This window comes from Laetiporus sulphureus, assembly GCF_001632365.1.
Source record: "Laetiporus sulphureus 93-53 unplaced genomic scaffold LAESUscaffold_60, whole genome shotgun sequence".
NCBI classification, from domain to species: domain Eukaryota; kingdom Fungi; phylum Basidiomycota; class Agaricomycetes; order Polyporales; family Laetiporaceae; genus Laetiporus; species Laetiporus sulphureus.
This window is the reverse complement of record NW_024468569.1, coordinates 7,150-130,373: the sequence shown is the minus strand read 5'-3', so window position 1 is coordinate 130,373 and position 123,224 is coordinate 7,150. Positions and strand designations below refer to the sequence as shown.

Here is a 123,224-nt window from a genome sequence, read left to right as displayed (position 1 = left end):
CCGCAAAAAGGAGAACAGGATAAAGACTACTGGTCAGCCTATATCCCCAAACACTCCCACGAGTATGGCGATGTGTTCTCCAAGAAGCAGTCAGAACGAATGCCCACAAGAAAGCCCTATGATCATCCAATCGAACTTGTTCCAGAGGCATCGTTACCACGCCCGGCAAAGTTATATCCTATGAACTTACAGGAAAGAAATTTGCTCGACACGTGGATAGACCAAGAGTTGGCCAAAGGTTACATCAAGAGATCAAGGAGTCCAACCGCAGCACCCGTCTTCTTCGTCAAAAAGAAAGATGGATCCCTAAGGCTCATACAAGACTACAGGAACCTTAACGCAGTCACAAAGAAGAACAAGTTCCCAATCTCACGCATTTTGGACCTCATCGACAGACTCTTACATGCTAGTATATTTACGAAGCTTGATCTGAGATGGGGGTTCAATAATATAAGGATTAGGGAAGGAGACAAAGAGAAAGCTGCCTTCATCACACATCGTGACCTCTTCGAACCCACCGTAATGTACTTCGGCTTCTGCAATGCTCCTAGCACCTTCCAAACAATGATGAATACGGTCCTCGAAGACTTAATTCGCACTGGAAAGGTGGTAGTCTACTTAGACGACATCCTCATATTTACGGATGATCTCGATGAACACCGACGACTAGTAAAAGCAGTTCTACAGCACCTCTGGGACAATGACTTATATGCCAAACTGGAGAAATGCTTCTTTGAACAGTCCTCAATTGAGTATCTTGGCATGATCATCAGTAAGAACTCAGTACAGATGGACCCTGCTAAAGTCGAAGGTGTACTTGGCTGGCCCGCACCGGCAAAGGTCAAACAAGTACAGGCCTTTTTAGGATTCGCGAATTTCTACAGGCGATTTATAAAGGACTTTGTGAAACTCGCATGACCTTTAACGCTTCTCACCTGTAAGGACGTGCCCTGGCAATGGAAGGAAGAGCAAGATCAAGCCTTCAGTGCACTCAAAATGGCGTTCACTTCAGCCCCGATCCTACAACTCCCCAATGATACTGCACCCTACCGACTGGAGACAGATTCTTCAGACTATGCAACTGGAGCAGTACTGGAACAACTGGGAGAAGATAAGCTATGGCACCCAGTCGCATACTACTCAAAGTCGCTCAACGAACACGAGCGAAACTACGAGATTTACGACAAAGAGATGCTTGCCATTATTCGGGCACTAGAAGAATACCAGCACTATTTAGAAGGACACCCAGAACCCATTGAGATTTGGTCGGACCATCTCAACCTTACATACTTCCGTCAGGCACAAAAATTATCCCGGTGCCAAGTGCACTGGTCATTATTCCTCACAAGATTTAATTTCATCCTTAGTCACTGTCCTGGAAAGACAATGCTACGTGCCGATCCTCTGTCTAGGAGGCCAGACCATGAGAGGGGGGTAGACAGCGACAATTTGAATCAAATGCTGTTAAAACCCGAATTTTTCGCTATCAATGTGATTCGACCCGCTCACGCATCTGAAGTTGATGATGCTCAACTACTAGAAAGGATCAAGAAGGCACTCACAGATGACATGATGATCAAGGATTATCGTGTGCTTTTGACTACAGGATAGCGCAAATTTGGGAAAAACCTCGCAGAATGGAACTTTGAGCACGGACTGCTGCTCCATCACGGAAAGGTTTATGTCCCCAAGGATCAACAGCTACGCCTTGACCTAATAAAACTCCATCATGACACCTTACCAGCTGGACACCCTGGCAGGTTCAAGATGTTGGAGCTTATTACTCGGAACTATTGGTGGCCAGGAATGTCTGTAATGGTTAAACAATACGTACAAGGTTGCGACAGTTGTCAACGTAACAAGTACTCAAGGGAAAAACCATACGGACTACTACAACCAAACGAGGTACCAGGAGGACCATGGGAGATCATCACAGTGGATCTCATCACACAACTTCCTCCAGCCATGGACTTTAGGGGAGAAAAGAAAACGGCAATAGTTGTCGTCATGGACAGACTCACGAAACGAGCGCACTTCTATGCGACGGACGATACAGTCACCTCATCGCAAGTCGATAACGTATTCTATATTATTCTATAATGAAGTCTTCAAACTCCATGGATTGCCGCACCAGATTATCTCAGACAGAGGTACTCAATTTGTGAGCAAACTATTCTAGGAGTTCTGCCAGAAGCTCAGTATAAAGTCAACAGTGTCCACTGCATACCACCCCCAGACAGACGGTCAGACAGAAAGGGTTAACCAGGTGTTGGAACAGTACCTACGAATGTACTGTAACCACAGACAGAACGATTGGGTCTATTACCTGCCAACAGCAGAATTTTCATACAACCACCAGACCCATGAATCCACCACACTTTCCCCATTCTTTGTCGAATATGGCCAACATCCAAAAATGGCACCAGACGTACATGAATCAATACATCATCCCTCATTGGAACATCTATTCGCCCACCGATCCAAGGCACAAGAACAGGCAAAGGCAGCATTGGAAGTTTCAGCTTCACGGATGAAATGGTACTTCGACGAGAAAAAAGGAGAAGTCCCGTTCAAAGTCGGAGACCTGGTACTACTCAAGGGAAAGGATCTCAGAGTAAAAGTCAAGTCCACGAAGCTAGGCACACAAAACTTCGGACCTTACAAAGTACTTCAGAAGCTAGGCCCAGTCACATTTAAACTGGAACTGCCTAAGCAAATGAAGGTCCATCCGGTCTTCCATGCTAGCAAGTTGATCATGTACCATCAAGACACGGTCGCAAACCGCAAACCCCCAAAGCCCCCAGCTATAGAAATCGAAGGAGAACCAGAATTTGAAGTTGAAGAAATACTAGACTCGAAGGTTGTAAGGGGAAGGGTCCAATACCTCGTCAAATGGAAAGGCTATGACCATTCCGACGATACATGGGAACCCCGAACAAATCTTACCAACGCCGATGAGCTTCTTCAAGAATTCCACCAGCAACACCCAGATGCAGCCAAAGCACCAATCAGGGTTATCACTTTTGGTGGGAAATGCTTCGAACTATCCTCATACGAAGTTGCACCGATATCCACTCACAGAATCAACATGTCTGACCACCCGGACGAGTTCTTCCTATATCATAAGATAACAGATCTCACCAAATCACCGAAAAAATCCTCACATGAAGCAGCAGGATGGGATATTTATGCAGCAGAAACACATGAAATTCCCCCACATCCACGAGCTGTGGTAGGAACGGGAGTCGCAATTGAACCTCCCAAACATACCTATACACGAATAGCTCCATGCAGTGGACTGGCTGCATGAGGAATTGACGTGGGCGCAGGAGTCGTTGATCCAGATTACACTGGAGAACTCAAGGTCGTACTGATCAACACAACAGATTTCATATTTTTGGTCAAGCCAGGAGATAGAATAGCCTAAATAATCTTCGAGTATTACGCCGAAGGGCTTCCCTCCTGAAGCTACCAACCGTTGCGAGCAACTAGAAGGGGTAATAAAGGTTTTGGCTCCTCGGGACAATGAGCCTTGAAAGGGGGGTAGTGTCACAGACTTTCGCCACAAAGTCTGCATGTGACTTTTCTCACACCACAGATCACGTGTTTCACCAATATCTCACACCACTCAGCCACAGACGTGACACGTAGAAATCAGGTGATAGTCCACATCACATGTTATGGTCCAGACCCGCGGATGATACGGTCGGACCTGTCTATTCCAGGATACAATAGAGGCACCCATTTGGGAACAAAGGGAACAAGGACTATTATTATGCATCTGCCTTCCGCTTCCTATTAGTTTAGCCAGAAGCTTAGATAGGCACGATGTTCACACCAGAGAACAAAAGGGAAAACCAAGATAGGCACAATGTGCACACGCATTACTGCGGCAATCATCGATCTTCCCACTTATTGTTCTACTTCCGGACATCCTATTGTTTCATGTACAGCCATTAGCTTATACCCGTAGATAGGTAGCTTAGGTAAGATAGCCCACTGTATGTGTATATAAGACCAGCCATGTAGAGGACGAAACTTCAGATTGTTTCTCCTCGTCTACTACCGTAGCATCCTACTGAGCTTACCAGCTCTATCATATATCTCTCACCCTTTCCTGCATCAGCCACCTCAACTAGTAAGTCTCAGGCTCTTGCGCCACATAGGGTTCAGGGGGATTCCTTGAGATCAGGAGGATCAGGGCAGCACGTTCCACATGACTGTCCCTTTTTAGTCTTTTTGATCTCTTGTCCGGTGTTGCCGTGACAGTTATAGTATAAGTAAGTACTCTAAGCCAGGCACCATGAGAGTGTGGGGGTGGGTTTCTTGCTTCACACCTGCCTCTAGAGTCTACAAATGAGGAAGATGAAGTGCTGCATGACACTGCTGAAGACAAGCATAAAGGATCCTGGATCTGTCATACTGTGACATTTCTTTCTGGACAGCAGCAATGGTGAGGTGCAGATGGATAGACATCATGCCCATGGCAGTGAGGATGGAGGGCAGCACATGTGTCTAGGGCAGAGGGCAGCAAGGACGAGGACAGTGATGGCGATGGTGGCAGTGGTAGCAGTGAACGATGTGTGATGGATGATGGTGACAGTGGTAGCTATCCACGTGGAAACTTTGTGGCCTACCCATTTCGGGAGGTCCATGTGGCAATTTCGAAGCCCCACATGGCAAATTTTGCGCACTTTGAAAAATTTGTTGGCTCACTCCAAATTTTCTCCGCTAGTTCAAAATTTAAATCATTTTGTCCAGTGCAGTCCCTCATACCTTTCCGCTCCTTTTTGAGTAAAAAGCTCTCATAAGGTGGGAAAAAGGCGCAATTTCAGGAGATCCTCATGCTTTTTTGACATTTTCTCTTCTTAATCCTCGAAAAAGGTGACAATGTGAGGAAAAAGGTAAAGTTGGAATTTTCCTGATGTTACGCAGAATATCTGAGCATGTCGTCTGGTAAATGGCTGATTGAATAGCACATTCTCATGTAACTACAACGAGAGAAATCCCGATGTCAAATTTAGGAGCACCTCCCCATAGCAGCATGATGAGGATAAAGTTCAATCAGACAAGATGGTGCCTGGGTGGAGTGCCAGGCAAACTGCAGCGGTTCTCTGATCGCCGTCCGATGCCCATTTGGTGACAGATCAGTATAAGGTCTTTCATGGCGTGAACTTTGTGCAGATAAGCTGCCTCAGAGAGCATTAAGGACCCATGCTCAATAACCACAGAAGAGTCCATAGGAAGAACATCATGAGAAAATCAATTATCAAAAAGGACTCCCACTGCTGAATGAGCTTACTCACGACCACAGCACCTGAACAATGATCTCTGCATCGAGGACCTTAAGAGTTTCCGTTCTCTCTGACTCATGCCACTGCCTCATCGCAAAGTCATGATTAGCATCCTTCACCTCGTCGTACTTCACCTTTGGGCCATCGCCAGTGCCCCCGAGAGTCAGATGGTCACCGTGGACTGTGTGCGTGGCTGTGGTGGCACTATCTCTCCAACCTGCCTGTCTGAGGTACCCCTGCACGACACCAACTATGATGTCTGGTTACGCGACTAGAAATCTTCCAATGGACAATTACACCAGAAGCCACTAGCACCATCTCCTCATTCAGCAGGATTCTTCCTCCAATACTCAGCCATGTGCAGGATATGCAAGTAAGTCGAGTAGTACACTTGACAATCCACTGTTATACGATTGAGTGCATTCTTTGGAAGGTAATCTTGTGAATGACCTGGATATGCCCATGTTGGGTCATACCTTCCGAATCTGCACTGTACGACCCATCGAGTCTTGAAGCTCTCGTTGTAGGCATCTATTCATCGAGGGCAGCAAAGGCATGTTGCCTTGCTAAGCCTGATAGCTTGAGCTTTAGCCCGTGGCTTCGATTGCTGGTCTGGAGGAGACGCTCCATCAATGTCGAGGATGAGGTGGAGTTCTGCATGAAGAGCAGTGCGCAATTTGACTAGTGCTTCTGGGTTTACGTACGGTACGAGGACGTCAGGAATGTTATCCTGTGTAAATCTTGTATTGACTGCCGCGCATAAGCTTCTGAGATGTCATGGACACCCTCTCCGGAATTGGAGAATGAATTGTCAACCCATCGGTAATGAATTTGTCTGTCGGAAAAATAGAGGCATGCTTTCTTGAGCAGTATCTGTGCAACCTTCACGTAAGTGGACACACCGCGGACACACCTTCGCAATTTATCCACCTCAAACTGCTGTTCCCTGCCAGGAAAGTGTCTAGGTAGGAGAACGGTTGTATGTAGTAATCGGCTGGACTTTTCGGCAAGAGTCACAAACTTCTGTGATAATAAAGGGGCTACCTCGGAGTCCAGTTGGATCATGCTTCCATGCTTAATTTCCACGATGATGTTGCGGTCCCCCTCACTGAGAGGCCGTGCTTTGAATAGAAATTTTTCTCCTATCAGCCCATCCATGAGGAAATTTCCCCCTTGTTCAGAGACTGCACCACAATCGCTTCCAATACGATGATGAGTTTGGAGATCTGTTCATGCAGTTTATTGATGCACCTCTGCATCTTGACATAGCAACGTGCGATGACGGCCGGGATAATATCGGCGATGTTGCTCGCTCCCGCCACGGCATCGATGAGTTTTCGCACCATGTCGTTGTCCTCGTGGGTGGGGCAGCAGTTTTTTTGCTAGCACGAGAGTTATAGTGGCATTCTTGTCGAATGCAATGGCGGTGTCGTCTCCAGGCTGCCCAGTGGTCAACCACAGGGTGATCATATCAAGAATATGCAGGTCTAATTCGCAATGTTGGCTTAGCATGCATTGTATCTGTTTCTTGCAGTATTTGCAATGAAACTTGGGGCCGTCGAGCATCTTTATGATCTGCAGTTGCACAGAAAGAATCTTCTGATCCGTCAAAGTCTGAATCGTGCCTGATTCCTTATTAGTAAGCTGATTGTGTGAACATTCTATCCAGAGAATATACATTAGCGCTCTTAGCAGCCAGTGGTGACATGATTAGTGACATACGTGTGGACATGATTTAAAGGAATTCTCCAAGCAGAAGCTCATAGCAAACAGTACTAGTTCAATGCCAGCAAAACTATTCCAAATAACAAAGTAATTTGGTTATTGACAGAATGTGGATGCGAATGGCTTACATAATAATCGTCGCTGCAGTTCGACACCTTTTAGGAAGTAGTTTATGTAATGTTCGCCCCTCCTCGTCATCGTGCTGCCCCTGTTGAGCTTTCTTGCTTTCTATCCACTCACGTCGCTCGATGGCGTTTTCTACGTACCTCCTCGCGGGCTGCGGCAGTGCATGGTGAGTAGTCTGTAATGATTTCGACGTTGATTTGCAGTGCTTCTCACTGTTAGCGTGTACTCATTGCTTTATACAGTATATGCTCATGTCGCTTGATTATGTACTTCCTCACGGCGGTGCATGGTGAGTAGTTGGCATTTATTAAATGGTCTATGCTCTGATTTTGACGTTCGTTTACAGCGCTTCTCGCTACTAACGTGTTCTTATTCGACGTGCTCTGTTTCTTTATGCCTCGGCTGCCGGTTGCACATTCAGGAGATGTCTTAGAGTGTGCATGGTCACATCGCTCAATTGGTTACTGCTCTCCTCCAGTTGGAGATAGTATTCATAGGTCATGCATATGCTCGACGAATGATATACATGGATTTTTGCCTCGATACGGATTGCCTGTCCTGCTGTCTCGTCACTTGTCAGTGACATTCAGAGGTACACAACCTGTGAGTTCCCTTGATTCCATGTGATCCTCGAACGTTTCATTGATCATGCTTGACGTGCCTGCCACTGCCTTTATTGTTCTTTGCTCACGTACTTCCGTTGCACAGTTTGACCGATCTCGCTCGAATGCATCATATAGGAAGAGACCATCAAAAACGTATGGTGATCGGTTTGGAGTCTATTGTTCGGGCATCGATGTAGTTTGGCTTATATGTCTGCTGTTGCAGTGTTCGACTTTGTACATGATGGTTTGCACGAAGTGAGTTCAGAAGGGATCTGTACAATGGACTGGCATCTGTTGGATCATTTTTCAGTTGTAAGCGGACAGCTTTGACTAAGGCTCCAACATTTCTATCTATTTACTATGTTACATAGTTTTAACTGTTTACTATATCTGTTTATTTACAGTTGGCACTGCAGACATGATGGCATTTGCAACTATGGCGTATGCTGAGTTAGTCTTTTGCCTTTGTAAGTGATATTTGCAATGGTGTCATTTTGTATCTCAGATTGTGAAAATGCAATAGGATATTCAGTGATCACAGATTGGTTATGAACTTTTTGAGATATGCAAGCATCGTGCATATTTAAACAATATGTCAAAATTTAGCACTGTGAAATTTGAGTCACAAATTATATATATTAGATGACGTTTGCAAGTGCAGCAGATGAAGATGCAAAGGGTAGATTCAGTCAAGGAGGCTACATTCAACATTCCATAGCAGAAATTTACATAAACACATGCAACACCGTTGATTCAGTCTGGCATGAGGTGTAAGATGTATTAATTCTGATGTTGAATATAGGCCTCCTTGACTGAATTTACCCTTTGCATCTTCATCTGCTGCACTTGCAAATGTCATCTAATATATATAATTTGTGACTCAAATTTCACAGTGCTAAATTTTGACATATTGTTTAAATATGCACGATGCTTGCATATCTCAAAAAGTTCATAACCAATCTGTGATCACTGAATATCCTATTGCATTTTCACAATCTGAGATACAAAATGACACCATTGCAAATATCACTTACAAAGGCAAAAGACTAACTCAGCATACACCATAGTTGCAAATGCCATCATGTCTGCAGTGTGGGCCTGTATGTAGTAAATAGATGTATATATAGTATTATGATGATATAGGGCTATTGAGTGCACAATTGCTAGATTTGACAGCACAACAGTGAGCCAATTGAAAGTCATAGTGTTTGACAGAAGCCACCACTGACAGTTGATTATCATATAGGCTTAGAACATGAGTTTCTTGTCATTTCTTATATAACATAAGATTTCCTTGTCATTTCTGGTGCAAGTGTTGACATTGAATGTTTGTTTTCTGCTTACTGTCATGTGCTTGCTGATGCAAACAGGTCCTTCAAGGCCTCAACAATCACACAGGCTGCTCACAGTTGAGTAAAAGTCCATCAAAAGATGAGACCGAAAAAACTATATAAACTTTATATAAACTGTTTATATGACATATAGATAACTATTTACTATATACTATTTATTTACACCTCAGGAGTGTAAATAGTATAAATAGTTGGAGCCTTAGCTTTGACGCACAGAAAGAACTAGCAACTTATTCGCCAGTGTTCATCATTGTGACTTACCTGCTCTGTGCAGTGAATTGGAATGCATTATTATAGACATGCCGTTGAAAGATCTGGTGCGCAGGCTTGATTTTGCATCGCTTGTTTCAGTTGCAACTGCACATGGACTAATTGCTCCTGGGGGTGAGTGGACGTCCACAATCATCATGAACATGATCACCGCTGACACCATTATCCTCGCATATCTGACTCACATTCAGCAACACCTTGCCTTTTGCTCTCCCACCATCAAAGGTACCCAACTCAGAGTCGCTGCAAAGGGGAAATATCAGGGACGAGAATTCACCTTCTATGATGGGGGCCAATCCTCTTGTCATCGCTGGGGCAGCCCCGACTGGCAACATCTCTTCTTCGACAGCGGTCGTTTGAACCTTGCATTCGATAGCATTCGCATCCAACCCCCTGAACCAGTGTTGGTCTTGTGGTTCATGAGCGATTCGTGGTGCAGTGATTCATGTATGGTCAGAGCAAAGGGACCCATAGTGTTTGCCAGTTCAGTAGACGAGATAATGGCAGCATTCGACGGTGTAATATGAATGGCATTTGCGCATGCCCAGTGCGACGGGCCTCTTTGTTATTTGGAACCGGCGCCCGGCGCCTCTTCACCCAAGTGAGTTTGTCTCTCGAACTTAGGCGCGCCACAGCGCCGAGCACGTGCCATGTGGCGCGCAGGAGCATTAATATCGTGCACTGCCAGCTGTGGCCCATTACTGGTCGAGCAAGCTGTGAAAGAAAACAGTTTAACATCATTATGAAGAACGTTTCATGCATGGTCAACAGCACCATTCAGCTTCTCCGCGGCTCCAGTGACCGCCTTGCCCGACGGTCGTGCTCTATACCTTATCGTTCTCCGACTCGGGCCTCTGGCGTGGCATTTCTACCAGCTCTCTGATGTGCCGAAGGACACAAAAGACAGAACATACTTAGACTTAGACTTGCATCAGGTGGATATCGAGTTTATCTGAAGCTACGCCAGTGAGCGATGAAACGTCCTCCACAAGATGTGGTGCCTTGCGATATAATCGGATGTCATCTGCTTCATGATGACATGCTATGCATTGTGACCTCACCTGTGAGATGCTAAAGATAGTCTGTAAAGTTCCCGATAGACTTGCGCTGAACATTCTTCACGTTCCAGGTTTCCTCGCGCCCTCATCCATGCCTATCACACGCTAACATCGACCTGCGAACGTACCTCCTGTCAGATGACCTGCTTCCAATGCATCCTGGGACGCTAGCGGACGCGGCATGTACCCGAGAGGCACGAGCATCTTCGTCCGAATATAAACGGGTGCCGTGTTTTCATCAAAATACATTCACATCCACAGGAAAGAGGTCGGAGCTTCCAGCTCCACGGATGCAATCTCCTTGAGTCCCTTGCCTCCATCGACCCTCTCGAGGACCTTCACTCCGCCTCCATGCACACCACCAGCAATGAGCCATCGATCGTCGGGGCCGCCGAACGCCATACCTCGCAGATGGCGCAGCCCCGAGCGAACCTCCGCCACACGCTCGGGTTTCTGCGGGTTCGCAAGCGAGAAGACGGAGATGACGTCGTTCTTGGGCGATGAGTCGTCGCGGTTAGACACGTACAGATACGGTGTGGAGAATTTCTCGGTAGGGTGCAAGACGAGAATCTCTGCTGCGAACATGTTCGGCTCGACATTGCGCATCGTCGACAGACATGCGACCAGTGTGGGCTCTGCGGGGACGGGAGGGAAGATGTGTGCAGTGACCTCGTTGGTCAGCTCCAGCACGGTGTACATGACGCCATCTGGAATAGTACTCAGCAACCTTTGAAGCGTTTGCGGTGCGGGCACCTACTGTAGAGGGCGACGTGCCGGGGCCCGCTTCCAGCTTTGAAGCTCACGTTACCAGAGGGATTCCACCCGCCGTCGGAGTTCTTGGTGAACCGTCGCGTGAGGTCTGCGCCTAGGTCGGGGATGAGCAACTCCGCATGGGACGCATGAAATACGACCTGATGCGGATGCGATGTCTGCTGCCGTTCTTTGTTCGGACCGGAGCCTATGAACGTGACAGTCTTGCTCTTCGACGCCTGCAGATGCGGCGGCTCGGGGATAAGAGGTATGGTCGTGAATGTGCCACTAGAGTACTATGAGACTTCAATGTAAATCGTGTGTGATCGGCAATGGGTGGGAACATACATTTCCGATGAGCAGTTCAGTCCCGACTGCGAGCAGCGTGCATGGGTCTGCCCCTCCGCTTGGAACCTCACCAATAAGCGTCCCTTGTCCATCTGCCTCATACTTGACTACGACGACTTTACCATCTGGTTGCTCTAGTCCTGCGAATACGAGGGATCCGTCCGTAGGGTGGGGAGTGATCCATGATGGATGGTGGCCGACAGTGAGAGTCGAGACGAGCGTCAGCGATGGTGAAGTGGGATCGAATGTCAACGTGTATATTTCATTGGTGTATGAGCCAACGAGGATTCGATAGGACATTGTCAGATTAGTAGTTATGAGCTTCCAGCAAGAGGATACACGCGCTACTGATATATCATCTCCCCTCTTCAGCAATCAGCAATCAGCAATCACAGTCAATCTTGTGCTTCATCTTCCGCTTCCGCAATCGTTCCGTCGGCGACTCATTCTGGTCATAAGAAGAATTGTCGACGGACCTTCCTCGGAGACAAGCAATAATGATGAGGCCTCATCGTCTGCCGGGACACAAATGTGGCGTGGCTTCTCTTCGGCTTTTATGACTCAGAGCGGTTCCTCCGACTGCTTTCCTCGGACAACGTTTCTTACGAAACGGATGCGAGAGCTCGCGCCAACTGGAAATATCTTCTGGTGACAGTACGGACTCATGAAACGCTCTCAGCAATTCAGCTACCACTATTATTGACACCCTCAAGACTTATCCTTGGCGAAATCCGTGCCACCTGGTGTCCACGAGTCAATGCTGAAGCACATGGCGTTGTGTACGAAGTTGCGATGCAGCCGGATGCGATGCAGTGGTCGACCTTTTCTTGATCAGTACCGTCACCATCTCGCGCTTAGTCTGGATTAATCGCCTGCATCATTCAATATCATGGAGGACGCGGAATCTGATGAACAGACGTGGGTGTTCGTTCTGCCCAATCTAGAAGAAGCGCCCCCCGCGTACGATACCCTCGAAAACGCCAGGCCACACGCACGGGTGGTAGAGGGAAAGGATGCGTATCAATCGAAAGCGGCCGCAGCGACGCTTTCCATTCAGAAATTCCTGCCATACAAGAGAAGCGCAGGTGCGAGCTGGTTCGACTTTGGCCGCGCTCGTCGTGCACGGGAGTTGCAAGAGATCGTGCTCGAATGTCTTCGGGACATGCTCAACGATCCAGAGATGGACGGCTTCACAACTTCCATTCTCGATAAATGTTCTGTGGCGTGCCGTCATCAAGGACTTTCCCTGTCTTCCATCCTACAACAACCTTTGATCACCGACCATTCCGCGATATACTGGGCAGTAGTCATCCTCAAACGACCACAGTCTGCCGAAGCCGTCGCGGCTAGCAAAGAGCTTTTTGACGCGTTTTTGAAACTCGCCGACCCGCTCACCGAGCAGGCACGCTCGGAGATGCGCCTAGCATGCCTACATAGCGCCAATGATCTGCTTTTCCAGCAGCTGCGCCATATGCCGAGATTCGCACCTCTACCAGACACAGATAGATTATTGCTGGGGACATCCGTCACCTCGGATGAGATAACTATAGACAGCCTTGCATCCAGCCACGATGATTGCGGCTTTGTTGCGTCGTTTCGCATACCAATGTTTCAAAAGCGTATGCAAATCTGCAAGAACATCAACTTGGAGTTCATCGCCCGAGGTGCGTTCTCTTTCTGGTCATAGCAAGCATGTTGTATAAATCAAGTTTCCCAACTAGGGCGCATGTGGTCTGTACAGTTCGTTGTCGCTGATCCGTCGATCGCATTTACGGAAGACGTTGCGTTCCCCGGCACCTGGGTCGTAGCTATAACGCTGCTCAGCCGCAGTCCACCTACCTATGTCGATTCGCGACTTATCATCAGCAGGCGTATGGATATGCAGCAGTCCGTACTGCTCGGACACGCAGGAGCACGAATGAAGACTGCCATGACAGTGCGCTTGAAGACTTCCGGTAACTTGCAGCTGACATCTATCGATGATGAGTCCCGAGAGACGGCAGACTACATCGTCGCGCCCTTGAAGGAGATCTTGAAGCATAGGTGCGTGCGATCAGTCAATCTAACCATGATCAGACCGACGAGACATGTACTTCTTTGCAGTGATAACTCGTTTTTTGACTCCGAAGGGGCTCTTCGAGCTCGACTAGAGATGCGGCTCCGCCGCCCTACGAAGACTGGAGCCTATATGGACACGATTCGATCCCAGCTCAGCCGCTCTCGTAGTACTGGCGCGTGAATGTACAGTTACGAAGAAGCAAAGCGCAGTGTGTAGTATTTCTGGGACAACTGCGCTCATGTCCTCTGGGATTGTTGGATCTCCGCACACTCTAGATAGACTCAAGGCCGCTTTTTCAGCAGTAGCAATGTTTGTTAGGCTACTGGTGTCGCAGTTGGTCGCCATGAAACATGACTGCGATCTCAAGCCACGGAGATATATTATTCGATAGATCAAGAGGCTGCGCAGCACTTCATCAAATGTCATCTTCCCCCACCAAATCCGCACGATTTGTGCGGTGAGTACTGGCCTGTATGAGTAAATACAGCGAAAGACGAAGTCAATCAGGAAAGACGCCGCATCGCATTCGGCTGATAGCGCGTGAAGTCGAACACAGCCTTCACCTCAAAGAACCGATGGCTTCAATGCATTTACATCACGATGACAGGCGTGAGGACGGGCACGCATCGGCCGTTCTCTCCCTGCGCTTGCATATATCATCGTGTGGTCTGTTCCACATCGTGCGGCTAAGTAGCGTGTCTCCACTCATCCCACCGAGTCCTCGAAGAGCTCCGCACATCAGGCCGTCATGATCATCGACGTACTCCCCAGCAAGAAGGCTATCTCTCCTCGTGCAGAAGGTTGCGATGTCTCAAGCGTAGAGCCTGTAGACCTTCCTCCTGCGTACGATTCCTTGGACGTAACCTTTGATGCTGCGCATCTGTACGACGCCGCGGCTCATAGCAGTCCTTCGGGCAGCACTTCCTCGAGGGCGGGACTCCCACATTCCACACATACAATAGACATGTTGCTCGGCCACTCAGAATCTTTCGATGCATCGACGCCAGTGGAGCGCGACGTCGGTGATGAGCCAAGGTCATTGCTTCCTAGGGTAGAACCCATGGATACTCATTCCAACATTATAAAGACTGATTTCGGCCCTCAAAATGCCGAGCCTGTGATCCCGAGGTCCTGCAAATGCGCAGATCGTAATGGAAAACGCACTCCGAAGGAGGCTTCATTAATGCCCTCTCGGCCCACATGTACTATGGACCAGGCGAAGGCGCTTGTCTCAGGCTTTGTCCACGAACTCGTGAGACAGCCCGAGAGGTGGAATTCTGCGGATATCATTCTCAAAGGATGTTTCGAGGCGTGTCGTTCCTACAACCTATCCCTATCCTCCCTACTCCAGGAGCAGTCCGCGGAGGGCCACACACCGCTCTATTGGGCGGTGCTCCGAAGCGCACCTAGATCATCATCATCTGACCTCCTCAGCGCCCTGATGAACGCTGCGGCACCGCTCAGCAGTGCTACAATGTCGGAAATCCGCCTAGCTTGCTTGCTGAACAGCGATCAGGCCCTCTTCCAGCGCATTAGGCGGATGCCTGCGTTCTACCCCCTCTCGGGGCCAGAACGAATGCTCCTAGGAGCGGTACCTCCCTCAGATGAGATTGAGGTAGATGAGCTTCCCGGGGATGAGGGCAGATTCGCCGTCTACTTCCGTATCCCCATGTTCCAAAAGCGGCTCAAGGTACTGAAGCACGTTGACTTGCAGTTCATTGCCCGAGGTGAGCAGATCTGGACCATGTGGCGTTTTGTCAGATGTGTGACGGGACAAAATATTGACAGGCAGAATATGGTCCCTGAAATTCATGGTTGCAGGCACGGAAAACGCACGAGTGCGCCCCGCCGCGACAGCAGGAACATGGGTTATTACCTTATCGATGCTTGAGCACGGCAAGGCGACATGGATCGACTCTCGCCTCATTTTCGATGACTTGTATGAGCCTGTAGGGTCGCCTGCCTCGCGGCGGCCTCGTCCTCTGATGGGGAGAAGGATGGGGTCGCAGGGGAGTCAAACGAATTGGATACGCCTTAAGACAGGATCATCGTCACAGCTGATCCCGGACATGCAAAGTAGTTTCCTCGGCGTTTCCTTGATGGGATGCCCGTTATTGGACAGCATGCAATCACAGTGAGTTATATTTCTTGCCAATCCTGCCTCGCGGTTGCTCACCAAGCAATATGTGTAACTCAGTCGTAGTCCGTGTTACGACAACAACGGTTGTCTCCTGGCGAGACTGGAAGCTCGACTGAGCCGCCCAGAAGCCGACTGTGTGATTTGCTAGTGTGGTGAATGAGCAGCTCCCGCAACCGGACTGTAATGTCTGATTCACGGACCGCGTGCGCGACCACTTGGAACCTTCAGAAAGTCCCATTCTTATGGGTCGACCGATATCTTCGCTATTTTGCAATCATTTCTGATTCTCGTGCCATTGTAAATTTGTATTGGCGATCTTGTGTGGCACTCCATTGATCATTCCTCTGCTTATAGAAATAGGACGTACTATGCTAACCTTATCGGACATCCTTAACCACGTATTCAATGTTGCTTGTCGAATATTCATTGGTGGCGCGACGTTTACAGAACTTCCTAATTTATCGGGATCGACGATCACTAGGCCTGCGATATGGGTCCGCATATATCGGGGCGCATCACCGCTCATTGTAAGAAATTCATAACGAGGAAAGGATATGTCTTTTATGTAAGTTGCAAGGTATCGCTCCTGTCTGTACGTACAATTTGTCCCAACGAAAGACGCATGACGATCCTCAGTCTCTTGGCGCTAGTGAAACGTTCAGTGGCAGCTGTGGGCCTTTGCCTTCTTCGCCCTCCAGGGTGGGAATCATCACCAATGCATTTTCTCTTCGCAAGTGCTTCACCTCTTCCGTCAGTGAAAATTCGAAGTTGGAAATGAGGTGAACGAGGAACGATTGCAATTCATAAACACTAGAGGTATTTCGTGCTTTCAGCCTCAGCCTCAGCTTCGATAGTAAGCCTATAAGACGTACGCGAATCGCCAGCCTATGCACGCTCTGATGCCGCCAGAGAACGTCAGTCTATAATATGCCGCAGCACTCACTCAATCACGCTGCACAAGGGGAGGCGCAACGACGCACATGTTTGCGAACACGCCAACGGTGGGTCCTCGCTTGCCACTAAAGTCCAATAATCGCTCCGGATTGAAGGTGTGAGCATCTGCTCCCCAGACCTCCTTATCTCTGTTGATATATTTAATTAGCGAACACATGGACGAGGAGTGCACATGATGTCGACACACCGATTGTAAGCAGCAATGCTCAGCACAAGCCGAATGCCCTTAGGAATGGGAACTTCTCCAACCACTCTGCCAGAGAGCGTTCGGATAGGTTTCGAGAGCGGGAGAACGTCGTCTTTTGCCGCCATCCTAAAGTTGTGTGGAACGACCGGATCAAATCGTAGGATCTCTCTCACGACAGCCTGGAGATATGGCATGCTGTCCAAATCCGAAGGGGAGAACGTAGCATCCCCACGTTCGCGGATGGACCGCTCTGTCTCTCTGATTTCTGCGCGAAGGCGAGCCTGGTAATGCGGATGCTTGGCCAGTTCGTACAGACCAAAGCTGAGAGTGTTGGATGTAGTCTCTTGTCCAGCGAGAAGAATTGTTCTACGCCAGAACTCGTGAAGACAACTCGTTTTGCGGATGCCCCGTACGCACCTCATTTGTGATATCATCTCTTCATGAGTAAGCCTGGTTTTCTCGTTTTCGGAGGCATTCGCTTTCACTGCAAAAATACACAGTCGACGACCATCTGTAGCGACAGAATGAAGCAAGACGTACCTAGGATGCTCATGATATCACGATTGCCCTTGCCAAGCAACAGCGCATCCGACTTCATTTCCAGTAGCTGATGCGCTACGTTGTGTGCGGCCTGCTTGTTTTCGCGAGCCTTGTCGAGGCCCTTTCCGGGAAGGTGATCATATAATATCTCGCTTAATCGCATGGGGATAAAACGGGCCATACTTGTGCAGAAAACCTTCATCTTTGACGGGCGGCACAGGACGTCTGCACTGAATGCGTTGTGTCAATAAGTGACGCACTATAAGTTGGATCAAGAGCTTACATCAAATTTCGGAAACCGCGAGCCAATTCGCTCTCTGTATCATCCATACATCCCAGTTTGTAATCGAATGCGGCTGCGACGGTGTTCCTCAACAGAATGTTCAAGACTTTAAACGTAAAATCTTACCTTGTCCTATGGCATCCAGTGTCGCGGGTGCAATGTCCTTAATGATGTTAACGACAGCAGTGTGATCTGGGCAATCATCCAGAACGTCTTTCCACTTCAGCATCACCTAGCAAAGTAGATCGCGACCAATGAATAACTCTACAGCCACTCCACGGTGTGTTCACCCACTCGTTCCGCGTACTGTTGAAATACCGGGAGAAGAGCCTTTGACTCAGGCGATCCGAATGCAGGCAGCATCACCTTCCTCTGGCGCTTGTGAGTGTCTCCTACGACAAGGTCAGCTAATGATATGACGAGAATAAGTTCATAGCAACCATCTGCCCAGGTCAGTCCATGGTCACCTAGTAGTCGAGAAAGTGCACGACGTTCCGGTTGCTTGGGAAAGCTGTAGCCTGAAGTTTGGTAGATGTACTGTAGCGCTCTCGGATCCGAAATCCACAGCATATCTTCCTGATATCATATCGCCTGTATCAGAGCCATCCAAAGAGCACATCATACGATGCATACGCCGAACGGTGCCTTAATGCGAGCAATGCCTCCATATTGCTCCTGCCACCGGAAATCTGCCTCTCCAGCCTGATTTCGGTGTATATCGTCAAGATTGCCTTATGATCTCAAATCAGGCTGCGAATGAAGGCGGGACGATTCTAGATTCTAACGCACCCATCAGGAATGATTCCGGCTTCGGACCTGGCAGGTCCCCCACCGCCCTCCTTCTAAACGAGCGGACAATTGCGTAGGTGAGGCTCAGGAGAGTTGCCGCTAAGACGGAAAAGAGGAAGTCCATGGCTTGATACGACGCCTGAAGACGAGCCGCGGACCGCAATGCTAATGGAGCTGCCGCTTATAAAGTTCCCATGCTAGTGCGCTTCGTGCGGATCATCCCATGATAAGGTAAATAGTTTCATTGAGAAGTGGATAAGCGGGTGTCTGGATCACACTGTACAGATGGTATTGATGCCGTAACGGCCAGCTCTAAGTCTGCGGTCACCATGATCCTGCGTCAATTGGCCATAAACACACTCGGCATTGATTGCGCAGTGCTGTCGCGTGCGTTGCCGCCGGGCATAACCATTGATCGGCATGCGAAAAAAACGCTCCATTGAAAAGCAGGCTTAGGCACCAAAGGGCAAGATATAGAAGCCACTCACGGATAACTTGAGAAGATCGTAACGACTGAGATCAGGAGGTTGACTGAGTATGGGTAAAATACCCACTACTATGCCAATTTAGAATCCACCTAGTGTGTTGTTTTTGCATCCAGCTCACATGTCCAGCTGGTCGCAATATGAGCGGCATTCTCCTTATGGTATAACGGACATTGCTCCAGCTTCTGGCCGAGAAGGCGCTTAGTACACTGGAGAAAATATGCAGGTGAAGCTCACATTACCTGCGCCGTGCAAAGTGGACCACCGTCACGCTGCGATGTGTTCGTTGAATCATTTGCAGATAGTGTGAGCCCGAAGTCGTAATTCAGTCGCGCGAGGCAGAGTCCTGCGTAATAATTTTACACGGGAATGCGCGTGGAACGGAAGTCCGATAAGCGACCACGTTGGACATGACTCCCATGGGTAACCATTCACAGTAGCAGGCAACGTCATCGCAAAGACCCAGCCTAGCTGAAAGACCTGCAGGGGGTCACAATATACAAGTCCAGAATAACGCTACAAATAAATGATACTTTCCAGAGTATACCTAGAGTCCCATAGATAATGATACAATAACAGTCATGCATACCAACGATGGCGCAGGCGCAGGAAAGAGCAGACAGGAACAGCCCTCAAGCGCTGGCGAGCACCACAGGTGGGAAGCTATCAGGGCCTTTCCCCGCTTTCTTCTTTGGAGACGAGGACGTCGGAGTCTTGCTCTTCTTCTGTGCATCAGAGACGATCACAGGACTGGCGTCAATGAATCCTTGGAAGCCATCTCCTTCAGAAGGACCGGTAAAGATAGTCGTAGGGGCTGCAGGTGCCTTCCCTTTGGGCTTCTTCTTCGCCGCGGCAGCCGAAGGGGCGCCCTTCATAATTTGGCCCAGCGGTCCGATCTTCGTGTGAGAAGCACTAGGCGCATCATCAGGCAGGACCAAGGGCATCACTTCTCCTTCAGCACTTGGGGGTATCGATGGCGGTATAGCGGTCGGATGAATCACGCTATCGGGTGGGAGCAGGACGTCTGGCGGGTGCAAACCAGTCGCACGAGGCGCGGCAGAAGGAGGGGCGGACAGAGATGATAGGCGTTCTTGGTAGAATGGCCTGAGAAGACCGATCTGATGATCCACCATAGTAGAGTCCAGTGGCACGAAAGGCGGAGGCGGAGGGAACGTGGGAGGAGGCTCGGATGGCTTAGCGCTGAATCAGCAGTGTCAGCACATCAGAACGGGCATGTGATTGAACCGCACGTACGCCGAGGGTCCTTGAGCAAGGCCTTGCTTGCCTTTGCCCTTGAGCAACTTCTTCGGAATTGTGAGGCTCTGCAAGCCGAACTCGGCTGCGATGCCAAGTTCTCGAAGACCGAGGAAATCCTCTCCAAATGATTCGGCAAAATTGCCCCTGCGATGTTCAATCAGAACTGGCAAGCGAATGAAAGCGTGACAAAATGTACATGACAAATTGCCCTTCTTCTTCCTCGTCGTCGACGTTATGGAAGAGGACTTCATCATCCCACGCTTCCTCGCTGGTCTATTGGGCAATCGAAGGTCAGCTTCATCCAAATCCATAGCAACCATGAGAATCGCACGTACCGCTTCACGATAGGCGTTTGCGAGCTTCTTCTCAAGCTCAGCCAGCCTTCCGCCGTATCGAACGACATCATCTTTGATATAGCGTTCCAATTCGTATATACGCGTGGTCCCGCTCTCAAACAACGTGTGAAGAATGATTTCCTGTTGTTTCTTTTGAGGGGTCTGTGATTGCCACGAAGCATCGCACGCACCTCCGGTGTCATCTTCTGCGCGTATTTATCGCATAAAAATCGGATTGTCCGACCTACGTTGAGGAGGTACTCGGATGTTACACTAGCTAGCACGTCGAGAGCAACTTTCGATGTTCCTGCGATGACGGAATAAGTGATCAACGGTAGCATATTTGGATGACCAACCTTGGAAACCTGCGTGCTCCAGAACCTTGCTGTCCATCCAATGCAGGCAATCGTCAGCATTTTCTGCTCCGACCTCTATGCCTGTACCCGTAGGCCTCCAGGGCCGCTCATCAAGAACGTCTTCCACATCATCCGAAGGAAGTTCGGCTGGCATGGCAGGCGCTGCTCCATCCTCATTACTTTGGCTGAGAGCAGCGAACTTCGCGTGTGTAGTCCGCACCCTCCGCAGAGTGCGGATGTTGTTATTTATATGGTGTAATAGCGTGTTTTTTGTGCGTCCGGCCTTTCTCTTCTTACGCAGGGGAATCGACTGTCCTTCCCGTGGAGGATCGTCGATAGCGTTGGCATGAGTGGAGCTGATCGGCCTCTCCGAGGAGGGATAAGCCAGAACAGGTAGACCGTTACCTAGCAATTGTTCGGACTGAACTGCATCCCACCATAGTTCGACCAGGTGCCTTTCCGAAGGAGAATGCATCCGCATCCGTTTCCGAGGCCCGCTGTCGAGAGTGCCATTCCTGAAATTGCATGCGTCAACAACGCCACAGCGCTGCGACTGCTACATACATACAGCTTGCGTTTCATGCCAACATCGCCATCCAAAAAGATATCTTGCGTCCCTTCTTGGTCGTCGGCAGGGGCTACGATGTATTCGAGCAATTGTTCCTTCAAACTGTCTTGTTCGGCCTTTACTTCTTCCGCTGTTGCAGGAGCATTAAGGAGCTCGTCGAGCCGCCGATCCAGCTGCGCGAAGGTCACCATGTCACGAGGTGTGCGGACTATTGCAGGAGATTCAGGGAAAGACACGTCCCGATTGACTCTCTTCGCTCCTGGAGGTATAGGAACTGCCTTCCCTGGACTCGGTGACTTCATCACAGTGGGTGAGTGATATCGTCCGAAACCATTCATTGACATGCCATTCGTCTTCGGGCTAGGACCAGGAAGCGAGATATCCGCTGGTATGGCAGGATCGGCACGTTCCTTCCAGTCCGTGATGTTCTGCAGCAACTTCTCTGCCTTGGCTTTCAGCCGTGTGGCGCACATACGCAGGGGATGATTCTGGAGACAGGTATCAGGTGGCGACATCATGACAATCGGGCAGGCCACGCACCTCTGTCGCATTGTACATGAAGCAATTGGACCATATGAGATCGAGGTCGTCTTTAAACTCCTTCTTGGACTTGTACTGCTTCTGCTTGACTTTCCTGAGCATGGTTTGGAGATCCATCGGGTTCGCGATGACTGAATTGATCTCAACGAACGAAGTAGGGCAGGGCGAAATTGGGTACTTACCGTCATAGTAGTCCGGGACGTCAGTCTTGGACACTGGTTTCAGAAACGCCTCCGCGTCCCTGTTGTCCTAGATCACGTCAGTTGGTTCACACCTCGGACGCGCATGGGGAGGCCGCGCACCATGGTCACCATGCGGAGGTCATGTAGAAGACCTTCCAGGGAGTCGTAAAATGCATCTGAAAGCTTGGCAGCATCGTGCGATTGACGCTATAGCGACTTAACATCGACAAGCCACAGCATGGATGAAGCGTACTCACGCGGCTCTCCTTGACGGCGCTTAGCAGTAACTTGAGATCGGTATGAGATTGGACTGCTTTGACTTGACTTGAGGTTAGAGTCCTAAGGAGGTTCTGTACCGATGAGCAGGTCAGAGATAAAACCTGAGATGGATGGCAGGCACAAGCGGCCACACTCACGTTCATCCTCGCTCCATAGGATACGCGCGCAGGTGGCGGTAGCTAACAAGGGTCATTTCGGGCTCCGATTGGACTTGACGCACAATGCCGAATGGTGGCCTGCTCTCTGCCGTCGTTTCCACCGTCCCACACTCTTGCACGTTGCATGCAGGATTAATTGATGTTGACGACACTCTGAACACCTGCCCCAGGAGGAAATTCTGGTTCCTCAATTCAAGGGCTGGTCTCTCAGTGTCCATCCAACTTGCCGCCACAGTGATTATGTAACACGCGTCGCGGCGTGGCCAGTCAGCCAACAAACGCTGCCGCGCTCTCTCCGTACCTTCACCCACCGGCGCTGCGTGTCTCTGCTTTCACGACTCTCTCTGTCACATCGATGCTAGGTTTCGACTGATTTAGACCCATTCTTTGCTGTGTATCAACCCTCATTCATCCTATTCCCCCCAACAGCCGACAGAATCAACACGACACACGCGACCATCATGTCTGGTCTAATGAACTCGCCATTCGGGAAGCGGCTTCGTGCTTCACACCATGAAGCTGACGAAGAGGGCCATCGCAGGATTCGACCTCGCGTAAACCCGATATTTGGTCTCCCATCGGGATCCAGACCGTCCCTTGACTCGCGACCATCCACCAGTGAAGCCGCAGCGAGGCCACAGTCGCCTCGCGGACGAGACTATGGCGACCGTTTCGTTCCCTCAAGAGATGCAGGAGACATGCGGACCTCTTATCACTTAATGGACGGCGTAGCGCCGTCCACGCCATCTAAGAACAGAATCATACCTACGGAGTCCGACGCGCTCAAGGAACAGGCGAATGCTGTATTCACATCCGTCCTACACTCAGAGGTCACTCCTCCTTCTTCAGGGAGATCTTCCTCGCCTAGCCGGTCGTCAATAAGTACTCCAATACCATCCACACCGACTCGAAAGCGGCTGTTCAGCTACAACTCACCGTCACGATCTGGTCCCGCCACTCCGACGCGTCGTCTGGATGCGCCCACAGACGAGGCATACTCCATAAGCCCCGTGCGCGCGCAGAGCCGTCAATTGCTCGAAAGTCCTCGTCGGCAGCTTCGCAGCGTCTGCAAGACGCCGTATCGGGTGCTCGACGCGCCAGAACTTGCAGACGATTTCTATCTCAATCTCGTGGACTGGTCGAGTACAAACGTCTTGGGGGTGGGTTTGGGGTCGTGTGTGTATCTGTGGACAGCGCATACAGCCCAAGTGGCGAAACTATGTGACTTGTCAGACTCGAGCGATACAATCAGTTCAGTATCGTGGGTTCAAAAGGTGTGTATCATCGATCCCTGATTATGCTTGATAACTTTGTGGGGCGCAAGCGTACAAGTCGATGTTATCTCTTGCTTCACCATTTGCAAGCTTGAGGCTGTCAGATCTTGACTGCAGGCTCTCGCGTGCTCGCGTAGCGTGGCAGGCACGCCCGTTTCGTGGGTTCATGGGCAATAATATCGTACCAGCAAACGCATTTCGTTTTGCTTTGTAATGTCTGTTGCTGTCCGATAATCTGACCGTTCCACTCAGGGTACTACACTTGCTGTCGGCACGCTAGCTGGCCGCTTAAGAATATACGACGCAAATACCCTTCAACTTCAGCGCACATATCAACAAGCGCATACCCAGCGAATAGGCGCGCTGTCATGGAACGCGCATGTCCTTACCTCCGGCTCGCGAGATCGGATGATCCATCACCGCGATATCCGTGATTCGATAAGCAAACCATTCAAACGATGCCAGGGCCACAGGCAGGAGGTTTGTGGCTTGCGGTGGAGCGGAGACGGCGGGCCACAACCTTCGTTGCTAGCAAGCGGAGGGAATGACAATAAGGTCTGTATTTGGGACCTCAGGGGATCCAAACGAGCTCGGCCGGGTGCCTCGGGAAGGACCGGTAGTACCAGCGGAAGTGCAAGCAGCACAGGAGAAGACGCGGGTGAGATTCCGTTGTATAAGTTTCACGAGCATACTGCAGCTGTAAAGGCGCTTGCCTGGGACCCGCATATAACGGGCGTGCTAGCGACCGGAGGAGGGACTGCAGACAAGCACATTCGGTTTTGGAACGTGGCCAATGGGGCGATGTTGAATCAATTGGATACCGGAAGCCAGGTGAGCCCGATGCGCTCAGTTGTAGTCAATTACTGGACATCCATTGATATGATGCTCATTTCAGGTTTGCAACCTCACTTGGTCTCTCACATCGCACGAATTGGTGTCCACACACGGGTTCTCGTCGACGACCGCGCAGAACCAGATCTGCATCTGGAAATATCCGTCGCTGGATATGGTTGCCTCGCTTACGGGCCACACGCACCGAGTGCTGTACCTTGCCATGAGCTCGGATGGAGAGACGATCGTGACCGGTGCAGGGGATGAGACTCTGAGGTTTTGGAACGCATTTCCCAAGAGGGACAATCATGAAGCGCGAAGAGAGAGCCGGCTCGATTACGGGCGGCTCATTCGATGATCGAACGGATTCTCTATCTTTATTCGTTGCATATCTCAAGCCTTCCAACGCTGCTTCATCATCACGTCTCCTCTCACTCGCGGCATCGATCACCACGGACTTGTTAAGGTACATCCTCAATAGTCCTGCGTACATCCGGCATGGTACGAGCGTCCGTACAGGTTTCATATCTTTCGCTGCATCTACTTATCGCAGGGTCATTCTGTGCATTGTCCCCAGCCGCATAGGCTCAACCCCACTTTCTCTACTCCCATGCCATGAAGTTACCATCCCTAGAATCCATGATGCTTACTGTGGTGCTGTTCGTCGTGTACCCGGATTGTCCATCATCTACGCCATGTTATCTTTCCATGTTCGCTATATGCTTACTATTGATATGTGTTGAGTTTTCCTGTTAGATTTCTTGTAAGGTTTATGGTCATCGCCGCATGCTTTCCCGTATAGCCTTTGTCATGTATGTACCATCGCCAATGCTTTCATTACATCTTCCACCGCGATGGAACGCGGAAAATTGTTGGAAGTATGTGACTGTTCTTGAAGGCCTGCCAAATGCGGACGTAAGTTTGATGAACCGGAAAGTGGCTTTGTACATTGGCCCGTGAGTTGATTTCTCTTGTTCGCCAGTCATCGCCGTGGATATCAGGCTAGCTATCGTTCACTCCATCGATAGCAACTTCTGCGCACGATGAGTTCGGCCCGGATGTTTCGCGAAATTTACATGAACATTCCTAATATGCGAGGACCAAAGGAGGAGAGCTTCGAGGTACGCGTGGCTACTCCGTAGTCTGCTTCACACCTCATTTGAGGCATTTTTCATGCTGTGCAATGTGCATAGGAACGCCGCGTAGCAGACTACATCAAAGCTTATACGACGACAGGCAAGCCTCCAGCACCATGTCCGACCGTTCCAACCGATCCTGCGCGCCGCGCAACCATGGGGCTTCCGCCGCTCTTTGAACCGTATTCAGAGGTCGTGTCGTCGAGCGATTCTGGTATGACGTCCGGAAGTGCTGCGACGTCTGCAAACGTTTCAATATCTGCTCTGCCGAGCAGCAGCGGGATCCCGGACGTACAAGTTTGGCATCCTGTCAGGATATCCGGGGATGCATTGGGAGGCGTTTTCCAGAGCATTGCAGCCCAGCCTGAGTTCAGTTCCTTCTCGTTTGAGGTGCGTCCCACCATGATTCTAGAGGCTATGGCTTCCCAAACACCTGATCGCCTCCCCCCACCCATCGTTGACCAATAAAACTGATCTATGCATTCGTGTACCAATTGGATGTGCAGGAATTGCGGCTGAAAGCGTACCGGAAGGGTTTGAAGTTCGCGAACGTTTCTCAACCATCTGGTATGCAGTGGTTACAGATGCATGCAGCGTGTATTGACGGTGTCGCTTCATAGCTGTGGCCCCTTCAACGTCGAATGCGCCACAACGCCTCACGAATGGCGCAGACGCGGAGAAACTGCAAAACATATCTTGCAATCCAAGGTTTGATAAGCACAGTGCTGAGGTAGTGCATGTTGTGCCTCCCACAACGGTAACACAGCTGACATTCCAACAGGAATTGCGGTTAGCATTTCTCCGTTCTGGTCGTGAATTGACATCACATGAGATCATCCAGCAGAGCCGTACACTCGGCCTCTCATGAAGCATGCTGGTGAGAAATTGAGATATCACGCGTGGTATATCTTGCATTTGTATCATATTAACGATCACTGTACAAATTATACCGAGGAACAACACAACTGTTACACAAGTCGCTATATTCGCAATAATCATACAATGCCATATCTTCCGTGCACTTCAGGCGCTTGCAACCAGTGTCCGTTCACCGTCTCACATTCGACAGCCAGGACGAAAGGCGCGCAATATGCTCCACTCGCGCTTCCTCATCACCCGAGACTTCTCCCTTCCAGATGCTAAGGAAGTCCTGCTCATCGTCGATGAATCGCAAGGACGTCTCCACACTCTTGCCCGACGCGAAGGAGAGGTAGCAGCCCACTACCGCCATGGCGTCTGTCGGCCTGTGCGCAGGAGTAGAAATGAGGACACGGGGGCCGGATGGTGCTGCATAAAGTTCGCCAGGGGCGTCGACTGCATTGCGCCAGGGGAGTGTCTGTGCAAGCATGTCGCGGGCCGTGCGGAGCTGCGCGTCGCTCAGAGCGAGTCCCGCTCGCTCTGAACTCTGGGAAGAGGGGCGTGACAATTCGGGCAACGTCAGGCGGAGACGATGAACACGGTCTTCATGCATCTGCTTGATAACTCCGCCATCACAGCCGGGAAGTGCATAGCATATGTCGATGATGTGGGTGTATCCTTCCTTGCGCATATGCTCATCATCCTCGGCCTCATCCGATAGCTTGAACGCTAGGAAGAGGCCTGGAATGACCTCCTGTAGATGCCTCTGCTCGGTTCTGGCTGGAATGTCGTACGCGCCTGCGGGCAAGGGAAGGTCCACAGGCTCAGCCTCGACGACAGGGCTGTCATCGTCCTTCAGCACGACGTGCTTGGCTTTCACCCTGCGCCTGCGTGGAACATTGTTACGATGAGGCTGGATGTGGCCCTTAGGTGACCAGGGCGAACAGCGCGGCTGGCGCGAGAAGTTGGTCTGGATCTTCAGACTCTGCGTGAAGCCGCAGCGCTCCCGCAATGGAAGGCGATGCGAGGGCAACGGAGGGGGGAACTGCACTAGTGGGCCCGAAGGGTAGAACGATATGGACGGCGAGAGCAGTGGCACCGGAGTCGAGACTGAATGTGACAACTCTGCAGTGGACATCTCGGCAAAAGTTAATGAACAGTGCGATCGACTGGAGAATGACTAGAGAGGATGCGAGTGAGTACGAGATCTTAACAGTTGTGGTGGAATGATACGGACGATTTTCTTCCAGATAGCAATATATGCAGTGCAGAGCGCTGTATACGTTTGTGTGTAACGCACGAGGATGATGCACGAGGATGAGCTGTGGTCGGTGCGCGTTACGGAACTAGGGTTCGCCCGTGATGTTGGATGGAGCTTACCCCCCCGCAGTTCTTATACATCGTCTAACCCTCCAAGGCATCGGACACTCATGCATCTCCATGTCCGGGCGTCTTGTCCGAAACTCCATTTTCCGAGGGCAAAGGGTGTGAATACACGGCTATGGACGGTGGTTGCTTCCGTGGGGGCTGCTTGATCCCATTGGTCAGGCCCATTTGTGCGTTTTCTGTACCTGGAAACCTGACTGAAGGTCCGATGTAGCCTTGTAGGTTGAAGCACTCGTGCAACTCGTTCGAGCGTTGGACTTTGACTGTGGCTACAATTCAAGTATTGACCGGAAGTTTGGACTAAAAGCATGTTGTTTACCGCCGTCAAAATGTACTATCTGTGCCTGCCGTCGAGATTCCAATATCAATGTCCGAGGTCATTATCCGACTTCCGCCACGGTTACTTAGGCACGCCGATGCAAGACGGCGTCGAGTGTGATCTGTGACGTTCTGCAGCCAATCCTGCGCCGCGGTGGGGCTGACCGCCGACGTGTGACACAGGCCGCAAAATGGCGGCAGCGCCCAAATCGGCGCCGTAGATGCCGGAAATTTAGGTCTGATGCCCTAGGTACATGTGTGATTCGTGACTTAGATATCAAAATTGTCAGTGATGTATATATAAATTCGCTCCACAATGACGGGCATGTGGTGTAGTTGGTTATCACGCTCGCTTAGCACCTGTGTTTGCGAGAGGGGTCCGGTTCGATCCCGGACATGTCCATGTTTTTGCCTGATTCTCAAGCGTAGCGTGACATTTCATTGTTGTGCATCGTCGATGTCTAATCAAGCTACTGCATGCCGAAGAGGAATCGTTCTAGCCTGAGTTGGTCGTAGCGCTGAGCCGCAAATACTTCAGGGTCGATGGATGTCTATGAACTTCGTTGGTGTCAAATAATTTCCTTCTTTGATCGCATTCTGTCTTTGATTCACCCAAAAGCTGCGCCAGCGTGCTGAATGAAATGGCCTCATTGAAAGGCAAGCTTGATGCGGACCATGGAAGTCGAGTATGTGAATATCCTTCACTGCACAGTGCACCCATTGGTCAGCTTACTACTGCTCAATGAGACGTCCTCTCCAAACATGCTCCCATCACCGATAGCATGCTGCCGCAGAGCTTTGGGAAATGCATTCATCTCATCCTGCGACGGATTCTTGGGAACGCGCCAGACTCCTGCTTACTATGTCTGCCGTCAGTACAACGTGGAGTGAGGTCTCAGTGTAGCACGTCGTCGGAACTATGGACAACGGTCTACCTCGTGCTATCTATCATCGGGAAGACTTCCGTCGCTCGAGCACGTAGTCTTTGATTTTCAAATGCTCGCAACTCGCCCTTAATTACTACAAACAGAGGGAGAGGATCACCTTAATCGAGACAGCAGGTATGGAGGCTGTGCAAGGCTTACACACGGAGCGACTGCACTTTCACTCTTTTGACTGGCCAATGATGAACCGGAATACATTATCAAGCTATGCTGTTGGAGATAGGTTTCCTCGATTGCTTGGAGTTGCAAGGCTTAGAATTAGCAACCGACTGGATTATCGATTCGGAAGCGAAAATGGCGATGGTGAAGAATGGCAGCTCCCGAGGTTGGTTTCAGTTGGGGTAGGATATGGCGGATTTTGGTTGCAGGCCTTGCGTTTGGTCGAAAGCATTGGCGGCGCCAGCGACGATCACCCACCGCCTCTGAGCTGACGAGGCCACTTTCAGTTGAATAAATCACAATTCGCCAAGCTGGACAACTACTGGAAGAGGTTGATCATGAACAGTTCACCGCTGATGCATGCGACTTTGAATGGATGGTTGCCGGGCGTTACTATAACTGCACTAATATATTCCCATAGAATTTCAATGGCTGCCCACGAATGTTGCGTGATGCCTGCTAATAGGACCGATCGATTTCCCAATTCGTACTGCAGCGGGGGCCACACCAGTTCTACATGTTTGCCGAGATCTGAGATCCAGCTGCTGAGGAACGCATACCTTTGGACATCCGGCTGGTTGAATGGTGCGCAGAACTGCTGATCGTTCGTATTCGTGAGGAGTTGAAGTCTGTACGAGTTTGCACAATACGCAGTTGAGTGACGCGCGAGAAGTCGCGTACAAATGCGCTGAGAGTTACGAGTCCTGCAGGAGAACCATATAGCATCGGCTTCGTGGTTGTGGTGCTTGCACAATAGGTAATGGGTATGATAATTCTTCGAACAACGGGGAGCCTGGAATGTGTACGTACAAGTGCCAAAATCATGCCTCGTCCATCTCCGAATCCTCCTGCACAGCTTCTTCGTCCCCGCCATGCACTTCTTCCTCAACAGTGGAATCGCTCTCACTAGACTTATCATCACCAAAGAAGGCATCTTCCACCACGCTCTTGGAACCAATAGCAGCCAACGCCTCTTCCTTCGCAGGCTTCTGGTTTGAATTGACCGGAAGCATGGGATGATCGGCGTGCTCGATTGGTTGGCGGCTTTTTCCAGCTTCGCGACCTTTCAGCTCCAGCTCAGGCTCGGCAGTCATCTCGCCGGCGGCCATTTGTTCCCGCACCCATGCGCGCACTTGCTCTCGTTGCACATTAGTGTCATTTTCGGGTTTTGCCGAAGTATCTCCTGGCGAAGACAGATGGGAATACAGGTGCGGATATGGATCGGGGTGAGCGTGCGGCCGTGCTCGCAGTTCGGGCGGGAAAAGAGAGATGTACTTTTTCAGCTTGGGATAGTGCTGGTGAAACCAGATCAGCACATCTGCCACAGCCACCAAGAGGCAGACATGAGGACAGACGGACGATTATGTAGTTCAGATCGACTCTGAGCTCTTCAAGCCTTTTCTCTAGCTGTTTCTGCTCCTTTTTGGTTGACTTCGCTCCATCTCCTTCCTCGTCTTCATGAAGCTGACGCTTAACTTGCTGTATTCTTCGTATTAATTTTTGGCGCTCTACAACAATTGGCAATGTCCCAACGTGAATAGGGCCGCGGACCACTAACGTAGAAACGAGATCCTCACCGAAGAACTTCACTGCATGATACCTGGAGGCCATTACACGCTCTTTGCGTGCGCACTCTGCCTCCACTAGATCCGCCTCGAGGGACTTCAGTTTCCTCTCAGCCTTGGCACGAACATCTGCCGCTATATGATCCTGCAGCAAGTATCCGGAATGTCAGGGTTCGCGAGCCGTGCGAAGTAGGACAGTGTTGCCCACCTTCGCTAGCAACCTTCGTGTTTGCCTCAAGGCAGCTTTAATTTTTTGAACACCAGGGAGTGCGAGCGGGGAAGACGGTTCTATATTGTGCTTCCGGCGATGATGGACCCGTTTTGACTTGTGCCCTGAGGGTTGACTGGATTCTGTCACAGAAGCAGACGAACATGCGGCAGAGGACTGTCCGCGCCGCATAGCTGCCATCATTGAGTTGTGGACAGTTTTTGCAGGCAGTAATCAAAGATCTCGTCTGCAAGAAGAACCTCAGCCCGAGCTGCCGTCGGTAGTTTGAATCAAGTCGGGAGTACTATGAGCGCTTTATTTGCACACGTAGGATCTAATCTAATCTTTGATCTCCATTGGCACATGGTTATCTAATAAGATGTCGTTTGCATACGTGTTCGGATGCCATTTTGAATTCAACATACTCATCCCAGACACGCCCTCCACGACTCTCTAACACTTCTCCATGACGGCAATAGGGCGATCGAGGGCCAAAAAGACCGCATACATTGCTCTTGGTCTGATTGCACTGGCTGCTGTGTCGTGCGCTACATCACCTCAGGTACGGCTTACTCTCTGGCTGCCAGGTTTCAACACCTCACCGTCATCTACCAGGACCATGCAGTTGCGGAACATAGACAACAGTACGAAGTCGTAGACCAAACATCGGAAGGTATGCTGAGCAACAGAGCCATCATGAACACCACCTTGATTCTCATACCACAGCCTCTAGGGCGTACAAACAGGCACTCTCGACACTAGCCACCCTTACAGCGCTTCCGCCGTCGCAATCGGAAGAGCCATCGCCATGGCATACAGCAAATGGCAACAGCTTCCAGCTCTCGTCCTTCGTACCGAGTATGCAAGGTCATGGCCCAATCGCAAGTGCGATGCGGATAGCCGTCAAGCTTCTCCATCATTCCTGGCTGCCTTCCTCTCTTACCGGGTTTGTCAAGGACGAACTGACAGGTGGCCGTAGAAAGGATGACGAGCTGCACGGCAAGGCAGTCAAGGTTATCGACTTGCTGCAACATGCGGCCGAGCTCGGCAACATGGATGCACTGTACACACTGGGAGAGGTGTCTTTAGTGAGTGCATTTACTTTAGATCCGTCCAGCCATTGACGTTCCACCAGTTCCCGCCGAACAGCTACTTCCCTTCGGATCCGGAGACGGCCTTCAGCGCGTTTGCTACACATGCCTCGCGCACCGGTAACGCGTCCTCGCAAGCGGTGCTTGGCTTCTTCCAATCGACAGGTTATCATGAGGTGGTTTCCGTAGATCAGGCGAAGGCACAGCTGTACTTGACATTTGCTGCCCACGGTGGCCACAAAGGCGCGCAAATGGCGCTGGGGTACAGGTACTGGTCAGGGATAGGTGTTGCAGAGGGATGTATGGATGCTTTGGACTGGTACGAAGAGGCCGCTGAGCAGGGTGCGTGCTTATCCTCTCGTTGAGCTCATGGCTGACACTCTGTAGCGATGGCGAAGTTCATGTCAGGGCCTCCAGGAGGAAGAACGCTGCCACTAGCCGCTCCGCGGCTGTCTGATCTTGTCGGTGGCATATACGGACCCGGCGCAAGCGTGGCCTCGACAGGCCTCAATGCAGCCCGTCCTGTGATCAAGACGGCGAATGCGCGAGCAGCAGGAGAGACGTGGGAGGACCTGCTGGAATACTATCTGGTGTGTTTGCCGCAGATATTGGCACGTCCAACGTGCTCATGCACCTATCCAGTTCAATGCCGACCGCGGAGAGGTTGACTTTGCATACAGGCTGGGCAAAATCTCTTATCAGGGCAGTATCTACACCCTGCCTGGCGGCATCGCGTCCGGAGGCGATGGCGCAAGCATTGTTCCGAGGGATTTTGCTCGTGCGCGGTACTACTTCCTGCGCATTGCCCGTGCGGTGTGGCCGCGCGATCCCTCCAGCCCAGGCCAACCGCAGCCTCCCACAAAGGAAGAACATTCTACGCAGGCTGGATACGCCGCGCTCGCTGCGGGGTATTTGGGGCGCATGTATCTCCGTGGCGAGGGTGTTAAGCAGGATTTCGCTATGGCGAAGATGTGGTTTGATCGCGGCGCAGAGTTCGGAGAAAAGGAGAGTCATAATGGCCTGGGCATCATCTGGAGAGATGGACTGGTTGACGGACGGAAGGACTTGAAGAAGGCCATTACGCATTTCGGTGCTGCTGCCAGCCAGGAATTGGCAGAGGCTCAGGTGAACCTGGGGAAGATTCATTATGGTATGCGGATGACCTTCCTCTTGCGCACGAGATGATACTTATATGGTTGGCAGAGCGTGGCGATTTGAAGCTTGCCGCAACGTATTTCGAGACGGCTGTGAGACAGGGCTCACCATTTGAAGCATATTATTACTTGGCAGACATCCAAAGCAGGCAGGCGAGGAGCTCGATAACTCCTCCGAATATTGCTGGCAGCTCATGTGCGATCGCCGTGTCTTTCTACAAGCTGGTTGCGGAGCGTGGCGTCTGGGACGAAGACCTTATGAGGGACGCAGAGGTTGCCTGGAACACGGGTACGGAGAGAGGTAGTGAGATGGCAATGCTCCGCTGGTGGATTGCTGCTGAACGAGGAGTCGAAGTGGCGCAAAACAATCTTGCATTCGTGCTTGATCAAGGTAGGCATCTCTCCTTGTCATGATCAGCGTCGTCTCTTACAGCACGCGACAGACAAGAGCATACTGCGCTTTACCCGATTTGCTCCCCATTCACCATCCAACGACACTGCCCGGCTAGCATTGACCCAGTGGATACGTTCTGCCGCTCAGAGAAATGTTGACGCATTGGTCAAAGTGGGAGACTACTACTACCATGGTCTGGGCGTCCTTGACGAGCCAGAGGAAGCACGGTGGGAGAAGGCGGCAGGCTATTATCAATCTGCGGCGGATACTCAGATGAGCGCTCTGGCGATGTGGAACCTGGGGTGGATGTATGAGAATGGTGTCGGAGTCCCTCAGGCGCGTCCACGTCCCATGAGCTAGTTATGGTGACCTGCTGACTGCCTGATGGTTCAACAGGACTTCCATCTCGCAAAGCGGCATTATGATCTCGCTTACGAGACAAACAGCGAGTCGTACTTGCCCGTGCTGATGTCTCTCGTGAAGCTGCATTTGCGCAGCATCTGGCACACGCTGATGGGCGGCACGGGTGGCCTAAGCATCTGGGGAGACGACGATGCTGATACTAGTTGAGTCTCTGGTAGTCTTTCTGTGCGCCAGTGATTGACTCGGATCTGCAGTCCCGACACGACAGTCTTCTGCCGACAGGCAAGAAATTGAAGACGGTCGCTCGGAAAAGGTGGATAACGTAGAAAACCGCGAAGAATTAGATGAGTATGACGACGGCCCGTGGTACCTGGGTAAGGCCAGAGACGAGTTCAATCGGCGTCGAAGAGGCCAGGACTTATCTCAATTGAGCCGCGACGAAGACGATCCCGTCCAGGTTAGCACAACAAACGGATTGCTCTACGTGCTTCGTACTGATGCGTTGCGGCCAGTGGGCCCGCCAGCGGAGACAGGCCGAGAACGACCGCGACGGGGACTTCGGTCCTGAAGATTACTTCGATGCCGCCACGCGTGGACAAAATCGCGGCGATGAGGACGTGGATGAATTCCTCGAAACCATGCTGCTCGTTGTCATTTGTCTCGTTGTGTCTATCCTGCTCTACCTACGTTCTCGATGGGTGGAGCGCTTGCGCAGAGAGGAGCAGGAACGGCTGCAGCGACAGGCAGCAGGTCCGAGAGCGCCTGGTCCGAACGCCGATCCGGTCCCACCAGGTGATGAGCGGCCTCAAATGGAGGACTGGGAGTTGGCGTTGTTGCGATGAAGTTTCCACACGTCGTTTTGTTCATTTGTTTCGTAGCTACCTGGGGTTTGTTTGTACTATATATCCACAAATACCCGCCCGAGTGGGCCTCAGCACAGTGTTCGACAACCTGGACCTCCAGTTCGGGTGAGAGAAGTCTCGAGAAGCGTACACGTTTACAAGTCGCCATGGGAATGCTACGTTCCTCATCATGATGCAGGCCTCGATCACCTTGTCTCCCCTAGGCAGATAACAAAATACCTCCTTCTCTGAGGGACGGAGGTCAGGAGGTTATATAAAGTATCGATCACCGTCGCTGCCTCTTGAGCTTGAACTTACTTCAAGCGCAATCCGAGTCACTCCCGAGCAAGATTATTAGCGCCCATACGGTCCTTTTAATCGCTCACTCTCGCTGGACATCCAGCGATACACTGCGCCCACAGTATGGATGAGCAGGACATCGTTTTCCTGAGCATCGTCCTCTTCTTTTTCTGCCTCATCTGGGTCCGCCTTCTCTACCTCATACCCATTGTCGTTGTCGCTGTCGTTCTATTCTGGGGAATACGTGCATACAATCAACGCGTCAAGACACACCACCATACCCGCTATTGATACGGGAAAGCATGCTGAGTGCGCTCGAATTTCAACGTCCATGTCGTGGCGACTTTCCAGGCAAGCGTTCGTTGAGAATCGTACCGTTGCTGTTCGTCTGACAGCGCTTCGTACAACTCATCTATCGCAGGTGCAGAATGCATTGACTACTCCTGCAATGGCTCCCATTCTGGTGAGAGGATGAACAGTGCCAACCATGTGTTCGGCTATTTTGTTCCCTACGAAGCAAATTGCGTCCGTGCAATCACTCTGATTACGAAGGGAGGTCAGACTAGATGAGAGGATGGAGATCGGGCATATCAATAGAACTAATTATGATACCATCAAGGATGAGCTAGAGAAGGAAACGTGGTTCGTCCATTCCATCGTCGGGTATGTGCCATCTTTAGTAACGGCCTATCAGGGATGCACAGAATATGCTCTTCAGAGTTGACTCGGATGGATCTCTGGGGCCGTTATTTAGATCCGATAGAATCTTCATGAGAGCCGCAGCGTTCTCAAAGAACATGTGTTAGCCTTAGGTCTTTCATCTGACGCAGCACGGTATGTGGTATGCGGAAAATACGAATTGGATCGTTCATGGCTGCTCTCCATTGGTAGCCGTGGTGAGGTATCCTGGTCATCCGAATGATTATGTCTGCTGACTGACCCGGTAATGTCGACCGCGAGGTCAATGCGCGTAAGTTCCTCCACTACCCTCGGAGTTGCAACATGCTCCGCGGTGCCGAACCCACCTAAACGCTTGGACGAACTTTTTGACTATTTAGTGGATCGACCCGGGGTAATGCGCGTGCGTGGATGAACCCAGATTTAATGTGGACGTGACTTTTTTTTGGTTCCGTTCGATCGTATTTCTTCATAACATCTAAATAGTAGTACGATATACGCGCGTAGTTCAGGTATGATATCGTGATTGCTTTCGAACACGCTCGTATATCGCGTTTCGCACGGCGCCTGTCCGTGCTAATGAGACCGATTAAAGCTATAATTGTTGCACAGTACTTCCTGCACATGGCTCGTGGCTACTGCCACGCCCGTAGGCGAAGACGCGTTCGTTGATGTATATACGTGTTGATCACGTGCGCACTTGCTCCTCGCCAGCCAATAGGAAAAGCTCAGCCACTTTCGCGCCTTTTCGCGCCTCAGCCAAGACCCGTGCCATTCCAAATCGCGTTCGTCGTTCAGATTCCTACTCACTGCCACTATTCGCGCCTATCGTTTCCTCGAATTTTTCCCATTTCGGAACAGCTGCTGCAGTTTGCCGCAATGAAGTCACAGATTCAGGCGTTGGAGCCCAAAATCCGCGAAATTCTGACTGCGCCCGGGATCGACCTGGGTACCATCAGCGCAAAACGCGTCCGGAAGCAACTTCTGGAACAAGATTCCTCGCTCACGCAGGAGTTTATCAAAGAGAACAAGGACGAGATTGACCTGTTGATTGCGGGCGTGTACGAGGAGGTGAATGCGGAGGTAAATGGCAACGAGGAGGAGGAGGAGGGTGCGTCATCTCCTAAGGGAAAGAGGAAGAGACGAGCTGAAAAGGAGGAGGAATCTGTGGATGAGAACGAGGAGGAAGGCGAGGAGGAGGTGTCCGCCGCTTCTCCGAAAGCGAAGAAGTCGAAGAAGTCCGGGAGGATGACGGATGAGCAGCTCGCGCGCCAGCTCTCAGACGAGATCAACGGCCGCTCTCGCAGCTCGCGCGCTTCGTCGACCAGAGGGACTAGGGGCAGGGGCGGTGCGAAAAGGGGCGGAAAGAGGGGCGCGAAGAGCGCTGCCACCGTTGACTCAGAGGCTGAGGGTAGCGAGGGAGATGGTGAACCGAAGAAGAAGAAACGGGGCGGTGGATTCCAGAAAGAATACATGTTGAGGTCAGTTTCCATTCCTGTCGTGATTACGGAGCCTTGCTCATGTTTCCACTTCGCCATCTGCAGCGAGCCCCTGAAGGCGGTGTTGGACGTGGAGAAAATGTCACGCCCCCAAGTCGTCAAGCAGCTGTGGGTGTACATCAAGGAGCATGATCTGCAAAACCCAGCATACAAGAAGGAGATTATATGCGATGATAAACTCAAGGCAATCTTCAACGTTGATAAAATTGATATGTTCAAGATGAACAAGGTTCTGGGACAGTAAGTCTTTTAGAACTGGTTTGTCTCCTACTCGCTGACATTCGTGGGCCTGCAGACATCTCCACGAGCCATAACCGCTATATGCGTGATTCCTACACAGCTGGTATAACTGCCATTCAGTCTACTTTCGTCGTGGTTCCTTTAGCGCGCATCCCTCTGGCATCACATTTCTCCATTCATTCAAGCCTTGCACTGTTCCATACTTACAAATAGCTTTTCATATGCATCTCGTGCCCATTTGGAGGCGGCCCTGCCTGACGAAAGTATCAGTACACCGTCGTTACTTGTTCCTATACATAATGTTGATAACCCAGATCATAACCCGCTCAGGTGACCTATAATATAATAGGCGTTGAGCCCTTCACATGTCACACCTTTTAGCAGTTACAGCTGTGGCAAGCAATACACTCACTTTCATGGCCATGTCTTACTGCTCTAAAGACAGCTCTCTGAGGATTTCTTGGTTGTCCACGTTTCCAGCGATCATGTGTCTTGCAAGCTGGCCTTCTCTGCCTGTGAGCAATCCCTGCTGCAAATGGGCGCGGAAATGATTATCAAATCCTGATCGTGTGATGCTCCGCAGCATGGGATTGCTGGAGGCGGCTCACCTGAAGAGACAGCCACGCTACGAGCCGACAGGCATGCCTATGTATAAGCGGCGAATCCGCTGTTGTAAGTGACTGTGGTACCGCGCTTGACGAGGGATATGCGGTGATATATCGGCGCGCAAACGAGAGGAGTTGATTTCTAGTGTCACGATCTGAAGTTCCGTTCCGGCGTGGGACGGACGTGCTTGCGCGCAGGTAGAGCCACAGCGTCTCGTGGTCGGGGAATGATTCGACGAGCGACGCTGCGTGGTCTAGCATCGGCGGAGCATCGAGTACGCTCGACGGGAGTGCGCGCGAGGAACCTGGATGGGTAGCTCCCAGAAAGAATGTTTCGACAGCACACAGGTACTGCACGGCCGTGTAGTCCGAAACGTGAAGTTCGACCCACCGGCGCATGGAAGTGAACTCGCCCACCAGAAGCGAGTGATACACCGCAGCAAAGGGAGAAGAGGAGCGCGCGAGAATGGTGAGAGATTCCAGGCAAATGTAGCGGTGGATCCAGGCGTAATAATTCCTGTGATAAGTTTCGCATGCCTTCGCAGTGACAGCAAACTCCTCTTGAAAGGCTTCTGGCGTCATGTCGACATTGATGAGCGAGTCTGCGCCATGCTCGGCTGAGGCCTCCGTGCTAGTGGTGAATGGCGCAAAAACATGTCGGAGTAACCACCTCCGGTGATGCCACAGGATCGACTGCTTCGAACAATCACGCACAGTCAGCAGCGCGGTAGTTACCTCCAGTTCATGCCGCGCATCGACGGCTGTCGACTGCACCAAACGCTTTCGCACATTTAAAGCAGTTTGGTGCGCTGGATTGGCAAGAAGGATCACAGCACAAGAGTTGCTAATGGATTCTGTGAAGGTATCGGACGGATGCACAAGGCCGTCCGAACCCAGCCCCTTTTTCAAGCGCATGAAGACTGGAATAGCAACCAGGTACGCTTTGTACAGCAGCTTTTGAGGGACACCCAAGTGACCCTCGGAAAAGAGGAAGGGATAGACGTTCTCCGCTTTGGTGCTTCCTTCTTCCCAGTCGGAGCCATCTCCCGGTACAAACTCAATGGATACGCTTGAATGCAGAGGTTCCGGTTAATCACCGCACGCCAGGCATTCTGGATAACCTACGGAGGTATGTTTATTAGCTTTCCAAGTCTGTCGAAAAGTTCCATCGCTGCGTGATCTCGTGAAAAAATTCAAGTCGTCGGCCTAACTGCTCAAGTTCCTGTTAAGATAAAGTTGTGACAATTGAAATGCTACTAATCGCTGAATTGTCGGTTTGATTTACCACAGAAATGTTGTCCTCTCCGATTCTTTTAAACCTTCCAAGCACCCGGTTTCATGATTGGGACTTACTTGCAGCGGTAGCGTGGCGGCCCCAACGGCCACGATCGTCGATCACATCCGGATTCCGAACTGGGACACTTCGGATAATTTGTTTGGCCTTGTTAGGACTCAAAGCTCTTGACAAATACGCGTAAATACGATCCGCATCATCCATAACATATGTGCGATCTAAATCCCTCCTTAACCTTCCACCTTAGTTTTTTTACGGATCGTATGGATGTGAGTGTGGCTATATTTTCTTTGGCAGATTCGACTTATTCAAGAGCAGAAACATGACTGTAACGAAATTTACAATGCTTACTGTCGTCTCACGCACGACCAACTCTTGATGTTCCTTAAAATACGATCTCTCCCGACAGGCGGGACAGACCACGAGCTCGCATCACGACTTGCACAACACGATTTACACATCTATCACCTCCTCCCGGCTATCAATGGCATGACAAGCTCGTCTGCCTTGTCCTCGCCCACAGACGGATTAAAGCAACGTCTCCGACAAGCCAGAATTCCCGACTTGCCGGTGGAGTTGCTGGCTGAGATAATGGACCGCGTCGGGGACTGGGAACTAGCGAAAGCAGTTGGAGTACCATCATCTCTACCCGAGCCGCTCGAATGGACACGGGCATCTCCTTCCGACTATGCCATATTGACAGGATATCTCCCTGTCATCCGTGCATCTGACCCAGCCACTCATCCGCCCACAAGACTTGGAGCAATACTCGCCGCCCGCTTTGGCTACGTCAATGTGCTGGAGTATTTCTTCACACTGCATCGCTCAACATTTATGCACATGTACGAGAAAGACCTCCTCCCCGTTACAGCATCGTTGCATGGCCGCACAACCGTCCTTTCCTGGTGGAAACATGCTCACGACCAGCATCCGGATTTGCTACCTTTGCCTAAACCTAATTCTATCGCGGATACGATCGATGGCGCTTCTCGCAATGGGCAGGTAGCGTCGCTCAACTGGTGGCTCCATTCCGGAATCCGGCTTGAGTACACGATAGCGGCGCTTGAAACAGCGAGTTCGAAGAACAGGCTTGCTGTGCTTGCATGGTGGAAGCATGCTAACAGCGCGTACGGACTTCCGTTGAAGATCGGGCGTGTGATGGACATGGCGAGCATGGCGGGGCACGTAGATGTGCTTGAGTGGTGGGCACGTTCGCAACTCGACTTCAAGTATGATATACATGCGCTGTACCATGCTAGCTGCCACGGCAATGTGGACGTCCTAAAATGGTGGCTCGGCAGCGGATTACAAGTGGTGTTCGACCAGGATTCATTGACTGGAGCGACGCGGCATAACCGTCCAGAGGTGCTGGAATGGTGGGACAAGAGTGGATTGCCCATCCAGTACCGTATGTGCGACATCGAGGAGGCCTTGGAGGACGCGATTGGCGGTGGCGAGGCGGCGCGGGAGTGGTGGAAGCGGAAGGGTGTCGACTTCAATGCGAACGACAAGGAGTGGATGAAGTTGCGAAATCTCAATTAGGGCATTACAGCGCACTCGTAGGTCGTGGTCTTTTACTCTTTTACTGTTATATAGGATGATGATTCCAATTTGCTGTCCGTGTACCTCTATCTATCCATATCTCCGTCTGATACATTCTCATTTGCGTGCGGTAGTCACTATACTCGTAACTGACATTGAGTTTTCGTCACTGTAGCCTTTAGAATACGGTTCTTCCGCTGATCACTACGTCGTGTCTGCACCATTAGAGCCACCTAGCATAGACAAAGGATGTATCATGGATAACCAGGATTACATAGACAATGACAACTGTGTCAGAAGGCAGGTCCCCGCGGATAGCGACGATCTCGACAACAAAAGTTGGCGAAAAAGTCACGTCGAGCGACGCCCACCAGCATCCGAGATGAATAGGACTACTGGTTAAGAACGTCAACCTATTCGCAACTCGCAGTTTGGGATTGCGTGCGTTCCCGCGGAATGAAGATATTCTTGCGATACCATTGCAGCTCTACAAGCATCATGAGAAACAGCGGTGTGTGACAATGGGTTGTACATACCTCTGATTGATGCCTGAATATCATCCAGGGCACTGCAGACCACTTATCAACAAGGGATGATTGCAGGAAGCGCAGCAAAAAGCTTACCGATGAGTGATTTCCTTGATTCCGTCCTTGGGCATTTTCATGTTAGGGTACCATCTGCGACATAGCTCCTACGCGAAATAGTTAGCAAGAAATCTTATGAAAGATTGGTGGACTGACTTTGATAGACGAGACATCTGATGAAGACGGTTAGTATAGTAATCACGCGTAGAGATCAGAGGACCGGGCTCACCAACAATACTGAACACGCGCAATTGAAACGTGTCAACGTTCGCATTGCGAATATAAGTTGCATTGGATTCCTTTGACAATATCACGCACCGATAATGTAGCCAATCCGTAATCTCTGGCATTTCCTCTACCAAGAAAGACCTATCAGCATGGACTGAGTTGCCTGCTAGTACGCCTGTCTGCGGGTCGGGAATCCATTTTCGAATGTACGCGAGCACTTGCTTGGCTACGTGTTCCTTCGTATATGGAGATTCTAGGCAAGCTGCAGTCAGACCGGACTGGTGCTCAGACTGTGAGGTCCCAGACTGAACAAATGAGTGCTATGTGCGTACCTTTCCGTGCTGATTCGTACACCATTCATCCATTCTAGGCAAAATTTACAGCTCAAGAGTCTTTCTAGTCGATGATATGCAAGACGCACCTATCAAGGACTTCCTTTTCAGTGCGTATTACGAACTCGATTCCATCATCAACGAGCTCCAAGTTTCCATTGGTAATCAGCACCTGTTGTATCAGATGGATCAGTGGTAGACCCAAACTATGACAGGAAACTGCTCACAGCGATTTCCAAAATTTTGTCCGTGCGTGGATTTAGTCCGGTCATCTCGCAGTCAATCCAGACCATGGGTCCCGACCCAAAGGTAAGCGGCAGTCTTTCAGTTGTCATGGTATAGCGCCTCAACGAAAAACTGCGGCAGTTTACAGTGTTGATACGAAGATATCTGCACCGCAGGGGAAGAATACGAGCGAACATTCACTCGAAAGTGGAAACTTGAGCGAGCGAGCTCAAGCGTTGGCAACTGCATGGCGTTGGCATGGCCCAAGCCCATGGTGTGAGTCACGTGCCATGATGCCTGTTTTGGGGCCACAGTAATGCCGCCATCAAAAACACCCTTTAACTAAGCTCACTTCAAAGGCTCTGCTCTATCTCTCGCGCCCAAGATGACGACGCCTTTTTCCACTCCCAATCATCTTTACCCGACTCTGGCGTCATCGACAGTTCCTCGAGCACCAGTGATTAACCCGTTTGACAAGTTCCCGCAGTCAGACTTCGACGCGTGGATTGGCGACATTACCGGCGCACTGAAACGCGTGCTGGGATATGAGGTACCCGAGAAAGAACATGCTCCTGCTCCTGCTCAAGCTCAAGCCCAAGCCCAAGATCAGACCATTGAGAGCGACCGCGAAGATGATGTCGTAGAGGATTCCTTGGCTGAAATCAAGGCTCGCCGAGAGGCGAAGGGCAAGCAGCGAGCGACAACCCCTGGTGATGCAGAGCAGCCCATTGTCATCGGGTCAGACTCAGAATACGAGCATGCAAGCAACATTTTGGCATTGGAGCATGAGTCCGAGGATTACGAGGATGAGGATGAAGTCCATGAGGAGGAAGAGGGTCAGCCAGAGTCGGATGAAGACGAGCAGGCAAATGACTCTGCGGGAGAAGTCAATGAACTTCTCTCCGACAACGAAGGTGAAAGCGAAGACGAAGAGCTTGCGGCACAGGCTGAAACGAAGGCCTCCGGCATATACGATGAGGACGCGGGAGACGAGGAAGAAGCTTCTGAGGGAGGATCCGACGAGATTGCTCTCGCAACGGAGCACAAGCCGGAAAGTGAAGCAGGGGTCGGTTACAGCCATGCGCACTATGGCAACCATGATGAGAAGATGACCGTCGATTTCGATATGGAGGAGGATGAGAAAGACGATGACTATTTGGAGGAGGAGAACGAGCAAGCCGAAGGTGAAGCTTGCATATATTCACTGCTGCCGTGTACTGACTTGTCCAAGAGTTCCCCCCTGCAGCTGAGACAGTTGCCCAGCCCGTAAGCTTGCCCGATCTTTGGGATGGCCCACGGATGTTCGCGGAGGACCTATATTCCGGCGGGGATGTAGTGTTGGACTCGAGTGCTGAGCGCAACCCCCACGTACTCCCTCCGGAAGAGTACGTCATCGAGCGTGCGGGAAACGAGCCCGAGCCCGAGTGCAAAACAGGTAACTGATCATGCCCCTTTTTTGAGCTTGCATCGTGACTAACTGCTCTATGGCTAAGCGGACCTTTCCTACGCGGATGTACGCGAATATCCCTCATCACACGGGATTGCTATGGACAAAAGCGTGGGTCACGGGGAGGACGCCGCCGTGCAGCACCATCAATTCGGCACTACTGGTACGTGACCTGGGTGCTTCTGAGTAGTCTCTCTCTAAATAAATCATGGCAGAAGCTGCTGTGAAGAAAACATCAGAACACGTTCAGCTACCAGATGTGTGGGACGGCGTGCGGACCTACGGCCAAGACTTCTTTACAGGTGGCGACCTACGCGAGAGTGATTTGCGCACGCGTGTCCCGTCGCCATCTCATCTCACCGCAGCAGATGACGAAATCAGCATGTTTCTTACACCTGAGGCACTCACCCCTCAGACAGTGCAGACATCGGCGGGAGATTTGCTGCATCCCTCAGTAGAAGGAATCCCGTTGTCAAAAGAGCACGAGGATCGTGTTGACATAGGGCACAATGCGGAGACTGAAGAGACACACGCGGTCCAAGATGATACGATCATCCACAAGCAGTCCAGTATGATAGAGGAGCCTTTCTATGCAAATTCTGAGGATTTACAACAAGGCGAAGAACAGCAAGACACTATACTAACCGAAGAAGGTGGGTTCTGCTTCTTCCATACCTAAATGCAAATCAATCGAACCAACATTGTCTCAATAGACTCGCAGGATGTTGCTCACGCTGAATTACGTCAAGGACTGTCAGAAAGTTTGAAGGCATTGAACGAGAATCGTAGGTCTCCCTCTCCACCTACTCTCAATACCCATGTAGACTGGAGTTGGCCGCCTGCGTTTGTTCACGGCCGTATCGAAACAGGTCCAGGGCATTTACAAACTTCAGACACCCGGGATGAATCAGAAGTCATAGAAATCAGTGATGACGAAGCAGAAGCCTTGCCTGAAGAAGAGGCTCCCGCCTTCTCCAGCTTTGTTGACCCCAAGGAGACATCCGAACACGTACAGGAAGGGGAGGCCTCTTCGAATCAGGTTACTGAGGCTTCTACGCTCGCCAAGGAATTTGTCGACCAGATGGAGGATCTTGCTGAATTAGGAGGTTCGTTCGTTCGATGCCTTTCCGTTGTGCATGCTTAATGACATGTTTCTGCAGATATCGGCAGACTTTCGCCTGAGGACATCCAAGCCATCTATGCAGATCTGGGCTCCTTTCTTACTACGGGACGGGAGCGCCATTCTGCTCAGGTTAAGGAGGGTGCAACATTATCCGATGAGTTCCTTGATACACATCGCTCAGCAGCGGTCGTGCATCAGCAGGCAGCAACTATCGACGACTTGCTGATAGACGAAGATGTGGAGGAGGACTATCGTTTGACGCCTATACTTGTGAACGCTGGCCCGGAAGTAGCAGAAAGGTTGCAAGTCGCACAACAACCGAAAACCGACGATGCTGACGAAATCGATTCACTCTATATTCACCAGAAGACTTCTGTCGTCGGGATTGCTGACGGTGAGTCAGGAGATGTCACTGGTGGCATAGCCCTTGGAGGCACCTCAGATGCGCCTCCAAGATCCACTTCTGTCGAGATCGAATGCGTGTCCGTCTCCGGAGAAGAAATGAACGACCAATTGGAACATGAAGTCGAAAAGTCTCTTCCTGAAGGACATCGGACTGCAGTACGCAAAATTTATAGATGATTTGCTTGCGATTGGTGACACAAATCTGCAGGAACCTGAGAATCGCCAGTGGCATGAACATGGGCGTCACACGGGGGATGTCGTTGTGGCTGACTCCATATACGCTGCCGCTTGTCGGCTTCCAGAACAGGTAAGCTGCCCTCCGGTACAGTCCGACAGTTCGGCTTACATTGCATAATTGTAAGGAGCCTGCTATGTCGTCCTCTACTGCAGATACGGAGCAGTCTGAGGAAAATCATCGAGAAACCCAAGTCTTACCTCCTTCAAGCCATCATTGGGCAGCTCCTGCTGACTTGCAGCTGCATGAAGTACCAGAAAGTACTGCAGCTATTGATGAGAACATCGAGGAGGGCAAAACCTTGTTCCCCGCTGCGCACCCTGAAGCAGGGCATCCGGTTTCTTCAAGCGAGGGCGCTATTGATGCGAATAACGTGCCAGAGAAAGTGCTAGTCAACGGCATTCCGATGCCTATATCCGCAAACCCACTCGTCCCCGATCCTACCAGCGTGCCACATACACCCGTCTCGCCTCCCAGCCCGCATCAGTTTGACTCTGGTTCGGCAATCTGGACAACACGTCGGTCACGTTCGCCCACTTCTGACTCCTCCAGCAATTCAACAAATGATTCAAATCGTAGCGAGAGTGCCAGTGGGCTCTTCACTCCGCTTTTCGCAAAAGAATCGTCACCAATCTCACCAGAGTCTCAGAACATCGGCCTTGGAGAGGACGCTTATACAGAATCACCTCTGAAGCAAGGAGTCACCGCTGAGCAGCTGTTGCAACAGCCTGAGGGTAACAGTTCTGTGGATGAAGGTCACCAAGAAGGTTGTCATGAAGATTTGCCACCAGAGAAGACTCGAGAATCAACTATTGAAGACTTTGTCGACCTGCAAGAGCCGAGCGAGGACCTTGCTGCCAACTCTCCTGTGCTGAAGCCGACCAAAGAAGGCCTAGAAAGTGTAGTCGACATTGAACAACTCGAGCTCATGTATCCTTCAGATTCGGATTCCGGTGCTCGCAGCGAGGTAGGCGATCGCGATGTTCGACCTACCGAGACGGGTGGCGATGCAGATGCGGAGGGTGACGTCGATCCGGATTATGATGCAGGCCGCAGGCAAAGTTCTACAGGTGAACTGGCCCCTCGGACGCCTCAGACGAACGGTCTCGATCATCCTACGGACACTGACGAAGTGGTCTCATCTGAGGTTGCCGGGGAAGAGACAAATTTTGACGTCGGTCAGGACCAGAAGGCACCGTCAGCGGATGATTATGCAGCGAGGTAAGCTTTATCTGCACAGCTTGAGCGTTCCAATTGACTTACACCCGACGCGGCTCAGCTCTGAGACTTCCAGGGCTGTTAAGCGTGGCAGATCCTCTGAAAACCAAGAGAATGGAACAGTCGCATCACGTGATAGGGGCAAAAAGCAGGTCATGGAGTCGGCGATTGCGGAGTCAAGCCAGGAAATTGTAGAACATCGGCCCCTCAAACGCCAGCGAATCGGTTCAGTGCTTCCGCCGCGAATCACTCGTTCCATGACTGTCAAGGACACTGCATCGACTATCGCGCGTCACCTTGATGAGAGCCTATCCCCTCGTTCCGAGAAGGACAAGGGTAAACAGAAAGAGGAAGAGGGTGATAATGTCAGCGAGACTCCCTCGACCAACCAGAAACCTACTAATGGTAGTGATGGTACTTTTCCCGGCGCACAGCAAGAATCGACCAGTCGCGATACATCTCGAGCATCGTCGATTGCCCCTACTGCTCCGATAAACGATTCCAGTGCACTGCCTGCATCGCCTACAGCCCCGCACACATTGATGCATTCGCACCATCTCAGACGATCAGTGCCACCTTTGGAACGCTCGCCCACCCGTGGCTTTGTTCATATCCATGGTCTCCCCGCTTCATCTGGGTCATCGCCTTTGGAGAAACCCAAGAGACGCTCACCATCGATGCCTCCGCCATCATCCTCTCAGATTTCGGCGGAGCCAGGGCCATCTCAGCAGGCTACTCAGCTTTCATCGAGCTCTCCAGTTACTCGATCAAATTGTCGCTTCCATAGGATCAGTATCCCTCATGAGGAGGATGGACCTCGCGTATTCTTTGCTGTCCCTGGTTGTTCTCTAGGTGATGCGGAGCTCATGGAAGAAGAGGACATCGAAGATCACGGTCCACTGTTGATCAATTCACGCGTACGCCTGGAGGATGATCTGGAAGCTTTAGACCTAGATCCAAACCTGGTCGGAGTCCTGCGTCAGTTGGTCGGTGTCGATCTGCTTCGAGAACAGGAGGTCTTCTACATCACAGAACCTGGCGAATCCATTCGATACAAGCATAAAGCAAAGTCTTTCGCGAGCCAGAGTAAGCTCTCGGGACATTCTCGCAAGTCCATCGGGTCGCGCAGCTTCTCGGCAGCTGGATCTTCTGGTCCTCCTGTTATCAGCGGAAACGTCTCAGTCGGTTCACTACCTTCTCCAGCCGCTTCAGTGTCCACTTCAATTTCCGGTAAAATCAAAAGTCGTCTGTCTGCAGCTGGCAGCGTGGCGACAACTGAGTCTATAACAGATAGCGAACTCAGCGATTTGAGCGAGGATGAAGAGGCAGCCACGAAGCGACCCAACGACCATCGTGACTCCGACATATTCGCGAAAGGCGAAGTAGAGAAGGGTGAATCACCGTTAAAGGCATCCACGTCTACTCCCATCCGGACATATGCTGGGCGCCGCAGGCGTCATCATACTACTGATGATTCCGCTGAGAAGCTGGGAGAGGACGCCGCTGAGGACTCTCCTGAAGAAGAGCACGTGGATGCTGGCAAACAGAAGAACAATAGAAGAAGCTCCAAACGGTCTAGGGATGATGAGGCAAATGAGTCACAGGCAGGGTCCGGCGGCATTCCTCTCAAGAAACAAAGAGTCCGAGGAAAAGCTAGCACGGATGACAATTAGAGGATATACAAACGTTCATAAATGGCCTCAAGCCTGTGATGCAATCCGAACGTCTGCTTCAATGCGAGTTTGTAGCAGTAGCATAATTTGACAAAATATCGTCAACCTCAGGATGAGAGAAAAAACATTGGCATGGTTATCACCTGCGGAGTAACCCAAGCAACCACAAGCACACTGCATACGGCGGAATGATATAGACGCAGCAGACAGTCATGCGGATGGGTATGTGATCGATGGAGCGGAGACATCAACAGACCTTCACTTTGTGTACAATCTCTTCTTCTGTGGCCTCTCTTCTTCCTCGTTGTCGTCGTAATCATCGCTTGCTTTCTTCAAAGAGTCAGTCTGACTTCGTGTCACTTTCGCCTTGCGTTTCTTTCCTCTGTCTTCCTTCTCATTTCTGTCCTCATCGGAGACGAACTCATTTTCCTGAGGTACGCTCTTACGCCTAGGTTCGGATTTGCTAGAAGACGGCTGGGCCGGCGCGGGCTGTTCTTTCAGCGGGTCCTCCTCGTCAGACGCAAATGGGTTATCTTCCCCCGCCTTCTTCTTAAGTTTCGGTTTCTGCTTGGTGGGTGCCTTCTCCACTGCTGTTTTCTCTTTGTCTGCGCTCTTTCCTGTTTTGAGCTCAGCGAAGAATTCGTCCTTCAGTTTCTTCAAAGTAGATGAGCGATTTGCAGGGTGCGAATTGTTCAAAAGAAATACCTTAATCTCAGTATCCGGCAGAAGAGCCGTGTTCTTCCAGACCTGATGGTTTTATTGGCAATGGGTCCTCTAAAATTGAACAGGTCATACCGTGGATGGGATACCGCTCGGATGTTTGCTATCGAGGCCTGGAGAGGGACGCATTACTTTGACCGTAGATGATACGGGAGTGGGCGAAGACATACCAATCGAAGTGTACAAATCGGCTTTGACGCCCATCAGGTTCATGCCATGTTGTCGCAGCAGAATTTTCATGATCTTTAGTTCGCATTAGCGCACGACAGGCTGTTCGCACAGATAGCGTCCTTCTCACCTCGGTCACTTCCTGCTTGTCGTAGACGTTCGGAACGTATAAGCAGAGGACGTGGGAGTAGTTGGGCGTTTCGTCTTGTGGAGACGTCGCCACTTTCGCCACATCTGCCCTGGTAGAAGCCAAAAAACCTGAAACAAGTGATTCTGCACAAATTGAGCTGAATCGGACGGTGCGAAGGGATCAACCGCGCCCTTACTGGCAATGGTTGACCAGACCAAGTCGACCTTGTCCGAAGGGGCAAAAATCAGCCTGTCAGAACGGAGTGTGTGAGTTTTTTTGAATTGTCTTCTCCACTGCAGCGGGCACCATTTCCCATGCACGTAACCGTGCCGGACTGCTATGTCCTTGAGTTTCTCAGCGGCTTCGCTTTGAACCTACACGGGGTGAGGAGCGTTGTTCCAGTTAGTGGGATGGCGCTCACAGCCTCACGGAGCTCCTTCTTGCTCTTTGTGCCTTTCTTCTTGTTGGCCCGGACTGGTATCGAGTCATCGTTCTGTTAGGAAGATGTGTTGAGCCTATGCATGACCGCATGGTTGCCCGTTTGCCTCTCGTCTGCAAGCCGATGTGCAGCAGCCCAGCTGACCAAGTAGCACCTGCAAACACCTCCAACTCAGACGGAGGTTCACCATCAGGAAAGTTCTGCGTCCCGTTGCCGCTTCAGCGAGCTAAGACAAACTGCCCACCCAATCTCCCCCGGGGCATCACAAGAACAGCGCGAAAGAACGCTAAGAAAGCGGGAAAGGGGGCCAAATAGATCTCCACAAGTTTTCACGTTCCACGGGTCATAAGGAGACGATTGGACATTCCAGATGATACATCTGCCGGCACATCGACATGCACACAAACCAAATGCTCCTACCTTGATGTTATCCACTTTCTCAGTAACTTCTTGTACTATTAGAAGGTAAATATAAAGACCGTGAAATGAGCCATTGATACTTACGTAGCGCTGTAGCTTCTTCCACAGCAGCAGCTTGGTCCGCAGAATAATCCTCCTTGGCGGGCTTGGATCTTCTCACCCACAGCCACTACGCGGGCAGCTATCAGATTATGTCTTTCGCGAATCTTACTGGAGATTCCCACAGGTTTGGTGCCGTCATTTTGCACCATCGATGGCTTATACTGGAGTGAGAATTCTGTCAGTTCAAGTGGGAACGACTGGACATGATATACGCGCTTTGGTGAGAAATTCCTCCAGAGGAATGCTTGATTCGGGAGACCATGCATACTGGTACTCGAGTGGGATGGTATCCTCGCCGTTGCTCATCCTGATGACCGAGCAAGTTGGGAGTGGCACGGAATAAGGAATGTCCCACTTCGTGGGTGGCGTCGTGACGCGTAGCGCGTTGTGTAGTCATATTTTGGCCAGTCACGTGGCGGTGAGCTAGCGGCACGAGACTTTCTAAAATACGCAAATATTGGCTCAACAAGATTCTCCGACGGTTCACAGATAGTAGATCCACAATACAATTGAAAGTGGATATAAATACGGACTTTTGAGAGTAAACGCAACAGAGAGTATCTGAGGAAAGTGAAAAGATATCTAGAGGATAATGGCCAGCGACTTTCTCCGAGATCCCAGGCTAGGCCGCTATCGTTTTGAATACAACTATAATGAAGTGACAGAATTTGAGGGACCCGAGTGAATAGTATGCTCGGGATCAGATCGGACAGCACCATATACAGTTGCCGAGGAGGAGTTCTCAACCCTCACAGTCGCAAGATTTCATGCATCTGGGTGTTAGTACGTACGCGACGCCCGATTTGTTCCTGAGACCGCCCAGGAGTCGGACAGTGCCAAATGAGCAGATTTTTGAAGACAAAGCAGTGATGGCACGTAATTTGTGGGAAAATAATAAAAGTCACACTTTGAATATACTGAATTTTAAGAAGTCGAGCTTGTCGTTGCCAACTCTAGCATATCGAGTACCTTACCTTTCTCCAGACCGGTGGAGTCATCCTTGCTCTGAATAAGCGATGGCAATAGTGGAAGCCGGTCCGTTTGTTGATCCGTACATTCTCCAGCATGACACTGGTGCCCTCTCGAGTCCTGAGCCAAAATAGCTTGGACTTCTACCTGGTCTTCCCCGGCGTCTGTGGCCTTGGGACCATAGAAGCCGCGCGGGATGCCAATGTGGAGCATCTGTCGTTATCAATGAATTATACGACATTGACAGCAACACCAGTGGCAATCTGTGTGAACAGGCTGGACATAACTGGTCTTGTACCCATACCTCTTTACTGGCACCCTGCCATCGCAGAATAATCGATTTGCAAGTAAAGGTTATGAGCACGGGCCAGAGACAATGAGCTCAAGATCCAACAGACGTTGCACTGATGCTGGGCAAGTATCTCACCAGTGATTATCAGATAGGAGTCCTCGTGTGAACAGCAGCAATGGCAACACACCAGAAGTCAGATCTGTTCATAGCGTTACAACGAACAAAGGCGGTGATTCGCCGTAATACCAACAGCGTGTAGCACGTTTTCAATCGAACCAATGCATGTCATGGAAGGTATGAAAGACGGTGCCACCCTTTTGCACCGGGAAGCGTTGGAGTGGGAAACAGGGTGGATTGAACCCGTAAGGCTTAGCGTTTTCAGCCTGGTATGGAAGATTGTCCGGATAAACAACGAACTTTCTATACAGAAGAGGAGACGAGTCGTACTCTGGGGTAGCACGTCAATGGACAATTTGAGAAAGAGCCTTACTAGATGAATTGACGCACAATGCTATGGCTGCAAAACACGATGCAGACGTCATGAGAAGACGAAGTCGTCTACGTCTACAACGGAGCGCCCTGGTCCGGCAACCTCTCTATCGCGTAGCGTCTGCGGACGATGTACATGAGCGGCACGCCAGGAATCTGGCGGATACGCCGTCGGAGTTCGCGATCACAGGTAGCGACGATGTAGCATCGGTGTGCTGTCACCCGTTGCACCAAGCAGTCATCGGCATACGTACCCGAATGTGAGCATGCTAGACGCTCGAAGCGAGGATCACGGGCTACCCTGCGTGGACGTCAGAAACGATCACCCGCAGCGAGTGAACGCGAAGCACACCTCAGAGCGACTCGGTATCTATGACCCAGCTTCTCCAACTCGGCCATCACACAGTCGGTCACGCATGGAATGCCTGTGTTTGTCCGCGCATGAGTAATGCGAACCAAGCCAGTCTCGTGAAGCCTTACATTTCGCATACAGACAATCCATCATGCCGCTGATGAGCTCCAGCTTATTTTGCAAGCTAAAGTTGATAAAATTCGTATCAATGAGGACGCGATATGGTGGTACGAGGGCATCATTGTGCTGCAGGAACAGTGATGAGGCGACCTGAGGTCTGGGAGAGGGTAAACAGGTCAGTGTCAGGAGACATTCTGACAAATGGCCGGACGTACATCCGACGGACGGCCTTCTCCTTCTCCTTCTCTTCCTTCTGCTTCTGCTTCAGCTGGTTTTCCTTCCTACGGACGCGGGGTAAGCTGACCTGGGTCTCATCCTTCTGTTCGCAACCTACAGTCGAATATCGTTTGGGTTCAACAGTCGCTTGACGGCCGCGAACTTTCTTGTCTTCTTGGCTTTCCCCTACACGCTTTGGTTCAACATCTCAGCAGCAGCAGCAGTTGACGTAAACACGTACCATGGTGATGGTGTATTTTGAGATTGAGAGCTGGCGAAGTTCATGCACTCAGAATCTCGGCTGAACAGCTGTAGAATTTGGTTAAATAATGAAATAAAAAAATAAAAAGTAACACGTGGGAAATACTCGGCAGCCAACTAGTCTGCCACAATAAATCCATTTCACAAAGTTTAGGATATCTAACCATGTCCGTCTACTAGAAGTTGTGGTCCTGCATTGTCCTGCCTCCTCTGCATTCCTAGCAACTGCCTGACTTGCTTTGTCCTATATCCTCTATATCGAAAGCCTTCCTGAGGCTCAAGCAGTACGGAGCAGTATTCTGCGTTGGCGTTGATGCTCTGCACAGCAAGGGAGTCGGCGCGAATCCTTCCCAGTGACCAACTGTCATCTCGACATCTTTACGAGTCAGGATCTCCGTTGATTCGACATCTTGCTGTGCACTGCGGGCATCCTCTGACCTGTTCTGACATGTATATCCTGTCGCGTCCGCCATAGCCCGTCCGTCATCATTCCGTCCCGATCATGGACAGGTCATGCATCATCCCGTCCCACTGCCAACATGCTGTTCACCTGAACACGTATCCTGATTACACCCGGCTGTCCGCCCCTCCGACGCCATCGCACACATCACACATCATCACCGCCGTATCTGTTCCACAGTTCCGCCACGAGACCAGCGCAACTGAGTTCTGAGCCACATCCGTTCACCGGGGCACGAACTGCCTCGGCGGGTCAGCAGCCCTTAGCTCGACCCGTGCCCGCGACTTCTCGCCTTCTGCCATCAATACACATGGTGGTCCCCTTGGCTAGGATTGCGCATGTGGCACTACGTCACTCGTGGACGACTACCCGCGTGATGTCTGGCAATATTCATTTGCAGGCGGTGAGCGGTACAACGTACGCTCTCGGATCTTTCATTGGTGGTCAAGGTCTTGTCTGGCAGGAAGGGGGTGTATGTTCCAATCCGCGATCGGACTAAGGAGATTCATCGGTCACATGAAGGCAACCCAAGAAAACCATCATTCGTCAGGGAGAGTAGCTTGGCCGTCGAACAATTCTTGTTCCTCAATGAGAGAATAGTTTCTTGTCAATCCCCGCGGTTTTTAAACGTCTCGCCGAATTCGAGAGTTACTCTGCCTTGTGTGATCAAGGCTCTCTTGAGCAATAGCATCCTTTGTTTTCATCCTTGGCTCACCTCCGCCGATGCTAGCCACATGTGTTCTTTGCCGACCCCATTGGTCGCGGAAGCTTCCAAACGCAGAGAATCCTCCGGCCGGAACATAGCCACGAGGCACTAGGTGAGAGAATGCGATCGAAGACGATAGATCAGAAACAAGCTGATATCCGTATGGGATCTCTCTCAGGTTCATATCGGTCGGACGTCATTGAGCAGTTATATATGGACACCGACCTCAGATGCCGGGTGTGATTGCACACGGCACATGATGCAGGGTGAGTCGCTCAGTAGCGATGAGCTTTGTGCCGTGTGCGTCGCTCAGTGGCAATGAGTTTTAGTGCATCGACCTCCCCGTATCGCAACCTGTCTTGTCAGCTCGATTGAATGTGATCGTGCCAGGTTGAATGCACCCTGGTCCGTGGATAACGCTAACGTATTCTCCACTATCCTTGTAACAGCAACGCACAGGTGCAGGGAAGACGGCATCGGGAGGGGTTCACCGTATGACATTAACCCAAATCGACAACCGATGATGCGGTTGGGAGCATCCGGCTAATCACACAGCAGTATAACTATCACTCGGGGTCGTGCGGCGTTGCTTATGGAAAGCCGAGGATGCATAGCCGTGTGTCAATGCTCATACCCGTGTCCTGATCAAAGCGATGAGAGAAGAGTCGCCGACTCCACGTTCGCACTCATGGGATCACTCGGGCGAATGGTGCCTTTTGCCTACCCCGTTTCTAGACATGAATCCGAAGGATTCCACGGGTGCGAGAATAAGGAAGTAGCCTGTCGCGATCCATTGGTCAAGGACGTACTCCTCTCATCAGACCCGTTTCTTCGAGCGGGATGCGTGAAGGCTGGCGCCACGATAACGGGCGTTCTGCTGTGCTTCGGACGATAGACAGCTGTCGCTGTATGGCTATGAGGACGCCCATCATCATCATCATTTTGACAAGCTGTTCTGATCGCTGCAAAAGATTGTGAGCGCCAGTCTGCGACGCAGAATCGGACAACTGGCTGAGCGGTTTGTATTCGCAGCTACTGGTGCAATACCACATACATCTCCGCAGGATTTTCTCATGTGGTAACCTCTGTTCTTACGTCTTATGGATATGAGAGCTTCAATATGACAAGTTGTAGATATGGGGTTCCTGATAAGATGAGAACATCTCACACCCGGCCCCGTCGAAAAAAGAAAAGGCGAAGACAGATCGCCTGAACTGAATGCTCCCACTGAGTATCTACCCCCATCCTGAGGTCCAGGTCGCGAAGAGGTAACTAGCATCCGGCGTTCGTTCGCACGAAATTATTGGTTAGGCCTTCGGCCGGATCTAGGAAATGGGTAAACCAGAAATTGGTATTCTGCCTGAAGCGGCTATGCGATCATAGCAGTTGTTCGTAAATTCCGTCTGGCTCCTGGCCCTGTCATGGCCCCGTCTATATAAAGGGATCCGCTCGCTGCAACGTCTCCCCATCCAACTCCTTCTCCTCTTTATTCTACTCAACCTTCACTTAGCGTTTCAACATGCCTAGCATCAGAAACAATGGATACGTTCATGCCGTCCCAGCCACCCCGCTTGCCCAGCGTAAGGTTGCGTTGCACGGGAACGGCGCAGGGAGGAACGGTCACGCGGACGTCGAGCACCACGTGTCCGCTGCTGGCCTTCTGACCCAGTTCATTGAAGCCCATCACCAGTTGGAGGCCTACAAGTATGCATCCAGTACTCTCATCTCGTTCTTCCCCTAAAACTGACACGCTTGCAATAGGAACGGAAAGGCTGTTGTTGTCGACGGAAAGACGCTGTCCGTCCCGGCTGTTACAGCTGCTGCGAGATATGGTGCAGATGTAACGCTAGACGAATCGTCACAGCTCAAGGAGCAAGTGGCCCGAAGCAGAGCCGTCATTGTAAAGAAGGTTGAAGCCGAGACCAGTGTCTATGGTGTCAGTACCGGATTCGGCGGCAGTGGTAAGTCCGCGAGAGCGCTCTCTATTTCCGCTGCCAGACGCTCACAAAATTTGTTGATCGTGCACAGCTGATACCCGCACAAATGACCCCATCATGCTCGGACACGCACTGCTCCAGCATCAGCATGTTGGCGTTCTGCCATCGCAAACGGACACTCCAACACCTATACTACCGCTCACAGATCCCCTCGCCTCCACCAGTATGCCGGAAGCCTGGGTCCGGGGTGCCATATTGATCCGTATGAACTCCCTCATTCGCGGGCATTCCGGCGTTAGGTGGGAGTTGATTGAGAAGATGGGCTCTCTTCTTCGGGAAAGCATTACACCATTGGTGCCTCTTCGCGGCAGCATCTCGGCGTCAGGAGGTGAGCGCTACGTTCTTCTACCGGAGCAGATTGGCGGACGCAGCACAGCACAGCGTGATAGTCAAAAGAGTGTTGTATGATAACAGATGCGCTGCGCTATCTGCTATTCTCGAGTCCCCTCTGATAAATTGATCTGATCGCATCGCATTCTGTCTCAGATCTCTCTCCACTGTCATACATTGCGGGCACGCTTACTGGTAACCCATCAATACGCGTCTTTGACGGCCCCGCCAAGTTTGGGCCGCGCCAGATCGTCGCGTCTAGCGAGGCGCTGGCCGCGCATGGCATCGAACCCATCCCGCTGGCATCCAAGGAACATCTTGGTATCCTGAACGGCACCGCGTTCTCCGCGTCTGTTGCAGCGCTCGCACTGCATGAAGCCGTACATCTCGCGATGCTTGCGCAGGTCTGCACAGCGATGGGAACGGAGGCGCTCCTGGGAACGCAGGGCTCGTTCGAGCCATTCATCCACGATGTTGCACGCCCGCATCCGGGACAGGTTGAGTCCGCTGCAAACATCAGGTCGTTGCTAGAGGGAACGCAGCTGGCTGTGACGAAGGAGGAGGAGAGGAACATCAAGGATGATGCCGGTGAACTGCGCCAGGATCGCTACCCCCTCCGCACCGCGGCTCAGTTCCTCGGCCCTCAGATTGAGGACATCCTCTCTGCTCTCGGCACTGTCACACTTGAGTGCAACACTAGTGAGTAGCCTATCCTCCCGAGTATCTTCCCAGATGCTCATCATTTTCTCTAGCAACGGACAACCCGCTTATCGAAGCGGAGACGGACACCGTGCATCATGGCGGTAACTTCCAGGCTATGGCCGTCACGAACGCTATGGAGAAGACGCGGCTGGCGCTGCACCACATCGGCAAGTTGCTCTTCGCACAGTGCACGGAGATCCTGAACCCAACGATGAACCGTGGACTGCCCCCGAGTGTTGCTGCGACGGACCCGTCGCTCAACTACCACGCGAAGGGTCTCGATATCCACGTCGCTGCATACGTTGGTGAACTGGGATACCTCGCGAATCCTGTGTCAACGCATGTTCAGTCGGCCGAGATGCACAACCAGGCTGTCAAGTGAGTGGAACGGTTTTCCACGATAGGGAGGATTTTGACATGCCTTGCCAGCTCTCTCGCCCTCATCAGCGGCAGAGCAACCATCAACTCTCTGGAGGTCCTCTCCTTGATCACTGCAAGTTATCTTTATATCCTCTGCCAAGCCGTGGATCTCCGTGCCATGCAGAACGAGCTCCAGGAAGGCATGAAGACGATCCTTCGCGAGCAACTCGACGCCTACTTCGGGTCGAGCGTGGCCGGCCCGAGTTTGGACAAGCTCTTCGGCCTCGCATGGCCTGCTATTGGGCACGCACTGGACGCTACGAGTACCATGGATGCGAAGCCGCGCATGCACAAGGTCGCGTCCGCCTGTATGTCCACAATCGTCGACTTCTGCATCGCGCACGATGCGGCGGGCGCGCTCGGCTGCCTCAGCGAGTTCCGCGACCAGATCGCGGAGCAGAGCACGGACCTACTTGTGCGTCTTCGCGAGGCATACCTCCGCGGCGAGCGCGGCGCCACCCCCTCGAGTGCGTTCTTGGGTAAGACGCGGGTGGTGTACGAGTTTGTGAGGGTGACGCTCGGCGTGCGCATGCATGGTGTGGAAAATTTGGACGGTTTTGCTGCGGGGCCGGGCGTCGTTGACTCGACGGTGGGCAAGAACATCTCGCTTATTCATGAGGTATGTGCCATTCTTCGCTTTTCATAATTTTACGTCGATCGGAAGCTGACTGGTGCTCTCCGTTTAGGCCATTCGCGATGGCAAACTGCAGAGCATCACTGTCAGCCTCTTCGAATAGAGGGAACAGTGCAGTGGGGATTGGGCTGGCTTGTAGACGTCAATATTTATGTTTACAATGAGTTATATGTATCTTATACAGTGGAGTACGATAATAGAAGCAATTCTCTACGGAACAGCCAGAGTGTTGCGTAGCTGGCCTCTATAACTGATCGGGAGTCATTCATTCAAAGGTGCAGAAAACGTTCTGGTATGCACATATTCATGTACTAGGTCACTTTGAATGGGAACTTCGAGAAAATGCTCTGGAAGAATGGACAATAAGTTATATAACACCATCCTCGTCGTGGATTTCGAAGTGCGTTTGTGCCGCTACGAATAGGTACAGATCAGAGTCAAGTTGCGAGCGTTCAACGTGTTCAACATTGTTACGGGAAATATACGGGAAATGGCGAAGCTTGGGGACGGACTCGATGGCAAGAAGCTAACGACCCTCACATAAATGAGGACTTGAGGTTTCGCAGGTTCACAGTAAACCTTGCGCGACCGGTCTCCTCCGGTCTCCCTCCGGTCTCCAACTTGAACGAGGTTGCAGCATTGCAAACCTTTTAAACTTTAAGCTTTTAGATCCATCAGAAGTACCACGTGATCGTGTGGGGTGGCAGCGGCGTTTCCGACCGCGACCATAAGATATTTTGCGCCTATTGCCAGCGGACTGGCGAGTCGACCATTCGCAGTTTTTCTTGACCGACAAGCGACGCACCGGCACACTTTGCTCACGACCATGAAATCGGATGAGTTGTTCTCTTTTTTGCAGCCAATTGCGGCGAGCGAGGTTGTCGTTGATACAAACCTCACGGACAACGAGTCAAGAAATGAGCTCAAGCGCAGGGCGGGCTCTCCACCTCCCTTCTCTGCTTCGGCGAATGATGCGGATATTCCTTCGAAAGTTGATGGTTCGGCCAGTGGTCCCTCTTACAAAAGGCGCCGTCAGTCCTCAACGAACCTCTTTGTACTTGATGAAGTCGAGATAGACTCAATGCGCGAAGTTACTAGTGATCGAGGTTTACAAGGGCCAGTTGAGGACGGTACACGGATTGAGCTTCGTCATCAGGTATTGATCTTATTCTTGCACTCCCAATGTCCAAACTAATATTGCGATGCGATCAGGTTCGCCATCAAGTCGCGGTTCCCTCGACATATCCATATGTCCCTATTTCACAGCACGTACCTCCTACAAAACCGGCTCGGAATTTCAAGTTCAATTTGGGTCCGTTTCAACAAGTGTCGGTCCACGCTATTCAGCGTAATGAGAGCGTCCTCGTTTCTGCACACATGAGTGCTGGCAAGACAGTGGTTGCCGAATACGTTATCGCTCAGTTTCTGCTGAATAGGCAAAGGGTCATTTATACAAGTCCGATCAAGGTCAACATGCCCAAGTCTCCCATCCACCACTTGTTCACTAACTAGATTTTGTAGGCATTGAGCAATCAGAAATATCGGGATTCTCAAGTCGAGTTTGAAGACGTGGGACTGATGACCGGCGACATCACCATCAATCCCTCTGCTTCGTGTCTCGTCGTGACGACTGAAGTATAGTGTTGATCTTCTGGGTGACAGTCTTATGATGCTGACCACTTGATAGATCCTACGGTCGATGCTCTACCGAGGCTCCGAGATAATGCGTGAAGTTGCTTGGGTTGTATTCGACGAGATACACTATATGCGCGATAAGGAGCGTGGCGTCATCTGGGAGGAGACCATTATCCTTCTCCCGCATACTGTGCGCTATGCTTTCCTCTCAGCGACAATTCCGAACGCTATGCAATTCGCCGAGTGGGTCTGCAAGTTGCATGACCAGCCATGCCACGTAGTGTATACCGATTTCCGTCCCACTCCTCTGCAGCATTACCTCTTCCCCTCTGGTGGCGATGAGATTCACCTTGTGGTGAATGAGAAAGGAGAATTCCGCGAAGATAATTTCAACACGGCGATGGGGATGATCCAGCAAGAGCGGGGTGACGACCCCGCTAATTATGAGAGCGGAACGTCTCGCAAAGCAAATTCTCGGAAGGGGACCGAGAAGAAGGGTGAGAACATATATCCGCACTACAGCTTGTTTTGACGCTGTCTCAGAACCTGCAGACATACAGAAGTTTTTGCGAACCATTATGGCCAGGCATCATGATCCTGTCATCGTCTTCGCCTTCAGCAAGCGAGAGTGTGAGGATCTCGCACTGACAATGTCGAATGTCGACTTCAATGATGCTGGGGAGTTGGAAAGTGTGGCAGTTGTGTTTGCAAATGCCATTGATGTTCTTTCTCCAGACGATCGCGTGTTGCCCCAGATCACAAACGTCCTTCCACTCCTCCGTCGCGGAATTGGAATCCACCGCGGGGGGCTCCTCCCGATTCTGAAGGAGGTGGTCGAGCTACTCTTCCAAGATGGCTTGATCAAAGTTCTCTTCGCTACGGAGACGTTCTCGATAGGCCTCAATATGCCTGCCAAGACCGTCATCTTCACCACTGGTGCGAAAGTTCGACGGATGAGTTCCGCAACATCTCTTCTGGCGAATACATACAAATGTCGGGACGCGCGGGCCGTCGAGGGCTCGATGATCGTGGCGTTGTCGTTCTAATGTGCGATAAGAAGCTCGAACCTCCGGCTGCGAAGGAGATGATCAAGGGTCAAGCAGATTGCTTAAACTCCGCCTTTCGTCTTGGGTATAATATGATCCTGAACCTAATGAAGATGGAGGGCATCACTATGGAGTACATGCTGGAACGAAGCTTTTATCAGTTCCAGAACTGTGCCCGGATACCGATCTTAGAACGAGGTATGCTCACCATAGTATCAGCCATCGAATCTTATTGATGTTGCATTAGAGTTATGGCAGGAAGAGGATCGGAAGAGAATGATTACGATTCCGGATGAGTCGCTCGTGGCAGAGTACTCTGAATATAGGCAGCAATTGGACCAGCTGGCTGCTGACTTCAAAACCGTGATCACAGACCCCGCTTATAGCCTGCCTTTTCTGCAGCCAGGACGGCTGGTGAAGGTCAAGCAACAGGAAGACGACTTTGGGTGGGGAGTCATCATCAGTTGTCAGAAGCGCAGGGTGGAACCATTCCTCTCGCCTGATTTTTCCTCGTCACCGTTTTCTGATATGCCATTTCCGCAGAATCGACCGGCGTTCAACCCCGACAAACTGCCTGCTAATAAGCAGTACATTGTTGATGTTCTCCTTGCATGTGATGACAAGTTGGAGGTGTCGAAGGATCGCAGCGCGCTGTCTGCTCCCAACCATGTTCGTCCTCCACCTCCAGGGCACTGCGGTGTGCCGCTGGTGGTGCCGGTGCTGTTATCCACATTGTATTCCATCAGCAGACTGCGTGTCTATCTGCCGAAGGATCCAAAGTCACTTCAAGCTCGAGAATCTCTCTACAAGAGCGTCCAGGAGATTCACCGAAGATTTCAGGATGGCATTCCTCTTCTTGATCCGGTTAGTGACATGGGCATCACTAATGAGAAGTTCAAGGTCCTGGTGAAGGTTGGATATGTCAACTATCACCTCAAGTGGGAGCGATACTTATCGTCGTTGCTAGAAAATCCACGTCCTGGAGAACAAGTTGTCCGATAGCAAGCTTCATGGTGACAGCCGTCTCCCCGGTCTGTATGCTCTATATACAAATAAAATGAGTGCCAGGAGCGCATCCGCGAACTCAGAAAGAACATACAAGCCACAAGAGACGTCGTGCAGATGTAAGAACTGAAAAGCCGCAAACGCGTGCTCCGTCGTCTTGGTTTCATTACGTCGTCTGACATTGTCGATATGAAGGGTCGCGTCGCATGTGAGATCAGCACTGGCGATGAACTCCTGCTCACAGGGCTCCTCTTCAATGGCGTCTTCACTACGTTTCTCCGGAGCAATGTGCTGCCCTATTGAGCTGCTTTGTGTTTGCAGAGAAGGTGCGATAGCTGCCCTCGACGATCTGCCTCAGTGATCATGTCTTTTTCTAGAGCAGCCAAGTCACGAAGCTCAGGGGTGACTTGGCGCGGCCGCTTCGCGCTATGCAGGAGATTGCGCGGCGAATTGCAAGAGTATCTATCGAATCAAAACTCGCCATAGTTGAAGACGAGTACGTACAATCCTTCAAGGTAGAACTCATGGATCCGGTCATGCAATGGTGTCGCGGCGCCTCGTTCGCCCACATTTGTAAGGTGTGTCAGACACCTCTTCAAGATTGCAATTTACTCGCCACTGACCGATTATATGATAGCTCACTGATCAGTTTGAGGGTAACATCATTCGCGTCTTTCGGCGTCTGCAAGAGTTGACCCGACAGATGAGGCAAGCGGCCAGAGTCATTGGTAATGTCGAGCTTGAGGAGAAGTTTGAGGAGGCTTTGGAGATGTTGGAGCGTCCGAATTCTGTAATCTTCTGTTCCTCCTTATATTTGTAGATTACTCCTGGAGATGCCAATAAGAATTTCATTTCCCCCAACCGAGTGTGGTTGTGTTTATTAGTGTCAAAGAACCCTTGAGATGCGCCACTGCGCGCAGGCATTGTGGCGCAGGCTGGGCCCAACTCAGTGCACAACGCCTTTCTCGGTGAAACGGTACGGATTGGCCATCCGCAGGTGGTATAAGTACGAGATGTGTTAAGCAGATAATTATAACCATGTTTAGAAGCGATGATCTACACATAGACTTGCTGTCATTTTAGCCTTCTCGAACGTATCGATTGGCTCCGAGAAGTACGCGTAGCATGCATATCCTTCGTCGTGTCGCATCTTACATATTGTTACAATCCCGTGTTACGGCGAACCGTCGCCGATGCCAACGTGGAGGCATCCTTCACAAGTTTGTTGAAGGGGGAGGGAGCAGATCTGCCTCCGTGCACATGTCGTTGAACTCCAATTTCCGCACTTCAAAGTCGGGACGCGAATGGACGACGGAGTGGGTCGGACGATCGACCGCGAACTTCTTGACCAGCTCCAGCGCCATCGTCCCCTCGATCGCATCTGCGACCAGCCGGCCGAGCACAGGGAGGAACTGCATGGTACACCGATACACGTTCAGCAACACAGCTCAGATAACAGGGCAATGCAGCTCACCTTGTACGCATGTCCGCTCCCGGCCGTCGCCAGCACGACCTGCGGGTCGGACGGGTGGAACCCGATCAACCAGTCCTCATCCGGCGTATCAAGGTACCTGCGATCGGCACATCAGCATGGCGCATGCCTTCCCTCGGACGAGGTGTCTCTCTCACCAGCACATCCGCGTGCTATGCCACGGCTTCGCTGCGAGGTCGGGAAAGACCGCCGCGAGCCCCTGTCGGAGCTCCTGCAGGGCACGTTTGGGCACGCGCGACGCCTGCTCGGCGTGCGATCCGACGAACACGGGCGTGGACACCGTTGGGCCGTACTCGCGTGTGGGCTGCGGGTTCGTGTACCCGGCTGTGTGGATCGCGCATTTCACGATGTTCTGCTCGCTGGGCTGTGCGTGGCCACTTCAGCTGGAACCAGTTGGTTGAGGGCACGAAGTGCGAGACGTACGGGAAAGATGTAGAACCCTGTGGTCAGGTCGAGATAGACAGGATTTTTGCGGTATACTTCCGCCTCTTCTGGGGTAAGCTGGATCTTGCCGACACTCTGTCTGCCAGTCAAATGTTAGTTGCCGACTGCGCATTTCAGTGGTCACGTACCCCGTTGCGGTACATTTCTCGCTCAGCTTCAAGCTCGGAAAGCTTGACGCAGTCCACGAGCCTGCAGCGATCACAACCAAACCCGCCGGGAACACCGACCCATCTGCACACTTCACGCCGACCGTCTTCCCGCCTGCCTTCACAAGATCCACTGCCGCCTTACCGGCAACAATCCGCGCTCCCATCGCCCGGACTCGCCACATGAGGCGTTCGATGCCTTGCGACGAATGCGCCCAGCCTCCGTCGAGATTGAGATAGCCCTTGCGACCCTCGAAGGAGCATGTCTTCACCCCGGGAGGGAACGCATTTCGAAGAGCTGCAGCGTCTGCCAGCGGCTCGACGCGTGCACCGAGCTTGACATCGTTCTCATAGGCCTGATCTGCGTACGATCCGGCATCACCGGACACCAGCACGACGACTCCGGATCTGCGGGCACGGTGAGTATATTGTGAACATCGGCGATAAATTGGCTCACTCGTGGTACGCGTCACCCCATAGTTCCGTGTCGTTCGTCCACTCGGCGATAGCATCTCGCGCAAACTTAGCGTAGAACAAATCGGCGTACGAGCTCCGCACGACTATTCGAAACTCGTGTCACCCTTCGAAACGTGTGAGGAAGGCGAAGACACCCACTTTTGTTGATGTCCGTACTTGCGGCATGAGGCGCAGGTAGCTTCTCCGCACTGTCTAACAACGTGATGCGGCTGTAACCTCTTTTCAAGAGGTGGTATGCCGTCGATAGCCCGAAGCACCCGGCACCGACGATCACAATCTCGCTGTTCTTGTCGATGGACATTGCTATGGGTGAGCAACAGTTGATGTGGACTGACTCAATCTATCGACTCGCGAATAAAGAGCAAACAATGGTCATGTCTCGAACTTTATCGAGTCATGAGTTAGCAAAGAACGCAATCACGGCAGGATCAGATACGCGTACAGTATTACAAATCGATAGTACATCGTCCTCGATAGGACCCGCCCTTGGCGGCCTGTAACCTCGACCCTCTCTCTAGCTTTCGAAGTATGATCGTCATGACTTGCCACGGCGATCTTGTCTACCACAGGTTGATGTTGCCATTGTTGCGTGCACGGACGCAAAGCTTGGTCACCCCATGGATGAGTGGTCCGAGTGACAATCCCGCCGGAGTTGATGTGAGCATAAGGTTGAACGGGGAGCCGTCGCCAGATCGGTGGGTGAGATCGCAGCATTTAGATATGAGCCTGCCGGATTCCGCCGGAAATCGCTGGGATGCTGAATGTCCATTTTACTAAGTGCAAAGGAGAACTGTGCTCATAGTTCACATTTGTCCTGCATGTGGCGCATTAAGAAACCACTCCACATCTGCAGTGAATCAGATTGAGGGTCTGCCTGAATCAAGGATATGGACTTGGTTTCTTTTGGATATGGATATGTGAGACGATTCGCCAGACAATTCGATAGTCCAGTGCAGATTGAAAGTACAACAAAACAAGTTCCCCGACATCTTTTGCTACACGTACACATCAGGAAAACGTCACTTTTTCTTTTTTTTGCTTCTTTTGGTACCTTTTTCTTACAAAAAAGGCAGAAAAGAGAACAATGTAGAAAAAAGCGTGAGGATCGGCTGATTCCTCACTTTCTCATGGCCTTGACGACGCTTGGCAACACTGATTTGCCCAAAAAGTTGTCATCAAGTCCATTAAAGGAACAAAAGCCCGGAAGCCTATCAGGAAATTCCAAAGGCAGATTCTCTAACCTTTTGTCCTTGAACAGACTTTTCACAAACTTTCTGATCAGAAAGCACCCAAAAAGCGCTCAAAAAGAAGCAGATAAGGCAAATTCAAGCCGATCCTCACGCTTTTTTCTACATTATTTTCTTTTCTGCCTTTTTTGTAAGGAAAAGGTATAAAAAGAAGCAAAAAAGAAAAAGTGACATTTTCCTGATGCATCATACAATAGGTAAATCGGGAAGGAAATGAATTGTTTACTGCAAAACACGCAATCCCTGTGCTAGAGATGGCATAAGCGTGATGCGTGAATGCAGGAGAGGCGCAACGACTATATTACCCTTGTGTGCGGAGAAGTGTTGCCAAGCTCAAGCAGCGTCCTCAAGGAGCTCAGGAACACGCTTCCTGAGCGGAACCCCGGTGTCGATCTCCTCGAACTTGGTCTGGGATAGCAGACCGGCTTTGACCATAGCCTCGAGAAGATCACGCGTCCAGGTCCGACAGCTGTTAACACGCGATCTCTTGTCATATTGGACCGCCTTCGCGAGCGTGATAATCTGGTCACGCTGCACCCTGGTGTACTGTCCAAGAGAGTAAAATGTGTTACTGTTGCGAGAGTTCTCGGACTGCTTCTTCACGACAGGTGTGAAGAAGTTGTAGTTGCCAGGTCCGCCAGTGAGTTGGACAATCTGAGTGATGTGAGCGCCATCGCCGTCCATCTTATTTAACCAACGCATGAGAACGTGTCGGTCGCCAGTGCCCGCATGTTGTAATCCGTCAGCCTGTAGGACAACTTCCTTCGTACTGTCGTCATCAGGGTATTCGTTCGCTAAACCGTGGCGAGCAGCAGCCAGCATGACTTGTGGGCAACAGTGAACGTGAGATGACGTAGCGTGGCATACTGCTTGCAGATTTCTCACCGGTAACAGTTCTGAAAGTCTGTGATGGGTAGATGGAGCTAGTGTGTTTGGGTGCTGGCAGATTCGGGCTCGCAGAGACAGCTTTTATACCGAGATGTCAACGGATGCTGTAGCTTGATCTCACGGACGCTGCTGCACAGAACATATGCTACCAGACATTTGGAGAAAGATGTGATGAAGATGCGATAAAAATTGATGAGATGTGCTTGTATATTCATGCTGTTCGCATGCAGCATGGGCGCGGCGTCGCCTCCAATGGCCTCACGAAACGATTGTGGTCAGGATCCCAACTAGGTAAAAACAGCCATACCGGAGAGCAAGAGTCATTCTTCCTGCACTTCTTGACGACTTCTAGTGCGGCGCCCATGATTATAATGGGAGTTCTAGATGCTGCCCAGACAATTGCTGAGGATGTTCCTGGTGTCACAGTCCGCAAGGTGAGCCTTGTATAACATGATTGGTACCGGTTCTTCGGATGGTACCGGTTCCAAACATGTTTTAGGGCCTGATGCTACTGCAGCTCGGTCTCGTTTCACGAGCGAGATTCTCAATTGTACAATAAGTCGCTTGCCCTTCTCCCGGTTGTGGCGATAATCGATCAGTACTGACACAAGGATGAACCTCGCCACATAGAGCGCACAACCACATATTTTTCATGTAGACGGACGTCTGCGAGTCCCTTCAGGATTGTGAAGTATTTCATGCCGCTGCAAGCTCTCACCGTTGATGGCGGCTCCAACGGGAGGTCGAGCTCGAGCCGACCTGGCATTACAGGTGCCACACAGACGCCGAGAGCGCCGATTAGGATCAAGTCCCGATCTGGTACGTATAAAGCTTATGTAAGTTACCTATGGCCTACATAGGCTCATAAATCAACCTTCGTGCAGGATCTTGACAGTCGTTCCTTATACTCACCGGTACCTATGGCCGCTCTACAGCATGCCACACAACTTACGCGCCCTGTGACTCCTCGACTTGAACGCTTTGGGATGGTAAGCCCTCTCAGTCCGATATTGGTGCAAACTTACTCATTCACTGTGGGCACACTTCAGCCGTCGACCTCTCCAGCCAGTTTGAAAGCGAGTCTACCTTCACCAGCCAACTTGAAGGCGAGCCTACCTTCACCAGCCAACGGGAAGGAGCTCACCATTTTGGAACCTGTCAATCGCGACGGAGAGAAATCGGTCCGTCGATTTCTTCCTGGCGTTCTAGTCAAGTTCGGTTGGGACCACGAGGAGGAAGTCCGGGCACTGCAGTTCATTCATGGACGTCTATCCGTTCGTACGCCACGTGTCTTGCATCACGCTCCCTTTCCCAACGCTTTTGTGGAGCCTCGGGATTGGGGAAGGAAGGGTGTTTGGTTTTTTTTCATGGAGGAATGCCCAGGAGTGCCTCTGGATGGCGTCATCGACACCATGTCCCCTACCGAGCTCGACCATATCGCCGATCAACTCAGCGTCATTCTCAACGAGATGCGGTCATTTAAGAGCACGGTGCTTGGATCTCTGTCCGGCGGACCGTACAACAACCGTTTCATGCCTTACCCCTGGAACCCTTCTCGCCCATTTTCAAGCGTTGAGGAGTACCTTCAACACAATCGCGGCATGTTCCTTGAATTCTGCGGGTTGGAATACGTGAACGACTTGTTCAGCTGCTTTCCGACCGACTCCTCGGTCTACCTCACCCACGGCGACCTCTTACCTCGTAACATTCTCGTCTGTGGATCTACGATTACCGCCATTATCGATTGGGAGACGGCCGGCTTTTATCCTGAGTTCTGGGAATATTGCCGCATGCATTACCCGGGGCTCATGACACCGGGCTGGGCGCACGTCCTTCATCGCATATTTCCCGAACCCCGTCGGGAGAAGCAGATCGAAGCAGTTGCTCGGATTATTAATGACCTCCATTACAACAGTTGCTTTTGAGTGTGACCACCTTCGTGAGTTCGAGTCAATCTGGTCTCTTCTTGGTTATTCAATTATTCATGTACTTCACGGCTTCTAATTAGAGATGGATCGTTCGCCGGACTGTCGTCATTACCCTATTGCCTGTCGTGTATTATTCAGGAATATCATGCACTTTCCGTGCTAGCGGATAGAATGGCGCGGATCCTACCTCTCTTTATGGCGGTCAAGTTCGCTGACCGGACTGGGACGTCGCAACGCACGTAGTTCATCTCGACCCTGTGACGCTGACATATCTCAACATCCTTCAACCTGCTCACTTCGTGTTCTAGCCGACGACGTTGTTCTCAGGAATTTCCTTGGCCAACTACCGCAACGTGTCGAAATGCGTGGTCATGGCACTGCGTGTATCTTGTTGAGAGAATATCTCGCAAGGGGCTCGCTGAAAGACTTTGTCTACCTACCTACTTTGCGACTCACACGCCGATGCTGCTCCATCACACGATCAGGCGCTAATCACGTACAGCTCTAGGCAGAGTCGGTGTTCATCGCCCGCAGATCAGTGCATCATTTTTCAAAACACGAACTTAAGCTGATAGGAACACATCCAAGCTTATTCATTCGCTGTGCTTATCTTAGTAGGTAGGATGCAATACAAAATAAGATCTGGCTGGAGTCGTCGAACTTCAGCACGAACTACATCCAATCCACACAAAAGCGCAAGCTCGAGCGCATTACACAGAAAATTACAAGGGAAGGAGTGTAGCGTCTGAACTCAGCAGCCTTGTTGCTATTCTCGTCGCGCTCACCCTGAACACCGTTGGTTGGTGGAGGTAGACTCGCTTTCAAACTGGCTGGAGAGGTCGACGGCTGAAGTGTGCCCACAGTGAATGAGTAAGTTTGCACCAATATCGGACTGAGAGGGCTTACCATCCCAAAGCGTTCAAGTCGAGGAGTCACAGGGCGCGTAAGTTGTGTGGCATGCTGTAGAGCGGCCATAGGTACCGGTGAGTATAAGGAACGACTGTCAAGATCCTGCACGAAGGTTGATTTATGAGCCTATGTAGGCCATAGGTAACTTACATAAGCTTTATACGTACCAGATCGGGACTTGATCCTAATCGGCGCTCTCGGCGTCTGTGTGGCACCTGTAATGCCAGGTCGGCTCGAGCTCGACCTCCCGTTGGAGCCGCCATCAACGGTGAGAGCTTGCAGCGGCATGAAATACTTCACAATCCTGAAGGGACTCGCAGACGTCCGTCTACATGAAAAGTATGTGGTTGTGCGCTCTATGTGGCGAGGTTCATCCTTGTGTCAGTACTGATCGATTATCGCCACAACCGGGAGAAGGGCAAGCGACTTATTGTACAATTGAGAATCTCGCTCGTGAAACGAGACCGAGCTGCAGTAGCATCAGGCCCTAAAACATGTTTGGAACCGGTACCATCCGAAGAACCGGTACCAATCATGTTATACAAGGCTCACCTTGCGGACTGTGACACCAGGAACATCCTCAGCAATTGTCTGGGCAGCATCTAGAACTCCCATTATAATCATGGGCGCCGCACTAGAAGTCGTCAAGAAGTGCAGGAAGAATGACTCTTGCTCTCCGGTATGGCTGTTTTTACCTAGTTGGGATCCTGACCACAATCGTTTCGTGAGGCCATTGGAGGCGACGCCGCGCCCATGCTGCATGCGAACAGCATGAATATACAAGCACATCTCATCAATTTTTATCGCATCTTCATCACATCTTTCTCCAAATGTCTGGTAGCATATGTTCTGTGCAGCAGCGTCCGTGAGATCAAGCTACAGCATCCGTTGACATCTCGGTATAAAAGCTGTCTCTGCGAGCCCGAATCTGCCAGCACCCAAACACACTAGCTCCATCTACCCATCACAGACTTTCAGAACTGTTACCGGTGAGAAATCTGCAAGCAGTATGCCACGCTACGTCATCTCACGTTCACTGTTGCCCACAAGTCATGCTGGCTGCTGCTCGCCACGGTTTAGCGAACGAATACCCTGATGACGACAGTACGAAGGAAGTTGTCCTACAGGCTGACGGATTACAACATGCGGGCACTGGCGACCGACACGTTCTCATGCGTTGGTTAAATAAGATGGACGGCGATGGCGCTCACATCACTCAGATTGTCCAACTCACTGGCGGACCTGGCAACTACAACTTCTTCACACCTGTCGTGAAGAAGCAGTCCGAGAACTCTCGCAACAGTAACACATTTTACTCTCTTGGACAGTACACCAGGGTGCAGCGTGACCAGATTATCACGCTCGCGAAGGCGGTCCAATATGACAAGAGATCGCGTGTTAACAGCTGTCGGACCTGGACGCGTGATCTTCTCGAGGCTATAGTCAAAGCCGGTCTGCTATCCCAGACCAAGTTCGAGGAGATCGACACCGGGGTTCCGCTCAGGAAGCGTGTTCCTGAGCTCCTTGAGGACGCTGCTTGAGCTTGGCAACACTTCTCCGCACACAAGGGTAATATAGTCGTTGCGCCTCTCCTGCATTCACGCATCACGCTTACGCCATCTCTAGCACAGGGATTGCGTGTTTGCAGTAAACAACCCATTTTCCTCCGATTTACCTATTGTACGATGTACGTGTAGCAAAAGATGTCGGGGAACTTGTTTTGTTGTACTTTCAATCTGCACTGGACTATCGAGTTCTCGAGCGAATTGTTTCACATATCCATATCCAAACGAAACCGATGCATCAGTCCATATCATTGATTCAGGCAGACCCTCAATCTGACGTGTACACTGAACAGATGGGGTTTCCTGTCATAAATGGATGCTCCGAAGCATTTGACGAAACTTCGACGGTCAATACTACTCGAAGCTAATCAGAATTAATCTAGCCGACCAGATCGAGATGATAAATGAGCCATCTGAAAGCGACCGCGAAGCGGCTGAGCGTAGAGGCTTTTCAGCTGGAAATGATGTTGAAGGGCACTCAAGATCTCAACCGCGCGAAGAATCCAGAGCTTGAATAGTTCATGCAAGATACTCTACGTTAGTGTTCATTGCATCACGGGCTGTGGCGATGTACTGTACACGGCATAACACAATTAGAGCCACAGGCGTACTATGCGTACTTTTCGTACTAGCTATGAGATGGCTAAGATGAGCAAGAATCTATATCTATATGATCACAGATCACGCCCGCTTCCCGACGAACTCTCGCCATGACCTGACTTCAGAGGGTATTTTGCCTTCGGTGTATTTCCGCAGACCGCCCTGGGGTATCTTTTGTGCGAGCGCCTCCACGAAGAGCTGGGCGCAGCGCGGGTTGTTGAGCAACGGCAGACCAAAATCGACGGCGTTCCTGCGAAAGATTGTCAGAAATATGTTTTGCTGGACATCAGGCACGACTCACCTGCGAGCGACATAGTCCTCGTCCGTCGCATCCTTGCCGCGCGTCTTCGCCAGGTTGATCACACATTCGATGTCGTATTCGTCGAAGACCTCGCGCAGCTTGCGCTTGTCCTTCGTAGGGAAGAATATCCGCTTCGCTGAGACGTACGGGATGTTGTTGAGGTATTCTTCAACAATGGAGGACGAGCAGTAGAGCTTGAAGCCGAGGTTGAAGAGACCCTGCGCAACGCCTTTCATCTCCGGCGCGTGAATGTCGCCGCCGATAAGGACACCGGTGTTCGCGCGCGGAATTTTGAAGCCTGTCGTGCTGAGGAGGGCGGTCCAGTACGCTTCATGGATGTCCTTGCCGAAGCTAGCGACTTCTCCGGTGCTAGCCATCTCTGTACAAATTATTAGTGGCCACGCACACGCGAGTCTGCAAGCAGTTAACTCACCAACTCCGAGGAATGGATCAGCACCAGCCAGTCGAGTCCACGAGAACTGAGCGACCTTCACAGCAGTGTAGTTGCGCTTCTCGGCCATGAGATCCACAGGCTCCGGAACGTCCTGTCCGACGATAGCCGCGGTGGCCACATCGATGAAGTTATGCCCGAGCACCTTCGAGACGAAGGGGAACGATCGGGATGCCCGAAGATTACACTCGATGACCTTCAATTGCGCCTCCTCGCCGGGCGCTTCGGCTGGCTTGCGGATGATCTGCATGTTGAACGGCCCAGAGATGTCAAACGCCGCAGCAACCTTCTCTGCGATCTGCTTCAGGCGCTGCATGTCACTCTCGGGGAGCGACGTGGGCGGCAGCACGAGCGTCGCATCGCCGGAGTGGACGCCGGCGTTCTCAACGTGCTCGGAGACGGCGTGCACGAGGAGCTTGCCTTTGTGTGCGACGGCATCCACGTCGACTTCCTGCGCGTTGTCGATAAACTTCGTTATGACAACCGGGTGGAGCGGAGAGACATCTGCTGCGGCGGACAGGTTGTGCTCGAGGGTCGACTCTTCATATACCACGTTCATGGCGGCTCCCGACAAGACATAGGACGGACGAATCAAAACCGGGTAGCTTGAGCCATCATCAGTAAGTTCACGCATTGTTTACAGATCTGTCAAACGCACCCAACACGCTTCGCGAACTCCTTGGCAGCCTCCACGGACGATACCTCGGTCCATTCAGGTTGGTCGACGCCGACACTGTCCAAAATGGACGAAAACTTATGACGATCCTCGGCACTGTCGATCTTCTCAGGGTCAGTGCCAAGCACCTTAACGTTGTGGTGTTTCAAGCGCAGGGCGATGTTTTGAGGTAGCTGACCTGCAGCAGAAATGTCAGCACGAGTTCCACGTTGATCACTCGTTAACGCAAGCAAGACTCACCGCCGACGCTCACAATGACACCGTGCGCCTGCTCCAACTCGTAAATGTCCATCACCCGCTCATAGCCAAGTTCCTCGAAGTACAACCTGTCAGCCTCATCGAAGTCCGTCGACACCGTCTCCGGATTGTAGTTTATCATGATCGTCCTGTTCCCCATCTCGCGCAGCTTACGCGCACACGTCACTGCGCACCAGTCGAACTCGACGCTGCTGCCGATGCGGTACACGCCGCTCCCGAGCACCATTGTGCCGTGCTCGTCGAAGTCGACGTCGTGCTCGGACGCGTTGTACGTCGTGTAGAGGTAGTTCGTGTGCGCGGGGTACTCGGCGGCGAGCGTGTCGATGCGCTTGACGAAGGGTGTGATGCCAACTGACTTGCGGTGCGCACGGACGGTGTCTTCCTTGGATGAGACGAGATCGGCGATGTGTGCATCAGAGAAGCCCATGCGCTTCGCGCGCTGCATGAGCTCGCGGTCGATCTTCTCGATGGAGCCGGCTTCCTTGAGCGCATAGACCGTCTGGACGATGTTGTCGATCTTATACAGGAACCACTGTGTAGGGCAATTAGCGTCGATGTATTTGTCTGCGCTTATCCTGCGTGTACCTTGTCGACCTTCGTCAGTTCATGAATCTTGTCGACATCGTACTTCCTGTTGAACATCGCATATGCAATGGCGAACAAGCGCATATCCGTCGGCTTGGAGAGTGCACGGTCCAGGTCTTCGGGCTGGATGTACGCTTCGAAACCCTTCCAGCGCGGATCGACCTGGCGGATGGCCTTTTGCAAGCTCTCCTCGAACGTTCGTCCGATAGCCATGACCTCTCCTACGGACTTCATCGACGAGCCCACCTCACGGTCCACCTGCGACGAGAACTTCGCCAAATCCCACTTCGGGATCTTTGTGACGATGTAGTCCAGCGAAGGTTCGAAGCACGCCGTCGTGGTCTTAGTCACCGCGTTCGGCAGCTCTGGTAGTGTATGTCCGAGAGCGATCTTTGCGGCCGTGTACGCGAGAGGGTAACCTGTAGCCTTTGATGCAAGAGCACTGAAGCATAGCTTAATATCACGATATTGCGAACGAGTGATTGTCTTACCTGGAACGACTCAGCCGAGCATTGACTTCGATGACGCAGTATTCCCTGGACGTTGGGTTTAGCGCATACTGGATGTTGCACTCGCCAATAACGCCTAGATGCCGAATGACCTTGAGAGCAGCCGACCGAAGCATGTGGTACTCGTCATCCGGGAGTGTCTGCGAAGGCGCGACGACGATCGAATCACCAGTGTGTGTACCGAGAGGATCGAAATTTTCCATGTTGCAGCAGATGATCGTGTTCTTGTTCAGCAAAGAAATCCGGTTAGCTGGTAAAAGCTTTCTAACATGCAATACGTACATCCGCAGCGTCACGAACGACCTCGTACTCGAGTTCTTTCCAGCCTTTCATGCTCCGTTCAATGAGGACCTGCGGGCTCAGACTAAGACTCTTCGCGGAGAGGTCACGCAGCTCATCCGGGTTGCTCGCAAAACCAGATCCGAGACCACCCAAAGTGAATGCAGACCGTAAAATGACCGGATAACCAATCCGTTCTGCGGCAGCAAGAGCATCGTTGACCGAAGAGACAGCAGTGGATTGCGCGACCGGAATATCGATCTCTGACGACAGAATATCAGCTACGTCCACTCTAACGATGGATGCGGTGTAAATGCAGAAATGGCAAGAGCAAACCGTGTTAAGGACGGATGTCTGGCAGATAATCTAAGTGCCAACCCTATGCTAGTGTTGTGTCACGTGACTAGTCAGAGGGAGCGGAAGCGAGGAACGAAAGAGGCATCGTGACGACTGAGAGATGTTAGCAAAGAAACAGAAGAAGCACAAAACAACGAACAAACTGAATGAAGACTTACCCTTCAAGGCCTGGACGAAAAGATCACGATCTTCCGAAACCTCTAATGTCCGAATTGGGGTGCCGAGCACCTGCACGCCTAACCGTTCGAGAATGCCCATCCTGTCGAGCTCGATGCCTACGTTGAGCGCGCTTTGTCCACCAAAGGTCAGAAGAATTCCATCTGGGCGCTCCTTCTCCAAGACATAAGCGACATAATCTGCAGTGATAGGCAAGAAGTAGACTTCCGAGGCCAGCTGGTGAGATGTCTGCCACGTAGCAATGTTGGGATTGATTAGAACAGCCTCTACACCCTCCTCGCGAAGCGCCTTCAGCGCCTGAGAGCCAGAGTAGTCGAACTCGCCGGCCTGGCCGATGCTGAGACCGCCACTACCGACAATGAGGACTTTTTGGACATTAGGACGCGGAATCTTCGGCAGGACCTTTGCAGATATCTTTCGAGCAAGTTCAGAGGGAGAGCTCAAAATGTGTTCGCCATCTTCATGACCGTACGAGCCGACTGCAGAGCGCGCGATCGCCTGGACAGGTCGCGTAGGAATTGGAACAGATCGCGGACGAGAGACATGGAACCGACGAGAGAAACGAGTATGTCGATTCACGTCAAATATTCGCGAACTCCAGGATGTCGGAGGTCGCAAGAGACCCATCCTGCGAGAGGGAGGAAAGAGAGACCAGAGCCTAAGTGACTCGGGCGCAAAAATGGATCTTTGCCACTGAGTCGTCACAGGTTTCCCACACCACCGATTAGGTTAATCCGGTATCAATTGATCTTGCTTCTTCAGCGGTTGTATCCGTTAGTTCGAGCTGCAAGAAAATACTCAGTTCAAGCAAGCTGCATTTCCTATCCCTGAGCTAGACAGAAGATATAGAATTTCGCACCATGTGCATGTTACGAATTTGTATTCCAGGGTTCCGCTGATCGTAGGACCGAAGACTCGCGCGAGAGTTTACCGATTATACTAGTCCTGTCTTTTCCTCACGTATTCCCAGCGTGAGCCAGCCTATTCTGAAGATACGGAAAAGTTCAGTAAAAAAACCTCGTCTCCACAAGGTCTGTTAAAACTGTGCATTCTAGATCGTTTGCCCGCATTGTTGGTTCGGTAGTGTTAAGTCACGTAATCGTGACACATTTGTGACACCACGTTACGCGCTGTTCAAACCTCAGCGCTCAGCTTGCGGAGCTGTTGCAACGACTTGTGCTTACACTCACTTTGACCTTCCTGTGCCAGCCCAAGTCCCACGACGCAGGGCATCAAACCTTTGGGACTGACGGACATACCTTTGAAGATACTATGGCCTTCGGATTGACTATCGGAACACCGCGTGCAACGGCTCTTCAGGTTTGTTCTGACATAGCCTCGCAAAGCAATTATTCATCACATTGCTATCATAGAACTCGATCCAAGATGAACTAATGAGGCGGGGCTACAGTCAGGATGCAGGTTCGTTCCTGTTGGAGGTTGTTACTGGATGATATTGACAATTGTATAGACCAGGTCATGGCGGAATACATCACGATCATGATCATTAACAACAAGACCTCAGGTGTGTATGGGACGCACATATCTCCTCCAAGGATCGCGACTTATCATGATGCAGAACAAATCAACTCGGAGTTGTTAGACTGTGAGCGTCGGGCGTGCATGACTGCCTGTTACCATGACTGATGAATCTTTTCAGTGATAGGACCAGATTTAGGTTAGTCGCTATCTACACGAATGGCGAGCCTGTATACTGAATTGTATCCAGAATCGGACTTCGTTGAGTGGCTGTTCGCCGAAGCCGCTAAAGGAGCCCCAGAGTCTGTTGCACCCCCCACCGCTGAATCACCAACATCGGTGCAAACGCCCACTGGCGAATCGGCTCCATTCGTCGTCGGCGCCAACGAAGGCGGGCGGCGTGCTGTTGGAAAGCCGCGACCCAGTGCACCTCTGTACCAGCAAGCACTAAATCAAGCCTTCCCCGCCTCCGCCGGGCAAAAGCGCCCTATGTCCGCACGATCTCCCTCCCCGGTTCACTTGAACAAGGCGCGGCGTATGGACCTTCCCACTGGTCCACGCGCGATGTTCCGGGATGGACAGGGCGCGGTTCACGGCGGAGGAGGGGGTTCGCGGAGCCTGCTAGAGCGGGTGGGCCCGCCGCGCAATGGACCTAACTCGCGCGCACAGGACGACGTTCAGATGCGCATCGACAACATCACAGCGAGCTCGCCTGACGCAAATATGATGATGATGGGTGGTTTCCCGATGGCCGGAATGGACATGGGCCAGATGAACGTCACGACGCCTGTGATGCTCCAGGAGATGATGATGGGCCAGATGGCGCTGATGACACAGATGGCGAGCGCGATGGGCATGATGGGCCAGGGGCAGTACGCGGGCGGTGGTGGGTTCCCGATGCAGCAGCAAGGCATGGGCAACGATATGGGCTTTGGCGAAATGCAAGGGCACCATATGAATGAGGGCATGGCAGGCAGAGGGCGCGGAAGAGGACGGGGAGGCATGAGAGGCACTGGTCGAGGGAGGGGAGGGGCGCCAGGGCTGCAGGCAGTGTCTCAGCCGACAGATGTCCCAATGGATGGCGTGCAGCCAGCTCCGGCACAGATAATCAGCCCCGCGCTATCTATGCCTATACCGACGCCGGCAGCGGCGTTTCCCGCGACAGCTACAGGCACTCCAGCGATATACAATCTTGCGGCTCAAGTGCATCCTGCCTTCGTCCCACCGGAACGACCACAATCTCCTACACTCTGCAAGTACGGAGTCAAATGCACCAATCCACTCTGTCGGTACTCGCATCCTTCACCCGTTGCGACTGTCGACAGCGGCGTCGTGACCAGCAAGGAGGCATGTCAGGAGGGCAAGTATTGCAAGGACCCGCATTGCACAAAGATGCACGTCAGCCCTGCTGTACTCAAATCCAGTGGTGAGTAATTGTGCAGAACATACGCAAGATGACTTTTACTGATGTCCTCCCATCACAGCCGAACAACTACGGCCAAGTAAATTCACCTTCGTCGCTCCTCCCGTCACCCATGGGCAATCGCAGATGCCTTGCCGATATGGGGCCTCCTGCACGCGTCCAGACTGTATCTTTCAGCATCCTGGCCGTCCCCCCCATCATGTGCCTCCTTCTTCCACTCCTTGTCGGTATGGAGCTGCGTGCACGCGCGAATCATGTCCCTACCAGCATCCCAAGGGCCGGGCAGCGTTGCCATCGACATTCCACCGTGGGTTGACACCGACGGGACCGATGGTTAATGTATCCACGTCTGGGACAAGATCATTTGGCACGCAGGGTTTCAACAAGAGTGTAACTTTCAATAAGCCTGATTCCGCGGCAATCGAAAAGCGCCTGAAAAAGATGGAGGAGGAGAAGAGCCAGGCAGAGAAGGCGATCGCGCAGGCGGAGGCCGCCGCCGCAGAAAAGAAAGACGAGGCGATGGCCGTCGGCGCATGAAATGACGCTGCGTCATCGCTTCGATGTCTCCGTATCAAATGTCTTGAAACGTGCGGATCATGCTAACTGTAGATAGTTGTACTCTCAGTGCTCTGAATCGTGTGTTTGCTCCTAGTCACGTCGTTTTTCTACTACTTGCGTATCTATCCACAGGCATACGAAGGGGGCAATGAAATGTATAATATGCGGCTGTCTGTGCAGACACGACAGCCGGCCCCCCTTCGATGTGGACTTGCTTCCGCCAGCGTTGTAACATATGACGGAGCGTTGGCCCCGTCGATCCCTAGGTAAGCGGCGACATCGGATCAAGGACTCTGATTTGTCAAAGCGGGGCCAGGTAGTGTGAGGCATGTGTATGGACCACAGTATGTTCCATTAACACAGTGCACGCCGGTAGGTCGATTGGAGAAACTAAAGTACACAACAAGAACACGCCCAAGAAGATACATAGCAGTATACAATGCTAGGTGAATATCATCTGCACACGGCAGAGGTATCCGATGGTAGATAATGAATAATTTAGCGAGTCAAGGATGTGCGCGCTTTGCTCGAGATCGCGTCTACACGCCATCGGAGCCATCACTCTGCGACAATCCACCGAGTCTGCTCATGCGACCTTTTCTTGACATTTACCATGGTACTTTGTGAAGTTTCTCATACCGCGTGTTTGCCGAGGAGGCGTGGACCACAGATATTGTTCGAGAGCGAAATCATGAAGGGATTGACATTACAGCAAATTACAGCGTAGATGTGGTAGTAAAAATGTGCCGAATCAATTCAAACCGTGAGATGAATAAAGATATTGCTCATCTATGTTAAAATGCGTAGAAGATTCCGTCCGTCCATGGGTCAAGATTGCAATGAAATCGTGATTGTCATGACTGTGATAATTCCTCCTCATGAGTCTCTTCTGTCGACGGTCGCAGCTCACGCAATGGTATCTGATGGGTAGAGTCGGAAGCGACAGATCTAGACATAGATTGACTGCGCTGTCGAGAGGCTCGACGACGGCTTTTTTCGCTTCTCCCGTCAGGAACGTGTCCATTAGGGATGTCTGGCCGGTGATCTTCGGGAAGTCCTTCTTGATCTCCATCCTTCGCGGGCTCGTAGAATTCCGCCGGCAACATGACAGCTCGATCAATAGCGACAGGTAAGCCACGATGCCTTCCTCGCAGCATGACTAGGCAGATGATAAGTTTCGATAGGGGCCTCAATGCCCCAGAAAATGAGTAATTGTCCTAAACGGATACATCATTATCCATCATCTGATAAAATCGGATGCTGATTTCTCTACTCACATAGGGCACGCCGAGACTCAGGCCGACGCCACCGTATGCAGAGACGATTTCAAAAACTGACGCATAGTCAGTAGAATGGCTTCCATAGAAGTCGCACGATCTACTCACGGATCCTGAATATGTTGAACCATGAGCTGTTTGACTCATCTTCCAGTCCGTCTCGCTGCGTATGAAGCTACATTAGCGAAAAATCTGTACTTGCTCATCAATGGCTGTACCTCGATGATACAGACCAGGACCAGTGCAGTTCCGAGCCACCACATATCTAAGACAACGGGTGAAAACACGTTCAACCAGTTACATCGGAACATACCGAACGAGAGCTGCTTCCGCATGTGCGTGGCCAAATAACGACTCCAGACTGTTACTCGATTTTCCCTTGGATCAAAAAGACTGGCTGTCGCGTCATTGTCGTCTTCATATATCCCCAAGGACTTCTCCTCGTAAACATTTGTCGAACGCACACTTTTAACGTCATCAGTAGTGCTAAATTCGAATAGCAGACATAGCCACCTCATGGCGAGCGGGTCTGCGCATTATCAGCGAGCGCTACACGCAAAAAACGATTCGGGCACTCACAAACACTGATGTACATCATCATGACATAAAGTGTTCTAACGAGGTTACGGGTTAAGATCGCACAACCCGAAGCATGTGGACTTACTTCACGGCCGGAGCAAGGTTGGCCAAGTTCACAGTGCTGAAGCCTGCAGATCTCACTGCAACCGCTTGAAGTAAGCCAACGAGTACTCGATCGCCTGGGGGTATTGTCATGACGGTAGGATTGCCCAAGTCCAGAACTTCAAAACAGAACCAATCCGTGCCGCTTTGGACAGGAAACAAGACCAGTTAGAGTGAGAGCTGTGAACTTGTAAAGAAGGACCTACTTTAGAGCGATTAGTACTAAAACGAGAAACCACGTCTGATAAGAAGGAAACAGGTATATATAGCATCGCCGGGGATGGTCTAGTAAGAAGTGCAGCGTCTCCCTAATTCGCGACCCCTGCGGAACAATCTTGCTGAGAGTCCATCTGTGCTGGGCTTTATGATCTGCAGTGCGGGAAAGAAATAAAGATGCCTACATTGTCACACGTAAGCTGAACGAAGCGGGGGAATAATTAGAAGAATAGCGTCGCGAGTCTCATTATCACACTTACAATATCGGCTGACGAATCACGGCAGGAACAATGAGTAGTGAGATACGCACGAGATATTCGATTACTCACAAAGGCAGTGTACCCGGCCAATATCAGGAAAATCATGAAGAAGATCATCGGGTAAGCTCGCTGGAAAGGTATCATCGATTCGTCCTCGAGGGACATTCCACTATTAGTGTAGGAAGTGACCACCTGGAATGCTGCGAACCTAGTCAAAAGCCCCTTAGACGTGAAGGCATCGAACACCAGACAAAACGATACTTACCACACTGGTGAAACGTCTCTGTACAGCTGGGGAGGTTTGAAGTCGCTCGCCCATCGTGGGATTGACATGTACGGTGCGATCACGACGAATGCTAGCAATTGAGTCATGATGTGATACTAGCAGAATATGAGAGAACGCTAAATTATCGTCAATGAACACACACCCCGCCCACAATCCAAAGCAAGGCGCCGAGCGCGCGATACTCCACTCCCCCTAACTCTTCCAGCTGTTCCTTCGTGAGGCTCTTAAAGGTCGAATTGCGCCCGACAACAGCCTCGAAGCTAATGTATGAGACAGGTCGCGCTCCCGGTGCCATCGAGCCATGCTGCGAAACGATCGTCCTCGTCCGCGGCATGGTCATAGTACGGGTCAGCTTGCGCTTCAAGTTCGGGAACAACCGACCGAACAAGCGTGACCCGATCTCCAAAGGCATCGGGAAGCCTCCAAATTCACCGTGCGACGTATTCCCATCCTCGCGGCGGCTGAAAGAATATGCATCATAGCTCTCTGGGTAGGACAACGTCGGCCGACGCATCGGACCTGCAACGAACACACTGTGAGACGCAAGCATGCGGCAGTGATGGAGGTGTTACAGACGTCGATAGTCAAACTCAGCCTGATCGCTACGCTGCGACAGAGTACTTTGCAAATGTCGAGCAAGAGGCCTCTCTGCGGAACGCGCGTGGCGCAAAGGACGGGAAGAAGCCGCAAACTCTATCGTCTGCTGACGAGGGAACGTGCCCTGCCTGTTCTGTGCGGCACTTGCAGTAAAAGTTGAGCGAGGCGACGGCTCCTCCGGTTCTGTGGAAAACAGTTAAGCATTGTGGACTGATGGGCGGTTAGTCTGTCACAGACCTGAGATCGGTGAGTCCGTCATCGGCGCGGACTCTGACAACATACGAGCAGGCCTGATGTCATCAGGACCTTTGACAGCTTTCTCGCAATGGGTAGGACTCACTCCTTCTGCTGCTTGCCCTCCTCGTACGTACCCTGATGATCGCCTGTGTCCGCAAAATCAGACTCAGAGTCGGTCCTGGTGGAAGAGGTCGTTCCAGAGACGGTGTCGGACTGATCTGCAGGCTCCTTTACGAGCGGCCCACCCGGTGCGGCAGCGTTGACAAGGGCAGGGTTGTCAATATCTGAGAACGCGAGATACCGCAATGGAGAGGGAACGTCGGGCTCGTGAGTACCGTCCTGATCGAAACCGTGTCCTGTCGCGACCTCTGGCCGGCCCTCGCTGATCCAGCCGCTTGGATTGACTAGCCTCGGTGCATCATCCGTGCGACGGACCATATCCGTGCGCAGCCCGCCTCGAGCATCCCGGGATGAACTCTCCACGCTCTCGCGGCTGTTGATCGAACGAGTGTTGCGGGGAAGGAGCGATTCCAGTGCACGCCGCCACCATGGAACCAGCTTGACATGAACTGGCTCGTGATATTTGTGAGCCAGCTTGCGCGCCATGTCGGCTTCCATAATATGCTGGAACCTTTTCGCGAAAAAGCTCCTGCTCTTGATATTGGCACGCGGTCAGAGATGAGAACAAGAAGCACACACCTTCGGACGTAAACAATCACCCACGAGACAAAAATCTGTGTTGGGATCAGAGGATGCGATGGCAGAGCTTGGCTCGATGCACTGACCGGACTGCCAAGACACATTTGGGCAAATAAGAGGAACTGTTGAAGCGGAGTCAACTTGCTCAGATCGATGGATGCCAGACCGCAGACCATCATTGCGCTAACACAGGTGAACAAGCAATCAATGTAGGGTATGTGGTATTTGCCATTGACCGCGTAGAATATGCCTGAGAAGATGAGCGGCGTGAACGTGCTGTGATAAGAGAACGTTAGCGCAATGCACCTGCATGCGTCAATGAGCGGCAATAAACTTCTGTTCCAGTATGCAATATTCCCAATGTTGTACGGACAAACTCTCTGACGTGGTCATTCGAGAAGCGAGGCAGCTCAGTAGCCGTACTGGGGCCGCAGATAGCCCGAAATGATATGACAACCACACACAGGGAAGAAGACTTACAAAACAAGAATATGGATCCGGTAGAAGTTGAGATTGCTGAGAATGTAGGAGCCTGCATCCTGAAGCCGATGCAGCCAGTTACGAGAAAGGCGACGTGAGGGCAAGGAGGGCATTCGCAAAGTCGGGGCCGCTCAGAGACGAGAGAAGGCGCTACACGGCCAGGTGTCTTGCGGCTCGTCCTGTTAGCTGGTTAGGCTCATATGAATATATTCTGGGAGGAACGATGAGGCCTTGAGGATGAGCAGATGGTTGCAATGTGCAGAGCTGGCCGACTCCTGCGCGCCACTTGCCAGCCACAGCATTTCATCTCCGCCAAGTACCATTCAGCTTGCGCTACCACTGCAACTGTCTCGGATTTCGCATTCTATTCTACTTTTCAGCGGTCGTACTCTGTCTGCGATTTTGTCGCTACAGAAGCTTGGGCTCTAGAGAACACTTAAAATAGTTTTTGAGTTAACAAGGCGCCAAGTCAACCGATACGGATGTAATCGCCAGCCACAGTGCCGGGATGTTCATTTGATAGTCCGATCCGGCACCACTGAAAGTGGTCATTCTCCGACACAACTCAGCTCGAATAGGCCAAACCTCCCAGTCCAAACCTCCCAATGTTAAGTTAACGATTCTGGTCTCTGACAGCCACCACTCCTTGTATCACCGTGTGCAGGCTGGTCCATGGTTGATAAAGTCATGAATGACATTCTGTCATATGAGCAAGCAAGCTCCGGGACAGCATAAACAACATCTTCACACGACAGACATGATGCGATTTAAAAATGTGGAAAATAGTGTGGGAATGTCGGCTGATGTCTTACACTTGTGATAAAGGTTTGCCAATGTAGCATTTAAACGGCAAATAGCGCACATTTGCAGCCAAAGGGAAACGTTTTCGACATGAAATGCCATGGTTGCAAATATTTGTCGCATGTGTAAGAAATCAGTCGACATTCACACACAATTTCCCACATTGATAAATCGCATCATGTCTGCCGTGTCACTGTAAGTAGCCGTACCGTACACCTTCCACGCACAAGTCAACAATCTGAGTAGGCAGCCTCGTCTGTGACACTTGCCCGCACATCCTATGATTCTATTATGCATTGAAATTATGCCTGGACGGGAGAAAGGCGAATTGCATGATGTCACGATTGCATCTATGGGCCTATAATAATATCCAGCTTTCTCTCTCTTGCTGAGTCGAACTGCCACTTCCGTTGGCAGATCTTTCAGTTCTGGGTGATCGTCATCGCGCTTCGACAGTAACATCAGGCGATGTATGATGCGCATTGCGAATTGGATTCTGAAATATTGAAAATATTGCACAGACGGGGTCAATCCTCGCTGTGGGAGGCGTCAGAAAGATACGTAGTCATGATATATTGTGAGGAACTGACTCCGGTGTTTCTCGTCGTAAGAAGAGATCTATTGCCGCTGAGAATGCCGCAAAAGCGACACCACCGCCGAAGGCAGCCTTTGGGCCAGCATTTCGCGCGAGAACACCACCAGCAACGAAACCGGCCGCGATCGGGTTCACCATGTCGTTCTTTGCGCGATACTAAGCAGATGAAGGTCAGCTTGTAGACTCCAGCGGGTCCCATCATAGTACTCACCGATTCTATCACGCACTCAATGCCGGCGAACAGTGCGCCGACTTTTCCGAACCCTTTCCCACTTCGCCACATACCGCGCCCCATCTCTTTGAACACCTCCGAAGCCTTCTGCGTTCTGCTCAAGTTACCGGTCTGCTGCCGTAATAGCGGATCCTCATAGGCAAATGAAGCGCTCATAAGTGAAAAGAACGCTCCGATTGCAAAACCTATCCCGACACGAAGACTTCTAAAACATGTCCGGAGCTGAAGGTCAAGCTGGGAGACGGAAACGTACCTCCGCCGCCTGCAATGATGGTTTTCGCTACGCAGGATTCCATACCCTTAGTCATATAGTCTTGATATTTCTTCGCTTGCAGGTAGTTCTCTCGTTCTTCCTCTGAAATTCCTGGAGGTAGTGGCTCCTTGCCGGCAGGAAATATCGGTGCGACCATTGGGATTGAAGTCATGACTGTGTTTGAATAAATCAAAAGTCCCTGCGATAGTTTCTCTTCTAGAAATTGGGTGGATGCGGCAATACACTACACCCTGTGCAAGACCCAATAACGACAGTACTCGTAGAATGTGGGGCCGAGTGTGAGTTGGGTTAGAAAGAGATATGAACAGTGCGAATGTAATTATCCCATATTTTTTGCACCCGGAGATTGCCGACGGTCGAATCAGTCAGGTGCTTTTGGATGATCGGCAATCTCCGCAGCCGCGTAAAAGAATTGCAATTCGTAGATGAGCGCTTATGAGACCTCTACGTCAAACTTCACCGCTAACAATGCTACCTCCTGCCTTTAACCGAGAAGAATCCGCGCAACCTGATCCAGATGCAGCTATACGTTTAACGGACACGGACGCTGCGTTGGCTCGTCTCTCAGCTGTCCAGAAACACTATCTAAGTGACCCGTTCACTCGATACTTTGCACCTCGTGCCTATCTGCAGCCCTCGCGTCCACCACTCATCAACATCGGCACGTACGTGCGTTCCGAGGCATTAGACAAGCTCGTCAATCAATGGCTTGAACTGTCAGAACAGCAAGGCCTTCCATGCCAGATCGTGAGCCTAGGAGCTGGAAGTGACACGCGATTCTGGCGTATCACGGTACGAAATACTTTAATACCCTGAATGAAGTCATTTCTGATCATGCTCGTAGTCAGACAGGACCGAGAAAGTCATGGTTGAAGGCATACTTTGAGCTTGACTTTCCAGAGGTAACCACTAAGAAGGCGATGGCTATACGGAAGAGCAGGGACTTGAGCGCTGTTCTAGGCAAGCCGGAAGACATTACAGTAGGTGAGTGAATCTCTCTCGTCTGTACTCTACGTTTAATCAAAGTCCATGTAGCAAATGGAGGTACAGCTTTGCACGCGCCAACGTACCACCTGCTACCCGCTGACTTGCGACGCCCTCCTTCGGAGACATTGGCACCACTCGCCTCGCTTCTGTCTCCTTCACATCCGACACTGCTGTTGTTCGAATGCGTACTTGTATACATGACGCCAACAGCATCGTCCGCACTTCTTCAATGGTTTGTCGACCACTTCGCCGGTGCCAATGCAGCTGCACTGGGCGGACTCGTTTACGAGATGTATGGTTTGGAGGACTCGTTCGGAAGGGTGATGCGGGCGAATCTGCAAGCCCGCAATGTCGTCCTACCTGGAGCCCATCCGTACCCCACGCTCCAATCTCTGCCAAACAGATTCCTACAGCACGGATTTACAACGGCGAACGCGTTAACTCTGCGTGAGATACGTCGATCATATATTGATCCCACTGAGCAAGAAAGGTGCGTCTGGCGATCCGTTCTCGGACGTAGCGGTCTAAACAGTGTGCTAGAATCTCGCATCTCGAGATGCTCGACGAGATCGAGGAGCTCGAGCTCGTCCTGGAACATTACGCCATAACTTGGGGCTTGAAGGTTCCTCCTACGTCCAATGCGAAAGTCGACTGGACAGAGTGGCGGCTTCAGCAGAGCCATTAGCATGTCCTGTTCGTGGGCTAGTGTCTACGAACCTGGCTCATATGACGGAAAGAGCAGTAAAGTCTAATGTATTTTTATATACGCAATACATACGACTCATAGGTGGTATGAAAGAACACAGTCGCGCCGACTATTGCTAGATCATTATTGTCACCTCCGTCACCTCTTGCATCCAATAATCTCCTTCATCCATGCATTTTTCTTCAGCCGTCAAGTCTTGGGGCGACAATCCTGCCTTATGGCGATTTAAGCTGATGTGATAGCGCGATCCTCTGCAGTGTCTCGGAAAGTGCCGGTACCAAGAAAGCTGGCAACGAACGCCGTACTTGCAGGTTAAAGTCGCTGCAAGAACCGTTAGGTCGCTGTTCAAAGTCATCTACGGTGTGTCTCTTAGTGTCCCCAAGCATAAGTTGCAGCAAAGCTTTCTGGGAGAGTTGATGGCGCTAACGGAGCATACAAACGAGAAGTGTGTTAATTGTCGTTTCAACATGGTTGGTGAGGTGGATCATGATCCCGCCGAAAATGTTACGAAGAGCCGTGGCTGCCATCTCCTCAGTAAGATGATAATGCAATTTGCACAGCCTCTCGTCGAGTAGTCCACCATTGACACATGAGCTTGAAGGTACCGCCAAATCTTGCCCTCCAGCTGTGACGATGAGGGCGTCCATATATGTTGTAGTTTCAGTGAGCTTTCATACCGCATTTCTGCCGCAAATCTCACATTTCACTTGTATCGCCGCCGGAGCTCAAGAAACGGACGATTTAGTTTAATGCTGCACCCGTATACTAGAAAATAAGGTGAGAACAGTATGGACGTCCCACATGATTTGCATAATCGGAAAGCAAAGAAAGTGATAGCATGAGGGATGCCGTCAGAGTTTCGCGCGTCTTCCTCTAACAGCACCACCGTCAGCGTCTTTCGTGGCAATCCAAGCGAGTTCTCCAATAAGAAGGAAGACGTCGCTGTACATGAAGGCCTTTTCCGAGCTGGCTTGTCTCCGCGCGTAACGAGCTGCGATCCCTTGCGCGATCACGGCCAGCTGCGAGGTTGTCTCAGAAGTCTCGCCGCTAGTTATACGAGGTGTGACTACGTACGCGGAACAACATCCAACTGCGAGCGAAGGTCATCTCCTTGATTGGGTAAGACTGCTTTGTGAGCCGGCAGTATTCACGCTCGAGATCCTCTAGTGTGATTGGGACGTTCTCGGTTGTGTTTTTGAAACCGACAAGCGCAGTATCTCTGGGCACCATGTTGACATCTAACGCCCACGGTAGTGTTAGGTTCGCGAGATCAGCCAACTTGTGAGGGAAGCCTTGAGCAACCTGACAGAGCCAGGAGTGGAGGGCATCATACCGGACTACCGAGAGTGCACAGCTCCCAATCAAGAATGCCGATAACTCGGTTCTCGGTGGGGTGGAAGATAAGGTTATCGAGCTTGTAGTCTCCATGTACGATGCGCAGACCCGTCTTGCTCTCGTCGGGCAGGTTCTTCTGATACCACGCGATCAGCTGGCTGAATCTGGGTATGTCGCCTGTCGGCTTCTGGGTATCAACGTCGTTGACCTCCGCTTGTGCGCGGGAAACGCGAGTGAGAGACTTGATCTGCCGCGGGAAGTACGCCGTGGAGGGACCAAAGCTTGAGAGTCCAAGTGCTGCGGGGGAGAGGGAGGACAGAGCAGCCAGAGAGCGAACCGCAGATAACCAGCTGCAGTAGCAGCATTAGGCTAAACTTCAGTGATATCTGAGACGAGCACACCACCCACCACTCCCTTCTGGTCTCCGGGGACACCTCGGGCATGTGCACGTCGGTGAAGATGCGCCCGTCCAGGAATTCCATGATGTAGAACGGCGTGCCAATCACGGTATTGTCCTCGCAGAGCACGATCGGCTCGGGGATGGGCACCCTCTGTTCGGGCGGAGTGGTCACGTTCGTATTGTGCTGGTGAAGCGCGCGCAGAATCGTGTACTCTCGCTCAATTTGATGAGCGGTCGTCGAGACGAGCTTTCCAGCGGGCTTCTTCCTAAGCACGAAGCGCTTTGAACTAAAGTTACTGTCCGTAAGCACTTTACACGTAGCGGTGCGATGAGTCCATACTTCGCATCCGTCAGGAAATACGTGGGATTCGACTACCGGAGTAGATGAGCATGGTTCCATTTACTTACTGACTACTCGACGTACCTGCCCAAACTGTGCATACATTCAGCATATGCATTCGCGATTTTGTGGAGAATATCCACCTTGAACTGCTTCACGTCAACAGGCGCGTGCACCGCCTTCACATGGCCAGCGAGATACGCGTTGAGCTTCTCGATATCGATATTTGCACGAACTGGGCCATATTCACCACCTATCTTCGCTGGTGTAGACATGTTGGTAATGGTACGAAACGAAGATGGACCTGAAATGTGAATTCCTCCAGGTCACAACCTCCGGCGATAGACCGTTCCTCAAGCGCCAGCGCCCCGCGCCGCGCGGGGTAGAAAATCAGCTGATATTGTATATCTGGCCTAGTAGTGACATCTGCTCTATCGTAAAGACATGTACATAGCTCTAGAGCCTGCAATAAAATCAAAAAGGCATACGATGCACGGCGCGTGTAAATTCGGCCACAAATCTATCCGGAGGCCTTCCTTTTATGAAACCAGGTATCAAGTCAACATGAAGGTATGGCCGCATGTCAAAACACAGTACGAGAGCGGAACAGGCAACGCAGCGAGCGGAGAATTAGAACCATGACATGAAAGATGGAAAGAACACAATATCTTCAAGCACAATGCATCCACCCGTCCATCATCCATGATCCTGCCGGTTCTGCTCCAGAGAGGTGCTAGGCGAAGCGAAATGCTGATCAGTCCGAGCAGGTTCCGAATCATAAATATTGTGAAAAATAATCGGCGTGATTGCCGTGTGACGTCCATGCATACTATGCATCAGAACCCTGGCGCTGTATATTGCCAGTTCTTTGAGGCCGAGTTTCGCGGACACCGATTGAGGGTCATGATGATTGAGCAATCTATGGTATCTTCGATAACAGGGTATAAACATGGGAACTAAGCCTTGGGAACGTTAATCGCCGCATTCATGCCGGTAAAGGTTGGAACCGCGTGTAGTACGACTTGGTATACGCTTCGACCATCTCCTGTGTAGATTCCGGAAGGTCTTCTACGAATTGCCCTAACCATTGACCATCAGGTGGAAGATCCACACGCGTAGGAAGCCAACGCACCTGGAGAGCCGGAGAACATAGCCAATGCAGAAACGACAGTATTCGGAGGGATAACAGTATTGTCTGCTACCTTCGCACAATCCTTAATGATTGTGAATTTTCCCTGCATCGCGGGTTTGTTGAAGACATCTGACAGTGATAAATTTGTCAATGGAACGTACGATTATACAGTTCTTCCCAATTTCGACGTGGTTCCCTATGGTGGCTGCCTCCACGATGGTATTTGCACCAATGTGGACGTGATCGCCGACTTTCATAGGGTAGTAGTTGAAGTTACCGCGATACGTCTTGTATGGTGGCCTGGTTCGTGCACATAACGAGTCAACTTCTCGTTGGAGAGAAAGAATCTGCGAGGATGCAACTCACCGCATCACGCAGCCTTCGCCGATTAGACAGTACCTCCCGAGTGATATCACCACAGCATGTCCAGGACCCGTTCTTCTCAAGTCTCCCCGGATGATAGCACCGCTGGAGATGATGGTTTTTCCTCCTAGAATAATGTTCTGAGGACCAGCAATAGTGGCACGTCGTGAGACCTTGTTTCCGGTGTCCTGCACAGCTCGCCTTTAGTATTTGACTTTCAGAAATAGCGCTATGGCGAAAGCAGACTGTTTCGATATATTCAGCCTTCGTGTAGTAGATTGGCAATTCCATGACCTATTGAAGGTGTGGGCACTGTGGGGCGAGGAAAAAGGGATGAAGACGAAGTCCATCAGCCACCAGCGCGTTGCACTGCGCTGATGCTCTCTCTCCGACTTCTACCACAACTACCTGCCGTAGGCAGGGTAGGCATTTTTACTCAACGATGCCTCTTCCATGTTCACGTCAGAACGCCTTCTGCAGTACAAAGCCTTGCTCATCTCAGACAGGCTAGAAGTTTCGCCTCTAAAATCCCCCCAGATGTCTCATCGGCGTCAGCGAGTAACGATCCTCGGACCGCTGCCGAGCCGCCTTTGAAACCTGCGTCAGACACCTCCGTCCAGGATATAGTATATCATGGCCCTCTCACCAAGACCTTTCGCCGACTCAAGATATTCTCCCTTTCTTCGCTGACCCTCACCTTCGTCATGGCTCCTTTCATAATGGTTCTGGAGACATCGTCTCGTTTGCCTCTCGTCGGCCGTTTCATCCTCGCAGGAGTTGCATTTTCAACCAGCGGTATCTCCACTGCACTGGTGGCTTGGTGTGGCCGGCCATACGTAACGACGCTCCGGTGGATCGAGCCCGAGGCTCTGGGAGCCGGCAGTGGTCGCGCCGTCGAGATGACCACCCTGACGCTCGCGCTGCGCGAGCGCATTACCCGTGTGTACGACACTGCATTCCTCGTCCCTGCCGGCAGGCCTTTCGCTACGTGGGAGCTTGCCGAGGCTTTCCAGCTGCCGAAGGAAGAGGCTGAACTGGAGAGAAGCCAGGGCACTCTGCCGAGGGAGGAGACAATTGCGGAGACGATGACCAACAAAAAAGAGGTTATTGGGAGGTGGATCGTGCGCTGGGATGAGAATGGAAGAGGAGTTTGCAGGCAGGTTGGACAAGTTGTCCGGTACGTATCACTGAAATCATGGTTGAATGAGACCTTACACATCTGTTGTCTCTTAGGAACTTCAATGTACACGAAGAGCTGCTTGACAAGCCCGTTCGCTGATCGGATGTCCACACGTTAACTGTATTTTTCTTCGTAGCTATCGCGAATCGTTCCGGACGCTATGCATTGTCGCTTCGTATGACCGACCGCGAACAGCATTCCGTCCATTCCTAGAGAGGTTTCAAAAACAAGCTCCCCAGAAAAGCTGACACCTCTTCGATGATCTTCGACCAACTTCGTACGGAAACGTGCGACAGCTCCTCCTCTCGATTCTTCGATGTATAAGTTGTGCCACAAAATCTTACAAAATGCACTTTCCCGTCGGCGACATTATCCATACTCTACTCCATTGTCAATTCTCGTTTAGACTATGATCAAACTATGATAGCTCTTCCACAAACACGATCACGTGATTGGCGCGTCTCACGCGACGGCCGTCGCGACTAGACGACATCACGTCAGTCATTGACATGCATTTAGGATTCTGCGACCAGCATATAAGACATCGACCTCCTTCCACTGTTCTTGGTCTCTCCGGATCCTCTCTCCCTTTCTCCAATGGACACCAATATTGTGCTTTGAACGGTGTTGTACCGTATCATTTGCGCGGCAGAACGGGCTTACTCTTTGAGCTTGATTGGGCATGCAATCGAATATACAGCCAGTCTATTCTGTCACTAGATGGGGCTGGGGAAGGGAAAAAGCGGTTGCAAATGCGTCGGATGACTGGGTGAGGATGAGTTTGTGAAAGCAAAGTCTGTACCATCGGAAGAGCGTTAGGATGAGGTCGGCACTAGCTTAATGAAAAAAGCTGGCAGCGGGGGGTCAACATAGTGACTCACTATGCTGTGGGAGTTCACAATGTGGATGCCTTGAGCACAATGTGTCATCAAAGTGTCAGGCAAGGACAAGGATGCAACAGCTTTGTCATATCTCACAAGGCCGCTGACGTTTCGCCAGATGTATCATGGCGGTATCTTCGATAATAAGGCATGTGAACATCTGTTAAGTCTTACAGGTCTGCTTTTCTTATAAGGCCTTACAAGCGGTTATAATGGGCGCACAACTATGTTTCCATTTTCCTGATGGAGGTTCAGCTGAGTGAGGTTCAGCTTTGTCTTGGAGTTCGAGGCTGAAGCTCTGACCAAATTTGCAATCATAAGCAACGCGTGACGCGTGACAGCACGCGTCGCAAGTGGTGACTCAATCCGTGGCGCGTGCTCCTATCGACTTTTGTCTCGGCCACGCTAGGACGCATTGTAGATATGCGGCGGCATTGGTTATCTCTACGACGATTGTCGTCTCGGCTCTCGCAGAAAGCACCTAACCCTACCACGATCTACTTGTACCCGACGTTGACAGTCGCACATATAGTGGGATGAACACTAGCGCGTACCCAGGTTCTCCGGAAAAGACGCGAGACACTCTGTGAGTGTCAGTGTCTATGCACGTCTACCCCTTGTCTCAATACATTTCGTTCAGCCTGCCCAAAATTGCACTGAAGCCGTGGCTCAAGAAATCACATCCGCGACCCCTTATCCTGCGTAACGTGAGGCTCATAGAACCATCGACGTCGAGTGTGGATCCCGGTCTTGTGGACGTGCTTACCAGCAGAGGACACATATCTGCTATCCTACCGAGCTGGGAGCACGGCGAGTTTGAGGGGAACGAGGAGGATGGTGGGGATGCTGTGGAAGTGAACCTGAAGGGGAAGTTTCTTTGTCCGTGAGTTTATGCGCATTTCTGCTTGCATGACATTGGCTGAAACGTGATAATTCCCCAGAGGTCTCATTGATTGCCATGTTCATGTCATGGCTGTTCCTGGCGTGAGGTCGTTGGCAGAGTTAGCGCAAGCGCCACAAGAGACCGTCCATTTAGCATCGACGTATGTTTTGCGAGGTGAGGTGCACTCCAAACATATCGTATTGCAGCTAATTGCGGACAGAGATGCTATTGCGTGGATTTACGACTGTCAGAGATACAGGTATGAAAATCAAGGAGAATTCTTGTCATCTCTCTGAGACATTTCTCCAGGCGGAGCCAGCGAGGCGCTCGCCACCGCAATAGCCGAGGGTCTCATACTGGGACCAAGGATCATCCAGTGCGGACAAGGTCTATCGCAGACAGGTGCGAAACGCGCAGTCGAGTCCACACTCCGTCCGCTGATTATTGGCGCAGGCGGTCACGGTGATATTGGCAGCGAGTGCTGCGGTGGAGGCCACGGGAAAATACTTGGGCGGGTCTGTGATGGAGTATCGGAGGTACTCAAAGCCACCAGAGAAGAAATAAAGGGCGGTGCCGACTTTATCAAGATCCACTGTGGGGGTGGCGTAGCATCGCCTACGGTAAGCTTTATCATGCTTCTCGCTGATGCCAAATGTGGGGAGCCTTCTGATGAGTGGTTTTACGTTTCCGCAGGATAGCATTGAGTCGGTGCAGTTCACTGCTGAAGAGATCCGTGCGGTCACGATGACGTGCAAGCAGATGGGGCACAGGATGAGTGAGTCAGGGAACGTTACCTTCGCTTTGGGCTGTGTCAGACAGTCACCTCCTCGTAGGCACGGCTCATGCTTACACCGATGCGGCCGTACGCCACGCTATTGACAATGGTATCCTCGGCATTGAGCATGGTAACCTCATCTCAGAAGAGACTGCCGCGCTGTGCGTTCCCGGCATTCACGTTCAAAGCGTTCGACATTAATCACGTCGTGCACCGTGCAGAATGGCATTCAAGGGCATCTTCCTCACGCCGACATTATCATGCTATGGCATCATGGTGCGCCCGCCCTACGAGGACTACCTCCCGCCAGAGGGCAAGGTCAAGAACGAGCAGGTCATGGCGAAGGGTCTGGAGGCGCTTAAAGTGGCAGATGCAGCGGGGGTGACAATATGCTAGTGCGTATGCTGCTTTACGACGCTGTTATGTACTGACTGGACGTCGCGAATGCATTCAACAGTGGATCCGATCTGTTGAACTCATTCCATGCTCTGCAGACGGAAGAGGTAAGGTGTCAAAAGGAGTTGTATGATGGACTTCGTGCTGATGCAGGCTGTCTGTTCATATGTGATAGTTCACCGTCCGTGCTTCCGTCCTGCCCTCAGCGAAAGTGCTGCAACATGCAACCTGCAATGCTGGCAAGTATTTCTCTTCTTCCTTCTCTCCTCAATGCTTTCTTACAATTCTGATCAATGTGTATATTCGCAGCTAGATTGCTCGGCGACCACAGGCTAGGCCGTATATTCCCCGGTGGCTACGCCGACTTGATCATCCTGGACGTCAACCCGCTGGAGGACGTTTCGATCCTTGATTATCCCGAGAACCATCTCATGGGAGTCATCAAGAGCGGAAGGGTTATTAGCAGCAAGGTGGAGGGACTGGTGGCGGATCAGTTGTACTAGGATGGCAGTAACCAGGGGATCTCATCCGCTGACTCCGATTCAGAAATATCTATTTCGCTTTATTTGCTGATAATACCTGTTGCATCACTGTTCAATATTCAATGCTCAGCGCTCAATGGTCAGTATGCGACTGTGCATGTACGTGAGGTAGGTGTTTGGTCGTTTCGGATCGCAATGCAGGTGCGCAGGCTCTCAGATGCGTCGCGAGCATGCGCATCACATGACCGCGTGTCCCCCGGGCTAATTCTTGTCCCTGCAATTGCCCTGCAATGCGTCTGCTCCGAGTCTACCTTCTACAACGGTCGCACATTGCTGGCGTGACAGGTATGCATGACGGATGCCATCTATCTAGTATCTTTGGGTGTCGCGCTAAAACGATGGTCTTCCTCTCAGCTGGAAGAGTGGCACCATATTCTCTGCGAGCCTCGACGAACCTCACAGCCCGCGCGAAACTTTCTACCATGGCGGACACGTCTTCTATGGAACATCCTGCCACTGCAGCAATTTTGAGCTCAGCTCCTGCTGTATGCAGTACAGGCCTGCCGGACGCGACTGAGACATCCGCTAAGCCGCCCCTCATTGTACAGTTAGTCGTACGACGAGATCTGCTCGAAGTGTGTGCACCGCTTAGATTATTCAGCTTGACTGCTGACTGTCGATTGCTTGCATTTTCTTTTATGAACGCTTGATGCTCTCGTCATATACGACTCGATTGACTGGTTGGTCTGACGAATAGGCCGAAGGCTGGGGAGTCGGCCCTCTGATGTCACAGACTGCACACGCCGCTGTTGCTGTAAGTTTTTGTGGAATGCGCTTCTGAAATACCTTGTGGAAGCTATTGTAGGTGCTGCACGAAACTCGCGATCTACCAGAAACTCAAGCATACCTAGCCGATTTGAAGAACATGAGAAAGGTGAAAGCAGAACGAGATTTGTCCAATTTCCGTCAAACTGACGTTTCAACATTCATACGCTTGTAGGCGGTCTTGCAGGTCAGTATCGGGTATTTAATCCGATGATTGTGCTGCTCAAGGATTCGTTGCATTCCGACTGTTCAAGGTTGCAGACAGGAAAAGCCTCGAACGCTTGAGCGAGCTGCTCTCGTCCTCCGTTCCACTAATTCCGCATCATTTATGGATAGAACAGCCAGAGAACGAACCGACGTGCCTGGCTCTCGCGCCAAACCGACGAGAATCCAAGATTAAGAAGGCACTAGACAAGACGGGCTGTCGGTTGTGGAAGGGTTGATGTTCCGCTGTGAGGAAGCGTACGGCTGACTTCTATTTCACACTGTATTATAGTTGCTGCACAGTCACAGAATGCACGATAGATACGGAATACAATCGTTTATACTACATACGATAGCTGCAGAACGTCTCGACGGCTCCTTTGGGGGCGTGCCACGATGCTGCGAATTAAAAGACCTTGACGAGAAACACAACGATCGACGAGCTCGAGGTGCCACAAGATCAATACATCTCAAGACTCATCCCGTCGTGGATCTCATAGTCTGCTAGTGTGATGTGGTCCTTGTAGATCGTATACCTGTTGTGGATCACCACAAGTCAGCCTGATCTATGTGTGGTGTAAACCAAAGGTTTAGAAAGGACATGCCATTTCTTCAGCTGAATCTTGGATGCGTCTGTACCCGTCTGTGCGGCGATGAGCTTCTTGAGATCGCCGACAGTGTCATCAGGGCTGCACTTGACGCGAACTATAACACCAACTGTTAAGCCAAGACCGGCATTGTCGCAAATAGGAACGTGCCTTTGCGACCCAGACGATCGTTTGCAATGACCTGTCCGTCCCAACAGACGTTCGTCCGGGAGATCACGCAACAGGAAATGGATTGCGGAGGTGAGCCACGCCAGTGAAATCATAACACAGCAAGATCCAGTGAGCAGTAGCTCTAGCAACATAAAGTGGCACAACTCACTTCAATGAGAGGCATTACGAGTAGAATTCAGCAAAGAGAGGACTGGGAACTGGAAAGAATTAGACAACGATGCGAGACGCATTGGCGCATCATCACTCCATTGTGGCCGCGGCAGTATTACGTAATTTAATGATATATTTCATTTCCTAGCCCTGGAAAGAAAAGTCGGGTCACTTCAACCTCACTTCAGTCTCAGGCTTTGATCACAGGCCTCAGACAACTAAAATTCATGTGCATGGCTTTCCGTGTGCAAGTAGAGATGTCCTCGGCTTGCACTCTCTTGCACTTCGCTGCTAACACTCAGAAGCGCTCAGTCACTGATCACATCGTGATGCATGACGCAAGAAGATTACTCAGGCATGAACTCAACGCTATATAGGTGGGATAGAGGACTTTCACTTCATACTCGAACATCGTGCCGTCGAACATGGGTCATCCTGACGAAGACATCTATCCTGTTGCGACAGGTCCCGCCGCCAAAACGGTTGCGGCGCACCAGGACCCACAGGACCTCGTGTTCTGGGCTGGATGGGTATGTTCGTGCATTGAGCTATCACCGTTCTTAGTGCTGAATGCGTGTGCAAGTTTTGCCCATTTGTACAGCGCGTGTGGATTAGCTTGGAGGAAAAGAATATACCTTACCAATACAAGGAGGTCAATCCATACAAAAAGGAGAAGTACTTTCTCGGTTAGTCAGAAGGTTCCTCCATTTTACCCAACGTTCATGGTGATCATTTCTCAGACATAAACCCCAAGGGCTTGGTCCCTGCCATCGAGTACAAAGGCAGGCCGCTCGCCGAGTCGCTGATTATTTGCGAGTTTCTTGAGGACGCGTACCCCGATCACGCACCTCACCTCCTCCCAGTCGACCCATTCGAGCGTGCCTACGTGCGCCTCTGGATCGATCATGTCTCCAAGAATGTCATTCCTGGCTTTCACCGTCTGGTGCAGGCGCAGGAACCGGACAAGCAGAAGGCCTACCTTGAGGAGTTCAACAAGGCGCTCAGGACGATCGCCGAGAAGGCGAAGGGTCCCTACTTCCTTGGGGAACAGTTCAGCATGATTGACGTTGTGGTGGCGCCGTGGGTCGTTCGTGACTATATCGTAAGGGAGCACCGTGGGTACACAAGAGAAGCAGTCGGCGGTGGGTGGAAGGAATGGGCGGAGAACCTCGAGAAGAGGGATAGTGTAGTGAAGACGTCTAGCGTGAGCATTAATTTTGCCTTCAAGGAACATGGATACTGCTTGTTAACGCTTTCCGTGATAGGATTTAGAACATTACGCACCAATCTATACTCGGTACTTACGCGACGAGGCGCAGAGCGAAGCCGCGAAGGCTATCAGAGCTGGAAGAGCTATTCCGTGATGCAGGACTGTCGTCATGTCGTCAACCTGTACAAATACACAAGCCCTACGTTTATCACTGCAAACATGCATTTCGGATGATAGAATATACCGAAGGGATTCTAGATTGAAGATGTTGACCGATTTCTTGTTATATCAAGCTTTGTTTTCAAGTGATTTCATGATGTTTTTTGCATTGTCAATCTCCGGGCGTGTCACGTGACCTACGCCACGCGTGTGGCCACAATGTTTGCCACAATTATCGTTTCTGAATCGCGGTATGTTGGATTGACAACATGAACTCATATCCTCCAGAACTTCTTGTACAGCTTGCTCCGAGGATGTTTGTTGGTGGACTGGATCCTCCACAACCTCCCGGCGAGGGCCGCGATCCGTTCGCAGTGCTGTCGTACCGGCTGCGCGAAGCGCTGCTCAACCAACGCAAAGTTGCGATTTGGCAACCAGAGAGAAACAAGACGTTTCAGGTCGTGATTGTCGACAAGGTGTGCATCTATACTCTTCCCGCATCATGCAGTGACAGAGCCATCAGCAGGACGTGCGCTTTCCGCCGCGCAAACTCGTCCCGCCGGACGACCCGCAATACTCCAGCGCGCATTCGCCGTTGTCTCCGCTTACCCCTACATCTCCACTCTACCCGGACGGGCTCATAGCGCCGATATGGGTCCGCAAGCATACCACGCTCGTCCCGTCCGTATTCGTCATGTTCATGCACATCTTCGAGCCCTCTCAAAATGCGCCGCATTCCCCGCTTGACACTGGAGATGGAGACCACGAGAGAGAGGCAGAGGAGCGGATGAGGGACAACGAGCTGTGCGCGGAGATTGCGCAGAGGAAGAAGTCAACGAGCGAGCGGGGAGTCAAGCTGACGGTGGTGCTGTTGGCGAGTAGACGGATGCTGGGTAAGTGATTGAGGTCCTTTTTGGATCCTATATCATCTGATTAGTGCAGACAACCCGTCGTTGGACGGCCGCTTAACATACATCCGGAGACAGAGCGGGCTTGACCCGCGGGCGGCCCTTTTCGTGCTGAGTCCAGTATCGCAGGCCGAGATCGGCGATTTTGTACGCAGGTGCGACGGTGGATCTGCACTTAGTGCTCATTTCTCAACCCAATCAGCCTGCAGGAGGCTCTGTACGAGCCCGCCCTGGAGTATTACACGAACCACTCGAAGCGCGTGCGCCGAAAGCGCAATCGCCACTCCCAGGCAGGGACGTCGTATGCTGCACCGAGCCTAGCTGGGAGCAAGTCGGCCGCACGGCCGCTCAGGCCGGAGGGCTGGACGGTCAGATACGAGTACAAGATGGCATGCTTTGCGGAGTTTCGTGGAGAGGACGAGGTTGCGCTGAAGTATGTTGCGATTTGTATATTCGATGGCTTTGCTCATCACATTTGGTAGGCACTATCAGGATGCATATTCGACGCTGCTCCTGATGTTTGGGTCGACTGCGATCCTGCCCCCTCGTACCAAGCGTTGGGCAGAGGCAAAGGTGCTGTCCGACTGTATCGACCTCAAAGTATGCCCTGCACGCAGTAACGACAGCCATCATCGAATTCACTGTTCCTCCAGATATGCAAGCTGTATCTGTATAACAATGAGCACGCACTCGCACTCGCACAGCATACTAGCCACATGCGCAAATTTGCAGACTTCTCACGGGGTTGGGGAATAGGCGAGGAGACGTACGAGTTCTGGAGCTGGCTCGCGAGACAGTCAGTCTCGTCTCAGGACTGCCTTAATACCTACGCCTAACGGCAGCCAATTGCAGACATCGCGCCTTCGCGGAACTGCTCGAGCAGGGCACGCGTTCGACGCTCAAAATACCGACCCATTTTTCGACGTCCCCACCCGCCGCAGCCGCTGCAGCGCTCGCAGCACAAGCGCTCGATGCCAACCAGCGGAGCGTGCTCGAGGTGGAGGCAATGCAGGTGCTCGGACTGAACCCTGCGCAGGCGCTGCAGCATCCTGGCTTCTACTACTACATGGCTGCGCGTTGCACGGAGCGCAGACGGGAGCGCTTTCTGGCTGCTCTAGATGCCGAAGTGAGTGTTTGATGAGGATAGGGTGCGTCAGGTCACTCACGATAGGTTAGGCGAAGCAGCAAGTGACAATGACCGCTCCTGGGTTCTCGAATGAGAAGAAGGTGGAGCATCTTGCGGTTATCTTGGAGGTATGTTGATGCACTCCCTTCAACGTTGACTATGAGGCAGTAACACATTGGTCGACAGCTGTATACGAGAGCCTATGAGCTCTTCAAGGCATACAGCCCCGCGACCGTCCAAGGCCAGGGACGGTTGACACTCTGGATTGCATACGGGATCGCACACACGGACTCTTCGAGGCTGTTGTCGGGCACAACTCGACCTTCAAGAGCCTCATGTGGAGGAACTGAAGAGCTGGGAGATGCATGGAGCGGAGGACGTCAGTAGATCGTGCACTAGCGCTCGAGTTGTATACTTACAAAGCCTGAGAATATAATTCTGTTTCAATCACAATCATTCGACCGTGCAGATTGTTGGAGATGGGGGACTGGACAGAGCACAAAGAGGTGTAGAGGGCAGGAGGTTCACAGTGCATGGACTAGCACTTCATAGCAAACGGGACAGGGTAAGCCAACTTTCATTCTCGTCCCTTCTAACTGCTACCCAAAAGTCAAGCTCGCCCTACGATTATCTCCCACCATCCGAAACAGCCTCCTTCCTGCACCCTTGCATTGAAATGCCCATCGCATCTATTGTCTCTCTCCACCACGGACAAAGGCGTCCAACGCGAAGCACCGTGCGCGCCCGTATCGTATGTTCCCGCCTGTGCAGCATAACTGCAATCGCAATCTAATGCCAGCTGTGTACTATCTGTTTGATCACCAAATGAGCACTTGTCCTCCACCACTCGACCGTCGCGATCCAGACAATCGGTCACCGATGATGCACTATCCTATCGACATCCACAGAAGGTGCGCCTTGAATTCCTGGCCGAACGAAGTGCACGTGTGCCTGGACCTTTGGAATGATGAGCATCAAAGGCCCGACCGTCACTCATACAAGGTGAGCATGGTGAGCGGGCATCGGAGCTACTGGTCATCAGTTCATGTGGCCGTTATGCACTGGGCTTCATCTTGGTACGACCGTTGCGACAAGTCATGACCTGGAACTTTGAAGGGCGCGATGGAGGCCATAGCACATAATTGGTTGCTGAGAGATTTGGCGGAAGCAGTGTGGCCATCAACCTCATGTTCAGTCTGCCAGCTGCATAAACCGTGCTCGATGGATGTTTGTGCTCGGTCACCGTGCTCCTGCTGACATCTTCGGGTGCAGAATGGTACCGCATCGTGAGGCGTGCAACAACAGACCTACAAGACTTTTCCGTTGAGAACGCGCCCACAGAGGATGTTACAAGCATATGCACCATGTCCTAGTGTCATCATCATCAACTAACATTGGCAGAGCACAGCACCTTTGGCAGGTGCACGACGTGCCGAGTCTTCAAGTCATGGTGTTGTGTGTGATTACGGGAGTAAGCATAGGGGAACGGGACCATTGTATCCCGGAGATCGCTCCAAGCGAGCATTACCGATGAGACCGTTGGGAGGCAGATGCCGTTTTTCGTGGATTTTGATGGAACAGGTAGTGTAGCATGGGGTCCGCCGTGCACCGATATCCAATGAGTCCCTTGTTTAGCTCCTCGCATGTGATCGTGACCGTATCAGACACAGTGTGGGAGGAAGTGTGAAAGGAAAGCAGTGTTCGCATTCGCGCAGCTGCGCTCGACCGATCGGTTCATAGTGATGAACCGGTTTTGACTTTCCCACTTACCCTATGAATCGGAGTCCATGGTCTTTGTATCTTGCCCTTGATAAAGACCGCTATCTTGATTCATCGCACCGTTCTAGAGCATAACTCATTCATGAGCAGGAAAGCCTCGATTGAAAGTATCACTTACCTTGAGCCTCAGGCCGGCCGCGAAAATCAGCCGAAGGTTGAACATGAACGTTCCCAAATGTGATGCTGACATTTGCGAAGCCGTGACAGAGCGGGAGTCAGATCGCGATCTGATGGATCGGCACAAGGTCAATGGCTCACTTACCATGGACACCAAATACTCCGTTCTTCTAAGATGTTGTTTGTTGGCAAACGACATGAAAGCCTGAGGTGCAGGCTCAGTTTCAAATGGAGAAGCCACCCTATCATGACCTCGTCGGTGTCTCATCACTGGGGGACAACCTTGATTACCTACCGGTCAAAGCACGCTGTTTGCGTCCACTGGCAGGCAGACGGTAAATTAGTCTGTATTTAAGCGATTGTTGTTTATATAAGTCTCACCTCTCATATTCCTTCCCCTGCATTAGCTATCAATCAATCTGTATAGACATCCTTGCAGTGTCCTGGTGAGTGTGATAGTTCAGCTGCGAGAGCTTATCCTCATTATCATATTCTATTTACCTTGGAACAGTGGCGGCTCATGATAGGCAGCGGTCAGGTCCCAGATTCAAATATTCGGGCTTCAAGAGCATGCAGAATTTATCGGAAAAGAAGATGGATGAAGTGGCGAGAGCGAGCAAGCAAAGCCACAGCGTACGGTACCATAGGCACCTCAATTGACATGGGCACGTGATCAAGTCTTCTACGCTCGACGCGTCTGTGGCCCGTTTGCCTCCCCTTGCATGCTGTTCAGCACTGTCCTCGACGTCCTACCAATTCTCAGCTCTTCTAAGTCAGCATCCACCCTGGAATGGACTTGGTAACGGAGAAGGGTACTCATCTACGCTGGCTGGGGGTGTATCACAAACTTAGGACGCAGAGCGCCGACTAAGCCTATGACCTTATGATCAAACACTTACTGACTGTTGTCGACGTAAGGATGGACACAAAGATGATCAAGGTAAAGCAGTGCCTTGCAAGTGGGCGCTGGTGACACTGTATGGATAGGCGTAGCAGAGATGAGAATAAGTCTGGGGGACTTATGCGTCTCAGAGCTCTGGCTTATATACATGAGCGGAGGGACCCTTGGTACCCTGCTACCCCAGAACCGCTAGCTAATGAACATTGTCTGATTGGTTACCACTACCTGTCAGACTACGTGTGTCATGCATGCCGAACCTCCGAACTACTTAGTAAGACCATGGAAATGGTATTGCCTGTAATGGCTACATCTCCGGTAGCGTGTTATCTATCTACCTCGTGTATGTGAACTGATAACCCCTTAAGGACATATCTCCGGTGGCGTGTGGCTCCTTCCTTGGATTCTTCCGGAGTCCGACCGTTGCTTCTAGGTGGGATGATATTACTGTATAAGTTAGGCTTACCTAATACCAGCGCTACTTGTCACATGTGTGTATATCACGTGATATGTCACGTGACTAGACCTGAACCTTCGTGACGCTTAGAACTGTCAGTACTTCGCGTACCAGTTCGTTCCTTTCTGGACAGCCTAGCGCTGATGTCAAGTGATGTCTTGGTCATGTGCAGAGGTGAAAACGTGAGAATCTGTGACAGTACCCCCCCTTCTAGACAGTTCATCCCGAATCTGGCTTTTTGCGTGGTTTCTGGAAGTAATTATCGCCTGTTGAACCAAATCCACGGTGTCCTCGGGCTGAGGGTTTGAGGTAATCAACCAGTGAAACGACAGGGGTGATAATACGTTCAATGATAAGTTGAGCGACTCGATCGCCCAAATTGACTGTGAAGTCATCATTTGTATTAGAGGAAACTTTGCGTGGCGCAGTCATCTATTGAAGCATAGCGCGATGATGCTGTAGTGCGTCATAGCTCACTACCTGTCAGACGTGCCTCCGTATGTATATAAACCCCCAGTTCCTGTTCGACATCCCTCTGTCCGCTACTTTACCTTGGCTGAGGATTGACACGGAATAGGTAAATAAAGTCCGCCACTTTACTATGGCTAGGATTGAATATTGAATATTGACGCGCAGAGATGGACAGGAACAGCTTGAAGTGCCGGCGGGCACGGTGGTGTACACATTCGCGGGACTTCAAAATTACCGCATCGGGAAATGTGAGCCACCGCATCTCCGCGCGATCGTCCCGTGAACACCACTATTCGGCTACAGCGACAGCGTCCTTCCTCCACCGTCCACCTTCCCGCGCGGATTCTCTGGGCCCGTGCAGCGTGGTGTTGCAACGGGAAAGAAACTTTCGCTATGTGGTCTCCGGCGTTTTGATGTTGACCACATAAGGTTGCTGACTAAGTGAGGGCGGAAGACTTGGCTGGCTTGGCAATCCACAGCGAATCTCCTAATCCTGCTGCACCAACTCGTTCCGATGCAACCGCCAGGTCCTCGCGCTGCAGTCTCCCAGAAACCCCTCTGCGCCGAGTCTATATTCCTCTAATTGGTAAGCGTCGAGCAGACTAACGATAGTACATCCTGTTTCCTCACCGTATTTCATCAGCTGTGGCTTGAAGCAGGGGCCGCCCTGTCATCTCACGATAATCCAGATACAGATACACGCAGACGCGCTGGACGAGCAGACGTTCGTCCATGGACCGCCGCTGCTTATTTTTATCCTGTCTGCTGGGATCCGTTCTCGCACAGAGCGATAGCACTGATGATGGGTGAGCTCTCTGTGAGTTTGCTAAGAGTCATGTTCGCTCTCTGACACCGCCGTGCCAGGGCCATCAGCGATCCCATCTCCCAATATCGCCCTGTCTTCGCCCGCTCTCTCCCCGTGCAGCTTCTTTTGAACGGCATCGTGCTCACCCTTATGGCCGTCCTCCTCCTCCAGCTCCTCTTCACCTCACAGTACCACGTCCGCCTCGCCCCCGTCAACTTCTCCCTCCAGATCTCCGCCGTCTGTACCCTCCTCGTCAGCGCCATATCCAGCATCCAGGTCATCTTCGCCACGCTCGACCAGGAGAGCAAGATCTGGCCGTACATGCTGAACTATGTCGCCGTCGAGGTCCCCCCAGACGGCGGCAGCGACGGCTGGTCGACTGCCGAGATCGCCGCGTGGCTGCTCATGACCGCAACGACCGGCATGCTCATTCAGGTGCGTCCCTACTCATTCTCTGTTAACGTGCCCGGCATTGACCTGTCCTCGCACAGATCACACACATCCAGTTCCTCACGCTACTCTTCCCGTCCAAGCTCGAACGGCGGCTGATTTTCTGTCTCCTCTTCCCACTCTCGGTCATATCCGCCGCGATGCAGATGCTGCGCATTCGCCAAGAACCCCACATCGAGCGACTCGCAGTATACGTGCAGAACATATGCAACGCCGCGCTCTCTCTCCTCTTCACCGTCTCGCTCCTCGGATGGGGCCTGCTCCTCAACCGCAAGAACGCCTGGCGCACAGATGGCGGCACCGCGGCCTTTGGCGCCGGCGCGCTCCTCCTCGCACCTATGAGCACCGTCATCTCGCTCGTGTACATCGCCAAGGGCGACCAGCTTTCGTGGATGAAGCCGCTCATGTGGAGCGTCATCCTCTGGCAGAGCTTCCTCGGCTGGTGGTGGTGGGTCGGCGCGGGCATGGGCGTCGGCGAGCTCGACGAGCTGCTGAGCCGCGAGGAGAAGAAGCAGCAGAAACGGCTCCGCCGCTCGCAGCGCCGCAGGGCACAGCGCCAGCGCGCAGAGACGCTCTGGAAGGGCGTCACGGGCGCGTTTGGGATCAATAAGGGTGCGCCCGCGGCGGTGGCCGAGGACGCGCGCTCGACGCAGAGCGGAGGCACGTGGCGCGTGGTGCGCGGTGCGCGGAGCCTGGTGACGTTCATGCGGCGCGAGCATCTTGCGGCTGCGCGTGCGCAGGCGGCGGAGTGGGTTGAGCGGGTGAATGAGGTGTATGGGCGGGAGAGGGAGGGCGGCGAGGGCGAGGGACGCGGGTGGAGTTTGGGACAGTATGGGACGCGGCGGGTGTTGGATGTGGAGAATGAGACGGTGGTGGATTCGGATGGGAGTGGGGAGGCGGATGGGGATGGGGATGCAGATGGGGAGGTGGACAAGGCGGAGAAGGGAGTGGAGGGGGTGGAGGGCGAGGAGGCGGAGGATGGGGTGCACCGCGTCCGGAGGCGGAATTGGAGGAAAGAGAATGTGGATTCGCGTGATGCACGGGAGAGGAGACGGAGAGAGATGGAGGAGCACCAGCAGGCGACGTCGTTGTGGTGGTGGGGCCCATTGCGCCGGTGGCGACTGCAGGATACGACCGAGTATTGAGCTCATCGTCCGACTCTTGGGATGCTATGTGTTGTACTAGTAGGCTAAAACCACGCAGAATATTGTACTCAAATACCAGTATTTGCTCCCTCCCTAGTGCATTTCCCCGTCACTCGCAGTGGTGGGTTTTCCGCGTGGCACGATGCAGCCAAGCTGTAATAAATGTACATAGCAACTTGGCTAAGAGCATGCAGCGTAGCGATCCCAAGACTCTTGGCATCAGAAATGATCAACGCCAGCTTAGAGCTACCAAAGTATTTAGCCGGGTTGCTGTACATCAGCCGACTCTTGAACGCTATGTGTTGTAAACCACGCAGAATCACCTCAGACATGGCGCCATTTTTTACAGTAAAATATGCATGCTAAACGTGGTTTGGTATTTTACCTTTAGAGAACAGATTTGTTTCTGTTGCATGCAGTATTGTATATTGCAAATTTAGCATTCAAATTGCAACGGTGACAAAGTAATGTCACATATTATATCTATGTTTCATGTACAAATTGTAAATTTTGCCCACAAAATGTGGCACTACTTCAAATGTGTCTCTACATCACAGCAAAGAAAGTACTGATTCTCATTGCAGAAAAGCTGTTAGAATTTAATTTAATGATCTGGCCTTCCTCATCAAGGGAATGTTTTTGGGGAAAGGCTTAGAAAAGGCACGTTCTGCACCTTTCATGGGCAAGAACTTGCATGAAACAGCCATAATTGGCTCAGAAAATGATAAGATGCTGCAGCAGGGGAAAGTAAAAGATAAACCATTATTTCTCACACCTTTCTCGCTGTAGGTATTGGTACTTTCTTTGCAGTGCATGCTATTACTTGAGGGGTGAAAGACTTTTTTGTGATGAATCTGCTATGTTGCATTACCTCATGCACATTACCTTGAATCCCTGCCAGAGATGTAGGTAAAATATATGATGTCAATTTGTCACTATAGCAAACCAAGTGTCAAACTTGAAATATATCATGCCAAATGCAACAGATGCAAATACATATTCTAAAGAGAAAATACCAAATCAGATATAGCACACATATATAACTGTAGAAAATGGTTCCATGTCTGGGGTGAACATTGTACTCACTGGAGACATGGAGCCATTTTCCACCATGTAAGATGCATTACAAATGGGAACTGATATTTTACCTTTGTGAAAAGGATTCATCTCTATCACAATTGGCATTACATATTCCAAACTTGGAACTTGACATACCATTATAACAAATCAATATTATATATTTGATCTATGTTGAGGATACACAATTCTAAACACTGCACAAGGGCTATGCCAGCCTAGAGTATCCAGTTACAAATTAGCTCATTGGCCCTCACACTAAAGCATATAGTGGTATATGCAGAGTCATATACTCTGTGCATTATTTTGTGGTTTTTCTTCCAGGTATAGACAAAATAAGTCAACTCAGATTTACGATGGTGACAAGTTAAGTTACAAATTCAAAATATGTAACAGTACTTGCAATTGCACCAGATCCTCTTCACAAAGGTAAAATACCAGTTCACATTTGTCACACATATTACATGGTGACAAATGCCTCCATGTCTCCAGTGACTATGATTGCTCGAACGTCAGTATTTGCTCCCTCACCATAGACATGGAGCCATCACAGCAGAAAAAAAGACCTCGCTATATTTCATGCCTTCTCTCCCCATTGATAGGCTCTACAGCACCTTTACATACTCAGGAAATGTCAAGCCGTACATAGCATTAAGCACTGGAATAAAGCTACAAGAGCTTGCTCTCAGAGTCTTTCTACGTAGGGAAAGGGTGCTTTCTTTGCAGTGCATTTTCCACAATGAGAAATGCACACTAAATTCACTTTGGTATCTTATCGCTAGAAAATTGGTTTGTCTCGACCACATTTGGCATTAAATATTCCAAGTTTGTGACTTGACTTGCCACAGTCGCAAACTGACATCACCTATTTCACCTCAAAGAAAATACTGATTTGAGATATGAGAAATGATTAAAAAAAACTGCAGATTTCCTTTGACTTTTCCCTGCTGTGACACCATATCATTTTTTGAGTTGATATAGGCAGCTTGGTGCAAATTAATGCCCATGAAAGGTGCAAAATGAGCCCTTTCCAATCCTTTCCCCAAGATTGTTTACTTGACATGAAAGGCTAGATTATTCAATTCAATTCCAAAGCCTTTCCTGTGAATAGAACTGGTACTTTCTTTGAGGTGTTTACCTATGGAAAGATGGGCATAATATGTAAGTAATATTAATCACGACTTTAGTAAGTCAAGTCCTAAATCCGGAGTATGTAATGCCAAATGTGACAGAGATAAATCCATTCTTTGAAGATCAAATACCAAACTGGATTTGGTGTGCATATTTCACGATGAGAAACAGCTTTATGCCTCCCTTGCAACCCTGCATGTGCACCTTCCCTCGTCGCTCGCAGTATTGGTTCTTGCGCCTGCCACGCTGCGAGGCGAGCCACCATGCAGCAACCTGGCGAGAGAAATAACAATCCCAAGACTCTTGGCGTCGGAAATGATCAACGCCAGATACAAAGCGCATCCTACCCCACCTCCGAACGCTCACCATCGCCATCGTCCGTCTCTCCTCCAACCTACGCACTCGGAATTTCGCCCGTTCGCCGCAGGACGCGTCTCACCACAGGACATGACGAGCATGCAGAATCCATCTTTGCGCTTATTTACGGTGCTTATTTTTAGCCTCCGCGGGCGGTAGGGCGAATGCCCACTCAACTGCCCTGCTTGCACCTCCTCCTTAATGTCCTTCATCCCGCCTGTGCTCTCGCTGTCACTTCGCCCATCTCTCCTCTCGCGCTTTTTTTCTGCTGAGTGACTGAGCGCCGATGGCACGACGATGGCTGTTGGTGGGCGCGCTCCTGCTGTGCTGTGTTTGGTGTGTGCGCGCGGTGGAGCCTCCACCTGATTACACGGCGTACGGGAATGGAGTTGACCCTGGGTGAGTCGCATTCCATGGCGATCAAGAGGATGTGTGTGTGGGTGAGAGTGACTGGTTCCGTGGGGCGCGATTTGGCGTTCCATGAGAACAGTTGGATTGGATTGAGGCAAGTGCAGATGCGATGGTGGTCGTTTGAGGGCGAGTCTGCGCGCGCGGTGCAGCGGCAAGCGTGCAGTCGTCGAAATGTGACGCAGAATGCATAGTGAGCTTCGCTCAATATATTATTGTATACTTCCGTTTGTATGATCACGGCCGATGCAATGATGTGTTCCAGCTCTTGATGGGGAGACCCTGTGCGTTGTCCAGCGCCCGGGACTGTCTGCCGTCTCGAGCCTGTGCTGTTCTTGCTATGCACACCTAGCGAGATCCGCCAGTCATGATGCTAACGATATCACTTCGAACAGCTGGCCTAGCGATCCCATCCTCCAATTCCGACCGCCGTTTCCCCGATCACTGCCTGTCCAAATCCTTCTCACCGGGATCGTCCTCACGCTCTCCTCCGTCCTCCTCATCCAGCTCGTCTTCACCGCTCAGTATCACTGGGCGTTGGCCCCGGTGAACTTTGTGCTGCAGATCTCCGCCGTCATCACGCTCCTCGTCACCTCCATCGTGACCATCAACATCGTGTTCACTGCAGTGACCGAAGAAAGCCGTACATGGCCGTACATGCTCAATTACGTCGCCGTCGATATCCCTCCTAGCCCAGACACAAACTGGCCTACGGCCAACCTGGCTGCGTGGTTGCTGATGACAGCCACAACATCCGTCCTGATACAGGTGACGTTCACCCCGCCATTTCCTTGTCACTGCCAGACTCATCGCGTCAGCAGATCACCCACATTCAATTCCTCACGCTGCTGTTCCCGTCCAAGCTGGAACGGCGGCTGATCTACATCCTGCTCGGGCCGCTGGCCATCACAGCAGCGGTGATGCAGATCCTGCGGATCCGCAAGGACAGCAAGCTGCTCGAGGCGGCGAGCGCGGTGCAGAACATCTGCAACGCGACGCTCTCGCTGCTCTTCACCGCGTCGCTCTTCATCTGGGGCCTGCTCGTGAACCGCAAGAACGCATGGCGCATGGACGGCGGGACGGCGGCTTTCGGGCTCGGCGCGCTCGTCCTCGCGCCCATGTCGACCGCGATCGCGTTCCTGTACGTGCCGACGCGCGAGCAGTACACGTGGATGCCGAGCCTGATGTGGGCGATCATCCTCTGGCAGAGCTTCCTCGGCTGGTGGTGGTGGGTCGGCGCGGGCATGGGCGTCGGCGAGGTCGACGAGCTCCTCCGCCGCGAGGAGAAGCGCAAGATGAAGCGCGACATGCGCATCGCGAGGCGGAGGCTGCAGCGCGAGCGCGCCGAGACGCTCTGGAAGGGCGTCACTGGCGCCCTTGGGTTTGGCAAGCAGTCTGACGACGAGGCCACCACCGCCGCCACCGTCGCTGCAGGCCGTCCGGGCCGCCCCCTCCACATGCATCGCACAAGCACGACCACGTCGAGCCTCTCGTCGTGCAGCAGGGGCAGGGCGTTCTGGCGGATCATCGGCTGTCCGCCCGGCCGGCAAGTCTACGGATGGTTCCTGCACTGGCGGCATGAACACCTCACGGCGACGCGCGAGCAGGCGGTGCAGCGTGCGGAGCGGATCAACCAGGCGTTTGGGGGAAGCGAGCCTGGCGTACGGATGGGCCGGGCGGGGTCGCTCGTCGGTTGGGGCCTTGGCTCGTTCTCGTTCAGGAGGGAGCGCAGCCGGGAGGAGGGGCGCGACGATGCGACGATCGTCGCGTCTGAGTCGGACCGCGATGTCGAGGTTGATGTTGAGAAGGCGGGCGCGGAGCGCAAGATGGGCGATGCTCGCGAGAAGGTGCGGGCGGTCGTGGAGGAGGAGGAGGAGGAGAAGGAAAGGGAGGGGGCTCTGCGAGTGCGGAGGCGGAGCGCGCGCAGGAAGGACGTGCGGCGGGACGACTCGAGGAGGCTGCAGGAGGGGCAGCATAGTGCGCCTGAGCATGCCTCTGGCCTGAATTGGTGGTGGTGGTGGGGCCCGTTGCGCAGGTGGCGGTTGCAGGATACGACCGAGTATTGAGGGAAAACTAAAAGAAGGATGGTCCTGACCTGCGTGCGTCGCTAGCGCTTTGCTTATCGGCTCTTTCGTAATCGCTCGGTGTATGAGTAGGTTGTTTGTCGCATTGTTTTTATTTATGTTTTTTCGTTGTCCGTACGTACATATAGGTGAGGGCTTGTAATTTACTTGCCGGGTGTTGCATGCGTGCATTCACAGGACTTGGGTTATGAATTTGGTTGATCATCCGTGACGCGGTCCACGTTAACGTAACGTTGACTGTCGCAGTGCGTGAAACCGACGTGCCGCGTTATGGTCTTCAAGCTGACCTCCTTCAGCGAGCGTCGTCAAGGGGCTCAATATTCAAGGTGAGGACTTCAGCGCGTTCATCGTACACATTAACATTTATTGACTACAGCCATTGTGTTTTGTGCTTAGCCGCTTAAGTTTCTGTGTACCAATATCACTTTGCGATTACCAGGGTCCCAGACTGCCATTCGTCAATGCTTAATTCATCCCACAGAGGCAGCGTTCTACGTGACCATCATGGCCCTGCCTGTCCTTTTCGTAAATTGGTAATGTCTCCGTTCAAATCTAAATATGTTGCATATGATCGTCCCGTGATTGACTTTTGCGAGCAGGCAACGCGTATCGGACGATCTCAGGGCACAAATCATCATAACTTGAACAGTTGTCAATTGTCAATTCAACAGAGAGAGATCTGCAGAGGTGGCGGAGGCAGCTCGTCCCAATGAAAGTGAATAAAGGTATCAACTAAGCTACATCGATGGCGGTATCGGGTATAGGAATGTGTAATTACACGACATGCAGACAGTACATGACAAAGTGGCCTTAAAGGCAGAGGTCAAGCCGACGACGTCCGACAAGCTGCGCACCCGTGCGATAGCTACCAGGTCTGACGAGGTCGGTATTTTGACGGAGGATTAGATGTGAATATGGCGAGTCGGGATTTTCTAGCGCTAATTCATTGGACGACGAAACGACTGTGGTCCATGAAGGAGAGGCTGACAAAGGAAGGAGAGGTCGGGATGCGGCCGTGCGCAAATCCCTCGGCGGGGCTATATGAGAGCAGACTTGGAATCATCTGGACGAACGAAGAGGTGTGATTTTATGGAGGAAGCAAGATGTGTGATACGACGTACAGTCAGGAATTCTCAGTGTCAGAAGGCGGAGAAAACCTTTTGGCATCGCGCACATCCGTGACGAGGTCAATGTCAGGTTGTGCAGTATCAACATGTCCTATCGGCGCAGCATCACCGAGAACATTCGAGTCCGCAGGCTCAGCGATGTAGTTCGTCAGCATCTACTGCGACATTCAGTACTTGAGTTGTAAAATAAAAATGAGACATGAACTTGCATTTCTGCTATGCAGTTCAATATTCGGCGTCGACTCCAGGCCTTCCGGTGCAGCTGATAATGATTCGACTGATTCCACTGCACTCAATGGCTCATTCTGGGGTTCGGAGAACAATGTGGTATGATGCTGTCTGTAATATGAGCGCTACAAAAAGAATCCCAAGGATAATCACAGACGGGTTCAGCGAAGAGACAACCGAGGATCCTGCAGTTTCTCTCTTCTACCTCTCGGGGCTTGAGAGTCGTAGGCACGGGAGCTGCATAAGCTGACGAGATAGCTACGTGATACAGAAATAAATATATTGGAAGAGAAATACATGGGAAGAGCGATTTGCTTACCACCGACAAGCATAGCAGAAATGGCAAAGGCCCGAGTGAGAATGAACGTGGCAACCATGATGTGAGAGAAGGACCGTGCAAAGCTATTAGACAAAGTTAGAGCTCAGGGCAGTGCTCAAGGCTTGCTCGAGTTAGAGAACAGGCAACGTCTACAGCATCATGAGCGTAGCGACATGCATCGCAGAGTTTTATAATGTAATCGTTAGTTCCCACTATCCCGTCTCGCAGGGCTCCCTCAGCGACACCTTGCAATGTGCGCTGAGACGGCATGATGAACGCAAATAGATCCAGCGCGGAGCACACGCCCAAAAGAGTGAGTCGCTTGTGCAGCCGTTACGGCAGCTCACAAGAGCCTGTGAGAGTCCGTGATGGCTCGCAGCCTGCAGGCCGAACTATAACAGTTTCCGTTTTAGGAACTTCACATGTCATTCCCTAATTGGTCACACGTTTGTTTGTTTTGAACTTGAACCTCGCCACACTGCCGCCACTCGACCTTAGATATCTGTAGTGATAGGTTTAGCACCCTGAATGATATTCAAAGGGATTGAAATACCTTTCGACGTCATTTGCCTCCGGCCTGCGAGCTCGCTTCCGGGTGTTCGTAGCAACGGCAGAGGTCGGTGGGCAAGAAGCATCATGTGCTGAGAAAGAGACTGATCACACAAAGGTACGCAGAGACATGGGAGTACTTACGATTATGAAGCGAGGATGCCGGACCATAGATCTCGTCGAGAGGAGGGGAAGGGGGACGTCCGTCAGGGCGCGGTTCCGCAGGCAGCGATGGCAGACGAAAGATAGTGCTGATCAAAGATCCGGCAGCTGCGACTCAAAGCTCAGCATGTCACTTTCTACTCAACTGGACGCGGTCTATGAAAAGCTCGCGTACGGACAGGATCTAAGACGGACGGACATGATTCAACGGAGCCGAGGATAGATTCACGAGCCAGGAGAGGAGCGGAGATGATAGGAGGGCGAGTGAGAGACGGTGAAGGACTGGATGCTCAGATCGGTAGGGGGCCAGCACACGGGGATAGGGGGAGATCCCGAGGTAGAAATCGCCGCCTTTGGCGACTTGGGGACACGAGGGGGCCGGGAGTAGAGACGGAGGTCGGGACACAAAGTCCATTCGGTGCTCAGACAGGTGATGATGCATGGATCGACACAGAAGCTGAGACAGGTGCAGCTGCAGAGCTCGATGCAATTGCAAATTTCAATGCACGAACACGCTTGGGGAGGGGAACCGGCGAACGAGCTTGAGATGGTGCAGAAGCGGATACTGGAGGGCCAGCGCACACAGGGCGAGGAAATGTAACACGAATTGTAGCAGGTGTGAATGCAGGGGCTGGAAGACGGACGCAGGCGGCAAATGGTGAAGAAGCAGCATTCAATAGCTCGCCTCAGCAAAGGCCTGTCGCATCCCGTGGCATCGCCGAGGGAAGAATAGGCGGCTGGTCAGCAGGGTTTGATCCTTCGGTAGCGAGCTCCGTCTGCAAGTTTGTGGATATGTGATCTGTGTTTTCGCACTTGGGCTCTGATGACTTCAACTCAGTCATTAGCTTGTCGACCTGAGTCAGTAACTCCTCTGTCTTCATCTTCCGCCTTGCACACTCTTGATTGCTTTTCTCAAGAGCATCCTGAGCTTCATTGAATTTGCTTTGCAGCTCCCCTTGGCGCGCGGTGAGATCTGCGATCACGATTTCCAGTTCGCCAACCTTTGTATCCCGATTCTTATTGTCCATAGAGATTGCAGAATTTTCCTCAGGGGCTGGTAACCGGCTGGAGGACTGGCAGAAGAGAAATGTCAGCTACACAGAGTGACGATAAATCTGAAGACGCACTTGTTTCATTTGGGATTGGATCCACACTGTCAAGAGAGCACCAGCTAGCATTGAGAGCAATATGACAGCACAAAGTGTATATCCCAAGTGAGCACTTGTAATGCTCTCAGATACTGTCGAGGAAGGGTGAATTGTTGGCAGAAATACAGGGCTTGTCTCATATACAGGAACCATCTGTCCACGCCACCAGTACACCGAGTATCCGATGTCAAACTTGAACACAGCTGGAAATAACCTTGCACACTCCCTCCGCCACGTATTATCAACGTACCAAGTCCATCTTGCATCATCAGGGCTGACGAAGGAGGTAAAGCTCCAGAGGTTGGGTGTGGGCGTTGCTCCCTAGATAGATGCATAGGCATAACACACGAAAATTCGGGTGATGTTACTTACTGGTTGGAGGTTCGTCTGGACGGGCGGGGCAAGTTCAAGACAAGTAGCAGAGAATGCAGCTTCCTCAGCGGCTTTCGAAGAAGCTGTCCAGGAAGCTTTCAAAGAAGTGCCCAATACAGATAGTGCACTCCGTAATTCAAACAGTGCCACAGTTGCATATGCAATCCCTGTCACCATTCCAATGCAGTCTTGTATAAATGCGAGGCTCTGGTACGAAGCAAAATTCGGTGTGGGCCTCTAGATCATACACTATACATACCATCTTGTGAGAGATCTGAGGAGCTGTTTTGCAGTGGATGGAGCAGACAAACAGGTAAATGTGATCAATGAGATGTCTTGTCTTGTCTTGTAAAGAGCGCGAGGAACGAGCGCTAGACCGAACCACCGGCTTACTAAGCAGGTGAAAGAGGCTCACCTGACGTTAACCCGGATCTAATTCCAAAAGACTCGACTTCAAATCGGCTGCGAGGTTGCTCATTACTCTTACGAGCTGGTTGAGAACGTCTGGACGGTATATTAGCACTGCGTGCCACGTTGTTATCGCACTCGATTATTCGCCTGTTAAGGCTTCGTGACGTATTGTTCAGAGCGTTTGCATGCATAGGTGTTGGCAAGTTCCAGACATAGGGGCCGTTATCCTCGAGCAGCTTAAATCCGGATTCCGATAAAGCTATCGCTACTCTTGTCGCCCTTGGGACAACGTGCCGTGGCCTATCTGAGCCTGCGCTGGATTACACCGCAGGCATGATCCCATTGGTCCCCACGGCAAATGCTGGGTAAATGTGACGTGAGAGTGTGACCTATACCGTGAGGTCTTCAATTGTGACATATACAATGCTAAAGCCGGAATCTGTGCCTGAGTATTTGGCTCATCTAAATGATAAACCATAAATTGGGAAAAGGCAGTGCGATCAAACTTAGAATATTGCATACCACATTTAAGGTCAGGCCAGGCACAATTGCGAATTGTAAATATGTGCCGGTATGCCGCGCGAACGCAAATTATGCACAACATTTGCTTCAGTAACATGTTTTATTTGCAGAATGCGGACAGAGCCAACATTTATGCAAATGGTTTATATTCTGCCTGATCAACATCTAGGATGGTTTTCTAATCCTCAAATATATAAAACTTCAGTTCTCATAGAACAGTGCAGGGGATGAATCGGCCCGCCGAGCGACCCAACTCAGTGGGCCACTTCTGAGTCACGGGATTTAGACGCCACTGTAGGGCAGGCTGGCACTGAGGCACGGGTATATAGACGCACTGGGGCGCTTCTGCTCTCCTCTTCTCTTACTTTCATCTTCTCGCCTCCCTCGTTGTAGGTAGGAAAAATCTATTGAAGTATCCCGCTAGCCAATTTCGCTGGCCTCCCACCCGTACTCTGCGTCGTTTGTCGAACGACACAACGTGAGAGGTGAGTTGTTTACTCACCTGCTGGGAGTCGCCTGTGCTTGCTGGGGTCCACCCCCTCTTATACACGTATGTCTGGGCCTTACGCCCTCTTAGGGCGTTCGCACCCTTCCAAAATGCCTTTGCATTATTGGGAAGTATTTCCCTCTTGTCGGCCACTTTAGTCACGTTTCACTACGGGGACACGGTCTGACGCTTCTTCGCTCTCCCGGCAGTGACCACGGTGGTGGATCAAGTCCCACCCTCACCAGACCCACCTACCCGCAGCGGTGCTCCGCGGCTGCACCCTGCGCTATCACAAACAGTCGCACCACCCACTGCCAAAACGCACCAAGCTGAAGGCGACACTGCTCACGCGGCCATCACCTCTGACACTGCTCACGCGGTCGTCACCTCCGACACTGCTCACGCGGCCGTCACCTCCGACACTTCTCATGCAGCCGTCACCACCGACACTGTCCTGCTGGGGCACCACATATCCTCCCCTGCTGATCTCCCCATGGCCCGCGAGAAGCAACCCCCGCGTGATCCGTCTCGCATTCCCAAGAGGCGCTCCTTCCCTGCTATGTCTGCCACCCCCCAGCGACCTCCGAGGAAGCGAAAGTCAGCCATGCCTCCATCGCGTAACCGGCCCACCCTCATGAAGTATGTCCTCATGGGGCAGATAGCAGCCACTCATCGACGACTCTCAACACTGCAACAACAGCAGTTCTGCAATCGCACATCAGCTGAGCTCGCCAAGGCCTCCCAGAAGCTCTTTCAGCAACTTGATCGGGTCTACATTGACCTGGACACAGGTGCGCACGAGTACGCGTATAGCGAAAAGCAACGTGTGAACATGCTCTGCCGGAGACTGGGAGGCGTAAGCTTCCAGGGCATAGGGAAACGCTTTGAAGACGTGGGGCAGCAGATTGTGACGATCGCGCAGGAAGGCCATTGTGATTTCCTATGTGTCCCCTCCCCCCCCTCTGCCTAGCTTGCACATACTCTTTTCCGCCTGTCTGTATTATATCACATGTATGAAACTGTGTGTTCTCTTCCCTTCCCAGTGGGTGCGCCCATTCGTGCGAGCGGTGTGGCGTTGACGATGCGGCAGAGACAGCGAAGGTCGAACTTGCATAAGACCTTCAACACGGCAACATCGAAACGATTGAGGCAGTGCAGTGCCAATTCGCCAACGGTCGAGCCTGCGATGACGATTTTCACGCCAGAATCAGCGATTTCTTTGAAGATCTAAGGATTTCAGTGACCAGATAGCAGAGTATGGAAGGACAAATATTCACGGACCTTCTCCAGCTTGTAGGTAGATTAGAAACAACTATTGAAGTCGTGTAATGGGACCCGCCGGGTCACTCTGGCGGGTCCCCAGAGTCAATTCATCTCAAGCAAACGTTGGCGCACTAGTATGAAGGCGCACTATCGGTGCATCCTCGCCTAGTGCCTCTTGCCGCAAGAATGCCAGCAATGATGTTCCGCTGCACTTCACTTCCTCGATGAGGAACGTATCAGAACGTCGCCATATATGACAATTCGACAGATACGATCATCCCGCTCGTAGGAAATCAGCTCAACGGGACTGTGCTGAGACAGGCATAATACAATTAATCATGGTGCCTCTGCATTCCTCCAACAGTATCATACAGTCAGATTGCGTCCTCATGATCTCTGATGCTCCATCGGCCTCCTCTTTCGTGAATGCTTCATCTGCTATGTTTGACGGGGAGAAGTTTTTTTCATACATCATCACTGCGACATCTTTGTATGCCGCGGGCATAGTCTATGGCCTGATCCACTCATACACGACGTTCAGCTTCAGTCAGCGACGTGAGCATTTCTCAGCTAGTTCATTACGCGGGTGTTTATGTTATCTTTCTAGATTTCCTCGCCACCGGAGTGGTCATCCTCATCTCGATAGCCATCTCAGCGGGAGTCGTCTTCTTACTCCTCTTGCTGGGCATTCTTTGAACTCTATTCTCCCACGGTGGCGACACACTGCACGAGTATCGGTAACAGAGGATCGTGCTCCACAGGACTAGTTGTGTCATGTTCTACATCGTCGGAGTCACGGGTGCTGCTGAAAAAGCATAGACAATGCTGTTGAGAACGCTGTCAGATGGTTTTCTAATCGTCGCATATATAAAAGTTCCAACATCATAGAACAGTACAGGGGATGAATCGGCCCGCCGAGCGACTCACTCAGTGGGCCACTACTAATGTACATCAACACTCATCAAAGAACCGAGAAAGATAGCTCCTTCTCACCAGACCACATGAATAAGTCAGTCACATTGTTAAAATCTTCACGGATGCAGGAGAATTCCTCGCTCCGCTCTAGAGCGGCATCCTCCCACAATTGGAGTGCAGATAGCGCTGGGAATTGCCGAAGCCATGACGGGAGACTCCTCTGCGGACAACGGATTAGCAAGAGAACGCAACAGAATTAAGCGACTCACCAATAATGAGTGACTGAATGCGGCTTTTCGCATCCCACCGTGAGCGGAAGCCTGTTCGAGAACGACGTACCCGACCTCTGTGAGATGAAGGTTTACATCATGAATGAGGCCGAGACCTCCGTACAAAGGATCTTCGCATGCGGCAGCAAGTTGTGCCGGGATCGTACATTTGAGCGACCACAGCTTGTCGCAGTGCACCACGGCTGCCAGGATCCTAGACAGGTTACAGAGATACTGTGCTGGATCGTCGTGGCGGCTATCAGGCAAAATCCTAAGCTCCAGCAAGGAAGTGATCCGGTAATGAGGATCGCCAAGCAGTCGTATGAGATATGGAATGGGAGCACTTAAAGTGTGCAAATTGGTGAGCATAGGAGGCGGCATGCCCAGCTGGTGCATTGCATTTCCACAGTCTGAATAATTTCCGATATGGAGTTCCTTGACGTCAGGGTGGCACATCATGAACCGGTTTAGGACCGCCTGCGAGAGCTCTCCCTCCACGTGAAGGATACGCAGGCTGGAAATGTTCAGCCACTCGAGTACATGATTCCATGAAGGAGAAATGAGACCGGGAGTGAGGAGCGATAATTCACATATATCGGAACAGTTGATGGTCTCCAGAGTCCATTCAGCGAACGGCGTGTCAAACAATAGGGACGCGTGAGGCCGAAACACCTTGAGACAAGAGGATGTAACGACGCGTCGTTTGCCTCGTAGAGGCAACTCTGTTTTGCATATTTTGTTGCTACGGTGAACCAGGGTAAGATTTTCGACGGGCGTGTTACGCAGAGCGTCGAGAACGTGAGAGAACTCAGGCGTTGGCGCCACTTCCAATTGGATTATGATGTGTGGAATACTGCGTAGATCCTTCAAAGACCACAGATACCGAGAGAGCAGCTTGCATTCCTGCATATCTCCTGTAAAGAGGTAGAGGAAGGTGTGACGGGGGGGGCTCGAAAATGAGGGACTGCCGCCATAGATTGAGAACAAGAGTCGCCTCAGGTCTCGTAATGTGCAACGATCCACCTTTCACCGGAGGACGAAGGCCATGTCTGGAGAGCAACAACGGCATGACGATGCAATGAAGCTGGCGTGACAAGATAATAACGGCGAATAGAGCCGTCGTTGGCAGGAGCTCCGCGATGCCGATAAGGAGCTCATTTGGAAGGTCCAGTACAGTGACGGAGCCACAATGGGATTTCGACTGGACATCCAATGACTGCTGTTAGTAAGCAAAGTATCGTACACAGCTCTTGGACTGACCTCTAGCACGTATTCGAGCAGAGCAGGGTCAGACCGTAACGGGTAATGAACATGGTTACACCCTGTATCGTCAACAGCTTTACACTTGAGGCTAGTCTTTTTGACGACATGAGGGAAGTATGATGACAAATGACTGAGAGAAGTACGAACCATCTCCACAGAGGATTGAGAAGGCATGATATCATTCGATGATCGCATGCAAAGCTGACGATGTTGATGAAGCTCGAGACCGTGAACGACGAGTAGTTCGGAGAGGCTCACCTGACTGTTGGATGCAGAGGCTACAAGGTCATGTTCTTCTACTCCTGTGTTGTGCACGGAGTCAATGAGGAGGCTGACTCCTTTGTCGACGCACTTCGTAGACATCATCAGGACCATGGCGCCACTGAATGAGAAATGCTACATACCAGGCGCTTTGTAGGCCTCGCGTTCATGCTACGTCGTCTTCTGCAGGGACAAGTGATGAAGCTGAGAATGCTGCCCATGACTGTCGATGGGGGATTTCGGTGACTCTGTATAAATACCCTTCTGAAGAGCTGTAAACTTGCAGACTTCCCAAGTCCGTTCAGTGATACCGACACGGATTCGGAACACGGCCCAGTCCACTCACCGACATCCCAAGCGGCTGCATGCTGGAGCAGCTGCGATTCCATAACAATCCATTGCAAGTACCATTCTGGGCGTAGCGGCTTTTGATGTGAAGGCGAGGAAGTTCACGGAGGCCACCAGAATGGGACAAAAGGAAGTCCAATATAGCAAAGCCACTCACTAGCCTGCAACGTTGGCGACGGCGACAAGTACAGGACGGCTACAGGACGGCCACTGTGAAGGAGGACGTGCGATCAGATCTGTTTGCGGATCAAGTGCGGAACGCGGATCCGACTGCGCACCGGATTAGAGTGAGCACGGATCAAAAATAGTCGAGTGTGGATGGTCGGAGCGCGAAGGCGGTTCAACGAAGAGTACGTAAGAAAGAAGTCCAATACAGCGGAGCTACCTACTCACCAGCCTGCAACGTTCGCGACGGCCACGACTTGAGGTCGGCTGTCGGGACGGCCACTGAAGGCGAGATCGTGATTGAGTGGGGTAGCAGATCAGATTGCGGGGATGATCTACGGATCAGATTGCGGGGTTGATGATGTATGAAAGGTAGGCCCTTGGAGCAGAAGACGACGCGTGATGAAAGCGGGGCAGGCTAGCTCACCTGCGTTGGTCTGAAGTTGAAGCCAGATATTTGCGTTGAATCCAGCGATCTGCGTTGGACAGACAGGATAAGGCAATGAGAAGGCAGCCTGAGGAGGGGGCGGTAAGGGGGGTCTGTGGGATCGAAGCAGGAGGAAAAGATATAAGCGCCCGCAGAGCCGGTCTGATATACGCACGTGCCGGTGACACCCTGCCCTAAACATCGCCGCTTATGGTAACCGGCTTGGACTTGCGCACCTTCTCTTTTGCCCACTACGGTCAGTGCGGCCTGACCGAAGTGGGCGGCGATCGTTACGGTGTTTCAATATATATATTATCGAGTACTTGTGAAGCTCATAAAGTTTTAGTATCACAGTATAACTCGGGATCTTCTGTAAGACAAACGTGAAGGTGCGATGGCCACGCTCATCGACTTCTTGCTCGTCGCCGCTCGTCGTCCGCATGTGTTCTCCTGGATCGGCAAGGCTGCTCTGAGATCTGTCACGAACTATCGCAAGCTTCGTTGGAGAGTACCGGGCCTAGCAGGTATGTACGTTTGTTCCCTTCCGAGCTTCTCATTCATTCCGGTCCGTCACAGTTGCTCCACCTACACGGCATGCGACGTCGAAACACTTCGACGGAGGTGCGTCTAGCCATGTTATACCCCCACTCCTGGTGACCTGTAGGCGTCGGCATGGCCTCAGTCAATGGCCGCCCACGAGGAGTCAGAGTCTCAGTCTGATCATAACTACATCCCGACGGCGATATATAAGCATGATGGTAAGATTTATATCGAGCAGGGTATTGTTGATCAGTGCTGCG

At 51.5% G+C, this 123,224-nt stretch overlaps 46 protein-coding genes and 1 non-coding gene across 47 annotated transcripts; 24 read left to right on the top strand and 23 right to left on the bottom strand.

Moving 5' to 3' along the window:
* Positions 1 to 5,302: 5,302 nt before the first annotated feature.
* LAESUDRAFT_717484 (uncharacterized protein) lies at positions 5,303 to 6,974 on the bottom strand (the record flags this gene model as incomplete). Its single annotated transcript, XM_040907342.1, has 5 exons — positions 5,303 to 5,530; positions 5,771 to 5,784; positions 5,999 to 6,129; positions 6,208 to 6,478; positions 6,638 to 6,974. The coding sequence occupies 5 exons, from the start codon at positions 6,972 to 6,974 to the stop codon at positions 5,303 to 5,305; spliced, it is 981 nt and encodes a 326-aa protein (XP_040759218.1).
* A 3,376-nt stretch (positions 6,975 to 10,350) lies between these two features.
* On the bottom strand, positions 10,351 to 12,010 carry LAESUDRAFT_731181 (3-carboxy-cis,cis-mucoante lactonizing enzyme). The gene is made up of 3 exons (XM_040909989.1): positions 11,529 to 12,010; positions 11,188 to 11,476; positions 10,351 to 11,137 (listed from the first exon to the last, which is right to left on the bottom strand). Exons 1-3 carry the CDS (start codon positions 11,826 to 11,828, stop codon positions 10,680 to 10,682), a joined length of 1,047 nt encoding a protein of 348 aa, XP_040759217.1. The 5' UTR covers positions 11,829 to 12,010; the 3' UTR covers positions 10,351 to 10,679.
* Positions 12,011 to 12,417: 407 nt separating this feature from the next.
* On the top strand, positions 12,418 to 13,767 carry LAESUDRAFT_763731 (uncharacterized protein; the record flags this gene model as incomplete). Its single annotated transcript, XM_040913324.1, has 3 exons — positions 12,418 to 13,192; positions 13,250 to 13,571; positions 13,632 to 13,767. 3 exons carry the CDS (start codon positions 12,418 to 12,420, stop codon positions 13,765 to 13,767), a joined length of 1,233 nt encoding a protein of 410 aa, XP_040759216.1.
* Positions 13,768 to 14,794: 1,027 nt separating this feature from the next.
* On the top strand, positions 14,795 to 15,875 carry LAESUDRAFT_663965 (uncharacterized protein; the record flags this gene model as incomplete). The annotated part of the gene is made up of 3 exons (XM_040905091.1): positions 14,795 to 15,314; positions 15,376 to 15,721; positions 15,785 to 15,875. 3 exons carry the CDS (start codon positions 14,795 to 14,797, stop codon positions 15,873 to 15,875), a joined length of 957 nt encoding a protein of 318 aa, XP_040759215.1.
* Positions 15,876 to 16,091: 216 nt separating this feature from the next.
* On the bottom strand, positions 16,092 to 19,033 carry LAESUDRAFT_797516 (cytochrome P450). Its single transcript, XM_040913982.1, has 12 exons — positions 18,481 to 19,033; positions 18,325 to 18,422; positions 18,132 to 18,267; positions 17,986 to 18,083; positions 17,818 to 17,923; positions 17,692 to 17,764; positions 17,409 to 17,638; positions 17,286 to 17,352; positions 16,869 to 17,234; positions 16,708 to 16,809; positions 16,600 to 16,665; positions 16,092 to 16,537 (listed from the first exon to the last, which is right to left on the bottom strand). The coding sequence occupies exons 1-12, from the start codon at positions 18,602 to 18,604 to the stop codon at positions 16,360 to 16,362; spliced, it is 1,644 nt and encodes a 547-aa protein (XP_040759214.1). The 5' UTR covers positions 18,605 to 19,033; the 3' UTR covers positions 16,092 to 16,359.
* LAESUDRAFT_478385 (uncharacterized protein) lies at positions 18,705 to 19,428 on the bottom strand. The gene is made up of 3 exons (XM_040902625.1): positions 19,208 to 19,428; positions 19,035 to 19,147; positions 18,705 to 18,974 (listed from the first exon to the last, which is right to left on the bottom strand). The coding sequence occupies exons 1-3, from the start codon at positions 19,258 to 19,260 to the stop codon at positions 18,805 to 18,807; spliced, it is 336 nt and encodes a 111-aa protein (XP_040759213.1). The 5' UTR covers positions 19,261 to 19,428; the 3' UTR covers positions 18,705 to 18,804.
* On the bottom strand, positions 19,429 to 22,666 carry LAESUDRAFT_478191 (uncharacterized protein). The gene is made up of 12 exons (XM_040902624.1): positions 22,620 to 22,666; positions 22,461 to 22,553; positions 22,324 to 22,410; positions 22,204 to 22,270; positions 22,022 to 22,152; positions 21,482 to 21,969; positions 20,914 to 21,428; positions 20,749 to 20,864; positions 20,558 to 20,698; positions 20,419 to 20,495; positions 20,220 to 20,366; positions 19,429 to 20,165 (listed from the first exon to the last, which is right to left on the bottom strand). Exons 1-12 carry the CDS (start codon positions 22,623 to 22,625, stop codon positions 19,598 to 19,600), a joined length of 2,436 nt encoding a protein of 811 aa, XP_040759212.1. The 5' UTR covers positions 22,626 to 22,666; the 3' UTR covers positions 19,429 to 19,597.
* A 435-nt stretch (positions 22,667 to 23,101) lies between these two features.
* On the top strand, positions 23,102 to 25,103 carry LAESUDRAFT_739150 (WD40 repeat-like protein; the record flags this gene model as incomplete). Its single annotated transcript, XM_040910977.1, has 3 exons — positions 23,102 to 23,914; positions 24,167 to 24,745; positions 24,810 to 25,103. 3 exons carry the CDS (start codon positions 23,102 to 23,104, stop codon positions 25,101 to 25,103), a joined length of 1,686 nt encoding a protein of 561 aa, XP_040759211.1.
* A 685-nt stretch (positions 25,104 to 25,788) lies between these two features.
* Positions 25,789 to 26,749, top strand: LAESUDRAFT_763726 (uncharacterized protein; the record flags this gene model as incomplete). The annotated part of the gene is made up of 5 exons (XM_040913323.1): positions 25,789 to 25,866; positions 25,939 to 26,271; positions 26,388 to 26,448; positions 26,502 to 26,611; positions 26,663 to 26,749. The coding sequence occupies 5 exons, from the start codon at positions 25,789 to 25,791 to the stop codon at positions 26,747 to 26,749; spliced, it is 669 nt and encodes a 222-aa protein (XP_040759210.1).
* Positions 26,750 to 26,800: 51 nt separating this feature from the next.
* On the bottom strand, positions 26,801 to 28,065 carry LAESUDRAFT_731176 (uncharacterized protein). Its single transcript, XM_040909988.1, has 2 exons — positions 27,990 to 28,065; positions 26,801 to 27,934 (listed from the first exon to the last, which is right to left on the bottom strand). Exon 2 carries the CDS (start codon positions 27,875 to 27,877, stop codon positions 26,930 to 26,932), a length of 948 nt encoding a protein of 315 aa, XP_040759209.1. The 5' UTR covers positions 27,878 to 27,934; positions 27,990 to 28,065; the 3' UTR covers positions 26,801 to 26,929.
* Positions 28,066 to 28,764: 699 nt separating this feature from the next.
* Positions 28,765 to 28,846, top strand: LAESUDRAFT_t87. Its single transcript has one exon. It is a non-coding gene; the product is annotated as a tRNA-Ala (tRNA).
* A 1,521-nt stretch (positions 28,847 to 30,367) lies between these two features.
* Positions 30,368 to 31,511, bottom strand: LAESUDRAFT_663995 (uncharacterized protein; the record flags this gene model as incomplete). The annotated part of the gene is made up of 4 exons (XM_040905092.1): positions 30,368 to 30,864; positions 30,902 to 31,054; positions 31,124 to 31,256; positions 31,320 to 31,511. 4 exons carry the CDS (start codon positions 31,509 to 31,511, stop codon positions 30,368 to 30,370), a joined length of 975 nt encoding a protein of 324 aa, XP_040759208.1.
* A 274-nt stretch (positions 31,512 to 31,785) lies between these two features.
* On the top strand, positions 31,786 to 35,259 carry LAESUDRAFT_815863 (HCP-like protein; the record flags this gene model as incomplete). Its single annotated transcript, XM_040914727.1, has 11 exons — positions 31,786 to 31,881; positions 31,935 to 31,992; positions 32,046 to 32,407; positions 32,455 to 32,752; positions 32,798 to 33,000; positions 33,053 to 33,560; positions 33,614 to 33,955; positions 34,008 to 34,294; positions 34,355 to 34,523; positions 34,576 to 34,778; positions 34,834 to 35,259. 11 exons carry the CDS (start codon positions 31,786 to 31,788, stop codon positions 35,161 to 35,163), a joined length of 2,856 nt encoding a protein of 951 aa, XP_040759207.1. The 3' UTR covers positions 35,164 to 35,259.
* A 1,152-nt stretch (positions 35,260 to 36,411) lies between these two features.
* Positions 36,412 to 36,897, bottom strand: LAESUDRAFT_477973 (uncharacterized protein). The gene has a single exon (XM_040902623.1). It carries the CDS (start codon positions 36,765 to 36,767, stop codon positions 36,489 to 36,491), a length of 279 nt encoding a protein of 92 aa, XP_040759206.1. The 5' UTR covers positions 36,768 to 36,897; the 3' UTR covers positions 36,412 to 36,488.
* Positions 36,898 to 36,906: 9 nt separating this feature from the next.
* LAESUDRAFT_731172 (SWIB-domain-containing protein) lies at positions 36,907 to 38,215 on the top strand. The gene is made up of 3 exons (XM_040909987.1): positions 36,907 to 37,622; positions 37,686 to 37,880; positions 37,936 to 38,215. The coding sequence occupies exons 1-3, from the start codon at positions 37,021 to 37,023 to the stop codon at positions 37,952 to 37,954; spliced, it is 816 nt and encodes a 271-aa protein (XP_040759205.1). The 5' UTR covers positions 36,907 to 37,020; the 3' UTR covers positions 37,955 to 38,215.
* LAESUDRAFT_797368 (uncharacterized protein) lies at positions 38,009 to 39,983 on the bottom strand (the record flags this gene model as incomplete). The annotated part of the gene is made up of 5 exons (XM_040913981.1): positions 38,009 to 38,409; positions 38,489 to 39,178; positions 39,200 to 39,554; positions 39,611 to 39,665; positions 39,839 to 39,983. 5 exons carry the CDS (start codon positions 39,981 to 39,983, stop codon positions 38,308 to 38,310), a joined length of 1,347 nt encoding a protein of 448 aa, XP_040759204.1. The 3' UTR covers positions 38,009 to 38,307.
* Positions 39,984 to 40,021: 38 nt separating this feature from the next.
* On the top strand, positions 40,022 to 41,693 carry LAESUDRAFT_707402 (uncharacterized protein). Its single transcript, XM_040906659.1, has 2 exons — positions 40,022 to 40,048; positions 40,098 to 41,693. The coding sequence occupies exons 1-2, from the start codon at positions 40,043 to 40,045 to the stop codon at positions 41,319 to 41,321; spliced, it is 1,230 nt and encodes a 409-aa protein (XP_040759203.1). The 5' UTR covers positions 40,022 to 40,042; the 3' UTR covers positions 41,322 to 41,693.
* A 41-nt stretch (positions 41,694 to 41,734) lies between these two features.
* On the bottom strand, positions 41,735 to 42,800 carry LAESUDRAFT_763719 (ribonuclease H-like protein; the record flags this gene model as incomplete). The annotated part of the gene is made up of 9 exons (XM_040913322.1): positions 41,735 to 41,808; positions 41,858 to 41,889; positions 41,945 to 42,012; positions 42,062 to 42,078; positions 42,135 to 42,142; positions 42,224 to 42,411; positions 42,466 to 42,499; positions 42,555 to 42,637; positions 42,693 to 42,800. The coding sequence occupies 9 exons, from the start codon at positions 42,798 to 42,800 to the stop codon at positions 41,735 to 41,737; spliced, it is 612 nt and encodes a 203-aa protein (XP_040759202.1).
* Positions 42,801 to 43,016: 216 nt separating this feature from the next.
* Positions 43,017 to 45,634, top strand: LAESUDRAFT_477909 (uncharacterized protein). Its single transcript, XM_040902622.1, has 7 exons — positions 43,017 to 43,874; positions 43,922 to 44,125; positions 44,184 to 44,300; positions 44,353 to 44,790; positions 44,851 to 45,243; positions 45,298 to 45,399; positions 45,462 to 45,634. Exons 1-7 carry the CDS (start codon positions 43,076 to 43,078, stop codon positions 45,596 to 45,598), a joined length of 2,190 nt encoding a protein of 729 aa, XP_040759201.1. The 5' UTR covers positions 43,017 to 43,075; the 3' UTR covers positions 45,599 to 45,634.
* An 846-nt stretch (positions 45,635 to 46,480) lies between these two features.
* Positions 46,481 to 48,907, top strand: LAESUDRAFT_477694 (uncharacterized protein). Its single transcript, XM_040902620.1, has one exon. It carries the CDS (start codon positions 46,881 to 46,883, stop codon positions 48,789 to 48,791), a length of 1,911 nt encoding a protein of 636 aa, XP_040759200.1. The 5' UTR covers positions 46,481 to 46,880; the 3' UTR covers positions 48,792 to 48,907.
* Positions 48,908 to 48,920: 13 nt separating this feature from the next.
* Positions 48,921 to 51,157, bottom strand: LAESUDRAFT_477749 (uncharacterized protein). Its single transcript, XM_040902621.1, has 11 exons — positions 50,987 to 51,157; positions 50,893 to 50,931; positions 50,753 to 50,837; positions 50,669 to 50,703; positions 50,231 to 50,302; positions 50,116 to 50,183; positions 50,006 to 50,058; positions 49,810 to 49,952; positions 49,682 to 49,754; positions 49,587 to 49,624; positions 48,921 to 49,538 (listed from the first exon to the last, which is right to left on the bottom strand). Exons 1-11 carry the CDS (start codon positions 51,074 to 51,076, stop codon positions 49,050 to 49,052), a joined length of 1,185 nt encoding a protein of 394 aa, XP_040759199.1. The 5' UTR covers positions 51,077 to 51,157; the 3' UTR covers positions 48,921 to 49,049.
* A 995-nt stretch (positions 51,158 to 52,152) lies between these two features.
* LAESUDRAFT_731164 (Fcf1-domain-containing protein) lies at positions 52,153 to 53,495 on the bottom strand. The gene is made up of 7 exons (XM_040909986.1): positions 53,450 to 53,495; positions 53,327 to 53,394; positions 53,208 to 53,273; positions 53,001 to 53,149; positions 52,873 to 52,945; positions 52,539 to 52,821; positions 52,153 to 52,479 (listed from the first exon to the last, which is right to left on the bottom strand). Exons 1-6 carry the CDS (start codon positions 53,450 to 53,452, stop codon positions 52,596 to 52,598), a joined length of 585 nt encoding a protein of 194 aa, XP_040759198.1. The 5' UTR covers positions 53,453 to 53,495; the 3' UTR covers positions 52,153 to 52,479; positions 52,539 to 52,595.
* A 2,318-nt stretch (positions 53,496 to 55,813) lies between these two features.
* Positions 55,814 to 59,065, top strand: LAESUDRAFT_731162 (phenylalanine ammonia-lyase). Its single transcript, XM_040909985.1, has 7 exons — positions 55,814 to 56,339; positions 56,397 to 56,596; positions 56,664 to 56,960; positions 57,119 to 57,661; positions 57,715 to 58,042; positions 58,094 to 58,703; positions 58,771 to 59,065. The coding sequence occupies exons 1-7, from the start codon at positions 56,155 to 56,157 to the stop codon at positions 58,819 to 58,821; spliced, it is 2,214 nt and encodes a 737-aa protein (XP_040759197.1). The 5' UTR covers positions 55,814 to 56,154; the 3' UTR covers positions 58,822 to 59,065.
* Positions 59,066 to 59,493: 428 nt separating this feature from the next.
* Positions 59,494 to 63,262, top strand: LAESUDRAFT_752626 (antiviral helicase). The gene is made up of 13 exons (XM_040911736.1): positions 59,494 to 59,874; positions 59,931 to 60,185; positions 60,240 to 60,353; positions 60,406 to 60,850; positions 60,897 to 61,289; positions 61,370 to 61,597; positions 61,647 to 61,879; positions 61,943 to 62,311; positions 62,367 to 62,523; positions 62,600 to 62,612; positions 62,649 to 62,730; positions 62,782 to 62,982; positions 63,042 to 63,262. The coding sequence occupies exons 1-13, from the start codon at positions 59,545 to 59,547 to the stop codon at positions 63,222 to 63,224; spliced, it is 3,003 nt and encodes a 1,000-aa protein (XP_040759196.1). The 5' UTR covers positions 59,494 to 59,544; the 3' UTR covers positions 63,225 to 63,262.
* A 138-nt stretch (positions 63,263 to 63,400) lies between these two features.
* LAESUDRAFT_686601 (FAD dependent oxidoreductase) lies at positions 63,401 to 65,626 on the bottom strand. Its single transcript, XM_040905930.1, has 8 exons — positions 65,406 to 65,626; positions 65,102 to 65,347; positions 64,944 to 65,046; positions 64,469 to 64,894; positions 64,320 to 64,419; positions 64,034 to 64,260; positions 63,879 to 63,975; positions 63,401 to 63,816 (listed from the first exon to the last, which is right to left on the bottom strand). The coding sequence occupies exons 2-8, from the start codon at positions 65,262 to 65,264 to the stop codon at positions 63,619 to 63,621; spliced, it is 1,314 nt and encodes a 437-aa protein (XP_040759195.1). The 5' UTR covers positions 65,265 to 65,347; positions 65,406 to 65,626; the 3' UTR covers positions 63,401 to 63,618.
* An 808-nt stretch (positions 65,627 to 66,434) lies between these two features.
* Positions 66,435 to 67,032, bottom strand: LAESUDRAFT_707385 (uncharacterized protein; the record flags this gene model as incomplete). Its single annotated transcript, XM_040906658.1, has 2 exons — positions 66,435 to 66,458; positions 66,516 to 67,032. One exon carries the CDS (start codon positions 67,030 to 67,032, stop codon positions 66,544 to 66,546), a length of 489 nt encoding a protein of 162 aa, XP_040759194.1. The 3' UTR covers positions 66,435 to 66,458; positions 66,516 to 66,543.
* A 1,379-nt stretch (positions 67,033 to 68,411) lies between these two features.
* Positions 68,412 to 69,499, top strand: LAESUDRAFT_731157 (uncharacterized protein). Its single transcript, XM_040909984.1, has one exon. It carries the CDS (start codon positions 68,511 to 68,513, stop codon positions 69,021 to 69,023), a length of 513 nt encoding a protein of 170 aa, XP_040759193.1. The 5' UTR covers positions 68,412 to 68,510; the 3' UTR covers positions 69,024 to 69,499.
* Positions 69,500 to 70,987: 1,488 nt separating this feature from the next.
* On the top strand, positions 70,988 to 71,584 carry LAESUDRAFT_707377 (uncharacterized protein; the record flags this gene model as incomplete). The annotated part of the gene is made up of 2 exons (XM_040906657.1): positions 70,988 to 71,504; positions 71,562 to 71,584. One exon carries the CDS (start codon positions 70,988 to 70,990, stop codon positions 71,474 to 71,476), a length of 489 nt encoding a protein of 162 aa, XP_040759192.1. The 3' UTR covers positions 71,477 to 71,504; positions 71,562 to 71,584.
* Positions 71,585 to 71,991: 407 nt separating this feature from the next.
* Positions 71,992 to 76,443, bottom strand: LAESUDRAFT_815849 (carbamoyl-phosphate synthase). Its single transcript, XM_040914726.1, has 9 exons — positions 75,675 to 76,443; positions 75,163 to 75,422; positions 74,863 to 75,104; positions 74,372 to 74,813; positions 73,769 to 74,318; positions 73,511 to 73,706; positions 72,835 to 73,457; positions 72,402 to 72,780; positions 71,992 to 72,350 (listed from the first exon to the last, which is right to left on the bottom strand). Exons 1-9 carry the CDS (start codon positions 76,318 to 76,320, stop codon positions 72,182 to 72,184), a joined length of 3,507 nt encoding a protein of 1,168 aa, XP_040759191.1. The 5' UTR covers positions 76,321 to 76,443; the 3' UTR covers positions 71,992 to 72,181.
* Positions 76,444 to 76,866: 423 nt separating this feature from the next.
* On the top strand, positions 76,867 to 79,464 carry LAESUDRAFT_745379 (uncharacterized protein). Its single transcript, XM_040911369.1, has 7 exons — positions 76,867 to 77,013; positions 77,067 to 77,115; positions 77,165 to 77,218; positions 77,273 to 77,299; positions 77,354 to 77,371; positions 77,423 to 78,598; positions 78,657 to 79,464. The coding sequence occupies exons 1-7, from the start codon at positions 76,966 to 76,968 to the stop codon at positions 79,130 to 79,132; spliced, it is 1,848 nt and encodes a 615-aa protein (XP_040759190.1). The 5' UTR covers positions 76,867 to 76,965; the 3' UTR covers positions 79,133 to 79,464.
* Positions 79,465 to 79,804: 340 nt separating this feature from the next.
* LAESUDRAFT_731151 (uncharacterized protein) lies at positions 79,805 to 84,158 on the bottom strand. Its single transcript, XM_040909983.1, has 20 exons — positions 83,887 to 84,158; positions 83,493 to 83,682; positions 83,407 to 83,441; positions 82,811 to 83,356; positions 82,708 to 82,760; positions 82,450 to 82,653; positions 82,016 to 82,392; positions 81,853 to 81,968; positions 81,657 to 81,795; positions 81,588 to 81,595; positions 81,513 to 81,527; positions 81,318 to 81,461; positions 81,095 to 81,256; positions 81,010 to 81,044; positions 80,944 to 80,959; positions 80,744 to 80,895; positions 80,649 to 80,695; positions 80,539 to 80,593; positions 80,431 to 80,486; positions 79,805 to 80,370 (listed from the first exon to the last, which is right to left on the bottom strand). Exons 1-20 carry the CDS (start codon positions 83,997 to 83,999, stop codon positions 80,008 to 80,010), a joined length of 2,826 nt encoding a protein of 941 aa, XP_040759189.1. The 5' UTR covers positions 84,000 to 84,158; the 3' UTR covers positions 79,805 to 80,007.
* Positions 84,159 to 84,786: 628 nt separating this feature from the next.
* On the bottom strand, positions 84,787 to 85,939 carry LAESUDRAFT_752618 (Tim17-domain-containing protein; the record flags this gene model as incomplete). Its single annotated transcript, XM_040911735.1, has 4 exons — positions 84,787 to 85,224; positions 85,278 to 85,438; positions 85,494 to 85,699; positions 85,768 to 85,939. 4 exons carry the CDS (start codon positions 85,937 to 85,939, stop codon positions 85,215 to 85,217), a joined length of 549 nt encoding a protein of 182 aa, XP_040759188.1. The 3' UTR covers positions 84,787 to 85,214.
* Positions 85,940 to 86,256: 317 nt separating this feature from the next.
* LAESUDRAFT_663848 (leucine carboxyl methyltransferase) lies at positions 86,257 to 87,460 on the top strand (the record flags this gene model as incomplete). The annotated part of the gene is made up of 4 exons (XM_040905086.1): positions 86,257 to 86,580; positions 86,637 to 86,772; positions 86,824 to 87,265; positions 87,316 to 87,460. The coding sequence occupies 4 exons, from the start codon at positions 86,257 to 86,259 to the stop codon at positions 87,458 to 87,460; spliced, it is 1,047 nt and encodes a 348-aa protein (XP_040759187.1).
* Positions 87,461 to 88,181: 721 nt separating this feature from the next.
* On the bottom strand, positions 88,182 to 89,875 carry LAESUDRAFT_731148 (APH-domain-containing protein). Its single transcript, XM_040909982.1, has 7 exons — positions 89,700 to 89,875; positions 89,641 to 89,649; positions 89,557 to 89,588; positions 89,225 to 89,503; positions 88,815 to 89,166; positions 88,556 to 88,759; positions 88,182 to 88,500 (listed from the first exon to the last, which is right to left on the bottom strand). Exons 1-7 carry the CDS (start codon positions 89,829 to 89,831, stop codon positions 88,333 to 88,335), a joined length of 1,176 nt encoding a protein of 391 aa, XP_040759186.1. The 5' UTR covers positions 89,832 to 89,875; the 3' UTR covers positions 88,182 to 88,332.
* A 666-nt stretch (positions 89,876 to 90,541) lies between these two features.
* Positions 90,542 to 91,342, bottom strand: LAESUDRAFT_739128 (dynactin subunit P25; the record flags this gene model as incomplete). Its single annotated transcript, XM_040910976.1, has 5 exons — positions 90,542 to 90,636; positions 90,689 to 90,791; positions 90,850 to 90,988; positions 91,055 to 91,239; positions 91,298 to 91,342. 5 exons carry the CDS (start codon positions 91,340 to 91,342, stop codon positions 90,542 to 90,544), a joined length of 567 nt encoding a protein of 188 aa, XP_040759185.1.
* Positions 91,343 to 91,755: 413 nt separating this feature from the next.
* LAESUDRAFT_763702 (uncharacterized protein) lies at positions 91,756 to 92,330 on the top strand (the record flags this gene model as incomplete). The annotated part of the gene is made up of 2 exons (XM_040913321.1): positions 91,756 to 92,228; positions 92,285 to 92,330. 2 exons carry the CDS (start codon positions 91,756 to 91,758, stop codon positions 92,328 to 92,330), a joined length of 519 nt encoding a protein of 172 aa, XP_040759184.1.
* A 1,185-nt stretch (positions 92,331 to 93,515) lies between these two features.
* On the top strand, positions 93,516 to 95,781 carry LAESUDRAFT_731144 (uncharacterized protein). The gene is made up of 12 exons (XM_040909981.1): positions 93,516 to 93,698; positions 93,753 to 93,995; positions 94,054 to 94,169; positions 94,216 to 94,254; positions 94,305 to 94,397; positions 94,449 to 94,615; positions 94,689 to 94,770; positions 94,829 to 94,931; positions 94,992 to 95,165; positions 95,228 to 95,273; positions 95,342 to 95,405; positions 95,476 to 95,781. Exons 1-12 carry the CDS (start codon positions 93,649 to 93,651, stop codon positions 95,667 to 95,669), a joined length of 1,371 nt encoding a protein of 456 aa, XP_040759183.1. The 5' UTR covers positions 93,516 to 93,648; the 3' UTR covers positions 95,670 to 95,781.
* Positions 95,782 to 96,078: 297 nt separating this feature from the next.
* On the top strand, positions 96,079 to 97,136 carry LAESUDRAFT_815840 (peptidyl-tRNA hydrolase II). Its single transcript, XM_040914725.1, has 5 exons — positions 96,079 to 96,283; positions 96,406 to 96,462; positions 96,514 to 96,582; positions 96,649 to 96,660; positions 96,728 to 97,136. Exons 1-5 carry the CDS (start codon positions 96,131 to 96,133, stop codon positions 96,914 to 96,916), a joined length of 480 nt encoding a protein of 159 aa, XP_040759182.1. The 5' UTR covers positions 96,079 to 96,130; the 3' UTR covers positions 96,917 to 97,136.
* LAESUDRAFT_745371 (ubiquitin-like protein) lies at positions 96,738 to 97,675 on the bottom strand. Its single transcript, XM_040911368.1, has 4 exons — positions 97,605 to 97,675; positions 97,436 to 97,466; positions 97,283 to 97,382; positions 96,738 to 97,213 (listed from the first exon to the last, which is right to left on the bottom strand). The coding sequence occupies exons 1-4, from the start codon at positions 97,617 to 97,619 to the stop codon at positions 97,138 to 97,140; spliced, it is 222 nt and encodes a 73-aa protein (XP_040759181.1). The 5' UTR covers positions 97,620 to 97,675; the 3' UTR covers positions 96,738 to 97,137.
* Positions 97,676 to 98,007: 332 nt separating this feature from the next.
* Positions 98,008 to 99,263, top strand: LAESUDRAFT_686560 (glutathione-S-transferase). The gene is made up of 4 exons (XM_040905929.1): positions 98,008 to 98,136; positions 98,190 to 98,292; positions 98,347 to 98,810; positions 98,872 to 99,263. The coding sequence occupies exons 1-4, from the start codon at positions 98,032 to 98,034 to the stop codon at positions 98,968 to 98,970; spliced, it is 771 nt and encodes a 256-aa protein (XP_040759180.1). The 5' UTR covers positions 98,008 to 98,031; the 3' UTR covers positions 98,971 to 99,263.
* LAESUDRAFT_476882 (uncharacterized protein) lies at positions 99,203 to 100,764 on the top strand. Its single transcript, XM_040902619.1, has 5 exons — positions 99,203 to 99,451; positions 99,502 to 99,868; positions 99,918 to 100,038; positions 100,086 to 100,316; positions 100,366 to 100,764. Exons 1-5 carry the CDS (start codon positions 99,245 to 99,247, stop codon positions 100,637 to 100,639), a joined length of 1,200 nt encoding a protein of 399 aa, XP_040759179.1. The 5' UTR covers positions 99,203 to 99,244; the 3' UTR covers positions 100,640 to 100,764.
* A 4,267-nt stretch (positions 100,765 to 105,031) lies between these two features.
* On the top strand, positions 105,032 to 107,326 carry LAESUDRAFT_731139 (uncharacterized protein). Its single transcript, XM_040909980.1, has 4 exons — positions 105,032 to 105,317; positions 105,375 to 105,537; positions 105,596 to 105,971; positions 106,028 to 107,326. Exons 2-4 carry the CDS (start codon positions 105,464 to 105,466, stop codon positions 107,129 to 107,131), a joined length of 1,554 nt encoding a protein of 517 aa, XP_040759178.1. The 5' UTR covers positions 105,032 to 105,317; positions 105,375 to 105,463; the 3' UTR covers positions 107,132 to 107,326.
* A 2,190-nt stretch (positions 107,327 to 109,516) lies between these two features.
* On the top strand, positions 109,517 to 112,487 carry LAESUDRAFT_731137 (uncharacterized protein). Its single transcript, XM_040909979.1, has 3 exons — positions 109,517 to 110,095; positions 110,500 to 110,872; positions 110,926 to 112,487. The coding sequence occupies exons 1-3, from the start codon at positions 109,983 to 109,985 to the stop codon at positions 112,168 to 112,170; spliced, it is 1,731 nt and encodes a 576-aa protein (XP_040759177.1). The 5' UTR covers positions 109,517 to 109,982; the 3' UTR covers positions 112,171 to 112,487.
* Positions 112,488 to 113,131: 644 nt separating this feature from the next.
* Positions 113,132 to 113,920, bottom strand: LAESUDRAFT_717451 (uncharacterized protein; the record flags this gene model as incomplete). The annotated part of the gene is made up of 4 exons (XM_040907341.1): positions 113,132 to 113,251; positions 113,363 to 113,470; positions 113,749 to 113,801; positions 113,863 to 113,920. 4 exons carry the CDS (start codon positions 113,918 to 113,920, stop codon positions 113,132 to 113,134), a joined length of 339 nt encoding a protein of 112 aa, XP_040759176.1.
* A 1,339-nt stretch (positions 113,921 to 115,259) lies between these two features.
* On the bottom strand, positions 115,260 to 115,751 carry LAESUDRAFT_763695 (uncharacterized protein; the record flags this gene model as incomplete). Its single annotated transcript, XM_040913320.1, has 2 exons — positions 115,260 to 115,646; positions 115,701 to 115,751. 2 exons carry the CDS (start codon positions 115,749 to 115,751, stop codon positions 115,260 to 115,262), a joined length of 438 nt encoding a protein of 145 aa, XP_040759175.1.
* A 1,827-nt stretch (positions 115,752 to 117,578) lies between these two features.
* Positions 117,579 to 118,483, top strand: LAESUDRAFT_763694 (uncharacterized protein; the record flags this gene model as incomplete). The annotated part of the gene is made up of 2 exons (XM_040913319.1): positions 117,579 to 117,657; positions 117,723 to 118,483. The coding sequence occupies 2 exons, from the start codon at positions 117,579 to 117,581 to the stop codon at positions 118,481 to 118,483; spliced, it is 840 nt and encodes a 279-aa protein (XP_040759174.1).
* A 1,254-nt stretch (positions 118,484 to 119,737) lies between these two features.
* LAESUDRAFT_763693 (uncharacterized protein) lies at positions 119,738 to 121,654 on the bottom strand (the record flags this gene model as incomplete). The annotated part of the gene is made up of 6 exons (XM_040913318.1): positions 119,738 to 119,911; positions 119,961 to 120,874; positions 120,984 to 121,161; positions 121,221 to 121,316; positions 121,371 to 121,574; positions 121,628 to 121,654. 6 exons carry the CDS (start codon positions 121,652 to 121,654, stop codon positions 119,738 to 119,740), a joined length of 1,593 nt encoding a protein of 530 aa, XP_040759173.1.
* Positions 121,655 to 123,224: the final 1,570 nt, after the last annotated feature.

Excerpts from the sequence above, each read along its gene's own strand:
- LAESUDRAFT_731181 (XM_040909989.1), bottom strand. The coding sequence starts at position 11,828 with ATGTCCTATCGAATCCTCGTTGGCTCATACACCAATGAAATATACACG. Across the intron at positions 11,477-11,528 it reads CTGAACTGCTCATCGGAAAT|TACTCTAGTGGCACATTCAC; the intron begins GTATGTTCCCAC and ends GAAGTCTCATAG. Across the intron at positions 11,138-11,187 it reads CCGGCACGTCGCCCTCTACA|ATGGCGTCATGTACACCGTG; the intron begins GTAGGTGCCCGC and ends GTACTATTCCAG.
- LAESUDRAFT_686560 (XM_040905929.1), top strand. The coding sequence starts at position 98,032 with ATGGGTCATCCTGACGAAGACATCTATCCTGTTGCGACAGGTCCCGCC. Across the intron at positions 98,137-98,189 it reads TCGTGTTCTGGGCTGGATGG|TTTTGCCCATTTGTACAGCG; the intron begins GTATGTTCGTGC and ends TGCGTGTGCAAG. Across the intron at positions 98,811-98,871 it reads GTGTAGTGAAGACGTCTAGC|GATTTAGAACATTACGCACC; the intron begins GTGAGCATTAAT and ends TTTCCGTGATAG.
- LAESUDRAFT_731144 (XM_040909981.1), top strand. The coding sequence starts at position 93,649 with ATGAACACTAGCGCGTACCCAGGTTCTCCGGAAAAGACGCGAGACACT. Across the intron at positions 94,170-94,215 it reads ATCGACGTATGTTTTGCGAG|AGATGCTATTGCGTGGATTT; the intron begins GTGAGGTGCACT and ends AATTGCGGACAG. Across the intron at positions 94,771-94,828 it reads GCAGATGGGGCACAGGATGA|GCACGGCTCATGCTTACACC; the intron begins GTGAGTCAGGGA and ends ACCTCCTCGTAG.
- LAESUDRAFT_731164 (XM_040909986.1), bottom strand. Across the intron at positions 53,150-53,207 it reads GAGAAGGCCGTCCGTCGGAT|ACCTCAGGTCGCCTCATCAC; the intron begins GTACGTCCGGCC and ends ACCCTCTCCCAG. Across the intron at positions 52,946-53,000 it reads GGATTGTCTGTATGCGAAAT|GCATTCCATGCGTGACCGAC; the intron begins GTAAGGCTTCAC and ends GGACAAACACAG.
- LAESUDRAFT_686601 (XM_040905930.1), bottom strand. The coding sequence starts at position 65,264 with ATGTCCATCGACAAGAACAGCGAGATTGTGATCGTCGGTGCCGGGTGC. Across the intron at positions 65,047-65,101 it reads AAGTACGGACATCAACAAAA|TCGTGCGGAGCTCGTACGCC; the intron begins GTGGGTGTCTTC and ends AGTTTCGAATAG. Across the intron at positions 64,895-64,943 it reads TGGGGTGACGCGTACCACGA|ATCCGGAGTCGTCGTGCTGG; the intron begins GTGAGCCAATTT and ends CCGTGCCCGCAG.
- LAESUDRAFT_476882 (XM_040902619.1), top strand. The coding sequence starts at position 99,245 with ATGAACTCATATCCTCCAGAACTTCTTGTACAGCTTGCTCCGAGGATG. Across the intron at positions 99,869-99,917 it reads GGCGAGTAGACGGATGCTGG|ACAACCCGTCGTTGGACGGC; the intron begins GTAAGTGATTGA and ends TGATTAGTGCAG. Across the intron at positions 100,039-100,085 it reads ATCGGCGATTTTGTACGCAG|CCTGCAGGAGGCTCTGTACG; the intron begins GTGCGACGGTGG and ends CAACCCAATCAG.
- LAESUDRAFT_745379 (XM_040911369.1), top strand. The coding sequence starts at position 76,966 with ATGGCCTTCGGATTGACTATCGGAACACCGCGTGCAACGGCTCTTCAG. Across the intron at positions 77,219-77,272 it reads CATTAACAACAAGACCTCAG|AACAAATCAACTCGGAGTTG; the intron begins GTGTGTATGGGA and ends ATCATGATGCAG. Across the intron at positions 78,599-78,656 it reads TGCTGTACTCAAATCCAGTG|CCGAACAACTACGGCCAAGT; the intron begins GTGAGTAATTGT and ends CTCCCATCACAG.
- LAESUDRAFT_731172 (XM_040909987.1), top strand. The coding sequence starts at position 37,021 with ATGAAGTCACAGATTCAGGCGTTGGAGCCCAAAATCCGCGAAATTCTG. Across the intron at positions 37,623-37,685 it reads CAGAAAGAATACATGTTGAG|CGAGCCCCTGAAGGCGGTGT; the intron begins GTCAGTTTCCAT and ends CGCCATCTGCAG.
- LAESUDRAFT_477694 (XM_040902620.1), top strand. The coding sequence starts at position 46,881 with ATGTTCGACCTACCGAGACGGGTGGCGATGCAGATGCGGAGGGTGACG.
- LAESUDRAFT_745371 (XM_040911368.1), bottom strand. Across the intron at positions 97,383-97,435 it reads CGATCGTCTGGGTCGCAAAG|TTCGCGTCAAGTGCAGCCCT; the intron begins GCACGTTCCTAT and ends TTGGTGTTATAG. Across the intron at positions 97,214-97,282 it reads AAGATTCAGCTGAAGAAATG|GTATACGATCTACAAGGACC; the intron begins GCATGTCCTTTC and ends GATCCACAACAG.
- LAESUDRAFT_815840 (XM_040914725.1), top strand. The coding sequence starts at position 96,131 with ATGGCGGACACGTCTTCTATGGAACATCCTGCCACTGCAGCAATTTTG. Across the intron at positions 96,284-96,405 it reads TACGACGAGATCTGCTCGAA|GCCGAAGGCTGGGGAGTCGG; the intron begins GTGTGTGCACCG and ends TCTGACGAATAG. Across the intron at positions 96,463-96,513 it reads CTGCACACGCCGCTGTTGCT|GTGCTGCACGAAACTCGCGA; the intron begins GTAAGTTTTTGT and ends AAGCTATTGTAG.
- LAESUDRAFT_477749 (XM_040902621.1), bottom strand. The coding sequence starts at position 51,076 with ATGAGCAACGGCGAGGATACCATCCCACTCGAGTACCAGTATGCATGG. Across the intron at positions 49,953-50,005 it reads GGTCTGGTCAACCATTGCCA|AATCACTTGTTTCAGGTTTT; the intron begins GTAAGGGCGCGG and ends CAATTTGTGCAG. Across the intron at positions 49,755-49,809 it reads ACAAGCAGGAAGTGACCGAG|ATCATGAAAATTCTGCTGCG; the intron begins GTGAGAAGGACG and ends TGCGAACTAAAG.
- LAESUDRAFT_731162 (XM_040909985.1), top strand. The coding sequence starts at position 56,155 with ATGCCTAGCATCAGAAACAATGGATACGTTCATGCCGTCCCAGCCACC. Across the intron at positions 57,662-57,714 it reads CACACTTGAGTGCAACACTA|CAACGGACAACCCGCTTATC; the intron begins GTGAGTAGCCTA and ends CATTTTCTCTAG. Across the intron at positions 58,043-58,093 it reads ATGCACAACCAGGCTGTCAA|CTCTCTCGCCCTCATCAGCG; the intron begins GTGAGTGGAACG and ends ATGCCTTGCCAG.
- LAESUDRAFT_731139 (XM_040909980.1), top strand. The coding sequence starts at position 105,464 with ATGGACCGCCGCTGCTTATTTTTATCCTGTCTGCTGGGATCCGTTCTC. Across the intron at positions 105,538-105,595 it reads AGCGATAGCACTGATGATGG|GGCCATCAGCGATCCCATCT; the intron begins GTGAGCTCTCTG and ends CCGCCGTGCCAG. Across the intron at positions 105,972-106,027 it reads CGACCGGCATGCTCATTCAG|ATCACACACATCCAGTTCCT; the intron begins GTGCGTCCCTAC and ends GTCCTCGCACAG.
- LAESUDRAFT_731157 (XM_040909984.1), top strand. The coding sequence starts at position 68,511 with ATGTCCCCTACCGAGCTCGACCATATCGCCGATCAACTCAGCGTCATT.
- LAESUDRAFT_752626 (XM_040911736.1), top strand. The coding sequence starts at position 59,545 with ATGAAATCGGATGAGTTGTTCTCTTTTTTGCAGCCAATTGCGGCGAGC. Across the intron at positions 60,186-60,239 it reads TTTATACAAGTCCGATCAAG|GCATTGAGCAATCAGAAATA; the intron begins GTCAACATGCCC and ends TAGATTTTGTAG. Across the intron at positions 62,731-62,781 it reads GCTTTGTGTTTGCAGAGAAG|AGCAGCCAAGTCACGAAGCT; the intron begins GTGCGATAGCTG and ends GTCTTTTTCTAG.
- LAESUDRAFT_478385 (XM_040902625.1), bottom strand. The coding sequence starts at position 19,260 with ATGATTCAACGAACACATCGCAGCGTGACGGTGGTCCACTTTGCACGG. Across the intron at positions 19,148-19,207 it reads GTCCACTTTGCACGGCGCAG|CTGGAGCAATGTCCGTTATA; the intron begins GTAATGTGAGCT and ends CTCGGCCAGAAG. Across the intron at positions 18,975-19,034 it reads GATTCTAAATTGGCATAGTA|TTATCCGTGAGTGGCTTCTA; the intron begins GTGGGTATTTTA and ends GATCTTCTCAAG.
- LAESUDRAFT_477973 (XM_040902623.1), bottom strand. The coding sequence starts at position 36,767 with ATGTGCAGGAAGTACTGTGCAACAATTATAGCTTTAATCGGTCTCATT.
- LAESUDRAFT_797516 (XM_040913982.1), bottom strand. The coding sequence starts at position 18,604 with ATGGACTTCCTCTTTTCCGTCTTAGCGGCAACTCTCCTGAGCCTCACC. Across the intron at positions 17,639-17,691 it reads CGCGGTTTCCGAAATTTGAT|TGCAGACGTCCTGTGCCGCC; the intron begins GTAAGCTCTTGA and ends CAACGCATTCAG. Across the intron at positions 17,235-17,285 it reads GAGATGATATCACAAATGAG|AACAATTCTTCTCGCTGGAC; the intron begins GTGCGTACGGGG and ends GTTCTGGCGTAG.
- LAESUDRAFT_477909 (XM_040902622.1), top strand. The coding sequence starts at position 43,076 with ATGACGACGCCTTTTTCCACTCCCAATCATCTTTACCCGACTCTGGCG. Across the intron at positions 45,244-45,297 it reads GGATCTTGCTGAATTAGGAG|ATATCGGCAGACTTTCGCCT; the intron begins GTTCGTTCGTTC and ends ATGTTTCTGCAG. Across the intron at positions 45,400-45,461 it reads TTCTGCTCAGGTTAAGGAGG|GCAGCAACTATCGACGACTT; the intron begins GTGCAACATTAT and ends GTGCATCAGCAG.
- LAESUDRAFT_478191 (XM_040902624.1), bottom strand. Across the intron at positions 22,411-22,460 it reads GCGCCGTCAAGGAGAGCCGC|CGTCAATCGCACGATGCTGC; the intron begins GTGAGTACGCTT and ends AAGTCGCTATAG. Across the intron at positions 20,367-20,418 it reads GAAGAAGGGCAATTTGTCAT|GGGCAATTTTGCCGAATCAT; the intron begins GTACATTTTGTC and ends TGAACATCGCAG.
- LAESUDRAFT_731137 (XM_040909979.1), top strand. The coding sequence starts at position 109,983 with ATGGCACGACGATGGCTGTTGGTGGGCGCGCTCCTGCTGTGCTGTGTT. Across the intron at positions 110,096-110,499 it reads GGGAATGGAGTTGACCCTGG|CTGGCCTAGCGATCCCATCC; the intron begins GTGAGTCGCATT and ends CACTTCGAACAG. Across the intron at positions 110,873-110,925 it reads CAACATCCGTCCTGATACAG|ATCACCCACATTCAATTCCT; the intron begins GTGACGTTCACC and ends TCGCGTCAGCAG.
- LAESUDRAFT_815849 (XM_040914726.1), bottom strand. The coding sequence starts at position 76,320 with ATGGGTCTCTTGCGACCTCCGACATCCTGGAGTTCGCGAATATTTGAC. Across the intron at positions 75,105-75,162 it reads TCGTTCGTGACGCTGCGGAT|AACACGATCATCTGCTGCAA; the intron begins GTACGTATTGCA and ends TTGCTGAACAAG. Across the intron at positions 74,814-74,862 it reads GCTCGGCTGAGTCGTTCCAG|TGCTCTTGCATCAAAGGCTA; the intron begins GTAAGACAATCA and ends GCTATGCTTCAG.
- LAESUDRAFT_731148 (XM_040909982.1), bottom strand. The coding sequence starts at position 89,831 with ATGTCTACACCAGCGAAGATAGGTGGTGAATATGGCCCAGTTCGTGCA. Across the intron at positions 89,167-89,224 it reads CCGGAGACCAGAAGGGAGTG|CTGGTTATCTGCGGTTCGCT; the intron begins GTGGGTGGTGTG and ends CTGCTACTGCAG. Across the intron at positions 88,760-88,814 it reads TGTGCACTCTCGGTAGTCCG|TTGGCTGATCTCGCGAACCT; the intron begins GTATGATGCCCT and ends TTCCCTCACAAG.
- LAESUDRAFT_731176 (XM_040909988.1), bottom strand. The coding sequence starts at position 27,877 with ATGTCCACTGCAGAGTTGTCACATTCAGTCTCGACTCCGGTGCCACTG.
- LAESUDRAFT_731151 (XM_040909983.1), bottom strand. The coding sequence starts at position 83,999 with ATGCCCTCCTTGCCCTCACGTCGCCTTTCTCGTAACTGGCTGCATCGG. Across the intron at positions 83,357-83,406 it reads GTGATTGTTTACGTCCGAAG|GAGCTTTTTCGCGAAAAGGT; the intron begins GTGTGTGCTTCT and ends TATCAAGAGCAG. Across the intron at positions 80,696-80,743 it reads GCGGAAGCAGCTCTCGTTCG|ATATGTGGTGGCTCGGAACT; the intron begins GTATGTTCCGAT and ends CCGTTGTCTTAG.